Source organism: Augochlora pura, chromosome 10 (genome assembly GCF_028453695.1).
Source record: "Augochlora pura isolate Apur16 chromosome 10, APUR_v2.2.1, whole genome shotgun sequence".
Taxonomy (NCBI): Eukaryota; Metazoa; Arthropoda; class Insecta; order Hymenoptera; family Halictidae; genus Augochlora; species Augochlora pura.
The window spans coordinates 31,658,528-31,802,706 of NC_135781.1; the positions used below are offsets into that span (position 1 = coordinate 31,658,528).

A 144,179-nucleotide genomic window follows, 5' to 3' on the forward strand; every position below is an offset into this window, starting at 1 on the left:
ATTATATTTGCAGAGCTTGGCGATACATTAGAGTGTTGCATGAGTATCTTTTTTTATGCGAAATTGATACTTAAATGATTTACGATTATAATAAAATAAATTATGAAAAATCGACAAACTATATAAACTAATATTATCATATTTTTAGAAATTCTGTTTCTGAAGTTTCATCCCTGTTTTATGCAAAATCAGTGGACGATATTTATTGTTTAACCATCCTAATATAATAAAATAGATATACACTCCTAAGACATATTATTAAAACAATTAAAATCCGTTCGAGTCGATAGAATTTTTCAGACTCTATTTCTAGCGTTTTATAACAGTGTACGCGAACGGGTTAAGGAGCTCGTTCAGGAATCCCCGCCGGTCGAAATTAGCGCGGCCGTGCAGCCCAGTTATAATTAATAATGTATTTCCCGATAACATTCCGAAATTGCGCGAGCACATTCCATTATAACGTCGACTCGAACGAAAGTTCGCCGTTTCCCCGCATCGAACAGCAATTTCAGCTTCTGTATCCGCGTTTTGTTCGCGGCGGTCCCGGCGGACCGTTCCACCTTCCCCCACCACCATCGAGCAGTCACATAAATTGCAATTTAATTATCCCCGAATTAGAGAGTTCGGAAGCCAACGGGCGAAGAGTTCCGCGGAGGAGGACACCGTGAACGCTGTTGCGCGCGCGGGTATCGCGCCGCTTGCCGCCCAGCTCCCCGGAGTATACTTTTCTCTGATAATTTATGACGGTCGACGCTTTCATCCGGTTCATTGATTTCCGGCCGGTTTAATTGCTCGCCGATTAGTCGACGATCGAACTAATCGTTCCCGCGTATCGGTACCACCGATTTCCGCACGAAAAAATAGCGGCCGTCGACGGCTTCTTTGCGCCGGATAATTGAACCGTGAATTGACCTCGCGTTGCCGTATTTATTGTATAAATATCGATGGCGATACCCGGTGCGCGGCAAATGTATAATCGAGACTGAATTGTTGTTATTGCTGTTAATTGCTGCTATTATTCGAAGGCGCGTCTTTTTTAATAAAAATAATGTACCAGTGTTTTTAACGCTAGCAATAATTCTTCTTAATTTTTCTAATTTGATTTGTAAACTTTTTTCATAAATTCTACATAGACAAATATTATTTATTCTAATATTATAAATTAGTATTCTAAAGTCAGAGTTATAAATTAGTATTATTTTACTATTAGAATTCGATATTATAAATTTCAAAGAAGTTCAATAAATGCAACATGGACATAAATATTATTAATTCTAATATTATAAATTAGAATCATAAATTAGTATCATAAATTTGCTATTATAATCCAGTATTAAAAATTACAATGAAGTCGAAGTATTCGCCGTTCGAACTTCGTTGGAAAGAATATCATCGAACAGGTGTTACGACAGCTGCTTTTAAAATATTTATGAATTCATCCCGTTCGCGTTTCTTCTAAACATTCTGATTGAATCTGTCCCGGCAGTTTACGAGCGATTATCCGTATAACTCCGGGTAAAGTTTCTCCGTTCGGAAAGCTTTTATTTAATGCGTCCTATCCTTTCTTCGCCGACGATTATAATATCGATGTAAATGGAGGGGCTCGCAATTTCAAGTTCCCCCGGCCGTCGGCGAAAGTTTAATGGGTTTTATTAGTTTTCCACTTTCAGGATTAATTAAAGTCGAGTTTGGCGGCGACGGGGCGACTTCGAAGCGTTAAATATTGGCCGCGGCGAGAACGTTTTTCCTCGCGGAGCAGCTCTCTCTCTTTATTTACGGCAATGCCTCGCCGAACGTTGGCGAATTTACGGCGAAAGTCGCGACTTTGCTCCACGGCGATTGTCGCAGATACATTGGTTGGATGGGGGCTTTCTGAGAGATGGAAGAAGGTAATAGAGCAGAACTGTTTATATATAATATTGTACAATAAATTAACATTGCAAGTCTAAACCTTAAGGGTCAAGTTATAATATTTGATTATTAGCAATAATAATAATAGTGATTAATAATGTAGAGATTATTAACTCTCCCAGATGTCATTGTATGTCGAAGGGTTAATCAAGAGTGAAAAAGATCGAGGAACAAGCTACTGAGAACCATAACCTAACATAACCTGAAAACCCAACAATATATCTTCCATTCGAACAAAGTTTGCGACTCAACAAAAGTGCTGCCTATTTGCAATCATTCCTGCGTCGTCGTCAACAATAATAATAAATTCATAATAATAGTAATTAAATATAATATATAATAATAGTAAATAACATAATAAATCAAACTGAAGCAACAAATATCGTCTATAAATTTCGCATACTAAAAAAGGATGAAACTTATGGGTTCGCCCTAATTTAAAAGCTAGTCGCAAGGCTCGAATAACCATATCTTCTCCACGCTAAAAGATCATTTTCAATTCCAACTCTGAGACATTCGTCGAGACATCACCTGTTACGGAATATCGTTTCGACGGAATCAGCCGACCGAAGAAATTCGGGAAATCGATCGGATTCGATGCCAGTCGCGTCCACGGAATAACAATGCCCCGCAATCGACCGCGGCAACTCTCGTTCGGCGGCGGTTCCTCCAAACGATTTCCCCTTGTCTTTTTCCTTTTTTTTGGTAAACATGCCGGTGGAATTGGAAGTTTGGACACGAGTTTGAATGACAGATTCTGTGTGCGGATTCGACGGTGGCTGCCGTTATATTTCATTTCCAGCCAATTAGACACCTCAAACAATAAATGGAAACGGAACGGCGGATTCGCCGGACGAAATTATACAGGGTGTCGCGATTATAAGCGGTGACGGGAATGGATATAGATGGTTGGTTCTACGACAAGATTAATTGGAAATGTGGAACAAAGTTTAGTATAATATTTATTTTATATTTATTATATGTAATTTAAGACTTCATTTCCGGATATTAGTTATTCGATTTTAGATCAATTTTATTAATGGAAATGTTAATGAAAATTATGTTTATTATGTCTTTTAAGAAATTGTTGATTTTTCACGACTAGGTTAGGTTTCAAATCCGACTTTCAGTCATTATAAGTTATATTATCAGACATTAAACATTAAACATTAAATATTAGACATTGTCATTGTCATCGTCTAATAATTATAAAACTTAATAATCTCTTATATAAAAATATCTTAAATATTGTAAAAGGCATCCAATTTCGAGCACTTTAATCAAATCACTTTAAATAAAAGACTCGGTATTTAAATGATCCCTGGAATCGGCGTGCGTTCGAGCGCGCATGTTTCATTGGGTTCGCAGGTGATCGAGCAGAATCAGGCAGGAAATTGGTCCGCGCGAGGCGCGTTTCAAATCATTATCTCTGCGTGACGGCCGATCTCGCTCCGGGCTCTGAATGCCACGGAAAGACATTTCGCATTCTCCGCGACGTGCCCCGGCAATTTTCTTTCGCAATTTTACACGCGAATGATTCAGCCGTCGATCACGGTACGCTCGTGCGTCCGATTAATTCATTAACCGTACAACGAGCCGCTGCGGCGGCGCTGGTTTCCACGTCGGCTCGAACTGCCGCGGACGGAAACTAATTGAGCTTGGTCTGGAAGACGACCACTGTTTTCAACGCGACGACGACTCGAAGCGCACTGCTCGGATTGTTCGCGAGTGGATACTTTATCACGTTGTTCGTTTATAATAAAATGTTTATTGTAGAATCTTTCATGCGTCGTACAGGGTTCTAGTTTGAAAATTATCGTCGTAAAAGCAGAATTCTCAGTCTACTGATAAATTATTGTGCTACTGGAGAGATGGAGAGCACTCTCTCTCTCTATCAGTTCTATTCCATTGGTCGTTTATTAGGAAGCCGATTTCAAAGGGCTTATTCAGTGACTCGAATTAATCTCGAAGGGAAGCGAAATTTCCTCGAAGAAAAACGAGGAGCAAAAGCCCTAGCGAATGAGGGGATGAAGATCATACCCTGCTTAAAGGTAATCCGTAAGTGCGTGCCCTTTTTCCATCGCTGTCGGATAGAGAGAACGTCTAAACGGAGAAATAGGAAATTATTGCCTCTCCAATTTCGCTCGGCTCGCTGGCGGTTTAATGATCGATGAAGGATCGATCCTTGGAATTCCGAGTGAACACCGGTGATCATGGTATTTGTTAGTTATATTAATTTTAACATATATATATTATTGTAATTATAACTTGTATATATTTAATATTGTAATTATAACTTGTATATATTTAATATTATAATTGTAACTTACATATATTTAATATTATAATTGTAACTCATATATATTTAATATTATAATTATAATACCTGATGACGACCTGACGACGTGCACGTGCATTATTATAACAATTTTCAGAATAAGACGCGAATCATCGTCGAAGCACGACATAACCTCGCCGAAGCGGAAACGGCGAGCATAAAAAATTGAAAAATAATTTATTTAAATTTTTAATATCAGCCACGTATGTTTAAAGAATGTATTCGACGATTACCTACAAAACATTCTCAACAATCTCAGCAAGATTTTCAGAATAAAACGTGAATTATCGTTGAAGCATGACATAACCTCGCCAAAGCGGAAACGGCGAGGATAAAATTGAAACGACAGGCGGACGATGGCCCCGCCGTAATTATGCCGTAGGTAGCGGCAAAAAGAGGAAATGTTTGCCGTTCGTTACGCATCACAAAGGAGAAAAATTTGACCGGGACAAACACGTAACGGCGTTCTCCTTGCGACGGAGTTTCGCAGAGAGAGAGAGAGCGCGCGCGGGAAAAAGTTTCAGCAAAGGGGAGAGACGGCTGGGGAAAATTGATTTGCATGGCGCGCGCTCACCTGTCCGACCTAGTTCCGCGTCTTCGCGGAAATCGTTTCTGAAAAAAAAAGAAGAAAAAAAGGGAGCGACGTCGCTCCCCGGACTGTTTTATTCGGTTTTTATTCGTTGTGTCAGGTTATGTCAGGTTATGCAACCCCCGTCGACGGGCCATGGGAAGGCGACGCGTAAGAAACGTGGCGCGGCGAACGGTACGAAGCGTTAACCGTACCAAGTTTCTTTGCGCGGACACGGGGACGCGATTGTTGCAATTAGTGTAATTACAGCTCGAACTTCCGCCAACAGTTCTCGTCGCGAAACTGGCCCGATCGCGGTTAGCGCAATTACGGGACACCGTGAACGAAGTGCTTTTTGTTAAAATTCTAAAGTATAGAAATATTTTCAAGTATAAAATGTTTTACTGAAACACTGTCTGTCATACTTAAATATTGTGCGATATAATAACTATATAGTGGGGTAGGTAAGTATAAAAATTAATTTTCATTTGAACGACGTTGGACGTAAAAATTCATACCATTTTGAAAATGTTCCCTCAATTTTGGTTCTCGCTGTACAATTATTAAAAATAATTTAACATTTCTTCGTGACTAATTAAAGAAAACGAAAGACAATCGCGCGACATAAGATTTCAGTGCAGATTTGAAATAATTTACACCGTTGTAAAAGTGTTTTATGTTAATTATGCTCCCCCCGCTGTATAAACAAGAATAATTAAGAACCCAAGATTTCTTCGCGAGAAATTCAAAAAAAATGAAAAGAGAAAAAGGAAAGTGCGAATCTCGGCGACAGTGGATTTCGTGATTTTCGACGGAGATTTTGCATGGCTGCCAATTTAGGGGGACGAGCGCGAGACACCTCGTCGAGGTCAACGGGACCGCAAATTACAGCGGCGCGCGACGTTCCTGATTAACAGAGGTCCGACCCCTCCCCATCCGTTGACGGCGATGGTATATGACAGACCCGGCGGGACGCGAAGTAAGAACGAAAACAGTGAAGCAACTTCCCCGCCAGGAAATTGAGGGCCAAGCGAAATATACTCGGACAAATTAATTATTATCCTCCTCTTATTTATTCCATCTCCGCGAGAACGTTTCGCTTCTACCGTCGCAGCGGTAGTCTTCTCAATTGTGTAAAATGGATATTGTTCCTGGTGGCAAGTACAACATTTTCTAGTGCTAACGTATCAAGAATTGTCTGTCAAAATCTGTCAAAAATTAAATCTGATTTAACGATATTAAATTAAATCTGATTGAACGATACTAAATTAAATATGACTTAATATTAAATGAAATCTGATTCAACAATATTAAATCAAATATGACTCAACAATATAAAGTTAAAAATAATTTAACATTTCACCCTACCGAACAACAGACTCGCATAACCTCCACTTTAATCAGCTAAAACAACCTAATCTACCTCTACATACTACTCTTACAACATAAAATCATAAAACAAATCTAAAAACCAAATATTCCACCGCTTCCACATTTGAATCATTTAAACAAAAGCAAAAATCGAACGCGGTCGCTATCCCGATAACAATCGTATCCGCCAACGCAACAATTGTTTTTTTCATTTCAAACGGATCCGGCGTCCAATCTCGAAATTCCCAGTTTAATGACAAACACTCCCGAAAGAAGAACCCCGAACGGCAGATTTCGTTTTCCAAATTGAAAATTTTCTATTAGAGAGGCGGTTGGAGAGCGGCGCGTGCTCGCGCTGATTGCGATTGGACATTAAAAAAAGGGCTCCCCGCTTTATTTGCACGGGTTTCGCGGCGGCGAAAATATTCATTCACGGAGCGATTTCCCGTGTACGCTCCCAAAGAAAACGACAGGCCGGCGTGCTCCCCGAACTTAACCCTTTGCACTCGAGCGGCGACTCTGGGACACCACCGAAATTATTCTATTACGTTCGAAAATAATTTTTATAATAATAAAGTTCAGATTTAAAAAAACTATTGCTACCGGTCGCAAGAATCAATTTCGTCTCCATAAAAGTACACTTTATTGCATACTATAAGAAATACTATTAATATATAATTAAGAAATACTATTAATAAATAATTAATATAAATTTATATAATACGGAATATCTTTCAGATGTGCTATCATTTTGTCTGCATTCATTTGGGTGTTTTGATTTTTACGACGAGAATTCGTTGAAGAGAAGTCAATAAAAGTTACGTTTATAATTAAACGATGCAAATGTCCGGACTCAGTGTCCATTCGGAGCGAACAACAGGCACCGAAATCGAGACGGATTATACGTCGAGCAGAGAGAGAGAGAGAGCGAGAGAGTGGTGGGAGAACTATGAAGTGGGACGCGGAGATAAGGGTGGGTTGTACTACACGGAGCGGCGAAAGCCAAGAATCGTATTTGCATGGGTAGACGCCCGGCTGAGAATGTATGGACGAGGTTCGAGGCGAGCCCCGGTGTTAGTTGTGCCCCAAGGAGTTGGACGACGGGAGAAGGTTGATTCGATAAGGGCGCGCGGTGCTGCGCTCGCTTGCATCAACGCACACACGTACACACACACAGACAAACCCTTCTCAACCCATGCTACCATCCGCAAATGCACTTATGCTCGCGCGCGTTGCCCCTCACGGGTACAAATCGACAATGGCGCTCTGTGCGCAGCAATTTTCATACCGTTCCGTGAACCGTAATGAATGGACTGCGGATATTTATGCGAATTCCTATTTTCACGGCGGATTTCGGGGACGACGGAAGTCGCGGTGGCACACGGAATCGGTGTAAAGCATTCACGGACGATCGCGTGTATAGACTGCGATGACGGGGAATATCTGTGTACTCGAAGCAGAATGCTGTCTAACGACGGATGGGAGGACAGTTTCGGAATTGTATCAACAACGTGATGTTACTACCACCGATAACGTTGAGGTGGCAACGCGAAGGATTCCGTGGTGTAACTTTGGATTAATTTTGAGGAATCGGAAACTGAGTTTTGAGGTTGACGAGCGTAATTGCGGAATTGTTTGTTACAGATGCTGACGACTATTTTTCTTTTAATTAGTTGACGGTAATTAGACAATAATTGTAATTGGTAGAAGATTGTAATATGTAAGAAATAATAGTTAAGTTAAAGGTATTGGTCAGTAAGAAATAATAATTAACCCTTTGCACTCGAAGCCATTTTAACTGTAATTCTAAAATAATTTTTCTAACATATAACATTTCCATTTTACAAGGTAAAGAGGTTATGTTCGATTGAAATTGAATCCTGTAACTCGTACAACAACAGTTTTTATACTTTTAATAATTTTTCATAATATAAATAAATAACTTTATTCCGTAACTTGCACAACAATTTTGATTAAAAACAATATGATTCAGAATAAATAAATAAAATAGAAACTTCACTAAAATAAGTCGAAATATGGACTGAACCTAATTGCAGCGAAACCATGCACTTGACAGACAAATAGCAGCGAAGCATCGGGTGTCTTCGAATTTCCTGACCCTCGTCCTCCGTCAACCTCTCGCACCTGTTCTTCCTGCGCCCGTTCGCCTCCGCACGAGAACGAGCTGTACGGTGTACAAGCGAAGTTATGTACCCTTCGGGTCGATATACCAACCCCATACCATCGGTTCCTCGGCCATTCTGTCAACTTGCAACGCCATTCATCCTCGAACGGGGGGAGAGGGGGACCGGTGTCGGTTCCGTGCGAACACCTGCGCGCACGTGCGCAAGAGTACGCGCGTATGTGTGCAAGTATATTGTATATATATGGGTAAGTATAGTGTATATATATGGGTAAGTATAGTGTATATATATGGGTAAGTATAGTGTATAATGTGTGCAAGTGTGTTGTATATATATGGGTAAGTATGTATAATGTATAATGTGTGCAAGTGTAGTGTATATTTGTGCAAAAGCGACAGTATTACGCCACCTGGCGCATGTTTAAACATGTTGGCGACTTTTACCGCAAATATTGCAACAGAGAGGCTGTTTCGTGGCCGCTTCTTCGATTCGACGTTTGTATAAAAGTCACGAGGCGCTTCGCTATCGTGCCGTCTATGCTTCGTTACACACTCCCTCGGAGACCGCTATTATCCTCTCCTATTCTCGGAAGACGCGCGGCAGAAGCCAGCCCTTTCATGGCCGACGGCCAACTTCCAAACTAAAGATGGCTTCCTTTCTTCGGTCAATCTTGCATGCGACGCGTAAGTGACGGAATATCGGAAACAGATCGTACCTTAGACCTCTCGTATACGACTCCGCTACCGCGCTCGTTTCCCCCTCTCTCTCTCTCTCTCTCTCTTTCTTCCTTCGGTATACTCCGACAATCCTTTTCAATGTTCCACATTCAACATAATTGGAGCGAACCGTCTGCGACTGCAATTTAATTTGCCGCGGAACGAAAAAGCACAGTGCTCGACGAAATTCTCTCCTTTTTTTACCCCGCTCGTTGTCAACAATCGATCTGTTGTTGTTGAAAACTGACCGCGAAAAATTGTTGGTAATTTATGGTCGTTTGGTTAAGTAATTTTCTCTTGATTATATTTATTTATAAAATACATTTAGGTAACCCGCAAGAATAAAATATAAAATATTAATAGAAAAACAGAATTAGAAGAATTCGACGTTCGCGTATAATTTATTATCACCGATTATATCAAAATTATTTGCGATTTTCAAGATGTCCGCGAACCGCCATTTTGCCGAGTGTATTTTTCTCGACCGCGCGATTTGAAGCATCGTCGTCGGACGTTTCGCCCATCCCGCGGTTAAATATTGTTCATTTAATTAGCCTGGTAACGCGGTGTACACGTCTGCGCATATAATTCTACATAATTTACGCCTCTGTGATAATACCAACTCCCAGAAGTCCCGTATCAATTTCCCCCAACACCCTCGTCCGCGGTTTACACACACTGTGCATCCAGCGAACTATATTTCTATGCATCGTCGCGTTTTCGGTACAGCCGGTTGTGCTAGTGTCGGTGTCCGGTCGGCAGCATCAGCGATATCAATGCGCGCTGCGTGTGCCCCATTTATTTGTTACACTGTTTGCAGTCTATATAACACGACGACGCGTCAACAAACAATAAACATTTCGCTTTTTACGATTTTCAGGAGTATTAACTGGTATAGTATGTGTAGTATTAAATATTGTATTTTCTGTATAATATTAAATATTGTATTATGTATAGTATTAAATATTGTAATATGTATAATATCAATTATTATAGTAAGTATAATCATAATTATTACAACATAAATAGTATTAAATATTACATGACGAAATACTCTTAAATCCCAAATTTTAAAATCACCCAATGAACTATATTCTATATAAAAATTAATCTTTGAATTTCATTAATTCATTAATTTATTAACTATAAACCTAACGATTAACAGAAACAATACTCAATGGAAAAAACTCCCACGACAAGTACCCTAATTACTATCCAACCAACCAATCGCTCGTTCCATCTCCACAAACCCTCCACTAAAAACTGCGCTTAAACAATACATTTTTCAAATCTCTCACCAAAATCTACAACCATATTTTCCGCAACAATTTCACGTAATTTCAAAGAGTATAACAGGCGAGAACTCTTCTCAGCGCTCGCGGGTCCAGAGACGGGATCCAGCGCATTCCGTGAACGCGTCGATTAATCGTGTTATTTAATCCAGCATATAGAACGTCGCGCTGCCCGACGCCGTCGCCGCTTTGATTTTAATGTAGCACACACACCGGCGTAGAGTCGGTAATTTGATGCTCGATCAGACCGATGTTTGCGCGGCTGTACACCCGAGTAATCCGGAACAGGAAAACGCCAGCGCGAACCAAGAGGTGGTGGTGGTGGACGGCGCGTTAATCACGTTCGCATGCGAGTTTCACAAGCATTATGCGATATTCCATTGGAGAACACGGTCGTCGTCTCGTCCGATTCGACGACGACGATCTCTCCCCATCGCGCTCTCTCTCGCTCTTTCTCTTGTCTCTGCTAATATCTCAGAACTGGATCGGAAGTTGGCAGGAAGTTGTTCGGAACTGGGGGAGGACGGTCGCCGTACAGGACGCCGGACTTGCACGGATCCGTAGATCCGTGGCCGCGCGGCCCGGAGTTTGGCGGTTTGCGGGGACAATCGGGTAAACACGTGGAACAGAAGGTGGATGTAATCCACGGGTTTTCCGATTTTCTCCTCTGCCGGTCATCCCAGGGCCACCACCTGTCGCCTGGAAAGCCGATGAGCGATCGTCGCCGAGAAAAATGCTCGAATTATCAGGTCTACCGGAAAGCTATGGCCGCGGAGGATTGTAAAATGCGCGATGGTTCGAAAGCGGACAATCAGTCTCATAGGTGTTAAATGTACACGTTTGTCACTACTTGTTCGGAGGATCGCTAGCTTATAGGAGCGATGCGAGGTTTCCTATTTTCTGCGATGTGTATGGACTTTTTGAGGCGTGTACTTCAGTTCTGTATTTTAATATTAGGGTCGTGAAAATTAATTTGAGGTTAGAGTTGGTTGAATTGAATAGTAGATTTAAGAATTTTGGTATAGTTATTGTATATATGTGGTACCATGGGATACTATACAATATACTTTAATACAATACAAAATAATATAATGCAATATAGTACAATACAATTTACAGTAATATAATTTACTATAATAAAACCTAATACAATATAATAACACTTAACATAATATGATATAATATAATACAATGCAAATTACTATCATACAAAATAATATAATAGAATATAATACAGTACAATTTATTATCATACAAAATAATATAATGCAATATAATACAATTCACTACAATATAATATAATATCATTTAATATTGATCGACCGGAGATACCAGCTGAGTAGTAAAAACGTAATGAGGTCCATGAAAAATGCGTTCGTGGCCTAATGACGGGAATGTTGGATAAGTATGCAGATAAAAATGAAGGCAGAAATGAAGGGGACCAGCGCCGACGATGGCGTGATTCGATAAACGTGGGATCGCTTATATATTTTAGGGAAATCTGTGTCACTGAATAGAAGTCTCGATCGATAATAGGAAACTCGTGCTAACTGCATAATAGAAACAAAATGAATCTGAAAGAGTTAATTTATCATTCTCCATGCTCTCGTTTCTCACTACTATATTATTATATTTTATATTATATATATTTTATTTATTATTATAATAATAATTAAAAATATTATATTTATTATTAGCAGTAGCGTGTAGTAATATTATTATATATTATTATTATATTTCTTTAACAGTGTACAAGCAGTCTCCACCATTTTGAAGCACGATATAGTAACATTATTATATATTATTATAATTATTATTACATTTCTCCAACACTGTACAAGCAGTCTCCGACAATTTTGAAGCATCGTGTACCAACGTTATTACATTTTATTATTACATTTCCCCGACAGTGTACAAGCATCGAAATCGTATGAAAGGTAATCTCGCGTTAAGCTACCGTGTAGTACCCCCCGGTCATTAGTAACGATAGAATGTTCCTGGAGGCACTCGTGCTACTTTATTTGCCCCACGTACGGTCTATTCACCGGGAGCCCGGTTTTATTTAAAGCACACGGGGATATAATACACTCTCTCGATATTACTGTCCGAAATTGCAGCCGGTTTCCTATAGATTGGCCAATAATTCCGACGGTCGAATAAAAATTCACGTCACGTTTGTCCCCCGACTCGGCCGCGCTGGAATATTCCTACGTTTTCTTGGTTATGTCGCGAACCTAAGGAGACGCTGCGTTTCTACTATGATAACGCCGCGTCCGGGTGGTTTGTAAATTAAGACTGGATATTAAGAAATTGTTTTTTAACTCTTTTAGTGACGAGAGATGATATATCGTCGTTCGTAACATAACCTTAAAATTAACTTGACATGAGCACAGTTTGTATAATTATTACCAATCGATTCAACGTTCCATTTATACAACTAATTCAATTCAATAATTAAATAGTTTCGATTTAAAGAATATTTTCGTAATTCGACGCGACGAGATACTTCAATTATTTATTTATGGTTTCGATTGTCCCGAATCCTCTCCTATTCGCTAACACATTTATCCAGACGAGTCTCGCGACTGTTCCAGAAAGTTTCCGCGTCTCTCCCATCGGGCCCGACCGTGTCGCCATTTTGTCCCCCCCCCCCCCCCGGGGTCGAAGCGCAATATCGATAACGTCCCGAAAATAATGATAACGAACGGAAAACCGTACACGTGTCTCCGCGGTGGCGTCCAATTTAAAAACAGAATCGGCGAACATAAAAATTAATAACAGTTCGCGAGCTACCGTAAAAATCGCTCTTGTCGTCTACGTGCCGAACGACGCGTGTTTTTCATTCGCCATTCTTTATTAACGGCACGCGCTTGGTCACGTAGAGCCTGTCATTTTTAATGCCGCCCGCGCTCTCTCGCTGCACTATGCTTTTTAACATGCTTCTACTATTTTGCCAGCCTTCGCCGAACACTAAATCCGCCTTCTAAACTTTGTACAGCACGGTTCAGACAATATTTAGTCAATATTCGTTTCGGTATATTTAAGATAGGAGACATGAAAGAATTTCAAATGAATTTATAAGAAAATAGAAAATTAGAGTGTTGAAAAGCTCTGTTTAAGAATGATTAAAAAATATTGTTGGCTGTTTATAATATTATAGAAAGAAAGTCTAGGCTACTTTCAAAATTAACAACCAAATTCATTATAAAATTTGAAGGAGCAGAACTCCATTTAACATAATTTAAAACGCTTAAAAATTAGAGAAAGCAATACTCAATTGAATTAAATATATCTTTACAACACTTCAGAAATATAATTTATGAAACATTATTTAATTATTTTATATAAATTATAGAACAATTTACTGCTTATCTAGATTTTGTTCCTATGAAAGGGATTTGAAGAATCCAATTTAAAGAAGAGGAAAAAGATAAATAAAAATTACTAAAAATAGTTTAAGGAGGCAGGAACAATTGATGCATGCACAAATAATACCTACAGCAACATAGACCACTGCTGATTTTCAGACCACGCTGGTCCACTCGAAACAACAATCTTTCTAACAGTTTCGATCGGTAGACATAACCTCAACCCTCAAAGCCCGGTCCGCCGCTTTTTTCCTCTAAGAGAGCAGATGGCCGCGGCGACTTCCAATCGCGGCGCACAAGAGTCACGAAACTTTCCGGAACCGAAACTCCAGGGGCTTCGAAAGCCGACCGGTGCGGTTCCGAGCAGGATTGTGCCCGGCCCAGGAGAAGAGTGCCGGAGGAGGAGAGCACCGGAGGAGGAAGTCCTGAAAGACGAACTCTTTCTAGAGCGTCTCATTCCGCGAGACCCTCGGCGTTTCAGCTTTCTTCGCCCGGGGGACACGTTTCGAGGCCGGCGGGGGCTCGTCGAGCACAAGCTACGGGGCCTCAAAGACGGCATCCGGCGTACAATGGCGCCGATGCTGCCAGGAAATGACCGGAGGGACGAGGACCTTTCCGGAACTGCCGAACGACATCTTCGAAACGGGGGAAGACGGACTGCCATTTGGTTCTTAATCCTTTGCTCTCACGCGACGACACCGAGGCACCGCTGAAATTGTTGCCACGTTCTGAAATCATTTTTATTTCTAACGAATTTTCTATTTAATGAATTTAATTTTTATTTTTCTAATTTAATATATAATTTTTAATTTAATTTTATGTAATGAATTTTTGACAGAGGTTTGATAAAATGTTTCTCGAATATTCTCATTAGACATTCTATGGAAATTGTCCGATTTCCTCTATATAAAAATGTTTGTTTAGGGGAATGAATCGTTCTGATATATTTTTTATTTTGTAATAATTGTCGTGATTTTTAAATGTTGGATAGTAGAATGGAGTAAAAATGAAGTAAAAATGAAACGCGTGGAATAGATGAAACAAGTATTATATAATTTATTGATATGTATAATATATACGTATAGTGTACAGATATATTATATAATAATAAATAAATATTGTACAATGTTATAAAAATATAAAATGTTGATAGACATAATTACGCAATAATTATTTTTCCATTTCCTTTTAAGCAATTATTACAATAGAAAATTTCTGATCCTTGTAGTACCATGAAGAAAATAGTACGGCAAGGGTTTAAAACCGTCCGGATAGAAATTTTTTCCTTTTATGCAAATCGGTCGCTCTTCGTCCGCCGTTAATGCGCTCTCCGGTGACGAAACTTCCTGTAACATAATTCCCGCGGAATTCTTGCCGGGGCGATCATTGAATTAAAGAATCCAACGGCTACACACCGGAATCCCTTAATCCGATTTTTCCCTCTCTCCCTCTCTCTCTCTCTCTCTCTCTCTCTCTCTCGCGCGCGACTTTCAAGTTACACTCCTTGTCCGAAAAAACGTCTCGTAGAAAAAAACTTCGATCCAATTTCCCCCGCCAGGAGGGAGTCGATTTATAATAGGTTTCTTCGGTCTGTTTTCCTCGATACAAAAAAGAAAAAGAGGAAAAAGGAGAAGAGCGAAGGAGTCGCTCAAGCCGGCCGCGATAGTTGCTTTAGAGAAGTTAAATCGCTATTGCCGACGTGAACCGTCGGAGCGCCAACGTCTACGGAGCAACGTTTACTTGAAGCACCGCCGATCGGGTTTTAATCTCTTGCGCGCGCGAGGAGATCATTGTTTAAACATTGTTTTATTTGTAACATATGGTTTCAGGTTTAATTATTATATATTGTTTAGCTTCAATTGTGTTCGTTTGTAGGATTTTAAGTATAATATCTGTCGAGGTTCAATTATTTCTAGTTATATAGATTCGATTATATTTATTGACAGGAATTTAATTATTTTTATTTATACTAGTTCAATTGTTTAAGGTCAACTGCCTTCATTTATCTAAATTCAATTATATCCATTTGTATAAATTCAACTATTTTCATTTATTCGAGGTCAATAGCCTTCATTTATTTAAATTCAATTATCTTCATTTAAACAAATACAACGATCTCAATTTATCCAAATTCAACTATCATCATTTATGCAAATTCGACTGCTTTCATTTATCCAAATTCAACAATCTTCATTCATCCAAGCCCAATAATCTTAATTTATATCAATTTAATTATCCTCGTTTATCAAAATTTAATCGTTGCCATTTATCAAAATTTAATTGTTCCCATTTATCCGTGTTTAACTATTCCCATTTATCAAAACTCAATTATTCCCATTCATCCAAGTTTAATTATTCTAATTTATCGAATTCGACTAGTCTCCGATTCGTTCGTATTTCGATCGAGATAGGTTAGGAACTACACTTTTCCAGCTAACGCAGAAACCATAAACGCAGTTTAGCATAGTTTCGCGAAACCGTGTAGGATACGGTGTCTAGACGTGTCGCGAGGTGTGGGTTGAAAAAAAAACGGGTACCCGGAAAAAAACGCGATTAAACTTTCACGCAAGCGACCTTTCGCGACGATCGGACACATTTCATCTCGTGAAAAATTCATTACGGTATTAGCGCTTCAACTCTGCGCGATGACAGTTTAGAAGAACGCTTCTTCATCCAGCATTATAACGAAGTTCTTGAACCCTTTGCGGCGACCTATTCAATTTATACGTGAGTCATGCTGGATGGAGTCAATTTCCGTCGAGTGAACAGTAATAAAATAATAATAATAATTTTGGGGGGAGGGGCAAGGAAGTGGTGAAATCTTCAAGATACCCGGAGTGGACCTACTAATAATAATAATAATATTAATTTTTTGGGTAGGGAAGAAAATTAATAATAATAATAGAAGAAAGTGAAATAAAATTTATTAACTCTGCTTTAAAGTTTAGGTATATGTAACACTGTAATATATTTTTATTTTGTGTAGAAATAAAAATACAAATAAATAATTCTATATAAACAATGTAAAGGATATAAATAAATTAATTGAGAGTAGATATATGGTATATGGTTGCAAAGGGTTGCAAAGGGTTGGAAGGGTGTGGCGAAGTTTAAAACGCTAGAAAACTTACTTCGTTTCAATGAAACTATTTAGGAGAAAATGGAATCTCTATTTGGCTGCTGTCGTTGCATCTACTTGCAATGGTATGCATGCAATTATCATAAAATGCATTAGCCTATATGCAAATAGCTTTCTCTAAACATCAGGTAAACGCCAGGTAAACAAGGTACCATGTCCTATATCGAGGACGATCATCGTCGATATCAAAGGAAAGTATTGAAAAATCTGATTGAAAATCTTTAACATTAAAGGATCCGTATCGTACAATTATTATTTATCTATTACTAAAATTTTACGATTATTAGAAAAATCCATTTATAGATATTGCAGCCAGTCTATACTAATTCAGTTCATTTTTCAATATTCGCTTAGTATTACCCCCAATTGTTAAACCAATCGAATTAATGAATTTTACTCCAGTTGAAGCTAACAAATATTTATTATTCTATAATTAATACAAGTAAAATAAAATATACAAAAATAACAAACTATGAACTCACTCTTTCTGGGAGCTTAAATATTAAAAATCATAAATTATTAATTTACTATAAAACATTAATTATTCCCTCCCTCATATTATACTATACATATACTATACATATTCCACAATCTTCTTCTATTTTCTATAAAAACAACCCACACACTTCAAAGTTAAATAATTAACTACAATCACCCCCAATACCTAAACCAATCAAACAAACCATCAACACCAATCGAACACCAACAATTACAATTCTTATCATAAATATATATCTATATAAATTCGCCGGATAAATTCGCGTTTCGTGAAAAGTCGCGGTCGAAAAAATTCGCCTAATCACGAGTCGCGACTGAAGGGATGATAATGGTAGAAGGAGGACGCGGGGTGGCCGTGGAGTAAGCGAACCGAAAGGCAGTGTCAGGTCAGGCAGGCAGTCATAGCAGCAGTCAGGCAAGGCGGGCAGCGGCAGAGGCAGAGGCAGAGGCAGCGGCAGGCAGGCAGGAGCGTAAACAAGGAGAATGCAACGTGGGGGCGGTTGGACGAAGGGGTGAAGAGGCAACGCACGCTCATGCGCGCCTGGAACCCCGCCCTGTCGCTTCGGAACGAAAGCTTGTCCCGTGGAGGACTCTGGGCCGAGGTACGACGGATAGTCACGCTTTAACTCGCGATCCGCGAGGCGGATGCTACCGGAACGCGAGGCACGCAGGTGTTTAGGGTATAACCGATGTAACAAGAACCCGCACGAAGGCTCTCTCGCGGGCACCCTGTCGTAGCTCCTGCGCTCTGTGTGGCCGGGGGGGGAACCGCGGCGAAGTCACGGCGGTGGCACGGACTGGCAGTTCAACAGCGAACAGGGGGGGTTCGTCCCTCGATCAGCCGAGAGACAAGGTGGACAGGTGCGGGTGTCGGGTGTTCTTCGCGGGCAAGGAGAGGGATAGTTCTCGGCCGTGGTTACGTTGTGCGGAGAGACAGTTCGACGTGGGAGGAGATAAAGTGATCGACAACGAGAGAGAAATAAAGAGATAGCGAGAGACACAGCGCGCGACGGTCGGTTGGATCGGCGAATGGATCGACGATTCATCGATCCCCGAGGTAAACACGAACGTTACCGAACGGCCGCGATCGAGGAACAGTCGCGGCCAATCTGGCAACCAGTTGCGGCTTGTCTGTCTAATTGTTCTCGAGACCGGAGCCAACGAGGAAGCGTGTCGTCGCCGTTCTCTCGCGGACGTCGATCTTCCCCGTCGTAGATAAGGATCGTCGCGGTGCCCGGAGAGAGAGAGAGAGACAGAGAGAGAGAGAAAGAGAGAGAGAGAGAGAGGGGTGGTCCGGCATCGGCCCGGATGATCGCGGTGTCGGATTTCCAGGATTTTCTCCGGCAACGGTGAACCCGCGGCGGGCCATCCTTTCCGCGCGAAGGGAAGGAAGAGAGAAGGCTTGGGGATCGATTTTTGACGCGTGACACGAGAGAGCGGCGTTATCCTTCGTTCTCGTTCGCGTTCAGGACGCGCCTCCTGTTGATTATAAGCGCTAATGGCAACGGCGGTCGATCGATCATCGACCTCGTTTGCCAGCTGGATTCACGGTCGATGATTCTGCTCGGCGCTGGTCGATACGTCGATACGGTGTTGCGACGAGAGACAGCTGCTGCGTGGGTGATCGCCCGTGACTAGAACCCTTTCGTCGTGCTTTTCTAAAGAGATTCTCGATCGAGGTGTTCAATCGAGGTTTCCGATCGAGGTCTCCGATCGAGGTGGTCTTCTCGATCACCAGCCAAGTGTTCCGTAAAAGTAACTACCGAGCGGCCTAAACAGGCAACGATCATCGCGCGTCGTCCGCGAAACACGGTTCCTCGCCTCAGTGATAGTTATCGCGGGGCGTTCGATGGTGTGCTTAGCGCGAAGATAACGGCCTTGAAAGTTTTCCGCGCTTACAAGAGAGAGAGAGAGGGGCCGCGGATTCCGAAACACCGCCGGAGATGCTCTAGGCCCCCGCCGGCATCATGTCTATCTACAGCTAAAAGGTCGTGATCGATCGGGCTCCACTTCGATGGCCTAAAAGAACTTTAAACGTGCAAGGTCATTATGCAGACCGAGGAAACGGGGACAGTATAGAGGGCGAGAGAGAGAACGAGAGAGAGAAAAAGAGAGAGAGAGAGAGAGCGCGCCAGGGGGAGGGAAATTCGAGTAACCGCGCGCAGGAGTATCTCGGGCGAAGCAGGAGGACGACGCGCGATTCGGCGGGCCGCCCGTGTGGCACCGCGGGAATAAACTTTCGCGAGGCCTAGCCGACGACGACCTATATTTTACCCGACGAGCGGGGACGAGAAGAGAGAGAGAGAGAGAGAGAGAGAGAGAGAGAGAGAGAGAGAGAGAGTAACCGTCTCACCGGAAAAGAGAGCACACCTCTTCGAAGACGGTCCAGATGACGCGATAGCGGGATATTCGCTGATCCGGGCGCGCGATGCCGTGTCAAGGACACCCGATGAAACGGGAACGAACCGGTATTAACGCGATGTGCCACGCCGATCCGACCGCGAACCTGTCGCACCAACGTTGCCCCCGTCCGACACCGGAGAAGATCCACGTCGCCGCCGCCCTGTCGTCCCCGCGACGATAACGGAGAGGACCACGCGCTGGCATAGCACAGAGACACGCGGACCCAACAGAGAGAGAGAGAGAGAGAGAGACGCCGCGTCGCGTCATCGGCCGTCAGCGTCGTTCGCGCGAGAGCCGCCTGTGTTCCGCTAAATGAGACCGTACAAGAAACGAGCGTATCAAGCGGTTCCGAAAGCCAGCCCCCACCCGCGGAGCCCGGAGCAGGACGCTCGACCTCGGTATCAATCCAGCCTCTGACCCGAAATCAGCACACAAAGCAGCCCCGCCAGCACTCGATGAGTCCTAGTCAAGATAAGGATCCTCGAGCACCCTCGATCGTTCGCCACGAAAGCCTGAAGAAGATCCGGTTGGCACCTATCTGAGAGCGGTTGGGTGATGCGCGGGAGCAGCTCCGAGCTCTTGCTGGAGGCGAGCTGCGTCCAGTGCCAGAGCGATCATCACAGCAGCCAGCATAGGCATCAGCAGCATCAGCTGAACGAGAAGCACGACTTCCAGAAGCGAGAGCTACGTCGTCGCAAGCTGTTGGAGTTCGGGTTCGGCGCTTCGCGGCGCCGACCGCCACGGCGTACCTGCCGTCAGCGGTTCAATTTCTACGCCACATCGGCGCTGGCCTTCGTCGCGACGTCTGGCGGGGCGGCCCTCCTGTTTCTAGTGCCCCTGTACATCGATCCCGCCATCAGCACCTTGGCCGCCGATTTCTCACCGGAGCCGGTCATATGCACCACTTCCAGACGGGAGGAGCTCTACGGCCTGTTCAACTGCACATGGAGCTCGTGCCGCGAGGGTTGCACCAGCGACGTCTACAGGTGTACGCACATATACGTCACCTACACGCCATGGAGCAACAACACCGCGAAGAACGACACCGGCGGTAAAGGGAACTCGAGCACTGTCGGGATACTGAACACCTCGACCACCACCGGTAAGCGTTCGTACCATCTCTTCTCGCGATTCGCTCTTGTCACGATACTCTCCTCTCGCGATACTCTCTTCTCATGATATTCTCTTCTCGCGATATTGTCATCTCTCTATAATTGTCTTTTCGCGATTCCCTCTTCTCACGATATTCTCTTCTCGCGATTCTCTCCACTCTCGCGATACTTTCCTCTCTCGTTTCTCTCCTCTCGCGATTCTCTCCTCTCTCGGTTCTCTCCTCTCGCAATTCCTTTTTCTCGCGATTCTCTGCTCTTACGATTCTCTGCTCTCTTGTTTATCTTCTCTCGCAATTCTTTTTTTCTCGCGATTCTCTCTTCTCAGGATTCTCTGCTCTTTCGTTTCTCTCCTCTCGCGCTTCTCTTTTCTCCGACACCACCATGGAATTCGAAAAATCAGGTGTACCCTATGTACAGTCTAGTAGGCACTGTTTGTCGAATAAATATTTCTGTATTTTTAAAGTTTTATATAGGGAATATATTGCATAGATCGAATCATGACTTTTGTTTCAACCCCTTGCACTATAATAACGAGTCAGACTCGCGATAGAAATTTCATGAAAGATCCGCTAAATACGCGAATATTATTAATTTGTTTTAAATCGAAATTAAATTTATTGTTCTGCTGTCAAAGTCTGAAAACGAAAGTACATAATGACAATTGTACGTAAATACAAATTTCATGAAAGATCTGCAAAATACGCGAATATTATTAATATATTTTAAATCGAAATTAAATTTATTGTTCTGTTTTCAAAGTCTGAAAACGAAAGTACAGAATGAGAATAAAAGAAAGAAGAATTATCTGGTCTCATTAAGGAAAATATTCACGACAAATAAGTGCTAGTTAATGCAGCGTGAAAGGAATCGTAGTGCAAGGGCATAGTGCATAGTGTAATTATCTACAGTTTAGTGACGTGGATTATTTCTGTGTTCTTTTTATTCGATAAAGAATTATTATTTTCGATGTGTATATCCGTGGTATTATTTCGGAGTTATTATATTGTTAATATCGAAGAATCGCACGAACCCTCTCCCCGCGAAACACGAACTATCGCTGATCGTGGGATCGGAATTAATTTTGTTAAAAATTATGCCCGAACAGTGCCGACGCCGGGCGACGTCGAGGCGGCCCTTCTGGTGAACATCAAGGGCTGCGGCTACCCGCCGATCGTCGACTGCGACAACTTCACCCGCGAGCTGGGCTACGAGGGCGCGAGGTTCCCCTGCCATTACAGCCGTGTGAACGGCAGCATAGTGATGGCGAACTATGACCGCGAGGCGCAGGTTACCATCATCATACACTTCTTCGCGGCGCCGTTCGTAGTGACACTCGCGACCAGCGTCGCTCTGTGTGTGATGCACTGTGACTGTAGGTGCAGTCCGCCGCCACGACATTCGTCGCGCGGGATCCGAAGGGCCAGGGGCAACGATCTCAGGTAACCAACGATTCGAACGTTACACACACCTTCATTTTTCTTCCGCTGCGATACACTATGAACCGTCCCGATATATCAGCCTTTGTAGCCAGCTCGATCCGATTCCGCGTTTACGACCCCGCGTAGAATAATTCGACGAACTTTTCGTGACTCGCTCGGAGGATTCGTGCACGCTTTCCTTTATTCGTCGCCGCGGACTTCCCGCGCGCTCTTTAACCCTTTGGCCAAGGCAGTCTTCGTTCATGAGTCTGGATCTTGTATCAACAATTTTTCTATTTCTTTCTGTTTTTCTATTTGTGTAACAGGGGAGGTCTTTTGCTATGGTCTTGAAAACCTTTTGCGTAAAGATCCATAGTTCGTTCGTCGTATAAATGAGATTATGTTGCCTCTAAGATGCGATGAAGAGTATTAGGTTCATACGTAGGTATCATGCTGATCGGAATTAATTAATATGTGAGATCAAGGAGGAGAAACCAAATTTATTAATTATTTTTTAAACGTTAGGTGTATAGAATTTTTCGTGCAGATAAGAAACTAAATAAACAGCTAATAGATAGCAAATAACAAATAAGTAACAAATAGTTGCTAAGTAAATACCAAATAACTAATAAATAGCAAATAGCTAATAACCAAATAGCTAGTAGCTAATAATAACTAATAAGTAGCAAATATCTAATAAATAAATAGCTACTAGCTAATAACTGGCAAATATCTAATAAATAAACAGCTAATAGCTAACAACCAGCAAATAACTAATAAATAAATACCAGATAGCCAACAAACAAATATCAGAAATTCTCAATTATTCCAATGTTAACCTCTGGTCTGATATTACTCTATAATTTCTCATTTTCAAAGAATTTAATAAATCTCTAAATCGCACTGATATTTCACCATTGCGTTAATTCGTCGTAAAAGATGAAATCAATTAACAGAAACGAAGGTAGAACCAGAGGGTTGAAAGACAGTTTTTTCAGGAGACCAATTGAATTCTTTTTATCCCCGCTTTCCTACGGTAATGTATGAAAATGAGAATTTGCATACAGAGGCGCGCCGCGCGGTCCAGTTATAGTTAAGCGGTCCTAAAATCTTGGATAGCGAGGCGGTTAGGTTACCGCAGACTCGAGATTTCAGCTACGCATCCTCGTGCATTTTTTATGGCAGTTCAGAGACTCGTTCCGTTTTATGAACACTTGCGAACACTTCCTGCACAGTGTCTTACATAACAATTAGAAAATTATACTTCCATGAATATTGTTTTAATATTGTGCAATTTTAATTACGCTCGCAGAAAGCCGGATTATTTTTTTATAATAATTAGATGCAATTTTTTATTCAAGGGTTGTTTCATATTGTAATTATGATATAGTCAGTTAAGTATAATTATATATAGTTAATAAATATTCAGTATCGAATCGAATTTTCAGAGCGCAATTTATGGATTTCTACATTTTACATATCTTTGCCGCTGACATAATTTATCCTTTCGATCATGCTCCGGCCATAATGGGTCTCCCTTCGGCGAAGATCCAGTTCGAATTTCAAACAGACCCGATTCAATAATGTCTTATTAATCATGCCGCAGCCAGGTACAAAAGCGCGTTACCACGGGAAAGGCGGCTCTAAAGTTCCGAATTCCATCCGGCAACTTCGCAAATATCGCAAACCTGAGACTCGGAGATTTCCCAGAGACGTTTCCAACGCGATCTAATTTGCAAGTTCCCGCCGCGGAAAAGTCGATTATTTTCGTCTCGAAAGGAGACGAGATCGTCGCGAAGCGATACACCTTTCAGCGGGCAGAAGAGACTCGCTCGATGCCAAAATGGAATACGAAGCAATTTAAGTAGATTTTAATAGGAGCAAGATGATATTTTTAAGGGTTGAATTTTTAAAGGGTTGAATTTTTAAACGTAGTCGAATTTTTAATCACAGCTGAATTTTTTAAACACAGCTGAATTTTCAATCACAGTCGAGTTTTTAATGGAAACGGATTTTTAATCGCAGCTCATTTTTAAATACAGTCGAATTTTTAATTACAGTTGAATATTCAATCGCAGTCGAATTTTTGAACGCAGTCGAATTTTTAATTACAGTTGAATATTCAATCACTGTCGAATTTTTGAACGCAGTCGAATTTTTAATGGAACCGAATTTTCAATCGCAACTCAATTTTTAAACTCAATCGAATATTGAATCACAGTCGAATTTCTAAATGCAATCGAATTTTTAATCACAGCCGAACTTTGATTGGTACCGAATTTTTAATCACAGTCGAATTTTTAAACAAAGCTGTTTTTTAAATCTCGGTTGAATTTTTAAACGCAGCCGAATTTTTAATGAAAACGAATTTTCAATCGCAACTTCATTTTTCATCGAACCGAATTTTTAACTACAGTCGAATATTTAATCGCCGTCGAATTTTTAACTACAGCCGAATTTTTAAACAACCGAATATTTACTCACAGTCGAATTTTTAATGGATCGCTCGTCCTCCAATCGCGAGACGCGTCTCCTTTAGCCTTCAATCTCCTCGCCGTAGATTAAACGGAACGCGAAAACTGACGAAGTATCTTTCCGAAAGATATTGATCTGATGGCCGCCGGTGATAGAATAGTTCACAATAATCTGGAAGTTCGTCGGCGAGTACCAAGGCGAGAACTCTCGTGATCGATCATGGCGGGGTCCGCGCGATGGTATTGGGCAAAGGTGTTGCCGTGCTCGTTTTCTAAAGAAAAATATCTGCGAGCGGAAAGTAACTCTCTGCGACAGGAATTTAATGCGTCGCACACGTGCGAAGACCATTCAACCTATATTTAACCAGTTTGCGTGCGCTCGATGGGTGTAGTTATGGGGAATTGCAGAGAATTTCGTGTCACGTGGTATATGTCCATGTTAAGTGAAAGAGAGATTTATTGATAATTTACTCAGATGGATGATTACTAATTTATATATTTTTTGGGACAAATATTGAGTAATCTATATATTTAGAGATATTAGGAAATATTTACTAATATATATATATATATATTTGATAATATTAGTCAATATTTCTTAAATACATATATTCAGTAATATTAGTAAATTACCTACTCACCTAATCAATTAATATTATTATTCACTACTATAAATATTCATCTTACAAAATAAAACCATCTTTTTTATCCAATATTTTAACAACGACACTAACCCCGTTTTCAACAAATATACTCGTCGCCCAATTCTCGCGATAAAAATCCAAAAAGCAGAATTGTAATTTTCCGTGAATTTTCGTGTCGCGCCGTCGCGTCCTTCGAGCCGCTTTTCGTTAGGGGCGCGGCGATATGAAATTCGTCGAAATGGAAATGGGGGATCGGCGTTCGGTGAATAGATAATCGAGTAGCATCGCGGGGTTATTGTTAATTAGCGAAGTTAAATTGGCCGAGCGCGCGGCAGCGGTTTCGCCGGGATTATATCGGGCCCTGTCTCCGCGCTCTCTGCCGAAGGGTTGACATTTATAATCGAACAAGGAGATCATTGTATCGCTAATTCGACGCGGTGTTTAACATCGGTAATGTATAACTAATCAGAGATCGGAATGATTTAACAAAAATTGCAAAGATTTATTTTTATTATCTTCATGTTTTAAATAATTAATTATTATATTCCGTTGTTATTATTATTATATTATATTATATTGTCGTACTATATTACTATATTATTTATACTAATTTCTTTATATTCAATGAAAATAGCAGAGATTTATTTTTATTACCTCCATGATGTAAATCATTCATTATTATATTATATTATCGTATCACATTACTGTAATAATTTATATTAATTTCCTCGCGTTCGACGAGACTTCGCAAAAAGTTGGCAAGAATATTTGAGGCCAGTGTACCGCACGGTTTAGTCGCTGAAAGAGCACGCTGGTCGCATGACGGTGTAGCTGCACCGGTGCCAAGCGTGGTAGTAACGAAAGAGTTGCAATTTCAGCCGAAACACGAGATATGCCCATTTTAAACGTCGCGATCGTTTGTCGCGCGTACGCCCGTAGCTCATCGAGGCTCTTGGATTCCTATTTTTCCGCGATGTCTCGTTTGTTATCTTTATAGCGGCGCTGCTGGCACCGCGTGTCGTGTGTCTATAGCGCCGAGATCGGACCAGATATGTGCTCCGCCGGGGAAATGTACCAGGAGTGGCACCCCGAGCCATCGTGCAGGTTGTAAAATTAAGACTCGATGACTTATGCCGCGCGCTTCTCAGTCGACGATGTAGCGATGTCGTGCTTTAAGTGCAGTGACACCGAAAAGTATTTCGTAAAAATTAAGTAAAAATATTTCGTAAAAATTAAGTAAAAATATTTCGACGCTTTTCCCGGTCCTGACGATATTTAACCCTTTGCGGTTAATTAACAATTTTAAGTAATTTAGGAATTTTGAGAATTTTAAGAATTTTAAGAATTTTAAGATATTTTAAGAAATTTGACAATTTTAAGTAATTTAAGAATTATAAGAATTTTAAGAAATTTCACAATTTTAAGTAATTTAAGAATTATAAGAATTTTAAGAAATTTGACAATTTTAAGTAATTTAAGAATTGTAACATTTGCAAGAAATTGAACAACTTTACCAATTCCAAGAGCCTTATATATTCCTCTGAATCGAAACGACAGGGCCGGAAAACTAGGGAACAGAAGGCGTTCTCCCTGGAATAGTTGTTAAAGCTAAGGTCGCGCGCTGTTTATGGCAATTACCGTCTGTAAATCGTGTTCGCCTATAGCCGGCCGCCGTTTCTAAAGGTTAGACCGAACTTTAGTCTCTACGTCAAGATCTGTTGCTCGAACTCCTCCGAAAGTGCGTTCGATTCGTGCGGGATTTTAAACGACAGTTCTTTTACAAGAACTTCGCTGCCCTTCTTCCGCTGCGAGCGCAGCATTGACGCCTCTCGAAAGTTTCTCGAGCAAATTTCAGCGACGCGTGGCTTTGATTACGAGCCGCGCGCAAATTACAGCGTGATCCGAAAGCGAACGAATAACATATATCTGCGGAGCAGAGAGTTTCCGAAGATGTCACGCGACGGGATTCCGGGCGAGCTTGTTGAAAAATAAACGAACCGGTGAGCGATGTCAGAGTTTTGGTATTAAAACGCGACAACGCGTGGCGGAAAGTATTTAATCGATTAACCTAAGTGCTTATAGAGAACGCTGTGTTTCTGCTTTATGCTCGTATTAGTTTGAATAATGTATTAATGGCTTTGAGCGACTGGTAAACATTTACTGTTTAAAATGTCGTGTTCGAAGAATGTTTTAACAATTTCGTAAAATAATGTTTGTGCTGTTTAATAATAATTTTACAAGGTATAGTACTATTTTTTCTCGGTGCAATAATAATAATTTTGCACCGTTCAACAATAACTTTGCACCGTTTAACAATAACTTTACACCGTTAACTAGTGATTTTACACCGTTCAAAAAGGAAAACAATTAATTACCTTTAGAGAGTTATAACACCGCGGTGGGCCGTTGGTATACAATAATGTACTCATGAAAAATTACTCAACGCGGCTGCTCCGGCTTAGCGAAGAGTAAATTTGAAATTCTCCTTTCTGAACATCTCTCCCTCCTCCTCTCTATCCCTCCCTATCTCTCGTGTCATGGAAGTTTCATGATATTATGAAACTGTCTTGAGTCCTACATTCTTTGAAGGTCTTAAGTGGTAGCATAAAGTTATTAGCCGTGGGCTCTAGCAAATCTGCCAAAGTTGAAATACTTCGAATACAAGCTGCCGGAATATGCAAAGCGCAATCATTCTATAATCACTGTTACGAAAAGGGAATATGTATATTGTTATCCCGGGCGGAAATTAATCTCTCAACGTGTCCACGGAATTGCAAAATCCAAAATTTATTTAGAGAAAATGTTACATCGTTTTCTTTATTTAGGAAAGTGATTGGTATTGAACGCATGGAATATTACTTGCATTTTTATAGTTTGTTTTGTGAATGGCCTGAGTGCGGTTTCAATAATTATTTAACTAGGTATTATAATATTTATATTTCTATATTATATACATAGTTTGATTCCGGCAAAGTTTATTGAATGGAATAATTTTTGTATTATTAATAAAAGCAATATAGGGCGTTGCAAAATATGTCTAACAATTATGGAAATAGGAGTAAAAATTTCAAATAATTATGGAAGATGCCTGAGGTTATTTGCAACAACTTTTTCCTTTGCAAAAATTCTCTCCGAGCTATCGTTGACTAGTTATTAACGAAAAACAATGACCAATGAGAGGCGAATAGCACTGACACGCCGCAGTCGAGCCAATGAGTGGAACCGCTCTTCTCAGCGCGTTGATTGATCTGGCGTCTCATTGGTCAACGTTTTTACTTAATAACTCGTCAACAACGCCTCGGAGAAAATTTTCGCAAAGGAAAAAGTCGTTGCAAATAACCTCAGGTATCTCCTTATAATTGTCAAATATTTTTGCGATAAATTAAATATAAATGTAAATTACACACTATTGCTAACAGATTTTCAAATAAATAAGCCACTTCCAAAATAAACCACCAAGTTAACAATAAAATACTGCTATGCTCTATGCTCTCCATAATTTTTATAATCGCAAAATAAGTAATAATTTAGCGTTAAAACAATTAATCGGCCACGTTTACGTAATTCCAAAATAAAATCGTATTCGATACCTTGAAATATCGAACGCCACTTAAATCGCTGCGTTATCGGAATAAATTCATCGATTAAATGAAAACTAATAATTAGTTTCGAACTGCGTCCCCGTTCGCCTAAGCGGGCTAGGCGATGTTTAGGAAGTCAAGTTGATCAAGGTCTTGCGAGTGGTTTTTCGGCGAACGATCGCGAGCGTGTGTGCTCGGTGTCCCGCGAACGTTTACCGGGTACGCTCCGACATGCGAACTATGGGGGCGGCGGCGGCGGGTAGCGGAAAAGAGGCGTAAAACACTCTCGAACTTTTAATTGGAATGCCGTGTCAAAGGATCGCGGCAACGTTCCGCAGACACGCGGTGTAAAAAGGAGACGGGAACCGAGAGATTCATTTCGAACGGCGCGGGGAGGCCTCGGTGTTCGACCGGCGTCGGACGGCGAGATACGTATCGACGAGACCGTGGCCACCCTGTCAATGCCGTCGAAGTATATTATATAATAATCCTAATCTTCGAAGCGATTATTATATCAATTCGTTCATTATTAGGTGCGTTATTGTTTTATTCTGATTATTTAGGTATAGAACGTGGCGCAGTGTTCGATGCACGGTTTTAATAAGCGTCGAATGTTCTATTTTAATTGTTAATATTTTAATATTTATCGTCAATATTTTAATAACCATTGTTAATATTTTAACATATATTTTAGATTTTATTCTCAGCCGGAGCGTAATAAAATAAATTAAATAGAAACGAATCAATAAAATTAAATAAACACGAATCAAATAAATCAAGTAAACTTAAATCAAGTTAAATTGAGTCTGGTAAATTAAATTGAAATAAATTCGTTAGCCTAATTGACAGTCCAGTAGTTGAGGGTGAAATTGTTATCACAGCGATCTCTATGTTCCGCCATTTTTATGAGACGCCCTGGATCGTCAGCATTTGATCGTCACGGGATTTAAAGGAGACCGAAATGGAGGCAAACACGGCCATCAATTGTTTTAAAACGAACTCGTTCGCCTGTCCGCCGCGAGCTACAAAGTTCCGACGTTAATTCCAAAAACGCTCGCGATAAAGATGTAATAACTGCGAGGATACAAAAGGAGCGATAGAACTTACCGACGAGGGCGGCTAGATCGGGGCGCGAGTTTAACTTTATAACTGTTTTCTTCCTGGCTCGGCTCTCTCCGGTTCTCTTCGTCTCGCTAGCTCTCTCTCTCTCTCTCTCTCTCTCTCTCTCTCTCTCTCTCTCGCTCTACGTTTTTCATTAACATTATCCGGAGTACAAACAGCTTGTTTTCGACCCACTCGAACTGTTACGGAGGGGCGGCGCAACATTCCGCGCGATCATTTATAAGTTCCCTTCCGTAAGCACGGAACTGTTGCGAAGCTTTATCGCTCTGCTCGAACACTTTCCGTTCTTATTCCTCTTTTTTTTTCTCTCTCTCTCTTCTTCTTATTCTGCCGCCGCCGCCGCTGTCCTCGTTCCAGATTCGCACGCGTTGTTCTCCCGATGCTCGTAATTAGTTTCTCGGCTGATTAAAAATTACCCGCGTCCAGGTCGAAAATTTATATCGTCGCTGCCGAGGTATATTCTTCTTAGTTTTTTTTTTTATTGTTCACGTAATCTTTCGCAGTTGGTCGGCGATTTTTGGACGATAAAATTGCTAGAATAATTTTTCATAGTGTTAATGGCTTTTTGTGCATTAGATAGAAATGGTTGGATCCGATGGAATTTTAGAAGGCTGACATAAATACTGAAAACGTTTTCTATAATACTAACCTAAAATACTGAAAATATTTTCTAAAATAATAACTTAAAATACTGGAAATATTTCAAAACATTAAAACGGAGTATTTAAGATATTCGAAAATACTACAATAATTTCCAGTATTTTAGGACAAAATCGCCACTGCAACACCATTTTCTTAAGATAACATTGATCGATAAAATAATCACCGAGACTCGATACACTCCAACTTCGTGCAATCTCTTTCTCTTAAAAGAAAAAAAAAACAAATCGTCGCGATCGTCAAAGGCGCTCGTCAAAGAACAGATCGGTGAAACGGTTCGACCGCTTCGATGCTTCCGTCGTTAATTCTTCCAGCGCCAATTTTCGTAGCCCCCTCCCCCTCCTCCCCACTCCGTCCACGACGTAGCTCTCTGTAAGAAAACATCAAAAGCGAACCGGGCGGAAAAGAAACTTCGCAATACTGCCGGAACAATGGGTCTCCTTGAGAAGATCGTCGTCCGTGGCAGTTTCGCTCTGAGAAAGTCGACGTCTTCCTCGCGGAGAGAAGAGATGAGCTACGTCGAAGAACTCTGACTCTGATTATCAGCTGATCGAGCTCCGTTGCTGACAGACTGTCAACGCTAACAAAGCGATCGCGACAACGCTGATGCGAAATCGACGGAAAAAGCAAGCGCCGCGTTTCCCGACGCGATTTCGCGGTCGCCGATTTCTCAAAATTCACGCACAGAAATAGTTACAATATTCTTTTATTTATTAATGTGACAGCTATCGACAAACCGAACGTTAATTGCATTTTTATAGTTTACTTTGAGAATGGCCTAAGTCTAGTTTCCAAAGCTATTTTAATACTTATGTTTAGCAAAGCCTGTAGAACGCAATAATTCTTAAATTATTTACAAAAGCAATATAGAGTGATGAATAAAACATGTTTAACAATCTCTAGAAATAAAAGCAAAAATGTTCGACAATTATGCCTGAGGTCATTTGCGACAACTTTTTCCTTTGCAAGAATTCTCTCCGAGGTATGGTTAACTAGTTATTAACGAAAAACGGTGACCAATGAGAGACGAGTAGCACTGACGCACCGCAGTCTTATTGGTCAACGTTTTTAATTAATAACTCGTAAACGAAGCCTCGGAGAAAATTTTCGCAAAGGAAAATGTTATTGCAAATAACCTCAGGTATCTCCCTATGATTGTCAAACAGGTGATACTCAGGAATGAAGGAAATTCCCCGCTTGACAAGTTAAAATAAAGCAAATAAATTCGACACCATAGCGTGTTCATCGAATCGGCACAAAAATCGACCAAGCTCTAAACATTCATCCTTCGAGCCGGATCACGCTCTAAACAGTTCTCGAGTCGAGCTGTCGTTGCAACGCGTAATACGTACGGCCGGAATAGGGGAATAAAACCGTGGAGATACGTACTCCGCGTTTCTTAAAGCGCACACGGAACACCGTGCACTCCGCGCGTGTATTTTCATTCGACGATGTTCCCGCGGAGATTACGCCGAGATTCCGCGCTCTCGATGGCACTCGAGACGAGCTTCGTCCCAGAAGTTTCAGGTCTCGGGGATCCGCCCCGGTCCACCCGCGTAACCCCATCCGAAACGAACGCCGCTGGTTCTTTCGCCGTTCCTTTTCCCGGATGATCGATGCGATTTTTCTTTAGACGATTGTTTTATTTAAACCGGCTTGCCTTCGTACCTCTCGCCGAGAGTAATGGTTTCGAACGAACCGAGACAGTGGACGGGTTTTGATTCATTGTTGAAGTAATTGCGATATCGAGATTTATTTGTAGCTGTAATAGTTTGTTAAAATGCTCGGAATATCGCGATTTAACCCTTTACGATCGAGCGGTGTCTTTGAGGCAACGATGGAACTTGTTATAAAATTGTTGTTTTTTAACATTATTTTGGCATTATTAATGTCATGGGTGTTCTACGAATGTCTTAGAAACGTCCTAGAAATGTCTCAGAAACGTCTTAGATATGTCCTAGAAACGTCTTAGCACGTTCTGGAAACCGCCCAGAAAAGTTCTAAAAATATTCTTAGAATATTCTAATAACGTTTCTGAAACGTTCTAGCAACGTCCTAGAAACATCCTAAATACGTCCTAGAAACGTCCTGTGTTTCAAACGAAGTCATCTCTTAGAAATTTCGCATTTTACAAACTACTACAGTCGATACGACGCCACGTCACCACACACAACTATTAAATAAATAAAAAATAATGCTAATTAAATGCTTAAATGACTATAACGAAATTATTAGGCTGACAAAATGAAGGCGAGCGAATTGAAAGCGTTGCGAAGAGAAAAGGGTTTGAGGCTGGTTCGATTCGTTTGCTTCGAATAATAATCGAAGGTTGCCGCGTCGATTGCGGTAACAGTGCACGCTGAAACGAGAGAATTACCAATTAATTAAGGTTATTAGTCGGCGCGGGACGAACGCGCTTCAAATAAAGAATGAAGTGGTCGTTTGCGAGCGACGTCGAAGATGAAAAACACGGCCGCGCTCGCGTGTACCGATGCGCGCAAGGTCGCAGAGGGAGAGAGGGAGAGAGGGAGAGAGAGAGCCGCCTTAGGGTGCTCCTTTTTCCCCCTCGATAAATGAAACTTTAATCTTTGTGGAAACACGGTCAAACACGTCAAGAGTGCCGCGGCGAAGTGGATTCGTTTCCGGCTTGGTTAAGCAGCCGAGGCGATTTAATAATTACACGCGAGCCGCCGTCATATTGGCGCGCCCGCTTTTAATTATTTCTCGTGTACGCTAACCGCGTCTACGACGACGACGACGCACACGCGCTAATTATACGAAAACAAACGGAGGGGCACCCGACGTCGTTTCACACGATCTTCCGTTACGAATGTAATTCACCGCCTTTGTCGGATAATGAGCGTGCGCGTACCTTCAAACTTGATTTATTATCCGCTGTGCACAGCCCTGTGCTGTTGTATAGCAGCTGCATTATTTATAAAGTCGAACTTAGCGAACCTTGCGCGAGCTCGATGTCGGCGGGCGAGGAAACGTTCTTCGCGACCAAGGAATATCGCGATCATTATTCCGGCCGGGATGTTAATCTTTTCGCGGTGTTCGCTGCGCTGATTCCAATTAACAGGTGTTCAGCGGAGATTTCTTTGTTTAATCGCTTCGACAGCCTCGGGATAATTTAATTATTTGTGAGGGAGCTTTTTAACAAGTTAATAATAATTAATCATTAAATAAATCAATAAATAATTAATCATTTGTATGAACAATTTATCTTCGTCTTTTGTAATATACTCTATTATATATTAATAAATTTATTAATATATTCTATATCTGTTCTATTCTCAGTCCCACTTCGATCGTTATACAACCAAAAGAACTATTATTCATACTAGCTATTATTAATAATACTAGCTGTTATTATTGTTAACACTAGCTACTGTTATTAATACTAACTATTATTATTAACGCTAGCCATTAAACCGTCACTGGACACGTCAGCGAAAAATCGAACGCGAAATCTTCCATCCCCAATTTCGCATTCCCAAAAATAAAATTCCTCGCATTGGCGTAATCCATTAAAAAGTAGCCCACCTTGGCCAGCGTCGTTTTCGAGGATGCCAATTTCCTAGCAGATCCACCGGTGACTTAGTAACACCGCGATACCAGGATCTGCCAAAAGAAGCGCCGCGGGGAGGAGGGGAGGGGGTGGCACCGCCATCGTTCTTCATTATCGAGTCGAACAGCTGCGACAGAGCGGATCTCGAGCGCCGTTAAAGCGCGCTGGATGTCGTCCAACAGATTAGCGGAGGGACTTCCTCATTAGTATAATACGCGAAGATATCGGACAAACATGGTTCTGCAACAGCGTATCAGCCCCCCCCCTTCCCCCCCTCGGGCGATTAATCTTCTCCTAATATATCGATTCTCTCCGCGACGACGCACAGACTAATTATCATCGGCCCATTAGCCGTTCGTCGTTCGTGTGCCGTCGCGGTACTTCCGTCTCTTGTTTGCCGGCCGCCCGACAATTTTTTTCAATTAATCAAAATAACGCGCTCCTGCGAGCCGTCGAACGGGAACTTCGCCGACGAGGTGATTTTTCATCGGGGAGAAAGTGCATCGGTCGGTTTTCACGACGAGCTAATACCGGACGTCGAACGAGTTCTAAACGATCCTTTCGACGGTCGAAAGGTCTTTAAAGGGTCACGCACGCTTTCGACGATTTTACGGAAAGCAGAGTTAACTATTTTGTTTCGCCTTCTTCGCTTCGATGATTGAAACGTTTTAACCTCGTTTAAGAGTTTACTGTTTTCGATGGTTTTACGATTTTTGCTGTAACAGCTTGTGACTTAAGGCGATGATTTCGCGAGGGATTTTATTAGATTGAATATTATTTGTTTTTATTAAATTGAATGTTATTTGTTTGTTAAGTGTATTTTTATTGTTATTAAGTCTTTGGGGTTGAAGTTAGTGTAACCGTGGATTTATGATAAATTTTCTGAGTTGTACTATTTTTGAGTTTTTAATATTCTATTTTCTTTTTTAATAATTTTTTTAAACTAAGCTTTGTTAGTATAGAAATTGTTTTTAGAACGTGGTAAAATAATTTCAGCGGTGCCTTGTTATTATTAAAGTATATTATTACAAATATATTATTATTAAAAAGTATATTAATATATTATCAAAATCTAGAAACGAGAGCAAGACTTAAATTATTATTCAATTTTCTCATCCCTAAAATTACCATTCTTTGTCAAAAAAGATTTAATAAATTTCTACATTGAAACTTCCGTTCGAATAAAAATTTCCGAGTACGAAAGATGCGTTCTTGAAATAAAAGCTAACAACAACACGACGCTTTGCAGTCGGAAAATGTCAATTTTCCGTTCGAGCGATAGACGTTTCGACTGAAAAAAAATTGGAATTGGATAGCCTGAAAATCGTTCGCTCTTTTGCGAGGAAAAAAAAAGAATTAACTTTGACGTTTATATAAAAAACAAAAAAAAAAACAAAAAATACAAAAATACCGTCCAGGAGACGGTGGATAATTTGATTGAAAACCTCTACGTCCAATTTCAGCCGAATCAATCCTGTAGTTGTTCGATTCGCGTTTCACTCGCGTAGATGCACGCGCGGCCCTCTAAACGGCGCGTCGTTATTTATAGTTGCAAATGCCATGGTTATAGTCCGTTCATTGATCAACAGGAATTAATGTTCCGGCTAGAATTGTCGCTCTAGTTACAGTTATCGTGGACAATCGGATTGTATTTATGATAACGAACTCGATTTGGATGTCATTTGTTTATAATAATAATTTTTATGTTCATAGTGCTGTTGTTATTTTAGCAAAGAATCGTCGGTCTAGCAAAAATCCTACTTAGAAAATATGCATTAGATTATTTAAAATAGAAATGCTATAGTAAGAAAAAAATTTTAAATTTCAAATTAAAATAGCTTAATTTCTCAATCTTAAATCTATTGAAGAAAATATTAAAATTCAATACAATTTTATAAACGCGGCGGTCACATTCTTATACTAAATAAAATCACGAGAACTTGTTAAATTATTAAAGTCGAGCTCTCTTTTCACTAGTTTTTATTTTCAAAAAATCACAGTCGAATTTGAATTTTATTAATTCTTTTAGCTATGATATCGCGTAACTAACAACAAAAATTACGTTTTTGGTATCAGCGGTCGAAAATGATCTCGTTGTTTTCAACGAGTATTTTTGCGTCCCCGTCGAACAAAGCGCCACGAAACGAACGCGATACCTCGGCTTTCTCGAAACGAAGAGATAGAGCCGTGGAAGCTCGTTTTCTTACGATCTCTCTCGCGGAAGGCATTGTTTTCCGCGGCGAATATAGGCCAGAGACGGTCGGCGTCGCCGAGCGTGGCCGGGCTTAATAAAATCCTGAAAAATATGTTTTTTTTTCTTCGCCATCGACGCGATCCAAGAAAATCGGATAACAAACCACGGAGAAGAAATTCCAATTTGGCCGCGGTGTCGCGCCGATGATCGACGATGCGAAACGCCGTTCGGCCAGCTAAACGACATGAATAAATCAATCGCGGGCTAATTAGCCCGGCCACGCGGATTGATATCATTGATATGCTAAGCCGAAAGAGAATTCTTTCCTGGTGCCGCGAACGGTATTTAAATCAATCTTGCGGCCGGATTATTAACCCGTTGGCTCATAAATATGAAAACCGCGGCCGACGATCGAATTCACTCGGATCGCTGTTTAATGAACTAGTTATTGCAATAGTTAATAAAGCCATTGAATATCAGAGTCAGTGATGCATTTATAATTCTTTAAAATTATTTAAATCTTCCAAGAATATATGTTAATATAATTTCTATTTTATGTACTTTTATATAATTTATATTTATAATTTTATTTAATATTTAGTCTGTTGCTTTAGTTATTTTATTAATTACTTCACTCATTATTTTGCTGATATATGTTACAAATATTCAGTCTGTTGCTTTCGTTATTTTGTTAATTATTTTACCAGTTATTTCACTAATGATTCTGCTACCTACTTTAATAATTATTTCAGTAATTATTTTCCCAATTATCCCACCAACTATTTATTTCACTAAATTTTCACAATCACTTTAACAATTCCATTATTAACTATAAATCGTGATTCTATTATTATATTTCACTCATTACTATGCCAATATAAGAAAGAATATCGTTCACAATTCCTTTCGCTTAAAACAACGAACTTTGTCACCTGTATTTCCTTCATCGCTATTATAATAATTAAATAATATATATAAATATATAAATAATATAATAATATAATAATTAAATAATATAATATAATAATAATTAAATAATATGATATTATAATAATATAAATTGATAATTCCATACAGTCGCAAAATGCAATCGATAAATCGAAAACAGACAAAAAACAACGTAAAATTCCGCTTCGAAATTTCTCAGACCTGTACGCGGTCCCCGCGTTTCCGGGCGGCGCAGTGATTGCCTCTCCGAAAAGCAATACAATAGCGTGTTGGGCGGCCGGGCTAAATTCGTGATTTCCCATGTCGCACCGCGGCTTCTTGTAACACGGTGTCGCAACGATGTTTGCCGAGCCGGTCGAAATTGGTCGTAGCATCGACACGGAACACGCTCTCGCTCTCTCTCTCTCTCTCTCTCTGCTCGTCTTCTTCGCCTTGTTGGCCGCGTTCGTGGTAAGATCGCGAAAATTCCGCCTCGCCAGCTCGTACAAGAAAGGGGATTACATCGGCGGCAGGACAATGCCTGACCGTTGTATACTCCCTTCCCCGTTCGTCGAACGTCTTTGCAAAATCGCGAAATTGCCTATCAGTGTCGCTTGTTCCCCGACCGGCCTCGTCCGCCCGTTCGCGGACGTCCTTTGTAAAAAATCTGGCACACGATTCGGGATGAGTTTTCGAAACCGTTCCAGCGATTTTTAACGTGTTCGACGTGGCGCTCGATTTTCTGTCTTTCACGCGGTGGAAGTCGAATGAATTTAGGGGATGTAATTATTGAAATCCTAAAACTCATCTTTAACGGCACGAAGGTTATTTTCGAATTTAATATAATAATTTTCGCTACGCTTCAGATGAATAATGGAATAATAGTTTAATAGTATAATAATTTTCGCCGCACGATTGCAAAGGGTTAGAGTCGAGAGATCACTGCGTATTCTGAGAACGGACTCCGCGGTATGCTTATGGCTGGACTGTTGACGTTCCCGCCGATACTTTTTCTCTTCCGCGGGATCTGTTCGCGAGAGCCCAGGGCTCCGGGGCGGTAAGACGACAAGCGCCGGCGATCGATGAGTCTCATTTCGCCATCTGTTCCCGTTGAACTACTTCGAAACTCGATTTTCACCGTTCCATGCTCGCCGTATAACTTACTCGCGGCTGGGCTCCGCGGATTGCATTACCGTCCCGCTTTTTTACGTGCGACCGCCTACGCGAGACCCGCGGAGCGCCAGGGCCTCGGAAGGGTTGATTTTTTAATCGTAACAACATATTTCGATTATTTGGTGAGAAGGGGAAGGTTTATTATTAGTAAGTGAGTAATGATTTATTATTCAATATATAACAATATTGTTTAATATAAAATCCTATTATTTAATATATAACCCGATTATTTAATTAATAACCCTATCGTTTAATATATAAGCCTATTATTTAATTAATAAACCTATTGTTTAATATATAACCCTATTGTTTAATATATAACCCTATTATTTAATTAATAACCCTTTGCACTCGACTGGTGACTCCGAGGTACCAATAAAAATTATTTCATTGCAACTCAAAATAATTTTTATAACAAGAAGATCTAGATTGAAAAATTGTTAAACATGGTTAATTGAGATTGCACCTGTCTAACGCAAGAACGATAGAAATTAAGAAGATCCCTCGGCGGCGACGCGCTAATTAAAAGACGAGCCAAAATAAAACGAACAGGATACGAACGAATAAAATCTGTACGACGGTTCGTTAATGGATGTATAATCGGTGTCCACGTTTCTTACGTCCACCGTTCTTATATAATATAACGAAAGACCGGGGAGTCTCGTCGAAGCTAATTAAAATTTTATGTCTTCCTCCCGCGAGTGCTTCTTCTGTCCAATTTAATTGGATCGATTATCGGAAATATTTCCGGGCCCAACCCTCCACCCCGCCCCCCCCCCCCCCCCCAACCGTACCCTATAAACGACGCGTGACTCGCGAAATGGCCGCCGTCGTTCGCTGTGAAATGCTTTCGGGACGATACCTTTAACCCTTCGCGCTATAATAAACGAGTCAGACTCGCGACAAAGATTCCACGCACGACCTACTAAATATGAATGTTATTAATTTATTTCAAATCGAAATCAAATTTAATTGTTCTGTTATCGAAGCTCAGAGACGAAGATAAATAAAGAGAATATAAGAAATAGGAATTGTTTGGTCCTATTAAAGGAAATATTGAGTACGAATAAATGCTAATTAACGCAACGTTAATGGAATCATAGTGCAAGGGGTTAATTATAATGATATCGGTAGAAATCAAATTTAATTCTATCATTATTAAAATTTTGAAACGGAAGTAAATACAGACAAAGAAAGAAAACAAAAATGATTAATTAATTAGATATTTATTATATTCAGTAATGTCACTTTGCTTTCTAAGATACAAAAGTTTATAATCGTAATTTATTTTTTTAAATGTTATAGTCAATTTAATATTGATTAAATAATAAGTATCTTGTGTGAAGCATGAAATAAAAGTGCATATATGGTACGAACGTGAATATATGTGTGAACGTATATATACGCTTTTTGTACATAAATGATCGTTCTTGGAGGACGTATATATACGTCCGTCGAAAGGGTTAAACCGTTGCGTCATTTGTCCGGCGAACATCCGCGCGCCGCTGTCGACGAGTCGCGCGCCCGCTACATTGTTGCGCGGCTCCGATCGAATCGCGTGGATACCGCAAACCGTAACGCACCCAAATCAATTGCAATCATCGTGCCGAACAGAACCGGGTTGATATTCGTCCGCAATTGGAGATGTGCATCGCTTGCTGCACCAACTTTGTACAGAGGCCTCGAAATGTATAGTCGACCAGAATTTGCGAGCCTGTCGAGGAACCGCTCTGTAACCTATCGATCGCTTGTCATTAGTAGACTGCGGACGTCCGTGAGGTTCCCGGTTCTACAGGGCGTTCCAAAATCATGGTATTTTCAAGAGGTTCCAAGTGGGTTCCCGATGTTATTTGAAGCAAGGTTTTCCTTTGCAATAATTTTCTCCGTGGCGGCGTTAACGAGTTATTAATGAAAACAGCGGACCAATGAGAGAAGAGCTTGTCGAGATTGCATTTCATTGGTCCGTCTTTTTCGTTGATATCTCGTTAACGAGGCCTCTGAGAAAATTATTGCAAAGGAAAAAGGTAGTTTAAATGATCCGAGGAACCTTAGAATTTTGTGAACCCTAAGCCGTGATAAAGTAGAAATTATATAAAATTATATAAATTATATAAAATTGCATAAAACAGAAATTATATTAATATAGATTAGTGAAAGATCTAAATAATTTTAAAGAATTATAAATTTATAAAACAACTAAAGCAATAGACTAAATATTAGTAATATATACATATTAGTAAAATAACTAGTGAACTAAATATTATTAATACATACATGAGTAAAATAATTACTAAACTAACTATTAAAATAGCCAAAAAAATAATTAAAACAACCATTAAAATTATCAGCAAAATAATTCTACGAATAAAACAATAGATCATTAAAAAAACAGCATAACCAAAACACGAATCTACGAAGCGCCCTTAAAAATCGCATTTCGCATAAAGATCCGCCGTTTAGGCGTGCAGTTTCTCGTTTCGGCCGAAAGACGCGACTAGCAACCGTGCATCCTCCGCCCGACGACTTTCTGATAGCCGAGTTAGTAAGGCGGATGCTACTCGACCTCAGCGTCTTTTTTTTTTCTCTCCGCTCCGTGCCGAAGTACCCGAAGAATGGAAACGAAGTGTACGCGGCCGTAGGTATTTAAGAGTAGTGAAGTAGCCACCTAGCTGCGATACCGAGGGGGGGGGGGGGGGGCGGACGGAGCGAGCGTTTCTAACAGCAGGGATGGGCACAGAGACCGCTCGAACGGAATCGTTCCACCCTCGGCGGAGAAAAGTTTTTTTTTTTTTAACCGGAGATCGCTCCCGTAGGCGATGCGCGCACCGTTTGCCGATTGATTTTTCCAAACTTCACGCTTTCGCCATCCTTTTCGCCGCCGTTCGGACCTGTCTATATAATTTGTTCGTTAACATCAGACAGACCTACGATTGCTGAAAGTTCGCAGAATTCGGATTGAACGAAGTTAATTAATTTAAATAGTTGATGCGCTTGGAAAGAGCCTTTTCGTTATTTTACTGCAATGAGAACACTTTGTGTCTGGTATAATGTATACACTATACATTATTATACTATAGCGTCGAGCTCTGTTTTAAATTGTATAGCGTGAACCGAGCTCGGAATTAAAAGGCGCGCGATGCTAGGGTCGCGAAGGCCACGCCTTCTGAGTCGACTTGCGCGTCTCGTCTTTGGTATTAGCCTAAATGCTAGATAAATACATGTATATGTAGGAAGAGGAACTGGTGGTTAAGGTGCTCCGTGTCTAAAGATCCGATCGCGGTCGCTCATTCTCGCGATTCGCGTGTCTCGCCGAAAGTTTCGCGGCTTTAGTTACTCCGGTTATTCCATTCGCACGAGCGAGAACGTTTCGCGGTGGTTAACGACGCGAACGGCAGGAAATATTAGCGAAGAAAATGTAATCTCGCGCGGGGAGGAAGAAAAAAAAAGAACCCCCGCTCGAATATATAACTCGCCCCGCCGTTATGGTCGTTACGGAATCTACGCAACCCTTAACCTTTAAAAGGCGTTTCCATCTCGGAGAAGGCAAAAGGTAGAAAAAAGATTGCCCTATATTTCGACCGCGAATCTCCACCTCCTCCTCCTCCTCCCCCTCTCGGTTCGACGCTCTCTCTTTTTTCATTCGGCAAGTTTCGCAATTTTTTGGAAGAACGCGTTCGCTTCGGAACTCGCTCGCTACCCTTGCTAATTAATATCTCGAGCATATGCTGAACTTTCTTTTTATCAGCTATAGTATAATCGGTTCCTTCGATGATACAATGGCGAGTTTTGGAATTATTTTGGAAATAGTCTATGAGACTGAGAGGCAAGAATGAGTTAGGTATAATTATAGTAAAATCCATTTTCGAAAAAGTTGACTTGTATATGGAAATAGAAGGGTTGGAAAGACAGGTGAAATAAATTGTAAATTTACTGTTAACTTGTTCTAGGATTATTTTCATAATTTTAGGAATTTTTGTTACATATTATTTTGTTGTAGAATATTTTATTAATTATATTTCCTTGTATAATATTTTATTAACAGTATTACCTTATATAATATCTCATTAACAATATTTCCTTGTACAACATTTTATTAACAGTATTTCCTTATATAATATTTTATTAATAGCACTTCCTTAAATAATATTTCATTAACAATGTCTCCTTATGCAATATTTTATTAACAGTACTTCTTTATACAATATTTTAACAAAATTTGCCCAAGAAACAGCGCTACCTTTTCTTATAATCAAAATTATAAATAAATAAAATGTATAAAAAAAAATCGAGAACTAATCATCGATTTAAAAGAACATTTTAATCGACCATTTCGAACATTATTCGGCGACTTTGTGCATTCATCAGCAATCCGTGCTACGATCATTTTTTCCGGCAGTTTCGCAGCGAGGTTTCTACGCGAGAGAAAGGGACGTTAGGGAGAACAGTCCTCCCATGGAGAGCAGAGAGGGGTTTCCCTCGTTAATGTCGACTATCAAAAGGTCGTTGAGGAAATTGTCTCTCTCTCTCTCTCTCTCTCTCTCTGCTTTTCTTTCGTTAAACAGAAAAGCGGCGGTGAATTATAATGGCGGGCCCACCATCTGGCCAGCGTCAGATATCACCGGCGCAAAGGGACAATGAAATTTCCATTTTTTTTTAAGCTCCCCGAGATTCCCTGATATTCTATCGCGATATTTAATCTCGCGACAACGCGGCAACGCGTTACCGATTAACCTGTTGCATTTACGCGTCTCCCATTTTCGTTTCGTCGAAAACGCTTTCGCCGTTTTCGTTTTCTCCGCGCGCGCTTTGACATAACCTCGAATAAATAGTCGCGAACGATTGGCTCGCGAGTTTGGCATCGCGCACGAGAAAATGGTGGCTGGGGAACGGAAGCAACAAAATGGCGTCCGAGAGACGTTGAACGAGTTATTAATGCTTAATGTACGAAGTATAATTTGTGATTTAATTGTAATTTATGTATTATTGTTTTAGATTGTAATTTGGAATTTAATTGTAATTTATATATTATTGTTTTAGGTTATAATTTAGAATTTAAAGTAGTAATTTTTATATTAGTAATTATATTTTATAGTAGTATATTATATTATATTATATAGTAGTATATTATATTATATTATATAGTAGTATATTATATTATATTATATAGTATAGTATATTATATTTTATAGTAGTAATTATTATATTGTCGTTTGGATAAAATCACTTTTAAAATCACAATCGCAGCTCCGCGCACAGGCGGCGAGATCTCCGAGCTTATTATTTCGACAAGCCGATGCTGAAAGGGTTGATACGTTTCACCTTCTGTTCTTTTTGCAAGGAAATGTCGCGGGCCGCGCACGCGAACGGAAATATAGACGGAAAAGTAGCCGCGAAAATGAGAAAACCAAGGGACGTTACCACCGCGTGCACGCGAGCGCAACGGTTATTAAAATTAATAGCGAAAGAAGTGTTTCTGGAAACGCGTTTAGCTCGCGCAAATGAATTAGGAAGCTGGCTTCCCCCTGTGTTTCGTCGGCCGGAATCCCGTTTCCATTCCGTAGAAAAGAGAGATACGTGCTCCGGAGGCCGCGTGCGAGTGCTAGATTTTGACCCATTTTCCTTTGTTACGGCGAGTGTTCTGCGTCGGGGGATAAATATATTAAAGAGTAAAGACGCGATACGGAACTACGGCCGACCGTCAAAGATCGGATTTTGCCGAGTTTATTAAAAACTTTCTGCTCGACGATTGTACAATTCTTTAAGTTCTGGAATTCTGCGCTGTTTGCAGTTTGGTGAAACTTTGATCTAACGCGATCACTAACTTTTATTCTCGCTTTTTGATTGCTCCGCGAAAATTTCTAGGAAAAATACAATTTTTACAGAAAATATTAATTATGAAAATATAATTTATTATGCATTTATTTATATTAGGTCCAATGATGTCATTTTATTCGCGACATATATTTCTGAAAAATAATATTCGTAAAAAGAAGAAATTAGGTCTGCCGACGGCACAGTTACAACCTCGCACCCCTAAAATTAAGTGAAACGTCATTTCATCCAGCCAATTAGTATCAATTATCCGCGCGCTTTCCAAATTATTTCCACGGCTTCCGCGACCGTGAACGAATCGCATATTCCGCGAGCGGATTCGCGACGCTCCATTTCGCGCTCTCGCAACTTCCAACGCTGGATAAAGTTTCGTCGAACAACCCGCGGCGAAAAAACCGCTTCCGCGGCATGTAACCTAATTCTGTAAAGCAGCGATCAGCGGCGTTAATCGCTGAATTGGTCCGCGCCACCCTCGATATCGTTCGCCTTATTTTACATTCCGTTTACGCGGCACCATCCAGCGTTCCGCGAAGCATTCTACGAAGCATTCTGCGGAGCCGTTCCCCGGCGTAAAGATCCCGCAGCTTTAATTCGATCACGGCCAGGTCGGGTCACGAGGTTCCTTCAAGGAAGTCGAAGCGCACTCGGGGAAACCACTTGGCCGCGGCCGCACTCCGCGCGATTTCTTTTTCCACGTCGCGGGCGAAACTGTTGCGTCCTCGACGACGACGAGCGACGACGAGCGAACGCGTCGACAACACGTCGCGGTGCCCGCCCACGGTCGCGCGCGAGCAAAAATATTCCCGGAGTCCTCCGTAGGCGGTGTGGGGGGGTTAGGGTGGGGGTGTAGAGGGTTGGGGGTGGCGGAAAAAGGGCCAGGAAAAATCGGACAGCCACGTTGCGGAGTTTCGCCAACATCTGTCGCGATCCAGTAAATTCGAAGTTACGCCCGAAGGAAGCCGTGGCGCGTCCCAGCCGTGAGAGACCGAACACACCTTTAATACCCTTGTCCAGGTTGCAAAATAAAATGTCGTCGGGGGAAATTTTATTTCGCGCAACCGGCAAAGGGACAATACGAATTTTCGTCTCGGCGTTGCTCTTCGTGCGCTTTGTAGGTCGCTGATATTTTGTAATGTTCTCTTACTATACTGTGTACTATATTGTTGCGAACTTCGTTGCTTACACGCGTTATACAGTACTATACTATGCAATACTGTGCTATACGATACTATGATATATGATACTGTACTACACGATACTATGCTATACGCTACTATGCTATAGATGCTATACTATACGATACTACACTATACTATACAATACTATACTATACAATTCCATACTATACAATACTATGCTATACGATACTATACTAGACTATTCAATACCATACTATACAATACTATAAAATGCAATACTATACTAATACTGTACTATACTATACAATACGAAGAATTTATTTTATCAAATAATGTTCCCCCGGGCTTACATGGAATACCCGGGGGTAATACTGATACTATATACTGATACTAAACTATACTATGCTTTAAAAAAATTGATCTATAATTTATCGAACTTATACTGTAAAAAAGTTTCCCATACCATACGTATACTATATACTAATACTGTACTATATTATACCATGCGTGGCATTCTATTCTCAAGCTACGCTATTGACAATTTGCTTTAGGACAGTATCATATTACGGTGACTTAACCAGGACAATCCGCCGTAATATACACAGTATACATATATTATATACAGTATATGTATATACAGGGTGTATCAAAATTATTGTAACTCCGTGAAATGAGGGATTCCCGAGGCCGTTTCGAGTGACCTTCTCCTCTGCGAAAATGCAATCCGCGGCTTCGTTAACGGGTTATTAACGAAAAACAATAGCCAATGATGAGAGGCGTGTATCTCTCTATCTTCTTGAAGCTCGCGCTTGGAACTCGTTCTTTCGCGGCTCGCCTTCTCGCGGAACGAAACGAACTCTCGCCTAAGGCCATTTATTCTCGGTCAAAGGAGCCACTTCGTTGCATGAAATGTCGGATGTACATTTTATCGATTCACCGCGTGGATACGAATTTGATATTTTGTCAAGTTCTTGCGGCGTCTGCGCTCCGCGCGTTCATCGTCGAAATTTTTTCGACTACGGCGAGTTTAGCTGTCATTAATGATTTATTAATCATTTGTCGATCGAGTGTAGTTTAGTATTAGAATTTTGTTACATGGTTAATTGATGGTTGATTTTGCTAACTTATTATAATTATTTTTTCTTATTTTTACGTCGAGCTGGGTTTTTGATAACATGGTTGGTACAGTGTTAGATTATTCATTAGATTTTATATATTTATAATATTATGTTAAAGTTTTGTTTTTAAATAAATACTATGTTCTTTCAATTTTATTTCAATTATATGATATTTATAAAATATTATTTCATTTATGTAAAATTTATGAAATATTATTCTATTTATATGAAATTTATAAAATGTTATTCTATTTATATGAAATTTATAAAATGTTATTTTATTCATATAATATCACTTCTACAATATGTTATTTTATTCATATAATATCACTATTCTACAATATATAATTTATTCATACAATTCGTACCTATTTTCTAACGCTTGGACATATATATACGATCTACAACCTGACTTACAACTCGCTTCATGATTCGCTTCACGATTCGCCTTATAGTTCGATCTTCAATTCGCCTCACAATTCGCCTCACGATTCGCTTTACAATAATTCGCTTTAAAATTCGCCTGATAATTTGCATCATTCCATCGTAGCCAATTCTTACAGATCTACATTTACACGGTACAGCAGTCTTATGCCTAACAATAGTCTCGGACTCCATCGATGAATGACGGCACGGTTTCTTCGTATGCACAATCTCCGACATCGTTGATTATTTCGAATATTATTGCAAGTTTGAGGAAAAGCCGCTCTTACAGTGAAGATAATTAATAGTAGGCGTACTATATAGTAACAGGTGCAGTATCTTACCTGTGAGAAAGGGTCGATCATTATAGCCACCTAACGGCTCGATCGACAAGCAAAGCCAACACCCCCGCGCCAATAATAATCATTCTATTCCCTTACTTTATTATAATTTCTAATTTGATATAAAAATGTAAGAGATAAATATAATAAATAATATTTTTATTAACAATTCACTCGCCACTCCGTGATGTCACATACGCCGAAAAATACAAGTAGTTCCTTCTAAAATAAAATCAACCGTTCGCTCACCCAATTGCATTCTTAATTCATAAAAATAAATCAAAGTCCCATTCGCACGGCTTGTACACAAACATCTCGCAAGCGATACATACCCACGTGAATCGAATCGACATCACGCCGTATCGGAACAAATGTTTCGAGTACTGCGAGGCGTCTCGAGAACGGAAACGGTATTCGCGAACCCCGCGGGGGTGAATAAAAGAACGCCGTCCCCGGCGCATATTTACGATAAACAAATTACAGGCAGAATTTCAGTTGCAAATTCCGGGCGGGGACCGCTTTGTACGCCATGAAATTTGCAACCTCGCGCCGGCGATTCGGGCGGCGTCAAAGGTAACCCGGAGCCAATATTTCTGGGAAGACCCGAGTGCAAAGAGCAACACGGCTATGAGACAGAGAGAGAGAGAGAGAGAGAGAGAGAGGGCCTCTCCTACGCCGTGTGTCAAAGGGATAATATAATGTTAAAGGGACAGACTTGAATATCGCCGAGGGATGTTCTACGCGCTTTATCTTCGCCGGCCAAAGAAAATGAATCTCTCCCCGTTACCGCGCGCGGCGCGACCCCGGCCGAATCGATACACCCTCGAAAACTTTCCCCGTACGAGACCCGTACCGCCCATGGTGGTCCGGGACCCGGCGAATTTTCTGCCAAAAACGAGTTATAAAAGCTGTAGATAAAGACCATCGTAGATAACTAGATAAGACTCTCTCTATTCTTCTCTTTCTCTCTCTATGGTGTCTCTTTATGGTGTCACGTGACCTTGCATTTTTATCGCAATAATTTTTCTCTGTTGCGTTTATTTTTATTGCAATAATTTTTCTTCGTTGTATTTATTTTTATTTTTCATTTTTCTCTCTTGCATTTATTTTTATTTTTTATTTTTCTCTATTTCTCTCTTTTTCTTTATCTTTCTTTCTTTCTATTTCTCTTTTTCTTAATCTCTGTTTTTTGCCTCTTTCTTCATTTCTGTTTTTTCTGCCTCTCTTTCTTTCTTTCTATTTTCTCTGTCTCTTTATTCATTTCTGCCTCTCTATTTTTCTTTTCTTTTTTCTATCTTTCTATTTATCCTTTTCTTTCCCTCTATTTCTATTTCTCTTTCTCTCAGTGTTTCCGTCTCTTTTTCCAACCTCCTGCTTCTCTCTTCTTTTTCTCTGCTTTGCTTTGCTTTCGTTCTTCCTTTCTGCTTTTTTTATTTCCCTTTCTCTCTCTCTCTCTTTGTCTTTCTTTGTCTCTGTAGCAGGTACTTTTATTCAATCAATTTTATTGCGGCGTCTCGTCCCCGGGTTTGAACGTCGTTGGTAACGCTACGTATCCACATGGGAGCGCGCCGTCAGAACAGCTTTCACGTCTCTGTCCATTTCGGAGTCCATTGAGCGGCCTGTAACTCCGCGCAGACGTTTCGCGCACCGCCGACAATGATTTTGTCGAACCACTAAAAACGACGGGTTTCACGTAAAACATAAACTTTCGTACGTGTCTCATGCCAAAAATTAATTAATTCCATCTGCTAAAACAGGGACAAAAAATTATCCCGTTAATTATGTCTTTGTACTCGAAGTCGAAGAATCATTCCGTTAATTAACCCTTTGCAGTCGAAGCCACGTCAACTAAAAATCTGCAATAATTTCACCGACATATAAAATTTCTATTTTATTTGTATGTATATTCTATGCATATGAAATTGTATCTTGTAACTCGTGGTGCAACAACAGTTATATCTTTAATAATTTTTGAAATCTAATTTTCCATAATATAAAAATTATTTTGCAACTAATTTATTTGCAAAAATTATTATTAAACGTTTGCAGCGCACGATTGCATAAATTATAGTAAAACCTTCGCAACACGCATTCGCAAAAATGATTGTTACGTTAACGGTACATCGTACATCATCCCTGACACAGTAATCGCGTCAGGTTCGACGGGAGAAATCGCAACAAGATCATTGAAACTTCTGCACGTGTCTCGTTAGCCTTTACAAAAAGAGGCGACTGTTATTACGTTTGCCGGGAGTGTGCACTCGAGGGTAAAAGTCAGGGTCGTTTTATCTAATAGGCACCTTGGACATACCGCCCAGGGCCTGTGGACACATGATTCATCAAACAGAAAGCAGAGCAAGACCAGCCGAGACGGTGTAGAACGTGTCCGCGCGCTCCAAGATTTATGAAATTCGATTCGATCGGTGACCAGAATTCTTCTTAACAAAAAAGGAACATTAAACGACGTTAAATTACATAGGCGTTAATAAAATATAAATAGTAACAGAATAAACTGTTTACTAAATTAATATACTATTTAGTAAATTAATATACTATTTACTAAATTAATATACTATTTGATAAATTAATATACCATTTACTAAACGAATATACCAATTGTACAGTCAGTGTAAATCCCGTACAGTTTGCTAATACATTTTCTTCGAAGCGAATCTCAAGAGAAGAGTCTCGTCGCTCTCGAGAGTTTAACCAACAAATGAACAGCAATAAACTGCTCCGCAGTCCTCGCTTTATTGTTTCGAATGCTCGTAACAGCCGAGACGCTGTTCTCTCTCTATTTTGCAACGAACCGCGGACAGAAACTTGTTTGTTAAACAGCGGATTCCGCAGTTTCGGGGGGCGAACCCCGGGACGGGCTCGTAATGGAGGGCGAAATGATAAAGCAGCGATCGCGAGGGAGTGGCCGGCCACGGTGTTGTCTATTATTTTCTCGTTTTCCGTAAACCGTGCGCGCCGTGTGATTGTATTATCGCAGGACCTGGCATAAGAATCGTATTTTCGCGGGCCAACTTTTCTGCGACCGGTAACGCCTCCTAAAACCGCGACTTTGTCATTACAGCGAATTATAGTCGCGACGCTCGATCGAGTAGATTCTAACCTAATTCTGTTCCGAGTCGGTATATTCAAAAAAAATATTAAAAAAGAAATTTTTTATTTAGTAGTAGAAGAGAAAATATTGTAATTTCCAAAGTCCATGAATATTATCTCGATTTTGACAAGATTTAAAATTTGAGAAATTCTCAATAATTTAAACTTTCACTTATCAGATAGCACAGTTTCGATTAATTTCTCTCGATCGCAAACAAAACGCGGTACAAAGGGAATCGATTTAATTCGTAGGAGCAGAGTTCGATAATAATAAATTACGAAAATGTATTTCCATATTTCCGTAGCCGGCGCTGGATTATAAAACAGTCGCATTATTACAAATCCGATAATGCAGTCGGTCATTTTACTTGCTAATTAACCAACCAATTAAAGCTACGACCGTGCACAATTTAATATTAAAGTGTATGCTTACGATCCATTAAATCGTCGAATCCCTCGCGAGCCAATAATGTAATCCTATTTTAAAATCGTTCCGCGTTTCCTTATCCCCGATTTGCAATAGTAGAAAAGACTCAAAGTTATACGTTATCGATGTAATTAATAATTAAGTCTAATTATTATTTAGTATTCGAACCATTACATTTACTATTATACTATACCACGAATCTTTAGACAAAATAAAAATGATCCAGCCAAGAGAAAATCTTTTAAACTCTCAAATAATTATAAAAATTTATAATTAACGCGTCAACATTTTTACTTTCTTTTAATCAATACTCTATAATATATACCACGTGTTCATTTCTACCATAAACGCATCAAATTCACGGTCTGCTCATTAATTTACAAACAAGCGTTTTCGAGATTGTTGCTATCTCAGCAAATTTTCCAAGCAGGAGGCATCGAAGAGGAACGTTTTGAAAATAATTTCGCGATCTCCTGTTCAATTAAAAAATTTCCAATTATCCGGAAGAACTGACAGACCGTTTAAAAGATCGAAGACGTCGGCGAATTAATGAACTTCTCGAATAAAAATATTAGTTTACAAGTTTCCGTTCCGCCTGGCCGCCGGTTTCGCAGAAGTTTTCCGTGCCGTTGTTTTGATTGTTATCCCTCCTCCACCCCCTCCACCCTCCTCCCTCGGTAATTACCGGAACGTCTCGGATATCCGGTCGATGTTCAGCCTGTGCAAGCAACGTTTCGTCAACAGACCACCGGGCACCGGGCGCTGCCGCGGCCGTCGCCTATATCGAGCGATCGGCGAACGTGTTCGGTTTGTTTATTACATTGCCGTCGGAGCGTGCGGGGGGAGGGGCGCTTCGCGGGACGTCGCTTCGACCGAGGCAATCACGCGAAGCCGAAGACGTTCCACGGGAACCGACGCGGCGGGCCGCGCGGCATCGGAAACGCTCTTTAGAAAACGACAACGGATCGCAGCCCCCCCTCCCTCCCCCCCCTCCTTTTATCCGGGCGAGACTCGAGCGGATATGCCGGAACGAAAGTCTATTTCCGGCATTTTTCGGATCGCAAATATTCAGAGCTGTTCGCGCGCTGTTAGCCGTACACTTACGTTTCTCCGACGACCGAGATGTTCCTGCGAGATATTCGACTATATTCGAGTAATCGAGACGTCTATTTAATCGAGACGTCTATTTAATCGAGACGTCTATTTAATCGAGACGTCCATTTAATCGATACATAAGGCGTAATTGTGAGATATTCTAGTATAAATATAGTAGTGGCAATTTTATTTATATTATTTTCGATTAATATCTTCCAGTTGAAATTTTATAAAGGATTTTTTATCGGCAATTTGAATTTCAATAAATTTGTAATAGAAACGTCGATGATATTTGTATTAATATACTGTGACATTTGTTTGCAATTTTATTTCTTTTATTACTTGCAATTTTATTTCTTTCATTACTTGAAATTGAAATTGAAATTTCATTCAATTTAAATTAAATTAAGTTTAAATTAAATTCAATTCAATTCAAATTGAATTAAGTTTAAATTGAATTACGTTTAAATTAAATTACCAAACTAAGATAACAAAATCTCCGTCATATTAACAAACTAAGATTGATTCAACGTCTCCGCGCGGATGAAACAATACTGCAGGCTGCCGCAATTTCCGTCTAAGGAACGTTGAAACGAATCGCGCGCCCGGTTACCTTGTAAATCTTCGCGCACAATAGAACCGGCGTAGAACAGGTGACCGTAATTAATTAGCACAGGGGTGTATCCATTCACTGTGCCGAGGGATCTCGTGCGTCTAGCGCGGCGGGAATCAAGATTTCATTTTCAATTACATATTTCCGGGACAATGGATGATTAAATCCGGTTCCGCGCGCGGTTCCATTTCGCGTCATTCCGCCTCCGCCTCGTTTCAACTCGAAGGGAAAATTAGTCGGGCCGATTACCCGGCGAATTATTTAGTCCGGCCAACGATAGGCTCTCGATCGCGGCGCACCGTCCATCGCGCATTATACGGCCGCTCGTAAAAACCAAAACCCGCAGAGAGAAATTGCGTCGCCTTCGCGCGACGAAAAGGGGGTTCTTTCTCGTGGAGAAAGCCGGGGGGACAGTTACGACTCCTTGGAAATCCAGGACGGGGTCGGAATGCCGGCTCGCGTCGCGGGATTGAATCCGTTGGAAGTTACACCGCCTTACCCCCCTCTCCGAGTCTCGAAACTGGAGGAAACGTCGCCGATAATTAGCGGAGACAATTCACCGGCTAGCGTCCGTTCGCTCTAATCGCGAAACTTTCCTTTTTAACGTGGGACGCGGCTGGCGGTTTTTATGCAAAGATTCCGCGTCGATCGGGCAAGAAACGCGCGAACGTTCGTTTTCTTAATCATTTTAAGAGGACGCTGCAACGGCGATCATGAAAAAAGCTTTATACGTACCCGTTTCGTTGCGAAGCTTGAATTCAACCCATTGCCGTACTTTAACGAGGCAGATGCAGATTTTTTAGTAATAAATTGTTAGGTATTAATATTCACCCGCTCCTTTAAGTAACAATTACATATCACTCTCTCGTTAGCAATATTTAAATATTAGAGCAGACGTGAGCGAATAATAAATATAAAATTCCTTTCTCTTCGAAGAAATTAGTGCGATCGAAAATATAACCAAATAGTAATTATCTAAAAATAAGTGGTGCTCCGTGAAGAGCATGCAGTAGTGCAACCATAAACGGCGACAATATGATAATAAATCAACCTTGAGCAACAAACATCGTCCATTGATTTCGTACAAAAGAATGGAAGGAACTCTCGTGGGACGCTTTAACAATTTTCCACGCGATTATAAATATTAGCTAAACCAATCCGTAGTCCCGGCTGGTATTCGAAAAGCGGTTCGACAGACCGCCTCGTCGAGTTAATAAAATCGTAACCGGCCGTGTGCTCGAGGAAATTCAGGCCAGCCATTGAACAGCGAGGACCCCCGCCCCCGCACGCCGGAATCTCGTTCCTCCCGGTAGCCGCCGCCGCGAGGTTCTTGTGTAACAGAACTGAAAAGACTGTCAATAATTGCTCAAGAAATTGCTTAAAGTACGGGTTAAAATTCCGTATCGGGGTTATGCACACGTTACCGCATCCCGTCGGCCGGCATTCTTCATTCTCCGAAGGCTCTCGCCGCGTTCACCCCCCACCCTCCCGCCCCCTCCGCCCCTTTAGACACACGTAATCTATTAACCGGAGGGCTCGGTCGCGCGCAGTCCACCCCCTGCATTATGCAATCAATCGAAAGACGGCGCATAAACCGAATTGGAAACGCGGCGGCGACGGTGCCTCGTGAAACGGGGGCGCGGGGGTCACAGGGGTCTTTTTAGACGCGGAAAGGTCCCGATGGCAATCTGTGAAATTTCTCTTCCGTGGAAAAATTCGTCGGCGATACCGCCCGCATTTCTTCCGTGGAACCGGTGACCGGCCGAGTCACGAAGAAAAAATTACGCGATTGCGATCCGCCGAAGTAAATTGTTTCCGCCGCCCCGACGGCGAGAGGCGACTGTCAGGCGCGCGCTTTGCAATTTCGTGTACGGTCCGAGATAAGCGGAGCGAAATAATCCGTTAGGACTCGTATTTTCCGCGAATGGAAGTCGCGGGGGCTGGTTTCCTCGAAGCTCATCGATGAAATGATTTTAGATCCGTAATTTTATCGACTGCATCGACTTTCTTTGTTACAGCAAAATTGGGATTTGTTTATCTTGATTTTAACGTTTCATTTAATACGATTGATTATTAATGATTTGAATATTATTTTATGAAGTCATTGGTAGTTATACTTAATTCGGAAATAGTGATCGACTATTTATATACAATATAATTTATAAAATATTGATATTATATATAATTTATTAAATATAATTTATTATGTGTTGAATATAGTGGTATCATTGGCATTATATTAATAACTAATTTAGCTGTGCGACAATGTACTCCGCAGCCTTTTTTATTCCTTAAATTCTGCGATCATTATACTTTTTTAGACGCTGTTAAGATATCGCGGACCTTTATTTAGGACGCCTCGATACGATCTCCCGCGATCCTATTTTTAACGGATCTGTAGGATAACGTTGTGTTGCATGTCATTAGGATGTTTAGCACGCCTAAACCCCCGGGTGCCGAAGTTTTTAAGAATTATAAAAGTATTTATAATTACAGCTGAGGCATTTCGACCTCGCGCGAGGGTTGAAGAATTTTCCTGGCACGGTAGATTCTGATAAAAGATTTCTGAAAATATAAAAGAAACTAAAAAAACAATTAAAATTCCATTCTCTGTATTTAGCACTCATTTATTTTTTTTTAAATTGTTGAAAGTGTAACAGTTATATAAATTCGATTTCGTATGCATAAAGCAATAAATGCAGCAACAAATCATATAAAATATATTAAATACTTTATCACTATATTAAATATATTAAATATAATAAATAAGAACCACCCAAAATATTTCTAAAGTTTAAGTTAAAATTGCCCCAACTGCAAAGGGTTAATGCACACTATTTACTATTTTTAATACTATCTACATTTCCTATTTTCAGTAGCGCACAATATTTTATTTAATTATTCCTCCATTTCTCTTTTCGTTATTTCGACACGGAAGAATCGCTCCGGAAGAAAATCGCGCGGAATTATTGATCACGATTTATCGGCAGCATAGTCGCCGGCCGGTTCGGCTCCGAGAATATTGCGCCCCCGCGCCCCTTAGGCTTCATTAAATGTTCACGATAGAACGAGCGCGCGCGCGAGAGATTGTTCTTCGCTCGGGACGCAATCGCGGCTCGTGTAGTTTGCATGCGGCGATGTAACGACATCCGAAACCGTTCCCGTTCAGAGATCCGTCCGATGCGGATTGAAAATCGTTTCCGGGGGAGAGCGGAGGCGAGGGGGGAGGGGTTGCGCCATGACTTTGTAAACGGGAATTCGATTCCCGTGTCGCCGCCTCTGTAATGTCCATTAAATCGTTGTTCAAGGCATTCGCCGGCCTCCTTGACCCTTGGACCGCGTGGGCCGGTCTGATTATGTATCGGTTTTCAATGATAATAATTATCTGATGTAATTTAGATATATAGTTTGGTGATAATGTACATTTAGATATATTTTGGTAATGATTTATATTTAAATATATTTTTGTAGTAATGTATATTTAAATATATATTTGGGTACATATTTAGATGTATATTTAAGCAGTCATATATATTTAAGTACTAATATACATTTAAATATATATTTAAATACATACTTAAGTAATAATGTATATTTAAATATATATTTTAAATATATATAATAAGTCTGAAAAATAATTAATAACAAACCGATCCACATTTCGCCATTTTGGAGAACATTTTGTGTCCCATTTTGGACCCGTATCTCTTGTTTATTAAATCTCACTCTTATTAAATAAATACTGTAAAGTTTGCCACGTTCTCTAGAAATATCAATGTAATAAATATTTAATAACAACGCTCTTCAATTATGATCGAATCGATGGCGATCTTAACACCGTCCAGAAAAGCGTGACAAATATTTTACGTAAAGCAATGCCGGAGTGAAACAATTGTTATAAATATGACCGGGAACCTCTTTTGCAGAGAGCTCGACGATATAAAATAAACATTAGAAAGTTAGAGCTCTGTGTGTGTGTGTGTGTGTGTAGCCGACGATCAGACTTGCATTCCTTCGCTTGTCATCTCTGCACGGTAGGTAGGACAAGGTCAGCCCAGTCGGACGGAATCAATAGCCAAAGCTACTGCATCTATCGGGCACGCAAATTTTATATCGCGCTCAACGATTTGTTGTTAACACTTCATCGATCCGGATCGTAAACATTTTCGTTTCCATTTCGATTTTATTTGTCTCATTAATCGCGCAAGATATTTAATGTTTAAAAATTTATATAATAGTATCGAAGCTTGCAGCGCAATCTAACAAAATTAAGTAAAATTAATAAAATAATAATATTTTTCTATATATTATTGTATATATTACACATAATATATTATATATATTCCAAATGTTGTTATAAATATTATTCCACCGTGTTATATATATATACCTGAATATATATATATTCTCTGAGAAGGTGGAACAATATTTTCACGCCCAATCATCGGCGAAGGGCGCTCGCCTAATTTCCTCCCCGAATCCGATCGAGGACGCCTCCCCGGGAGACGATGAAAAGGTCTAATTAGCTTAGCGTTAAAGCGTTGATTAGCGGGGCCGGTTAATGAAGTTCTTATGTAGCGCAGAGTGAATGGGGGGTTCCGCGCGACACACAATCGGCCGCCCGGTTGGTGTGCGCCCCCCCACCGGGGCTAGGTCACTATCCTTATTGATTGCGTTGCACGTGTTTAATACCCACGAGTTATCCCGCCGATGAGTAGAGAGTAAACTGTGCGGCCGGCGCGCGCGGAATCGATTCCGGCCCGAAGGCCGCCGCCCGGCGTAAGCGCGGGGCGAAAACTTCATTTCACCCCTTTTGTTCTGGTGTTTCTCCCGAAGTGAAACGCGAGCGTATACGTAAGCAGGTACTGTACGCGAAGTAAGTCGTCGACCGGTGTTACAGCATAATAGAAATACTAACCTCCTTCCCGAGAATCCATAAAAAGCGAACTAACTAACACACACACACACACACAGATATAGCTTTCTATTATGCATGCTCGGTTTTTTTAGTCATTTGTTGCAATAAAGCGGGGAAACCAGTTACGCGAAACTAAAGCGGCCGGCTATGGCTGTTGAGCTTTTAATTGTAAACTAAACACGTAATCGAATCAATTATGTTCTCCTAGTTTCTCCAACGGGCCGATTCAATCAATTACGTTCCGCTAATTTCCACGGCATTGTAATCGAGGCGATTACGTTCCGACTATTAGGAGGGTCACGTGGCTTTAATAGAGTTATCGAATTAGTCGAAATGACTGGTTACGGAGCTCCTTTTTAATATTTATGATGGCTGTGAAAGCGTTTCTGTTAGGAATTTTTATTCAAATCTCTTTGTTTAAGTATATGTTACGATAGAAAATTGTGACAAGTTGAAATAAACTATATATTATTATAAATGTAATATAATTGTTATAAAACAGAGAACAATGCTTTTCGTGCACGAAAAAGGAAAACGTCGCGTCATTTATAGTTTAATATTACACTAAAATATTACATTTAATATTAGTGAATTAATATTGTTTATTACTATTTTGTTCGGCTAATTTCATTGCAACCAGCGAGTTTCTAGTATCGACAGGTCCTTATTGGATCAGAAAGTTCTTGTATCAAAGCAGGATCGAACGGCATAATGCCGCGGCGGGCTTCGATAATACAGTATTAAATAAAACCCCAAGGAAATTCGAAACTCCGTCCCATAGGACACATCCATGATTTCCACGATACCGAGAGTTCGGTCGGTACGTGAATTTTTCATGGTGTTCCCGTCAGTTGCGCGTCCCCAGCGGTTTCAGCTTCTTCACCGTCGTTCCCTTGATCCTGATCTATTTCGAAGACGTAAAAGAAACCAATGCGCACGCCGCCGACGTTTCCCGATCACGCTTCGTTACATTTCTAATACAAAATTTACAATGTCCACTGAAAAATCGTGGCCGTAGAAACGCTGAGGGTGTTGTGACCAAAATGTACCTTACGATTTTATTAATAATTTTACTTGAAATTTTATTAGAAATTTTGCAATTTTACTAACAATTTTATTAGAAATTCTACAATTTCACTAACATAATTATCTAATATATTTCAACGAAGTTTTACAGTTTTATTAGGACAAAAAGAAGTTAACATTATTCTGCAAAACTACATTATTATTTATTTTAAAAAATTCACCTTGGATCCTCTGGATATAATTAAGAAAAACGACGGGTCTTTTCGCGTCAGCGAACTGCTGGACAGCTAAAAGATCCCAACGTTTATCAAGGCTGATTGATTCGGAATGGAGGCAACCCTTCCAAGAAGGCTGCCCCGATCCGCGGCGATAGGTGAGACGACACCCTTGACAGGTAATTAAAGAAGGTTGGAAAGCGTCGGCATAAAGGGAGACAGACGCGTCATGAATACGGAAGCCCAATTTCTCGTAATAAATTATCGGCCGCGAGGCAACTACGCTATACATATATATGATCATAGTCCAGCGATGGGTCGTATATCATTGCAACAGCTGTATCATTAAAACTTTAATTCCTCGGGGCTGATTTTCACGGGGGTCGTCGCGCGGACATAAAAAGTTTCAAAAGAGAAGTTCTCACGCTGCTTGGACGATGATGGATTATTTTTGCACGGAAAGCCGCTACGAGGTATGTGTGTGTGCGGGAGCACTTTACGTAGGAAGAGATACTTGTTGACGTAACGTCGTTTCAACGGGGTTGCTTCGACCTGTTGTTACCTGTCAAAACAGTCGCCTAAGAATCGTCGGACGATGGCGGCGGCAGGTCGACGCGCGAGTTGCGCACGCGAGCTGCGTGAAAAATTAATTGGCCGACTAGGGTTAGCCGCGAGAAGGCGATCAAACGCTGCTGTTGCTCTAGATCTTATTACTCCTTAGATCTTAATCCTAAATCTTATCAACACGTGTTTATTTAACGCGCTAAGAAATTGTTTATAACAGGTCAAGAATTAAAGAATTAATTTCTATTACATGAAATTTATATGAATTATTTAGCATTATATTTAGTCATGAATTTATTTTACTATTATATACGATTCTAGACTAGGCTATATTATACTATACTATGTTGGACTAGACTGGATTAGACTAAACTATATTATATTATACTATACTATACTAGACTAGACTAGAGTAGACTATATTATACTAGACTATACTAGACTAGACTATATTATACTATACTATACTATATTATAGTATACTATACTAAACTATATTATACTATACAATATATTACATATAACAAGTAGCATAGTAAATCGTGAATCTATTACGTTCGACAATAAATATCGTTTGTCGGCGAGGATTCTTTGTAAGATAAATCGACGGGACCGTGTATCCTCCCTAATGATCGAATCACAGGGGCACGGGCATAACATTAGCAAACACCGTAGCCGATCACAGGGATAATGGGGGAATCATGTGCAAACCGAGTCGATCGGTCTATAATCTCGACGTGACCGCTAAATTTCGCGCGTTAAAGTGATAGAACCGACAAAGCGGCGCGGCGGCGGCGGCGGCGGACTAACTGGTTTATCGTGTGTCGTCGTTGTCGGGACGCCCCGGTTTGATGAACTGCTCTCGGCCGACGTAGCCTCTATACAGCCTGATAGATCGGTTGTTTATTAACGTCCGGCTTGTTGCGTGGCTCGGTTATACCAATCTGCCGGACACGGCAACTCCGCTCTTAATTGTCTTGTACACGGCACGCGAAATCATCTCGTTACGCGACAGACGTAAATGATCAGCCCTTCGCGCTATGGAAGCCATTTTTACTGCGAATATAAAATTATTTTTAGCTTTTAATTGTTTTTAGTTTTTGGCTTTTAGTATTTTTATTTTGTATAATAAAATTCGTTCTGTGGATATTTGAGTTAAATTTAATAGCTGGATCTAAGATAACAAGATAATTATTGGAACTATTTAAAATTTATTATAGTGTAGCAAAATGACTGAATCAATTATTTAACAGTGATAGACATAATAACGATTTAGAAAAATTTAAATATATATAAATATAGCAGTGTTGCTATCCTCCCTTTAATTATAAAATTTACTGTACTCTCGTTCATAATATAATATTATTATTTACTATAAAATTTGCAAATTTACAATACCAACAATTATTGAAAAACCAACCTGAATCACCGCGATAATTAGCACAATACTGTTAACGCCGCTTAAAAGACGAAATTACCGCGCTCTTTTCAATTAAGTGGTCGCCTTGGGTAGTCCGGGTCGATCAGAAGCAACGACCATCGCGAACCCATTCACCTGTGACAGCTATTACACGTCTCCCGCTTTCGGCGCGACGTCCGAACAGTGCCACCTTCGAGAATAACCCGCCCGGGTCGATTCCTGTACGCGGTTCAGAAAAAAACCCCTGACAAGATTACGGCACAGTTCGTACGTGAGCGAAAGTGTTCCCAGGGATCGAACCGCGTCGCGGTCATCGATCAGTCGTCTGCGGCAGGTGATTCATCGTGGAGGTCGCCTTCCGGAAATAACGTCAGCCGTATCGGCCTGCACGGTTCATATACGCATATCCCGCTTCTCACCCCCTGCTAATTTATTTAAGACGACGCGGTCTGCGCTCGGACGAGCCGTGCCATACGTGCACACGGTGTCCAAGCTATGCAATTCTAACTAACCCGTCCACCGTCTACCGCGCCCGGCATTACGAAACTTTTCAACAATGTTTGCGTCCGAGCGCTACACAGCGGCGGAGACGAAAGGTCCGCGCGTCGATTACGCGCGATACCTAATGCCGTTTCACAGGTCTCTCCCTGTTCCGTCGTCCGGCTGGAATCTATTTTTCATAAACGGAGGCCGAGCGTGACGTACGCGCGCATCATTTCGAGACTAGGCGATAGTCGTATCTCCGTGTGAAAATAGCAATTGCTTTGAATCATTGTAGTTGCGTCACAAGTCATTTTTAGCGATTTCGGGGGTGGAAGGATGTAAGTTGATATTGTTGAGATATTGGTGAACTTTGAATGAAATTGTAATTTTGTTTTAAATTTAATAAAATATTGTAAGATCGAGTGTCCATTGTCGTAGCTTTAAAGGGCTTTTAAAATGATTAATAATTTCTTGGATAGAATTTAGGGTTAATTTTATTTAATTTTATTTTTGATAAGATATTGTGTACAATATACAGTACACACTATACTATATATAGTTTACTGTATACAATATACTATGTTCAACATACAACATACTATATAGAAAATACTACATACTATATACAATATCCTATATATAATTACAATATACTATATACAAAATACAACATACTATATACAATACTATCTTACATCTTTCATTTTAAAATTGATAAATCGATTGATATGTCAATTGATAAACCATAACATTAAATAAAAATCGCACCCAAATAAATGCACTTTCATCATTTTCTACCGAGTTAAATTTCGCGTTAATATTTTCCACGAATTTGCGCGCAGACAAATGTGTGACAAATTCGTTGCCGTTCGTCGACGTCACCGTGAAACGTGCCTCAAGAGTGCCTCTTCGGAACTAATCGGCCGTAGTGTATCAATCACGCGAAGGTGGAGGAGGGGAGGGGCGGAGAACAGCGTGCAATCGCGAGGGCATTTCGCGAACGACAGAAATACATATCTATTTGCCAGGGATGCCTTGGAAGCGTAGAACGGCGAGATAGGTGTTTCCGCGTACACTCAGCCGGCGATGCCCAAATGAAATTCTGCGGTTTGTCTGCTAGATTAATCACGCTATCCGCCTTACGGTTGGCGTTCCCGCGTCAGCCGAAATGAAACGGGATAACAGGGTCTGTGCCAGCCAACCCCCTCCTCCCCCACTCGTATTTTCGTCATTTAATTATGTTACTGCTCGGCGGTCTGGCGAATCTGTTGAGCCCACCGCGCGCGCGCGCGCGCCCGTTTTGTTCTTGACGATATTAACACGTACGCGTCCGTCGGGCTTGCTCGCCTTGTTTTCCAGGGGCTCCGGCCGGGAAACGTGAATTTTCGTTTCCAGAGGCGAGAGGTGCCCCGTTAACCCTTTTCACTCGAACGACGACGCGGAACGATGTTGTTCCAGGTTAAATCGTTTCGCGGTAACAACCCTTATTCGTTCATTGTTCCTATGAATATTCTATTATATTATTATATTATGTAATATTTTTGTATATATTATATTTTATAATATAATAATAATTATTTTAATAATTATTTTGTTATAATATATCAACCTTTATTCGTTCATTATTTCTATAAATATTATATTATACTATATTATATTATTATATTTGTTGTATTTGTCGTTTTGAGTATGATGAAAATGTGGTCGGAGAGGAGCAGAAAATGTTTTAAATGTCGAGCTATACATCACAATAACGTATATATAACATAAAATAATGTAAAATATTTATACAATATTTATATCATATATAAATAATTAAGTAATAAAATTCAAGCAATCAATATGACGTTCCTGACGCGAAATAAAAAGTCTCCTGCTGGCAGACGTGTTAAATAATTAATTTCGTAGACGAATAACTAAACCAATAAATAATTTAAGCTATATATAAATCATTGATAAAGCAATAAATATAAAAGAAAACCGCAGACCATTCATTTCAGACATTTTTACCAAATTGGCACGAGGGTTAATGTTTTCATTTAACGAGCGGCTATAAATAGAAAGCGAGCCGCTACTAAATATTTAATTGTTTCAAGATAAAGATAAATCTTCGAGGTCGGAAGGAACGTCCGACCGTATCGCCGTTGATTTATTTAACAATCGTCCGTTTTAATCGTCTCGTCGCGTGTCGCTAAAAATACGCAGATATTCTCGATTGAATTCTTAACAGAGATGGAGCGGAGTGGGGGGGGATGATAATAATTTTTTCAGCGACACGCGACGGTCAAGCATCTTTACGAGACAAGTGATACGCGGCATCGAGAGATTGCGTTTACGCGACCACGATCTGCAATTACGCGTGCCCGCGTTTGTTTATGATTAATCGACGCTAATGGATTGCTCGGCGAAAAGAAACGCATCCCTTTTTTTCTTTTTTTTCGCTCGGACACGCGACGTCGAATTATTTTTTCGAAACACGCGATACAGTGATCGCCGTGTTCATGGCAGCAATTAGGAAAGCGTCCGCAAATTAGGAGGAGAAAAAAAAGACAAAGCGAACACGTGTCATCGTCTTGTAACAATGATTTACTCGGGCAGTGTGTTAATGGACGCGCGAATAATTGAGAGATCGCTTGGCTCGCGTGATTATGTATTCCGTGCGGCGTGTGTGTGTGTGTGTGTGTCGCGTTTCGAAATCTGACGATTTTGCTCGCGGGTTTGAGGTGTTGCAAATTTAACGGCGCTCCCGTGCCAAGTTTTCGAACAGTGGACGTCGCTCTGCTTGTCTCTGCGCGTCGTCCTATTATATTCGCGTCGAGCTGTTAATAGGTTTCCAATGGTTGCTCCTCGTTTTCGTGAATTATACATCGTTTTCTTGAATTATACATCGTTTTCGTGAATTATACATCGTTCGATTATCTGTTCGCGCTATTGCTCTAATTTGCTCTACGTTCCCGTTTGATACGCTGCGTAGCATTTTAAGGCACAATAAAATCAGTGATTTACAGGGTGTCTTGTTTAAGTTGCTATTGTAAGTAGGCTTCCAGATAAATGATTTTAAAACATGTTAAAATGATATATGTGCTTTGTTGGATGGTGAGGGACGTTTTTAAGACGTCTTTGAGACGTATCGAATGGAAATGTTTTAGAAACGTCCTGTGTCTTTATTAAGACGTTTCAGAGACGTCTTTAAGACGTTTAACAGACGACAGTTACACGCCTTTATGACGCCCTTTGCATGTCTTTAAGGTGTTCTTTAAACGTCTTTAAGACGTTCTTTAAATGGCTTTAAGACGACATTTTCAATCCTAAACAATTTCTTTTCCGTTCGTAAAACATTCGAGACGTCTTAAAGACGTTTAAAGGACGTTTTAAAGACAATTAAAGGGCTTCTTACAGACATCTAAAACACAATTAAAGTCGTCTTAAAGACGTCTAAAAGTCATCTAAAAGACGCCTCGATTTGCAACACAGAAAATTCCAAACAATCTCTATTCCGTTCGTAAAACATCCGAGACGTCTTAACGACGTCTTAAAAACGTCCTCGCCGTCTAAAAGAAGCACTCGCGCGTCATTTCGCGTTGTATATTTAACGCGGTTAAGCTGCGTTAGCCGACTCGAAAATTTCGATTCTCTTGAAACTGTTCTCGGAAGAGCCTCAACAGAAGCATCAGAACCATTTCTTTGGTGCTTATCGGGTTCTCATGGCGAGAGCGCCCCTTAAATATTCAAGCGCGGCTTCCCCTCTCGTACACTTTTTCTTTTACCCCGACGCGCGCTCGTCTCTCGAACGCCATGTAATACGTGTATAAAAATTGACGACGCCGTACCGAACGGCATTATTATTTATCGCGACAAGAATTGCGCGCTCGAAACAGAAAATTTCCCGTCGGACGAAACATCGCCGTCGCCGACAACTTTTAATATCTTGTTTAAATTCAAGACACGCGAGACAACGCAGCTACGCTCTGCTCCGCTCTGCTCCGCTCGCAGAAAGCGAGACGAATTATTCGCTTCCACGGCGCTTTTCCAATGCAATTATTAACGTCCCATGGTATTGTTCCCGTAAACGAGTCTTCGTCGGAAACAATTAATACCACTCCGCGTTCCAGGATCCCCTTAATTGGACGCACTCTCTCCGATCTCTCTGCCTCCGTCGCGCCCCCGTTAATATTTCAGTCCAATTAGACAATGACAGGAAAAATTATGCTTCGCGCAGCGCAGCACGGCGCACGGTGTTGTAACAATATTTTTCAAACGTGTAGCGTTGCTGGAATATCTCGCGAAATTATTAAAAAAAAGCGATTCGTTTGTCTGTTGATAAAAATCGTGAGATTTAAGTTCACGTTTGGTTTCGTTTTCACGAAACGAAAATTTGTACGACCTGACGACCGGTCTATAAAGTATTAACAGAATATTATTAAAAATATTAATATTAATATTTAATATTAAATAATCTCCGTCACGAGTCCGACTGGTTAAAGTACGACAAGGGGTTAAACGGCGTCCACGCGCACGTCGACGCCATGCAGAAACAACTGTTCGCCCGGCGATCGCGTCGTTAATCACCGAATTAATTGTCGGCTAATCGCCGATCGGAGATTTCAATGCCGGCGATATCCACGCACCATACTCGCCCCGCATATCTGGCGCACGTATCGAAGTACGATCGTGTAATTCAATAATTCATCCCAGGGTGGTGGTGGGTGGGTGGTGGAGGGTAGAAGAGGGTCAGCGATAATCGAGGCCGGGGCGCGCGTTCTTCCCGGCGATCGAGCCCGCGGGACCGCGGGTGGCTTGCCTCTCCCCTTCCCCCAACGGGGGGAGCGGGAATTTACAACCGTCGAAATACGTTTTCAATAGCGCGAACAACGGCGGCCGCGCGACGACATTTCCCCGGGATCTTCGTCGTTCCGGCTCGCGTTACGGCGCCGTTAATTCCCACCGAAACGGCGCGCGTAGCCGCCGCCGCGCGTCGTAAGTCCTCCTTTCCAGGCCCCGGGTTTTATTTATGTAAGGTCTCCGCCGAAGTGCCGCGATGTTCCCCCCCGGGGTTTTCTTCTCATCGCGCCAGTGTTTTTCCGCGGCGCTATGGTGATTTCGTGGGGAGACGATGCTGCCATAAAGACGCTGCCGCGTATTTCATATCGACCGGACCCGTTCTGTCTGTCATTTTTTTCGACGCGATCGGCGACAAGGACGATCGTCCGCTGTGCTCGGACCCCCCCGCGGATTTATCGGCCGACTTAATCGAGTGCTCTCTGTGTTAAACGCGACGCGAGTTTCAGCCGAAGCGAGTTTTAAAGAGATCTAGCTTGGCGCCGAGCCTCGACCGGGAATTATCGAGGAATCGTTGTAACCCGTTTCTTTGCGATGGAACGGAGACTCCATTTATTTTGTAAACGTTGATTTAATTCAGTTACTTGAGATTTGGTGATTGTGCTTATATGTAGCATTAATATTTCTATATTTTTATATCACTTTCTATATCTATTTCTACTGTATAATAATATTTCTTTATTTTTACATCTAGTTCAATTACTTCTAATATAATGTTACTATATTTCTACATCTTTTTCTATTACTTTTAATACAATATTTCTTTATTTCTTCATCTTTCCTTCATCAAATATCTAAAAACGGATGTAAGAATATATCCTAGAAAATATTAAAATGAATATCTAAAAAAATATCGAAGCGAATATCGAAGCGAATATCGAAGCGAATATCTAAAAAAATATCTAAGAAAATATGGAAGCGAATATCTAAAAAAATATCGAAGAAAATAATCTACGAAAATATCGAAGCGAAAATCTAAAAAAATATCTACGAAAATATCGAAGCGAAAATCTAAAAAGAATACCTAATAAAACATCGCGGCGGATATTTTCCTAACGGCGGAACAGGCAGAGTCGATCGACGCCGTTCGAGCAACCTGAAGAAAATTCGCCGGCCGCCAGGATAAACTTCCCGAACGGCAGTCAAAGATCCCGATAGTTGTTATTAGCCGCGAGTTTCTGGACAAGCTCCAATTTAAGACCGGTCGTCGATCGGAACTTCTTGTTCCCAGTTCGCGGCTTGATATCGGACGCGAGCCGTTCCCGAAGAACGTAATTATCTCGAGTTTTCCCCCCCTCTTCTCCGCTCCCCCCTTTTCCGCTCCCTCCCTTTTCCATTCGCTTTCGTTTCGTTGGGGGGGGAGGCTCGTATTATCGCGGAAAATCCCGGGGAAATAATATGGCCGCGGAATCATATTGCACGGAAGAATTTAACAAGACCGATTTCCGTATCAACAGGAACGCGTTTCACCCCCCTTCCGGCCCCCCCTTCTCGCCGTCCCCTTGCTGCGAGAAGGGGAGGGAAAAAATGTGGCTCATTACGCGGGAAGAAACCGAGCGGTCCGACGGAATTATTTAATATTTTCTTCTTATTTTTCATTCGCCCCCGGGGGAATTTCCATTCGACCCGAGAGCTCCGGATTCGTCTTGCTTAGGTGTTTCCCCGTGATCGAGCTCGGTTATTATTCACCTAACGCGTGCATAGCGAAATTGGGTTCGTAATAATGGAACGGGGTAACGGCTACGCGTCGCGGTTTCGCAATTTATTAATTAGCAGAGGAAAGGATACTATAACCGACGCTTCTTGCTCGATGCCGAATTAACGCGGAAATTGAAAATAGTTTTTCGTTTATGCCTTATCAATTAGACATTCGTAGGGGAAACGGTTTCGTTGGCCCGAATTAACGGCCGCGTGAATGGCGTCCACTCGGCTCAACGTCTTCATAGAAAATCGTCAAACACGTCAAAGACCCCGGCAGCACGATTATACTATACCCAAATGTCCCGTTTCCATAAACGAGATCCTTCGAATGCGGCCACCCTCGTTTCAGAAATCATTTAAACGAAACAACAACGCGCCGAAGCGACGCGCGAAAGCCCGCTCTTGAAAACTTGAACACGGTCTTTCGCCTAATTCAAAGCGCCGACGAATGAGAGAATCTTTGAGCAAAGTTCGCCGGATGTTTAATTGAAGTTGCTTTATAAAGTTAATGAAGATATTCGTCGAGGCTTTCGAGAACGGAGAATTGCGTCTCGTTTATATTGAAATGTAATAGAGGGTATTGCAAAAGTGACTTAAAATTGGGGTGTGGTGGGTTCGTGTGATCATTTGCTATAATTTTTTCCTTTACAAAAATTGTCTCCGACGCGTCGTTGATGAGTTATTAAGGAAAAAGGCGGACCAATGAGACGCGAGATTAACAGGCGCGAGGCGACCGAGTCCCGTCTCGGCCTCCGCTGATTGGCTCCGCCGCCTCGCGCCAGCTAGTACTGGCAACAGATCCCGCGTTTCATTGGTCGAGGTTTTTTTGTTAATAACTCGGTAACGACGCCTCGGAGATTGTTCTTGTAAAGGAAAAAGTTGCTTGAAATAACCTCGGCAATCTCCTGCTTACTATATTATTAATTATATTAAATTTTATATGTTACCATATATATTAGCGTTTATACTACCATATATATTATTGCCATATATATTTCTACCATATTTATTAATACTAGATATATTACTACCATATATATTAATAGCAGATATTTATTACCATATATATTACAATATATATAAAAATCAAAGATCGGTAAATTTAAATTGCAGAAAGCGCCGAAGTAACTGTAAAATAAATATTAATTTTATTTCTCCTCCAAGAAATTATTCGACTCGAAAATTATTTAATGATCGCAACTGCGAAGATAACATTGCTGCAAGGGGTCAATTAAGATCGGTGCACGTCCACGGTATATTCGAAGCGTATTATCTCTCCGTCGGACGCGCGGAAATTAAGCGAACGAGTTTCACCACGGCGAAGTTCCTAGTCCAGGTGTACGTGTTACGCGGCGATTAATCCCACCATAGAGCAAGATTGAACGGTCGACACCGTAAAACAGTCGTTTACAAAGCGTATAAACACCGTGCTAGGGGCACCAGATGGTTCATTAACGATGACAATGTTTATTACAAGGGGTATAAGTTTCAATTTAGGGCGACGCGAATGCAAGTTCGCGGAAGCGTAATAACAGGGGGAGCTTGAGAATGCTTGAATTGTGCTCCGGCGCGGTGTTCGGCAACAGGTGGACAAAATTTAGATACCTTACGCGGAACAGGCCGAGGATACGAATCCCGGCGATAAGTAATTCCCCCGTGGAGTTCGACTATAAATAGCTGTCGTGCGCGATCTGGACGCCGCTTGTTTCGACAGAAATTTCGGCGAACGGTGTATCGCCGTGTATTTCTCGGAAAAATTGTTCCACGGCCGTAGCGACGGGTACGCGCGGATAGGTTGGGCCAGCAACAGGTGCAGTTGACGTCTCGTTTCGCGTTCCAATAATTACTGTTCTATTTGCAATATTCTGGCGGCGAGTTAGCGGGGCTATCAATGATATCAATTAATAGAATTCTATATTGTTATTGTTAAGCGAATATTGCTTATTGATCTCTTGTTTATTTCGATGCGTAATTAGATCTGCGCAGTCAGATGTTAACTATAGTTTGTCAATTTATAAACTGTCTTCGAAAATGAAAAATTGATGCGAACATCTTGCGCTCTTTAAATATTATTTATAATTGTTTATAGGCTCGGAAAGGCGGATTAAAATATTTCGTTGCATTTGGGAGGATTTGTAGAATTATTCTGTGTAAAAGTTATTAATTTTGCGGTTACGGTTGACGCGGAAAAAATTCTCAAAGTTCGAAGTTCTTGGGAAGCTAGGAAATGGGAAAGTTTCGCGTTGAATGCGGCGAAATGTGGAAGTGGATTTTAGATTTTTTAGACTCCGTAACCAGCGCATCAATTCGACACAGGTGAAACGATTCGAAGCAGATCGAATTCGCAAGAATATGGCAGATCTGTCTAAGAAGCAGAATACTCGCGGTGCGGACGCATCGCCGCGTCCCGGTCGAATAAACGAGTTAAAAAGCGTCGGTCGCTCAAAGGAGTCTCGCGGACGCCTGAACTCGTTAAGGGCCGGCGGGGGACCGAAGCGTCGCGGACAAAATTGTTCGGTCTGAAAATCGGATTTGCGGACGGGGGCTGGGGAGAGGGAGAGGGGGGAGGGACACCGGGGAGATCAAAGCGCCGGAGATCCTGCTTTTGTCCGCGTGTGCCGGCCGCAAAATTTCCCCGGCCGGACTTTTATCGAATCTCGCGCGGTGGACGGTCGCCGGCCTTCCGTCGCGGAAGCTCGTCCTTATCCGCCGCGCGGAAAAAGGAAACCCCAGACCTCTTCTTCGCCGCGGCGCGGCGCCCTGATTCCGAAGATCTGTCGCCGCGCACACGCCCACCGCGTGCCACGGACACGCCCACTTGCCCCCGAGTGTGCATTGACACAGGCGCGCGTCACCGACCGTGCGCCGCGAACTACATACGTGTAATGGCGATATGATGTTTTAAGTGATATAGGGCAACGATTTGTCCTACGCGACGCTGATATACAGGGTGTCCCGAGAAATAAAATGGTATTCTTTGCAAGCCCGGGGGAACATTAATTGATAAAATAAATATTCCTTTCATTTATTAGTATTATAATGTATTGTTACTTTTATTTGTTACTACTATAAAATGTATTGCAATTTTTAATTACTGTCATTATTATATATTATTATTTCCATCTATCATTATTTGAACATATTGTTACTTTTATATATGATTATTATAATGTATTAATTCTGTTATTTATTGCTATTGCCTAATCTATCCTTGTTTCTATTTACTATTATAATCTATTATTATGTTCTATCGTTATTATAATATATTATTGTAATTTATAATAAATACGCGAAGGTTCCAAAATACCTAATAAAAATACATCCAAAACGTGGAAATAAACCTTCGAAAAATCGAACGAATCTGTAGAACGATTAACACCGTTAAGAACACGACTTAAAGGGTTGTATCGTCCACGAGATTCCCGTTGGACGTTCGAGAACGGTATGCAAGACCCACCGCCGATGATACATTTCGAGCGGGACTCGATAAAACGCCGCGAAACATGCTAATATTAATGCAACACGAAAGCGGTTTCGTTTCTCTTTTTGGCGCAATCGATTCGTCCGCGTTCCTTTTTCCACTCGGCGTCGAAGAATGACGAAGGTTATACCGGTCCCCCCTCCCCTCCCCCTCCCCGATAAGGGAACGGGATTTACATAACGCCCGACCTTCACGTTTCCAAGACACAAGTTCGTTTCTGCGTGAAGGAATCCCCCAGATGTAATCGTCGCGTGCGCCGGTAATTTCCCTCCGCCTCGTTCCACGAATGCCATTGTGTTTCTTATTCGTGCACACACACACGCGCGCGCGCCCCTGAAAAAAAAAGGATTTCGAGCCTGCAATTCGCAACCCCGCTTCGTCGTCGGTGTAACCCATTTTTCACTTCTACTCGACAAAATTACCGGAGCGTTTAGGTTAATTCTTCCCGCGAGGGGGGAGCACGCGCATGATCGATCGCGCACGTTAATGTAATTACCAGATCGTGGTTATCGCGCGATAAAAATTATTGGATCGAGTGGGAAATCAGAGAAACGTTTTAACAATTGAAAAATATATATATTTGTATTATTTAAATATATCTTGTTATCTTTCGCTCTGGACGTAACCTCTACTAAGCAGACTGGAGGGGGAACTACGCGAACTTAAAGACGCCTTCTTGTCGCGCGAGGACTATAACTTCACCTTCCTGTTTATCTTTCGCTCTTGACATAACCTCTACGTTAAAAAAGCAACGTGGTCGACGTCTTCGACATCGCTTGTACAGTGCACAAGCCCGACATACCATTCTAAACGGGGACGAAGCGGAATAATAATTATTCCGGCCTCGGAACGGCCGATGGAACGCGGTCGCACACCGTGGCAACACCGTCCGAAAAAAAAGGGTGTTGCGCCCGAGCCGTTCGACCGGATCATCCAATCAATCATATTCTATCAGCAGCCGGCATCGACACAACCACGGCCTATCGGTTTAGCGGCACGGTTAAAAATCGTTAGCGATTACGTGCGGCTCCGCTGGTTTGCATAACGCGATGCTCCGTTCCGCGGAATAAATTTACAAACCGATACGATATTATGCAAACCCGTAGGAAAATAACAATCGTTTATCGGTCGCGACGAACGATCGACTACAAAATATTGGGTCGGCGGAAGCTACTCTCGCTCGTTCAACGATTAACCCTTTCGGCACTAGCGCCAATTCGGTACAGACTTTAAAGATTGATTAAAAATTAACAATTTTCGTTTAGTCGTCGTTAATACGTTGTTGTTTAGGCGACGACGTGCGCGACGCATAAATCCTGTTATTAGCATAATAAAATCTCGTCGCGGATAATGCACGTTACGAGCTTCGTTAATTCGATATCGAAACGAATATATTTGTATTGGAAGTTGAATAAATGAATAGGTGAAATTCATTCTGCCGTTTCGCGAACAACGTTCCTACGATGCTGAATAAATGAATACCTGACTAGTTTCGCTTGTTTACCGCGACGCGAAAACGATCACGAGAATGCATTCTTCGCCGAGCGCAACAATGCCGCACGCCGCTAATCTCGTCATTTATTTTACGAACGAGATAGCGATAGAGTGTGTTGTATTGTGTGAGTAGTATATTCGTTTGTATTTGATATACTGTAGACTAATGATATACTGTAGACTACTAGTCCATAGCAGATACTGTAGACTACTATACTAGTACATAGCATATACTATAGACAATTATACTAGTGAATAGCATATACTGTAGACTATTATAGTAATCCATAGGATATACTGTAGACAATTATACTAGCGAATAGCATATACTATACACTATTATATTACTCCATAGCATATACTATAGATTATTATACTAATCCATAGCTTGTAAAATAGACTATTATACTAGGCCATAGCATATACTATGTATAGTACTAGTCCATATTATGCATAGTATTCTAATCTATAGTATATGCAACGTACAGTGCACTAGTCCATAGTATATGCTATGTAGAGTATACTAGTCCACAATATATGAGATGAAATAGTTAAAAAATCAAAACTTTAAATTTTCTTCTTGTCATTCTAAGTGATAAAAAATTAAAAAAAAAGCAGTCAAACGATAATCTATACTAAAACAAATTAAAGCCATTTAGTCCAATTACAAAAAAGGTTAGAATTTGAAAAGTCGTCGAAAAATAAACCGAAGTCATTATAAAACTCTATTAACAATTAAACAAAAACTGAAAAACATCATCTTCAGGTAGCACAATAAAATTAACAAACAAATCCTTAGCCCAATGAAAATAATCTCAATCAGAAATTATCGAACTTATATATTTTCTGTTAATTTGTCATGATTCCGCGTAAATCATGCATAACACATCGCGATAATTCCGTTCCCGTAGAGAACTTCATAAGGATTTTCAGCGTGTTTCGCGAAAGCGACGAAAAATTCCCGTTCGCCGCGCTGAAAATGTTTTGCGGGCCGTGGCTCGTCATTTCCGCTCGAAGAGCTAATTGATTTTTCAGCTGTTTCTCGGGGGCTCGCGGAATTAATCGCGCGAATTACCGCGTATCCTAATTGCGAGCACTAAAACGGATCGGCTCTCTCTCGCCGCGCTCGAAAAAATCGTGAATTCCCATCGGAATTCTCTCTGTCGCTGCGTTCCCCCTCCCCTCTCTATATTTCTCTCTCCCTCTCTCTCTCTCTTTATTTCTCTCTGTGTCTCGCTGCGTTTCTCTGTCACGCTGCCACCTCTGCATCTCTCGCTTTCTGCAAATATCTCGCCGACCGCGGCCAATAATCCGAAAGACCGTTCAACTACATATTGCTCATCTTTCTTTTCAGAATCGAGTTATGTAAATTCTGCAACATACATATCGGCGATTAGAACGTCACTGTTAAACTCGGTGCGAGCGTAGAGAGAACCCGGGGGCACCGGCGTGAGTACCACGTCGCTTTTTCTCGAGAGCTCTTGTTCTGTCCAGATGGGTATGTGCGTGTGATGAGCTTCTTGCGTGCGCCGGCTGAACAGGCTAACGAAATCGAAAACGAGATCGAGATCGAAACGGAATAAGAAAATAGAAAGAAAAGAAAAACGAACGGAAAAATAGACGACGCGAGAAAAAATAGTGTCGCGCGCCGAATTTTCGCGGGACGGTGTCAAGCGGCGCGGATTTCACGTTCCTGCGCGCCGATCGTTCGCTTTTTTTCGTTTCATCCGTGGCCTTTTTTTTATTCGACATTTTTCTCTCCTCTCTCTCTCTCTCTCTCTATCTTTCTATATCTTTCTCTCTATCTCTCTTTGTTTTTTTTTCCGGCGAACCGGTTACTGTTTTGTAATCTGTTTTGATCCGCGAAAACGAACGGAACGGTCCCGATAGCACGCGGCAACACATGTTCGTTCTGAAATTGTTAGCAGCATTTTATCGCGATATAAATCGATTCAGATGCTCGCCGCGAATTCGAAACGCTTTCGTTTGTACGCGACGCGATTGTTCGCCGTTTATTTCGAATTAACAAGCAGACTGCAGTTCCTGTACTCGTTTTTTTCCCGTCCGCGTGGATCTATTCGCGGACCAGGAATCTTTCGACGCCGATTCGCGGAACTATTGTTTCGATCGAATCGATTAATTTTTAAATTACCGATTAAAAATCTGGTTTTGCAATTATTGATCGAAATTTATTTTTGCAATTACTGATTAAATATTTGGTTTTGCAATTATTGATTAAAAATCTGGTTTTGCAATTACCAATTAAAAATTTGATTTTGCAATTATTGATTAATAATTTGGTTTTGCAATTACTAATTAAAAATTTGCTTTTGCAACGCGCGCGATTATTTTTCATGGAAACCATACCCTCGGAAGAACTGCAGTCTGCTTTTAATTTTATATTCTCCTTTGACTTTCGCTGGCGAATGTTTAAAAATTTGTACTACATAACTTTTAAGCAAAAGTTTTTTTCAACTTGATGTGTCCATAGAACTTTTTATACTTAATATTGTATGGTAGACCGCATCCTTGGAGATTGTTTGTGTGATTTTGATACGTTCAGCGTCGAGCTATTGTTAAATTGAAATTGATTCTATATCGTCTCTTCAATTTTTATTAGAATTTTATTAGAATTGTATTAGAATTTTATTAGATTTTTATTAGAATTTTACTAGATTTTTATTAGATTTTTATTAGAATTTTATTAGAATTTTACTAGATTTTTATTAAATTTTATTAGAATTTTACTAAATTTTTATTCCAATTATTGGTCGAATAAAATCGCGATTAAACGTCGCCGATCATTCGAACGTAAAAGGCGTTCATTTAGCGTAAATAATAATGGACAATCCGCGAGCGCTGAACGTATTAAACGGCATTTGTATAATATATATAAATTACTGGACCGACGGAATCGATAACGAAAGCCGAAAGCCGTATTTCCTACCGCATTTACCTGCAACGACTGCCTTCGTTCTGCTTCGCTGATACTCGCAGGCAACCCTTTGCTCTCTGTGCTAATTAACGAGTAATTCATCAAATGTAATTTATTTGAAACCTCCGATTGATTCTGGCGCTTGTCGCTCTGCCGTTGAAGCTCTCTGATCATTTTTGCGATGCTACGAGGTTTTTGTATAAATGTTTGTATAAATGATGTTGTATTATGATATTGTTATTGTAACTAATATTATATTGCATTACAATATTATCAGTATAACTAATATTATATAATATTATATTATAATATTATTATAACTAATGTTATATTGTACTACAATATTTTTAGTGCAACTAATATTATTATTGTATTACAACATCATTAGTACAACTAATATTACATAATATTATAATATATTTTATAATATCGTTATTACAATAATATTATTATTACATTATTATTATATATTAGATAGAAATCGTACGTTTCATCAAGCATCGAGCTTCCACTGTGTACCGCTTGCCTGATTCTACGTATTGATCTCAGAATGCTACCCTTAAATCGCCTTCTCGAGGGTAGAATTCGAATATACGAAAGTTTTTCGATGGAACAGAATTTTTAATAAATATTAATCGCTCCATGCAAACAGATATTTTACAATAAAAAATATTGTCTCTAGTTCATATACGAAACCGAAAAAACAGCGTACCATTAACCCTTTGCATGACCGCTGCTAATTAACCTAATTGTTATCGCTGAACTTTTATACCAAATCCTGTAATAAATAAACAAAGTAAACATTTCTATTGCTGTATCATATATAGTTTATATAATATAATTTTATATTAATATTATACAAAATTCGATTGATACTGACGAATATATATTGATATATATATTATAGTTATTGAGGGATGATTTTAGAAAATGCTTCGACAAGCAAAGGGTTAATTATTATCGTCGAAATTGCGCATAAATATTCATTGTAGAATTATTAATTTTTGTCTCAATTTTTCTACAACGAAACTTCTGGGTTTGGAAAATAAATTTTCCGTCGCTTCGCTTCTCGAAAACGATGCATAATCATAGTAATTATAGTAACTTGACAGGATACTTTATGCGCCGGTAGCATAACTCGTTTTTGGTCTACTTCGACGCGCGAACGCGGTGGCAGAAGCCACGCTTCGAGGGTTAACCCTGCCGCGTGAATACGTAATATTAATGCTGAACAGCTGTCGCCTCTTCTCCCGAGAATGTGTAATAATTTATTCCGGACCAGAACCAACCCCAGGCATGCCGGTAAAGTAAATGACCCTTTTCACCGACCATTTAAAAATTTCATCGCGTCGCGACCGCCGCTGATAACGAAACAAGATTGATACCCCTATATAAAAATTAAACTTGACGCAACCTCATTTTTCACTTCCCGCGATTATAAATAAATATTGCAAAATCTGGATAGAACAGTTCTGTGAAATTATTAAAACAGAAAATCGTGATTTAATATTTCTGTCGAGCAATAAGTGCTGAAAATAAGGTTCTCGTCGCGTTCGATTTCTCTATAAACTTTACTAGATATATTGTTTATTATAGTCTCGAGGTTCATTTACTTTGCTCGATCATCTCAAAAATAATTTAACAAAAAGGTCGACTACTAATTTTCACGAATTTAGTTTTCAACCCTTGGTGGTTTAAGGTAATTAAAAGGTTCAAACTGTGCTTAAGGAAGGGTTACTTTGCATCCTTGCAACAAATTAACATTCCAAGTATTGTTCTTTCTATGCATAATAAAATATTATTAAATAATAGCTACTGAAATAAAAATAAAACAGTGAAAGATCGATAAGAGAGAAATTGCAAATTGCACATTTTTTGGACGTTTTTCGATCCTTTTACAAGCATTCTGGGGTTGACGCAATTTACCATTTTATAAATACATAATAAGCTTCGAATGACTTCGTCGCAAATCATCGAGAAAGTCTGCCCAAAACCGGGGCACAAAGCGTCCCGGATATAACGGTGGCGCCGAGCTGTCCAGAAATCGTTGCTTACCGTCGAAATAGGTAGAAAAGTCGGGCGACACGTGAATTGCCGTGGATCCGTCCGCCCCAAAGCACGACGTGTCCATATTATTCTCATCCCCCGCGTGGATATGAATATCCCGGCGGGGAGAAGGAACGCTTTAAATTCCGCCGATGGAACGTTTCCAACGACGGATAGAGCGCGAAACGTTTCCTCGACGGCCGACAGCTGTCACGTTCGCGACACTGTGTCACACACGTGATCGGGGGTGGTAGAAGGAGGGGGAGGAGCAAAAAAAAGTTCGTGCAGTTTATCGAGTCGAAATCATGGTCTCGCAAAAAGATGAAACGCCGGACGGCGGAGCCTGTTCCGTTTTTTTTTTTTTACCGGAACGATGTTGCATCGACACGCGACGACAATTAATTACACGGTTGCTGCACGTGGATCCGACGATCGAACGTCGCGAGCCTTGGGATTCGAGGGCTCTGTCGCGAATCGGGTGCTTTGGTTTTGTTATTGAAAAAGGTGTCGTGGTTTTGTTGTAGAGAAAAATTTCGTGGTTTTATTATAGAGTTAATCTTGCCCAATTTTAGCGATTGCAACTAATTAACTACTAACTAAATCAGAATTTTATTATATTTAATTTTATTAAATCATAATTTTTAAATAAAAAAGGCCAAAATCACGCTAATTTCTGAAACAGTTTAATTCGACTTCAACACATTTCTCCCAACATTCTAATTTAACAGAACCAGAATAAATAATTCTTAACGCGCAGATATTAATTACCTATACATAGATATTAATTAACGTTGAGAATCTGCCTTTATGCCATGACCATCCGGTAGATCCGCGAGCACGTCAAAGGGTGGATTCTCGCGGAACGTTTCCGACTAAGAAAACGCAAGCGTGGACAAAGCGTCGCGCGATCCGCTGCGAAGTGCGGGATTAGCCGTTCCCGGCTCTTTTCAATTCCGCGAGGCGATTAAAACGAGGCTAGACTCCCCGAATAGTTTTGGAAGCCGTCTCTACGGAAGCACAGAGGGAACTCCGTTAAAACTCGGTAAAACTCGGTGAAACTCGGCGAAACGCGCGGAACTGCACCTTGAACCGAATTAACGTGTTCGAGCTGTGGGACCGATAATTCTAATCGGAACGCGTGAATCTTGGTTTTCCTAAAATGTTTATTAAAACCTCTCCCTTCCTAAATCAACCCCAAAAAATAATTAATAAAATAGAAACGAATATATTTGCTTAATTGGAAAATATTCGAGGGACTCGACACAGCTGCACGAACTTTTTCAATTTGGGGTTGTTCACAGTTCGCAATGGGCCCAATGACAGTGATTCTAGAGAGATACAGTTGGTGTCCGGAAAGTAGCTCGTAATTGTTAAATGATGGATTGCTTGCATCATTTGAAGGAAGTTTGTTCTTAGCGAAAATGTTCTACGAGGCTTCGTTCACGAGATATTAAGAAAAAACGGTGACCAATGAGAAGCGAGATCGGCTGACGCGAGGCGGGCGAGTCGAAGAGTGATGGGGGTAGCGTCAGCTGACGCGAGGCGAGCGAGTCGAAGAGTAGTGGGAGTAGCGTTAGCTGACACGAGGCGGGCGAGTCGAAGAGTGGGGGCGTAACGTCAACCGAGCTTAGCGGCGCTTAGTGACTCAGCCGTCACGCGCTAACTGATCTCGCGTCTCATTGGCCACCGTTTCTCTTCAATATCTCCTAAACGAAGCCTCGCAGAACATTTTCGCTAAGAACAAACTTCCTCCAAATGATCCGAGGAATCTATCATTATTATCATCATTGCGATACCTTGTATAATAAATCCACGTGAACGAAGTTTAACAATTACATCGAGTTTAATAATTAAGATATTTCTGTAATCGATTTAACGAAAACGATGGGATTAATTAACCGATTCGCGCGCGTATAACCCCATCGTCTACAGGTTCAAAGTCTTTCGAAGTACTGATGGGGTTTCTTTTTCAGCTACTTCCATCGACATTGCCAAAATCATGAGACTAGCGACCGTGCATTATTGGTAAGCCATCGGTATGACGTTTGTGACAGTTGTGATCCGTTCAAGCAATACGTATGGAGTGATATTATCATGCACCGAGATTGTTGTCTATTGTTCGCTTTTCTGTATGTGCGCTGCACCGATGTACGATAACCATAAATTAATTACGGGTAATTTGTATTTAATAGTGTAAGACAAGCTGTACAGAAACTGCTGCATACAATAATTATGGAATTTTATTAAATATACAATGTAAAAGTTTATGTCGGTTTTATAATTATATATTTAACACTGGATTTATGAAATCCGTCGAAACGAAGAAATTCAGTGGTGTCATTAATTTATGATTGTTGAGCTTGCAAGATGCATTTGTGAATTATTTAGTTAATATCCTCGCTATATGCAAACGAGTATTACATTAACACTGCTTAAAAATTAAAGTTAATATCTCTTATTGTTACTGTTATAATTTAATAGAAAAAAGTTGTCTTTAACTCTAAAATAATAGCATTTGTTAACAATCTATAGTATTTAAATATGAGACTATTTTAAATTTTATTCTTATCGAATGCATAAACAAGAAACAATTGTTATGAATATTCTATGCGGCAGTTTCTGCGAAGTGACTCGCACCCAATTGAACAATCAAGTTCGATGTCTCTGTGTTAAATATAATCATCGACGCACGCGTGCTAAATGTTTGAATATTAACGAAACACTAGATGTTTTTTCGAACGCAAACGCGCCGTATACTGTGTCGTTTGTTCGTACACACTCTTTTTCCAGAGTGAGGCTAATACTTCTCCTAAGGCTTTTCGCATCGAGAAAGCGAACGAGAATTCGTTCATTCACACGGGGCCAAAAAAAAAAAAAAACAAAAGAGAAAATCTAGAGAATCGTACCTATCTTTTATACTGCCTGTCCGTCTATTTCTACGCTGACTTGTTTAATTTTCGAGCATTTACTCTGTACAAACGAAAGTATACACGGAACGTTAGCGTTTCCACTTTTGTACGATACGAACGCGGCGCTGTTGTTTATTGACCCTCGGATGCCGGTGCCCGGGTACGTTTTGACCCGGACAAAATAGAGACAAATACTGGTTCTTACGATTTTGATCAGGCGAATTTTTACTGGGCTGTGTTATATGGGATCACTTATGTTATTAGTGCAGAAAATTCGTGGCATAAATTATTATTGTTATTATATATATATTTCGAGTAACATTTCGAGTGATATTTTGATTAACATTTCGAGTGACATTCCGCGTAAAAAATATAATAAACCATTTCGCCATAAATTGCAAAAAGGAACCCGAGATCGCACTGTTTACAAGAAAACAAGTCGCTCTAGCTCTAACCCAAACCATAAGCCACTCCAGCCACGTCTTCCGCGCGACGCGAAGCACGCGACGAGGCGACAAATGAATATCGACATCCTTAGAAGCGACATTACTTGATTTTGATCGACTAATAAAATCGCCGACGATTCGAGCGAGCCTGAAACGCGAAAGCATCCGGCATCCGAAGGCCAATTATGTATTATAGCCGACGCGCAATCGAGGACTCTCCACGAGAACCCCGTAAGCCCGCCGATCGATGTCAAGTTGCACGCCCACGCCACGGCGCACGCCAAAAAAGAAAAGCAATGAACCGCATACAGGTGTGCACGTGCCGCGCTGTGTTCTCGCTGTGCTTTTGCATTCGTCCACGCGCCGAAAGCAAAGAGAAAAAAGAAAAAGAAAAGGCCGCCGCGCCGAACGCCACGAATGATCGATCGGTGATCGAATCAGCCACGGCGGAGATCTTTCCGTTCTTTTTCTTCTCGACAGATCGACGTTCCGCCACGCCGTAACCGGAAGCAGTCGGCGTCGTCGTCGTCGGCGACGCAGCACCGTAATCCAACCGATTATCGCTATCGTGCCGGCACCGAAGCCCGGACGACGACGCACAGATGAACCAGAGGAGGGACTGTACACCGGTCCCGCAAGATTTCACGACAGCCTGCCAAGCCGAGACCACGTGGGGGGAGGACACACGATCGGTTTTCCCTCCCCGCGAAAATTCGTGGAAATGCACGAAAATTCGTGAAAATGCGCGAAAATTCGAGCTTCGCGAAAATGCACGAAAATTCGTGAAAATGCGCGATAATGAAAATGCTTCGTTGAAACGTCTCCGGCCGTTGTTCGGCGACGCGATTTCACGGCGGTCCACGTTCCCGCGGCGTCTCGGTCTCTCCATGCAAGGCGGCCGGGGGACGGAGAATTGTCGATGAATACCATGCATGTATGCTCCAACCGACTATGTGTAAATTATAGTATATATACTATTGAATACGAATAAACGAATTGTACAAATACTTGCGATTTATTTACTTTCCGATTGTCTTCAATTGCTTTAATTCATAATTTTAGCGACAGGCGATTCCAATTTTCCTTCGATTTAATAGAAACGATTGATAATCATATTTGTTAGGTTATGTACGAAATGATCGTCAGGAGTCGACCTCGTTGTTATAGTACAAGTCGTTAATATTATTATAAATATTAATATTATAATATCATAAATACTAATATTATGCTATCATAAATACTAATACTATGCGATTATAAATACTAATCTTAAACTATTATAATATTATAAATACTAATCTTATACAATTATAATATTATAAATACTAATATTACAAGATTTTAATATAAAAAATACCAATATTACAACATTATACAATATTGCCAAATTTCTAAAAATTCATCGACTTTTTTTTATCATTTCCCAATAACATCATCATTTATAAAAAATTAACATTTTACTGTACTTTACCTTATGCTGCATCCACAAAGCGACGACACGCTAAAATATTCGAAACCAAGAATACATTGTTTTCGGGGGAGAAGACAACGCGGCGCGCGCGAGGTCGAAGCGCGTATTCCCGCAGCATTTCTCTGCTGGATTTTCGTGGCGGCGCATTTTCAATTTTTAAAGCTGACCTTGCGGGACGTCTGTAATCCAGCAGACAGCAGCCATTCCATTCGATTCCACAAGCAGAATATCGGATAAGCACTGGCAGATATATCGATCCTCTGAAGAGAGCTTTCCCACCCTTCCCCCCCTCTCTCTCTTTCTCTCTTTCTCTCTTTGGTGCCGAGCCGCCCGTTATCGCTGATTCTTTTATCGGAAATAAAAGTCTGCTGTTTCTCTGCTCGCATGGCCGAGCTGATAGTCGGCCGCGCGTAACGCGCGCGAGCGTGCCTGAGCCGGAGCTGATACGGACGGAGAAGGGAGAGGGGTGTCCATTGTCCCCGTGGCTTCTCTATGGGATCCCGCGACCTTTTTATCCTATGCATTATCCTGCTCTCATTGTCCGCGGTAAATGAGACCTTCGTCAATGTTAATTTAACGGCCGCGCGGGCTCGGTGATTGATTATTCAAAGTAATGTCGCGATTATCGTATCTCGCGTCTCTGTCATTATTAAGCGGTAGCAGGTGTTTCAACCCTTTTCGCTGAAGCAGCGAGGCGCCAGTGGAAATTGTGTCGTAGTCTAAAGCAATTTTTAGAAGCGTAATTCTCAGGTCGTAAAATTTAATTTCATAAATTTAATTAAAATGTAATTAAAATGTAATTAATTATGTGAAATGGGGATTATGTATTTTAGGATGAAATACTGTAGGTTTAAGTATATTATGTTGGATTTAGAGAATTGATTTTAATTTCTTGGATTTAGAGGATTTATTTTAATTTATTGGATTTACAGGATTTATTGATTGATAAAACGTGAAATATATGAAACATTAGGGAGACCAAAAAGTAACGTAATAATAATTAATTAATAATTGCGTATCCTATAGTTTATTCGCGCGGATCGATCACTTTCGCAAGAATCACCGTAAAAATCATCGTCGACGACGTCATTCCGTTTCGACCGGCCGACAGAAAATTCGACCGGCCGACAGAAAATTCGACCGGCCGTAATTTCGGTTTGACGGGGACGTTATCCGACGGAATCAGAAATTTGCATGGACTTCCGCGGATCTAATTAGACCGCATAATGAATCGAAGCGTACGGGGGCCGGTGATTCCATTTGCATGTATTTATAAAACTATAGCGCGTGGACGCGTGAAGTATCGCACGGATTTAATTACCATAATCAATCACGCGGGGACGGCTTTAATCGCTCGGAATACGATGGGCTTGATAAATGAACACGGGTTATGCGACGACGTAACTTCTCGTCGGACGACTCTCACCGTGCCTTTTTTTATTATTTCAACGCGAAACCAAAGTCTAATTGTTGAAATCGTAATTAACATAATGCGTGACGAGTTATTTCGATCGGAAGAAATCGATACGATTTTTTGGTTAGGTTCTTCGATTTATGGTCCTGTGGTGAAGTGGAGTCTGAGGCGATAACGATTTATTATTATTATTATTCGATTATGATAAACGTTCTGTTAATTTATCGAATGCAAAATTATTTATACAAATACAAACATCCTACTAATTTATTGAATACAATTCAATATTTAACGTGCCTAAATCTCTAACAATTTACTGTTATCATTTATCTATATTATTATAAACGTTCTGCTAATTTATTAAATACAATCCAATACGTGACACTCCCAACAATTTATTATCTCCATTTAACAATTTATCTCCAACATTGTATTAACATTCTATTAACTCATCATCAACTGCTCACCTGCTGAGGTTAAAAACAATCGAAATAAAATCGCCACGATAATTATTAATCACCACAAGCATAATTATTAATAACATCGTCGAGCTCACGTCACCAAGCGTCCGTCAACCGGAACACGTCTTCCGAAAACTTTCTCGACGCCTGTTCCTCGAGCGACGCCGAACTCCGTGCATGTAGACCCCGTTCCCGGCTCGCAACTTGTCAGACATACGTAAGTACACGGCGCACAACTTTCGCCTAATCCCTGCACCGAACTGTGCCACGCCTAATCCCGTAACTCCCGTGATCCTTCCTAGAAACACCGACGTATTAATCACCGGCTCCAATTGCCGTCATCCGCGACGTCTGCCGAGATTTACCGAAAAAGGCCGACGCGAACAAATAAATTCCATTTCGTCGACTCGACGGTGGGATCGCGGATCGTCGATAACGTCGACGTAATTTCTCGCGGATAATTGGTTATTAGGAGGACAATTTTGGAAATAATTATTTTAACTATATTACGTTCCAAAATAATTTTTATAACAATAAAGTTTCGATTTAGGATTAATTATATAATAGGATGCAAAGGGTTAAAGGCATCGTAGTGAACCGCAAGGTGCTCGTTACGGATGATGGTGGAATTAACCCTTTACCCTCGAATGGTGACTCTGAGGCACCACTAAAATTATTCTATTACAAAATAATTTTTATAACAATAAAGTACAGATTTGAAAAATTATTCAGTAGTGAATCTGTTGCTACGAGTCGCAAGAATCAATTTGCACTTACTATTAAAAGCTCACTTATGCACATACTATAGAAATACTATAGGTCAGAAAAATTATTTCACATTTGCAGAGAAAACGGCTTCGAGTGCAAAGGATTAATTCCGCGATTCCGATAGGCGACGGCGGCGGCGAGTCTGTTTCTCGCGCCGAACGAGAAATTATGAGGCGAGGCTCGATATCGCGTCGCGATACGGCCGCTTGTTTTATTCAGGCTCGCGCGCGGCTCTCTACGTCGAGAATCTCCGAGGCACACTTCGCCTGCGTTTTATTTATATTTTTTCTTTTTGCCGCCGATAACGCCGCCGCAGAGCGCCGGCTCATAAATATTCAGCGAGACGAAAGCGGTCCGTCGCCGGGAAATTTTTCAGCCGTAATTCGTTCATCGCGCTTTAACGGCCGGCGTCCTCTCTTTGGGAAAGGGAGGGGGAGAGGAAAGACGAGAAAGGCAGAAACAGAGGCAAAGACATAGGACAGAGGAAAACAGAAACAGAGACAAAGACAGAGGAAAACAGAGACAGAGACAAGGTCATAACGCATAATTAAATATATAATAATATATAATATAAAAATATATAATATAACGATACACCAATGCTATAATAACAAATAATATAATAGTAATAATAATAATATATCATTTCCATTATGTCTTTATAAAGAAAAAAAAACCAAAGAAAAACAGAAATGCCGTGCCATAAAAATCCCACGAAAGCAACATTCTTCGTATCTTTCCAGCATAAAATATCCATGGAGGTAGAACGTCCATAACCTGCTGCAACAAAGTTACAATACCATGGTTACGAACCGTTGCAGAGTTTAGCTAAGCGACTGCAACAACTCTTTTCCCACGGACCATCGAAATCGGCCACTTCGTCAGCGTCGAGACCCCATAGACGGTATCGAGCCTCGTTCCATCCGTGTACCAGCGTGAAAGGGTCAACATCCCCCCACCCCCTTCCCGGCAGAGTGGTTTTATCGTGCGGTTCATGTATCAGCGGTGCATTCCGCGGCTTTCAGACACCGGATAATCCGAATGCCGGATAATAACAGTTCCCGGCGAGATAAGTTGGCTAATATTCCGAAATCATGTTAAATACCGACGGGAATTAATAACACAAAGCGAAGCATCGCTACGGTGGTCAGGGCGGTTTCAAATGCTTTGCGCTGTAATTATAACGCCCTTTGCCCTGCAATTTCTTCTGCAGCTACGAAATAGTTGTTTGCGGCTAATAAATTCCTTGGAGAGAATGATCATTAATATTTAGCGTTCAACGAACTTTACCGCAGTGTTGATTATTGACAAAAGAAGAGAAGAATTCGAGTAACATTTCGATTAATATTTCGAGTAACATTTTCATTAATATTTCGAATGATATTTCGATTAACATTTCGAATGACATTTCGCGTGAAACATTTAATAAACCACACCTCAAATCTCCATTTCAAATTTCGCGAATCAGTCACGATATCATAGGGTAAAGGGTTAACGGACCTTTCAACGACCAACCTTTCTCATTGTCCTTATTAGAAAAAAATACGTCTCAATCATTATCGATCGATAAAAAGAGCAGTCTATGAAATATTAGGGAGACTAAAAAGTCATGTCGTTTCTTACGTTAAATTCAAACAGATAAAATAACAAATTTTTATATTTAATCAGTGACGCATGCCTGCCGATCGACTTCAAGTTGCACGCCGCGCGGCACGTCGAAAAAGAGAAAGAAAGAAAAATCAGTCGATCGACGGGCAGAGATCAGAAACTGGATAATCCGACTGCTGGATGATAACGGTTCCCAGCGAGATAAATTGGCTCGAAATCGTGTTAAATACTAGGCGGGGATTAATAACACAAAGCATCGCGAGCCGGCCGGGGTGCGCCCGGTCAGTATAAAGCTTTTACCGTGGTAAATTTATTAGGATCCCGCTAACCGAGGTATGCGTGCACACACACGCGCGCGGCGGCTCCGCCTTTTCATCATAGGCGGCGCCGACGTGCTTGGAATTTCTCCGCAGAGTAGCCGAATTCATCGCGGGCCCTAGGTATTTGTTCGGCGGTGGGGTGGTGGGAAGGGGAGAGCGCGCGTGCATGCACCGTGCGTCGAGTTTCTTAGATCCTCGCTGTCACGCGAGTTTCCATGTCTCTCGCGGTGACGCGGGCGCGAGTGACCAAGGGCAATCACCTGCCATCATTCAGTGGGAATTCCCTCGCGTTACGTTACGCTAACTGTTCGAGGGAAAAAAAGGGCTCGGCAAATGGCCAAAGGCAAACGGCAAATGCCCTTTGAAACTTGGATTTATGTTACTTTTTTGATTTATAGTGGCAGATCGGCTTTGTAATTGATAATTGATAAATTGATAAATTGATAAATTGATAAATTGATAAATTGATAAATTGATTTATTTAGGTGTTTTGTAATGGTGTGTAGAATTGTTATCGTGCCATGGTAGCGTGGAAAAAACTTATGGGGACATCCTAAAATACCATTGGTCGAGGGTATCGGCCAAGCAGCGGTGTGGATCCTCGCGCTCCGCCGGAATCGGATTTCGGGTTATTTTCGCGTCTCCGGCTCTTTCCACGGCATTTTTACCGTATCGAACTGATTCTAATACATTAAGCTGCCATCGTTCTCTTGGCACTCTCGCCGAAAATCCGATAGATTAAGATAAGCTGGATAGATGGAAGGCAGGCGGGGAGGTCTCTCTCTCTCTCTCTCTCTCGGCCGATGTACACGGCCGCCACCCTGTACCGCGGTTTCCGTGTGAAATTCAACCCGGAATTTATAGTCTCACCTTCGCGCATCACCGTTTTCTACCGTCTCGAGCAGAGCCCACAGTTTCAAACAAACGAGATTTTTATTAACGGAGATTCGCGTCGGAGAACGACCCGCAACGAGAATTAATGGCGCGATGTTATTTTGTAATCGGCGCGATTTTCTTCGGAAATTGCACTTTTCAAGGCAAATCGCGCTTGAATTTATTGGGATTTATTTTGATTTATTCGAGTTTATTAGGATTTATTAGACTTTATTGGGATTTAGAAGAATTGACTAGCATTTATTAGAGTTTACTAGCATTTATTCTTATTTATTAGAATTTATTCCTATTTATTAGAATTTATTCGAATTTCGAATCGAATTTGACAGATTAACATGCGGTTATTCCTTTTACGTTAACTTGATCTTCGATCACGAGATAATTTTATAATAAAACAGTAAACCCGAAAATTTTTTTAATTCGCTTCTGAGAATGTTATTTCGTTTATACAGCTGTCCGAATAAAAACCCGAATCGCTGCGCGCCGTTTTCTACGGCGTTAATTTTTTTTAAAATCGCGTGCCAACTGCTATTGATTTGCCGCGCGGATTGCCAAGCCGAAATAAGCGCATTTGCGAGTCGAACTAATAAATTGTGTACGCTCGCTCGCTCGCTCGCTCGAGAGAGAGAGAGAGAGGAGAGGAGCGCGTTCCGTGTCAATTTAATATACTTCAATCTCCGATTTCCCTGTGTCACGGTTACATATTTGTCGAGCTGCCGGCACACCGGAGCGATTCCGTGAGCCGGTTCGCTGATTCCGCCACACGGGCGGAGGGGGCGGGGAAGGGGGCGGTGGGTGGGGAGGCTTTAATCCTGCAGATGGATCCTTGTGTACAAGGATGATCGTAAAATTCGACTACAACCTTTTCGGAATATGTCAGCGAACGGTCTCGGGAATTTAACCCCTTGCCGTACTATTTTCTTCATAGTTACAAAGATCGGTACTGTGTCCGTTGTAAAAATTTCTTGGATGGGGAAGGAACAATGAAAGAAAGAAAAAAAGTGAGAGAGAGATTTATTAGAATTTATTCTGATTTATTAGAGTTTATTAGAAGTTATTCTTATTTATTAGAATATATTAGAGTGTGTGTTAGAGAGAGAGAGAGAGAGAGAGAGAGAGAGAGAGATCGACAAAGAGAGAAAAAGAAAGACAGAGAGCTAAATAAAGAGCAAAAATTGCAAAAGCGAGTGATAAACAGATATAGAAAGAGAGAGATAAATATTAATCAGAATAAATTTTGTGATAAATAAAAAACGAAAAAGAGCGAAAAACAAAGTTCTCTCCTCTCTTTCTCTCTCTCTCTCTCTGTCTCTGTCTCTCTAACAGTCTGCGAGGGGGTTAGGATGACCAAAAAGGTCGCATAAATCCGACGTAGTTGAAAAACCGTCGTTCCAGAAATATGTTTATGCAAATATGCGCGGACCCTTTACGCCCCCGGGTCATCGCGAAAAATTTCGCTAAAAAATTGAGGGAACATTGTAAAAACGAGACGGGGATCCTACACGCAAAAAGAAAAACACCATTATACCTATCCGAGTGTGGGGGGGGGGGGGGGGATGCGCACTCTCAACCAGTGCGCGTCGATTTTCATGAAATCTGCATGGGAGATAGACCAGCGGAACATATTTTTCGCATGAATTTTTTACCGGCAATCATTCTTGTTCAACCGTGGCCGGTCAGTTATCGAACTTCGGTATGGAAACCGTTTTTTTTTTTTTCGTCCCCCCCTACCCCTTTTTTTAACACTTTCGAACCGACATCGTTTCGCGGTTGTCGATCAAAAAATCTCGGTCGCGGTTTAAAAACGATAATTCTTTGCTTAAATAATATATATTCGTTGAAGTTACTTTTCTTAGATTTGTAGTCGTTTTGGATACGTTAGTCATTTTATATTGTTTATAATAATTGTCGATCGAAAAATCTCAATCGTAGTTCAATATTCTTGGTTGCAAAGAGAAATTTATTTCACGATAATTCTTCTACAATAATTCTTTCACGATAATAATTTTAAAATTTACAACTTTAATGATTAATATTTATCGGTTCAATTTTAAGGAAGTTATGGTCGCGATCCCCGCGAGGCAATAAACAACTTCGTCGACCAACGCGCCGCGAGTCCCATAAAAATTTCTAAAAAATCGGCAGCCGCCGACGTTCAACGATTCCACCCTGAACAATTCCACGTCGAACAATTCCACGAATCTCGCGTGTCATTCTCGAAGCGAGAATTACGTTTGCGCAGAGCGCCGCGTTTCTTCGAACGTGTAATAAACGAGCGTCGGCGACCAGTCCCGGGCCGATATAATAACGTCAACACGTAACCCGCAGGCCGAAGGGAAACGAGCGTAACTATTCCGTTGATCGATCTCTTCGGTCCCGCGACAGTCACGAACAATTTGTTTCGCCGCAGTTGTATCGCGACATGCCGCAATAATTACTCTTATCGGTTATATTGTTACTGCCTCGCGCGCGCGCGCGCGGCCAATATTTTCGCGGCGCGCCGCCTCGTAAAAAAAAAAACCCTCCGAGTGGCCGACAAAAGGGCGTTTCCATATTTTCCGGCAAATGGAAATTCAATTCCGCGGAATCGATATTTTAATTGGAGCTTCGCTGCGGAGCGAAAGACTCGATAGCATCGCGGGGGGGTTCGCGTTTAACGTTCCACTATTCGGACGAAATGTTTGCGAAAGGATGAGGGACAATGGCGATAAGAGAACGGCGACGCTGCAACGAGTGCTGATCACGAGATGCGTCGAATTGTTATTCTGCGACCTTTTGTCAATCTTTATTCCCACTTTTTATTCCAAGTTTTATTTGTTTTATTTGATTTTAATATTCACTTTTTTATGTTCGTTCTGTTTCATCGCGTCAATTATAGTACTACAAGTAATATAGTATCATCAAGTAGTATAGTACCATCAAGTGCATAGTACAGTACCATCAAGTAGTACAGTACCATCAAGTAGTACAGTACCATCAAGTAGTACAGCACCATCGAGTAACTTAATAAAATTACAGGTTATACGTTCTCAATAAGCGAGCGCGTTATTCGAAGCAGCGCCAGCAAATAACAGCTCGAAACGGGCGACGCCGTAAAAATTGAAATGAACGGAACGCTCCGGCCCGGCGCGTCGCGAGCCGCTAAAATTGCTTCCGCGCGCGTCCCCGACGCTAATGGAATTTCTGTTCAAGCAGATCGATTATTAACCATTAATAGGTCATGCTGGATTTCCACGGGGCTCCCGCCAAGTGCCGCAATTTCCATCTCGCTTTCCACCACGATATCGCCGTCCGTGTGCCCGTCGATATATCAATTTTAATATAATCAAGCCGGACAACCGTCCGATATATATTCGATCGACAACCGGTCCCCCCTCTCTCTACCGTTGCCTCGTCGAATTTATTAGTCGTCTTTATTTATGCGAGAAGGAAGGCGTGTCGCGCTCGGTTCACGAAAATCCCGGCCGAGAGAAGTTCACAGGATTTAATAACAGACATATATATATATATATATATGTATATAGGGGGGAATTGACACGGCCGTGACCCTCGTTATCGATTTAATGGTATCGAGGTGTATGCGCGGTCTGATCATAAACAGCCGTGACTACTGGCCGTATACGGTCGACCTCATACCCGCCTCGAAACGATTCCCTTCTAAAACGCTGTGTTGCGGTCGGATCGAACCGCGCGGCGAAACTTTTGCACGTACACGGCGCTCACCTAGGAGGCGTCGCGATTCTCCGACGAATATCGCGAAAAGAATCCGAGAAATATTCTCCCAACGAAGAATCCGAGAAACGTTCGTTCGCCGGCAATTATTCGAACCTGGGGAACGGCTTAATCAGCGGTCGAAACAACACTCGTGTCTGCGCGCATCCCGGTTTGCTCTTTTTTTTTCTTTCTGTTCTACTTCTGTAATTACACGTTCCGCGCGCAACTCTTCGTCTCTGGCCCTTTTTACATTAAATATGGTCCGGTAAACAGAAATGCGAAACCGGAAGTCTTTGTATACGGAAGCGTGTGCGTGGGTCTTGTTTTTTTTTGGTCGTCGGTGTTATGGGACTGGAAATTGCATTTTTACTCGAGTTTTATATTATTTTAGAAAAAATGCATTTGTATTCGTTTGAGTTTTATGTTATTTTAGTTATTGGAAATTTTGTTATTTGTTCGATCGACGTGGTGCTTATTTATTTAGTAAGAAATAGGAGTAAGGATTCGTTTAATTTTTATTATTATTATTCTAGTTATTGAGGATGGTTGAATTGTTGAATTTATACAGTGTTTATTAATGAAAGGAATGAAAGTAAGGTTTTGTTGAAAGGAGTTCGCTATTAAATTTTTAATTAATATTCCTTAACAGAAGATGTGTATATTGTAAAAGTTAACGAGATGGAAATCGTTAAATGGGTAAATGAAAATTGTGTTTAACAAGAAGGAGTCCAATGGAAAAATATTGTTACCTCTTTTTATCTTTACACCGTTCTACATTTTATTAGTTTATCTCCATCGTAAAGTTCGCGATATGATAAATCTATTAGCAACACGGAATACAATTAAAATATGAAGAATATAAAAGGGTCGAGATTAATATTCTCTGACGTCACTGCACTGCTTTTTGAAGCTCCGTATAAACGTGTGCAGCACGCTGATTTATCATGTTTATCGTATTACCATGATTTGTAATTTAATCAGGTCACGTGTTCCGCAGCTTATCCTCCGCCGGAGTAAACCGTATATATCTGGAAAAATTGTTAACTCGCGAATTAATTTCTACTTAGAGTTACATATGCTGGCAGGTTACGTTTATTTATTTATTTATTATTGTCTCGGCAGAGATTTTGTATTATATTCGATGCCTGTTAGAAATTGATAATTAAATTATCGCGTTATATTTTATCTAACATTAAGTCTATCACGATTGAATCCACGCATTTAAATAATTATTAATTTCTTTTTAAATGACAAAAGTTGTGGACACATCTCCTCAGTACCAATAAATAAATTGCATAACTAAATTACATGATTCTATAAATACATAACTAGCGCCGCTACTGTAACAAAAATCATACAAAACTGGAATAAACCCTACTTCATCGCCATCATCAAGCATCGCCCACGATGACACCGTCCAATACGTTCATCGTACCACAAACGTTAACACCCTTTGCACTCGAAGCCCTTTCAACTGGAAAACCGAAGTAATTTCTCTGGCATATAGCATTGCCATATTATAATAAAACAGTACATTTCATGTATTTGTAATTGATTCTTGTTATTCGTAATAACGTAACATAACCTTAACAATTCCTCAAATGTAACCTTTGTTAGTACAGAGATTATTTTGCAACGCGATAGAACAATTTTATGGTGCCCCACGGTCACCGCTCGAGTGCAAAGGGGTTAACGTAACCCCTAAAAAATTCGAGCCGTAAATTCCGTCGGACAGCTGCGAGCCGTTAGGTAGCGCGGCGCGCGGCGGTCGCGGCCCAGCTGAAATTAGAAAGCCCGGAGAATGAAAACATCGCGGCAGCCCGGCCGCGAACGAGTCCTCGCGTCAACGTGGGACGGCGAAAAGCGGGTGGCGGCGCACGGGGCGGACAGTAAATAAGTTAAAAATTTCCGAGAACGGCCGGCACGCGACTCACGCCGATACCGTTGTCCGACCATTATCAGGTCGTAACTACTACTGTGCAGGCATCGTCGCTACCACCCCTGCCTCCTCCCCCCCACTCCTGCCGTACTGATACAATCGGTCTGTGGAAACCGGTAACAATGGGCCCGGCCTGTATTTGCTGTTCTTTTCAGCGGCCGCGGCCGTGGCGCATCGATGTAGGTCACGGTAACATCATATTCAGAATTTTTAACAGTGCGCCGCCGATGAATCCTCGCCGACCCCCCCTCACCCTCCGCCTCATCTCTCATCTCTTTCTCTATCTTGTGTTCCCAGCCTCGCGTCTCCCGCCCAACCCCCCCGCGCGCAACCTCGCGATCGTTTTCTTTTTTTCTCGTTCCCTCTCCCTCCCCTCCGCCGCCGGCTCGCGGTATTATGAAATCCAACCGCGGCGCGCACAAAAGCGGCGCCCGTTCCAACGTCTTATCCGCGACGAAACGGTCGGATATGAATATGCAATGTTCTTGAGAATTGTTGAAAGAATGGCGCGGGCGGAGGACGCGGATCTATGATTCGACTCGCGAAAGTTTTTCGCGATAGAAATTTGTTGGTGCCCGGTGTTGACCCTTTGCACTCGAAGCCATTTTAACTGTAATTCTAAAGCAACATTTCTGACATGTAGCATTTCCATTTTGCAAGGTAAAGAGGTTATGTTCAATTGAAATTGAATCTCGTAACTCGTACAGAAACAGTTAAACTTTTAATAATGTTTCAAATGTAAGTTTTTGTAATGGAAATATTATTTTCGTCAAAATACGGCAAATGGTTAACAATCGTTCGCCGTATAACAAACCTAACCCTATATACCTATCACCGACATGGTGGTACCAAACCCACTCCCGTGTACACGCTCGAACTTCGTCATCTCTAATTCGCGAGAAACCGAGTCACGTGGCCATCCACCAACGTTCCATCTGCGACAATGGAGCGTTTCGCGGTGCCCCCCGAAGGGGTTGTTCGGCTTCTATTCTTCGTCCCGCAGGAGGGGGGGGGGGCGTAATCAGTGTAGGACCGATCCGCGAGATTTGGGTTAAAGCGCTATATTTTCCTGAGCCGGTTTCAATGGATTGACAGGAATTCCGTGGGACCGGGACGCCGGAAAAGTTAATTTCGGCCACGGTCCCCGGCTCCCCCCTCCCCTCTACTCCCCTCCTCCACCGCCGAGTCACTAGAGCATTGTGCGAGGCACCCGGCACTATCCATAGGACCGCGCTGCATAGAAAATTATTCCCGTTTCGCGGACGGCATTGTTCGCAGAAATTGATTCCTTTGAAGTATGAGCCGGAGGAGTGGCTGACGTATTGTTCAGCCGTTGCCTCTTTTATAAGACACGGCTGTCGACTGCCCGAGAGCGGTATTATTTGCATTTCGTACGAGTGGATCGCATTGTTCCTGGCGAATTTCATCTTTCTAGGATCCCCGGGCGGCGGGGTGAGAGGGGGGGGGGGACACACGTTTTCGGCTCGATCCGCCTGACGAGGGCGACGACGCCGTCGTCGACGGGCTTTCAGCCTTCGAATTTTATATGCTCGCCGATACGTTTGGGATCGCCGGCATTGTTTCGGGGTAGGAGCGGCGATGTTACGGCTAATCGCTCGGCTTGATCGACGCCCGCCGAGCTCACCACCGAAATTCACCGACGAAAACCGATGAACCGCTGCGATTTATGGACGAATTTTTTTATTTGAGATTTTCGGCGTTCTTGACGTTTGGTTGATCGATTTTACGAATTTTAGGGTTTCTTAATTTATTGGGTAAATTAAGTTAAATTAATTTGATCTTGTTAAGGGAATTTTAGAATGATTTGTCGCGAAGGATGGGGGTTGTTTATTTTAAAATAATATTTTTAATTTTAAGGTAGGATCACGGTCTTAATTTTTGAATGATATTGCGTTTTGTGATGTTGTAATTATTCTGTTTTTATTTTGTATATAATACAAATTATTTTAATTTGTATATAATACAAATATAATTTATATACAATATAATACAAATATAATTTACATACGATCACATCTAACTATATACAATTATATAATTTACAAACAAATTATCTGAACATAAACACCAACTGTTGCCTCTCACTCACCACTCGTCCTCGCAAATTATCAAAACAGCCTCTCCATCCAACTCTAGAAACAAAATCCACACAAAAGACAAATTCCCGGCTCTGAAACATTCCATCCACATTTGAAATTCCGTCGAGCCACAGCATCGGCTCGACTTCGGTATACGAGTCGACGACGGGCCAGACTTTTAACCGAGCGAACCTCTCTTTTTCTGTTTCAGCGACCACTCGATAAGCAATCGCGTGGATCGCCGTGGTCATCCGATGCACTGCGAGTGCGGCGAATTGACGAGGCCGTTATGACGACGCGAGGAAACGGCTGAGAGTGCCCTGGCCACGTCGCAGTCCGACTTCTAGGCCTTATCCACTTTGTTCCAGTTCTCTCCCGCCCTCGGCCGTTTCTATCGCCCCCACCAACCAACCAACCAACCAACCAACCCCCCTCAACCAACGACCCCCCTTCAACCAACCGACCGACGCCATCAACCCATCTCGAAGCCATCGCACCTTGTACGCGACACGAACCGAAATACCCAGCCGCACCCCGGAGACACACCCACACACCGTCGTCGACGGACAAGACGGAACCAGAGATAGATAGACGGAGAAGAAGACGCAGAACGAGACAGAGAAGAGACAGAAAAAGGGAGAAAAGAGGCAGAGAGAGGAGAAGAGAAAAAGAGAGAGAGAAGAGATAAAAAGGCAGAGAAAGATAGAGAAAAGAATAGAAAAGAAGAGAGAGAGAGAGAGAGAGAGAAAGATAGAGAGAAGGATAGAAAGAAGGATAGACAGGAAGATAGAGAGGAAGATCGAGGAAGATAAAGACTAAGTTAGAGAGGAAGATAGAAAGATAGAGAGAAATAGAGAAGAAGACAGGCAGAGAGAGAGAGAGAGAGAGAGAGAAATAGAGAAGAAGACAGAGAGGAAGATAAACAGAAAGATAGAGAGAAAGAGAGAGGAAGAAAGAAAAAGGGCGAAAAAGAAAGGAAGACAGAGAAAGGGAGAAAAAGGAAGGTAGTAAGAGAAAAGAAGTGAAGAGAGAGGGAACGAGAAAGAGTAAGATAAAGAGATAAAGATAGACAGAAAGCGGGAACAATAAAGAGAGTAACAGAACGAGATAAAGCTAGAAAGAAAGCGTAAAATAAAGAAAGAAGAAGTGACACACAACCAAAAGACAGATACACGAACACCAGAACACCAGAACCCCAGAAACACAGTGAAACCGACAGCGTCCCCGGAGCAGGACACTGATCGGCGCGCAGAAGAGGTACGCTCGCCCAGAAGAGACGAAAGGGAACGATCCGTCGAGCCCGAGAAAAAGTTCCTCTCCGCTCATCGAAGATCATCGGAAGGGAACGTAAGTTTGCGAAACGTGGCCTCGTCGCGCCACCATATTGGTCAACCATATCCCCTCCCCATTGATTAATCGCGCGGCGACGAAGCATCGCGCGCCGAACTTGATTTTGATTCGGCATCTTAGCCGACTTTGATTCGGCATCTGCCGACTCTGGTTTAGCATCAGTCGACTCTGATTCGGCATCGGTTTGTACCTTCTCCCTTGTAACATACAATCAGCTCGCCACCGGTGTCGTAATTACCGTACTCGTAAACCGGTTCGCGCGAGCATCAAAAATCGTGACACAACAGCGGACTTCGCGAGCGTGGAAACAAACATCCACGAACTGAATGGCAACACGTGAAACGTTTCTTGATTCGAGCGCATCGCCGCTGGCAACACCATAGATTTTCCCGCTCAATTTCTATATATATATCCCACCGCTCGCGGTTTCTCGTTCGACCCCCGAAAAGACTCAAGCGTTCGAGAACCACCGACAAATAAAACGTTTCGTTTCCTTTCCAGGAGTTGCGAATGGACACACTATTTTTCTATTCAACGGGCCTACGATATACTGGTGTACAGTAGCGTTTTAGTCTTTCATAAGAGCCGGATTAGGACTATTTCATACGAACACGTCGATAATAATCCGAACGGAGGTACCGTAAGTTTACGGCGCGACCCGGCAACGTTCAAATATCGTCACTCGTCGCGCATCTTCGTATGCAACTAAAAAACAAAGAAAAAAAAACAACGTTAACTTCCCGACGGAGCGTACAAAACGAAAAGAATAAAGAAGTGTATCGAGGGATCGTTCCCTTGCGAACAGAATAATACAGGAAAACAGGACCCAAGTGTCCTGATAACTATTACGTAGAACTAAGATTATTGACTAAGAGAGAGAAAGAGAGAGAGAGAGAGATAATGTAAAAGGCGATAGTTTAAATGCATAACTGCCCAATTAGTTGGACGAAAAAGAGACCGAATCGAAGAGTAGATTGAAAATTATTCTTAAGGGTTATCTTTTCTTTTTCTCGAGTTGTAAGAGGTTGTTAATAGGGTTACGGTCGCTTCGCGATTCTCCTCGAGAACATTTATATCCTGGGAATTTGTGGTTTCCGATATGAAAAGCGGACATTGGTAGAGAACAATGATATGGTGGCGTAAACATGAAAAATACCAGCGATTCGATTTTTCAAATTGTTATCGCTTCGTATTTTTGAATATTTTAAATTATGTTTTAAATATTATCGCTTTATTCTTTTTAATGTATTGTCGCTTTATTTTTTAAGATATCGTCGCTTTATTTTTTAAAGAATTATCGCTTTGCTTTTACATACTGTTATGGCAGTATTTTATCGAAATAACAGGGTACTATTTTTGCAAAATGTCACGATTTTATTCTGTCGAAATACGGCAGCTTCATTTTTGCGAAATAGCCCTTCAGTTTTCTATATATCGCAGCTTTATTGTATATTTAAACTACTATCGTTTCATTTTTTAGAATATTGTAACTTCATATTTCAGAGTTTAACAGCGTCGTTTTTTAAACTATCACTGCTTCATTTTTTAGAAGATCGCAGCTTCATTTCTCGAAACTTCGCCGGTTCATTTTTCAAAACTTTGGAGCTCCATTTTTCAAAACTTCGCAGCTTCATCTTTTAAACTATCAACGCATTATTTTTTCATACTGTCGCAGCGTTATTTCATCAAAGTGTCAGGGTGCTATTTTTGCAAAATATCACGACTTTATTCTAACGAAATACGCCAGCTTCAGTTTTTGAAATATCGCTTAAATTTTCGAAATATCGTAGCTTTATTTTTCAAAATATCGCAGCTCCAATTTTTCAGAATATCGCAGCTCCAATTTTTAGATTGTCGCAGTTGAATTTTTCATACAATTGCACCTTTATTTTCCGAAATATTGCAACATCATTCTGAAAAACATCGCCTCTCCGTTCTTTAAAAAAATCTCATCCTCCAGAAATTACACAAATTAATCTCCCAATCCGTTAAATCGCCCCCCAAAACTTCCGCCGATCTCGGATTCTCATTTTCCACCTGGATCTCCTCCTCCTCCCCCCCCCCCCCCCTTCCTTTTCGAACACGGCCGCGCGCGTCCCCATTCCGCGGGCAGATTCCACGGAATCGGAGCGAAGGAAGTTTGCTCAAACAATTCCCGATTCGCTTAACAATTTCGCGTAATGCGTTCGCGGTTCGTCGACCCTTCCCCACCGGCGCTAGACCGGACCTCCAACCCCCCCACCCCCACCACCTCCTGCCCCGCCTCTACCCTCGACTTACGTAATAACTTCGTGATTCGCTTTGAAAAATTGCCATCAGCTGGCTAAGGACGGCGGTCGGCCGCTTTCGCGTCGCCCAGGTGCATCCGGGACACGCCGCGGGGAGGGAGGGAAACGAAAGGGGTTGGGGGAGAAAAAACGAGAAAAGAAAGGAAAAAGAAAAAGTGGGAGAGGAAAAATATAGCGAAACGTTTCGCCGTCTCGACGCTCGGCCATTTTAGAGATTATGTTCAATTTGCATATTAACGGGGGGAGAGGAACCGAGAGATAGAGATAGAGAGACAGAGAGAGAGAGAGAGAGAGAGGTAACTAAAGGGGTAGAGAGGGAAAGATAGAGAACGAAAGGGGTAGAAAGGGAGAAATAGAGAACGAAAGAGGTAGAGAGGGAAAAATAGAAAACGATAGGGGTAGAAAGGGAAAGATAGAGAATGGAAGGGGTAGGGAGTGAAAGGTACAGAACGAAAGGGTTAGAGAGGAAAAAATAGAAAACGAGAGGGAAAGAGAGGAAACGAAAGGGTTATGCAGAGAAATATAGAGAACGAAAGGGGTAGAGAGGGAAAGAGAGGGGAGGATAGACACCGAAACGGATAAACCGAGAAAGATAGGGAACGAAAGGGTTAGAGAGGGGTAGAGAGAGAGAGAGAGAGAGGGCTTCCACGTGGGAGTGTGGAAGGTTGCCAAGAGCGAAGAGAATTGGGAAAGCCGCGGTTCCGCACGAGATTGTTGATACCGCAACTTTCGATAGCGGGTAAGCGAAAAAAAAAAAAAAGGATTCGTCCCTTTATTATGCGCCGCTGCGGACGGCCGGAACCTGATGCCCCAATTGCGCCAAATATTCCTCCGTTATAACATGCCGATTGTCAGATTCATAACAGAAGACGACCTTCGCGGGATAATTCCTTACCCTTCGGCTTTCGATCGAGCGACCCCTTGCCGCCGCCAACCTCGTTGTTAGCTTTCTTTGGAAATGATTCTTTCGCTCGCTTTGTTCGATCTTGTGCGTCAGAACGTTTGCATCGCGATCCTGTGCTAATTTGTAAATTATAATGAGACAATGTATGTTCGCGTAATGTCAGCATTTTGTTCCTTGATTTTAATAATTTAATGTCTTAATTTTCTGATATTTTAATGTTTTAATTTTTTGATATTTTAATGTTTTAATTTTTTGATATTTTAATCTTTTAGTATTTTAATACATCAGTACTTTAATGTTTCAGTATTTCGATGTTATAATGTTCTGATATTTTAATATTTTAATGTTTTGATATCTTAATGTTTTAATGTTAAATCCAGATAATAAACTAAAACATCCTACAGAAAATTACCGAATAAATTGCTTAATTCGAGGTTATGTTCAATTCAAGCACAGATTAAATAAAAACAGCAAACATGCCTATAAACGACTCCACTCTCGTAATTCTTGAACATTGATAAACGATGAAAACAATAAAATCACATTTCAACAATTCAGCAGCCGCTAAAAAAGAACAAGAATAAAATAAAACTAACTCCGTCGAAATACGAAACAATTTAAACCAAGAATCTCATGCTCGATACCAAATTAAAATCGCCTCTCATTTAAAAAACAAAAAGAAAGTAATACAATGCTATCACAGTCTATTTAAAATAAATCAAAAATCGCGCGAAAATAAATAAAAAAAAAACACCCACAATTTCATGTTCCACGAACGAACGACACCGCGAAATTCTTCCCGAATAACGAAAACCGCGACTTAACGAATACCCCGTGGCCGCGATGTTTACGGATGCTTTTACGCGCGCCGGTTAGATAACGCGGCCAGTATTAATTAGCAACTAAATTCCTGGTAGCGGACCAAGTCGGGCCGCGCGGAAACAAATTAAACGAAAACAGATTCGTCGGATCGTTTGCATATCCGCCGTACGGCGCTCGCGAAAATTTCATTAACGTATGAAAATTGCTCGAGATAATGGCTGCCCGTGCCGAGCTATTAACAGCCTATATAATCGGAATCCGAGAGAAAAAAATGAACGAACGAACGATCCAAAAATCTGCCGCGGATCAAACAAAAGTTTCCCCGGAAACGCGGTATTAAAATGCGGATTTACGAGGCGCGGCTAATTAGTTCAGAATTTTAGGTTAGCTTAGCTGGATTTGGTTACTGTAGTTGCTCGAATTATGTGATTACTGTTAGTATGATATTGTATTATATAATATTAATATATGATTATTGTCAGTATTATATTATATTATATTATCAATATTATATTATAAACTTTGTGTTACATACAATAGAAATACTATGACTAAAATAATTTATTTCAAATTTACGGTTAATACGACTTCGTGAGCAAAGGGTTAATTTCAAGAAATTGATTCGTGGAAAAGCGATTGTAGACCGTCCAGTGAAACGTTACTTTCGCCCGCTACGCGAAGGGCAGCAATTTTCAGGGCAGTGCCAGTCCGCTGATTGGAACGCTAAGAGGACAGACAGAAGAAAGGAGGCCGGGGTAGAGGAGAGAAAAGAAAAAAAGAAATGGGATAGAAAGTTAATCGATCGTTAGGGCCGCCAGGTAGACACCGCCGCTTCGACGGTCAATTTATTTTCCTGCCAGCCGCTGGAGGTCATTATTCCGGACAGAACGCGAAAATCGGAGAAGGAAAAAGGGGGACACGTCCGGACCATCCCCTCCCCGGTGTACTTTCGGGAACGAGGAAGAGGGCGAGACGCTTCCCCCGGTTTTTCGATAGTTTTGAGTATCGGGGCGGAACAATGGCCGCCGAAAAGAAAAAAAGAAGGAGGAGTCGCGGAGGAGAAATTGCTTCTCTCGTGCTCGTTTCCTCCCTCCGGGGAATATTTAAATTCGTTTTGTCAGGGATTAGAAACGACGAGCGTGTCTCTCGTTTCGAATCATCCACCCCCTTCACCCTCCCCCTCCCCTCGACGTCATTTCTACGATAAATACGTTTGTTTTAATTGGCGCGGGAATTGTTCAAAGCGCTTTTATTCGTTGAGAATATTCGATCTTCTTGGTGAATGTAACGGCGAAGTTTTAACGAAAGTTATAGTTATTTTAATTGCTTGAAAAATTAAATTCCACCCTGCGAGCACCAAAGATTAATAATAAATTAAATTCCGTGCTTGTGCCTTTATTATATAAATCTTAGTTAATTGTAGTTAATTTTCGTTAATTTCTTTTAAGTTAATTTCAGTTAATTTCTTTTTAGTTAATTTTAGTTAATTTCTTCCTAGTTAATTTTAGTTAATTTCTGTTTAGTTAATTTTAGTTAATTTCTCTTTAGTTAATTTTAGTTAATTTCTTTTTATTTAATTTTAGTTAATTCTTGAAGCACAGTATCTGGTTAAAGGTTTCCATCACCAAACGGATTCAAAGTGGCCTCCGCAGGGTAGCAGAGGAAAAATGGAAAAGGTTGAAACAAAACGCAGGAACACGCTGTAAACAGAAATATTTTTGCACGCGACGGTCCGCGTTGCTACGCTCGGCACCGCTCCGCGATTCCATCCCCCTGTTCCCCGTTTTCCGTTCTCCCCCCCTTGCCGGCCTCCTGCGCTTTCTGCACTGACATTTATGCTCGGGAGGTTCGCGAGCTCGCGTGCTTCTTTTTGTTCGAAGCGGAGCCGGGATTTCGGAGCCGGTGAAATTCGCCCGGGCATGCAAATAATTCGTATAGCCGCCGCCGCCGCCGCGGGTTCGCCCCCGCACGGAGACCGGGGCACGTGCGAACGTATAATTCGAGACGAAGGCCTCGGGAACCGGCGCCACCGTTCTCCACCGTAATCGGCAAAGATTCGACGATCACGTGTCGCCTTGTTACCCTACCGCGCGCCGCGGGTCTGGATCATTTTCGCAGGTTTCGCCGATAATTTTCGCAGGTTTCGCCGATAATTTTCGCAGGTTTCGCCGATAATATTCGCAGGTTTCGCCGATAATATTCGCAGGTTTCGCCGATAATTTTCGCGCGTTTCGCCGATCATTTTCATCTCCGACATTCAGAATTCTCTCTTGGTACCGAGACGCGGAATTCCCAGAGGATCGTTTATACAGGGTGTCGCAGTAAATACGTTTTCTTCGTATTATATAACTGTATTAATTAATACAGTTAAAGAAATTAATATTTCTTAAAATTAATTATAATAAAACTGACGTGAGATAGTTGCTAAAATATTAGTATTGGCAAATTTTGTTTACAAGAATTTTCATTTTCCTGGAGCCTTGAAACAATAGAATCCATAAAATAAATTCCACAAATAAATTCCTTAAAATAAATTTGACAAATAAATATCAGAAAAAGAAATGACTATAGTAAATGTTCGGAAAATAAATTCCATAAAGTAAATTCGACAAATAAATTCCAATGAACTTCTGATAGAATAAATTACGATAGAAATACGATACAGCACTTGCATTCGATATACTCGGGACACCCGGTAGACTGCCGATTGAAAATCGCGCGATACCTAGGTTGATTCATGGGCGCAGCATCATTTATCAGATTCACGAGCATATTAATTCCTACATAATTGGAGTAATTATCGTCGTTAATGATGCAGACCGGTTGCAGTTGAGTAGAGAGCGAGAGAGAGAGAGAGAGAGATAAATAGAGAGTTATGCAACCTCATCGTTCACCCCTCTCGTGCCCTCGAACATTGATAGCTAGCCGACGTTGTTGCTTTTCCTGGTATTTTTCAAAGCGAAAACCGCGGCCCCCGCGAGAAATTATATTTCAATTTAATGATTAACATAAATAAAATAAAATATATTCATCGTCCCATGGATTTATTTTACCGTTTCTTCGTGGAATCTCTCGCGATTATTCGTTACGTTGTTAGCGTCGCGCTGTGTTAATCACCGGTCCAAGACAATCATTCGAGTCATTAACCTATTTCCCAATGCAATATCCGGTGATTCGATTGTACGTTGCAATTTAGGCGAATTCGCGTGCAACCGAAGAAAATGATATCGTCGTGTATCGCTAAATGATATTCGAATTGGAACGATATTCGGATTACTTGATAATTGGGCGATGATCGCATGGACAGCAAGCTTTTAGGTATCGTCATTCTATAGATAATGGTATAATTATTCTACATAGAAGGGTATAATTATTTTATATATATAATGGTATAATGATTCTATATTATAATGGTATAATCATTCTATATTATCATGCTGTGATCATTCTATTGGGTTGGCCACTAAGTAATTGCAGATTTAAAATAACAAGGAAAATTCAATTCTTTTGCCTAAAAATATAAGTTTATTCAATTGGACAAATCAATTTTGACACTGCCTTTCTTTCAGTGTCTTTCAAGGTCTACTAAATATTAATACTATTAATTTCTTTCAAGTCGGCATCAAATTTCATTCTTCTGTTAGCAAAATTAAAAAATGAAAGTAAATAAAAATAAAATAAACAACAATTGTTTGGTCCTATCAGGGATAATGTTAAGAACAAATAGGTGCTAAACAACGCAGAGTGAAAGGAGTCGTAGTGCAAGGGGTTAATACAAAATTAATTCCTGTGTTTACCATGACAACAATTCGACTGCTCAACAATTTATTAAATCCAACGCTTTGTTATTAAAAAAAATTATCTTAGACAGTAATAGTGCAATTTCAACAGTGGCTCGAAGTCACTCGAGAGCAAAGTGTTAAGCTTCCATAACCTAAAATTTTCCATTCACTCGGACCAGCTTTTCATCGCTGCTTTTCCAAATTTTCCATATATAAACGCGACATTACAGTTCGTTATTAATAACCGCATAGCTCGACGAGACCCGGAAAATATAAAACGCCGGCGGTTCGCGTCAAAGGGCCGACCGTTTCCGCGGTCCTTCCCGTCCCGTCATTACGTGCGCCGCCTTTAATTAAACTCGCGAGCAGATCGAAAATTATATAAAGCAAACACACGGGGTAACCCGATCGATCGCCACAGCCGGTCGAAAAATATATTACCGTGATAGGCTGCCGCACCGACGCGGCGCGCGCGCGCGGAGATTGATTCTCGGCATTACTTTCGACGGCAAAGAATGCCGGGGACACGCGAATTAATTCCGCTTCGGGCTCGTTTCTCTGTTGCGCGCGCGACGTTCCAAGTTATCGGTCCACGGTTTTTTCGTTCGTCTATTCGAACCACTCGCGCCCGGGATATTAGAAAATTCCGCGCTGAGAAATTTCCTCAGCTGCGCGAGCGGACCAACGGCGAATCCATTCGGTGGAACGAATAAATAATTGACTGTCGTGAATTAACCCTTTGTCGACCTATAAATCGGATTTTTCCCACCGATCGGTTCCCTGTGAATCGGTTAACATAGTAAATCTTAATTTGTTATCTTATTACTGAGATAAATGTGTTAAATTGCAAGCTTCGATATTGTTACATCAATTTTTTAATATTAAATATAATATTTGATTTGCTATTATTAAATATTAAATTTAGCGATTAACCTATTAGGCTGGATTTTGTGCAAATCGAGTTTTTCGTAACTAAATTACCATTTTTCTTAATATATATATATATATGTTTTACTTTAATAATTAATAAAACAGTCCAGTAAAGCACGAAACATTCACGAAAGCCACTATAGTGGCGCGTCCTGCGAAATCATTTTCAGTACGTTAAAAACAAGCGATAACAATGTAGCTCACAGTAACGAATTTTTCAGTCACCACAGTGGTAATAACAATAGAGCGAATAATAACGATAAAATACATCAAGAAAACGAAAGAAAAGAGTCTCCAACGATTTTTATAAAAAATGAAGTCTATTGAGAAATTGTTTTATAAAAAATAAAGTGTTATCGAAAAATTGCAAAAGCACGAAAATTTGAAGGAAATCAGATCGCAATGTTCTCGAGGAGAAGCCGCGCGTAAACGCCGGTCGTACAAAATTGTTCCGTACGCGGCGTAACCATCCGGGTCACGATCAATTCTCTTAACCCTTTGCACACCGAAACATTCTGCACGTTGGCCACCAGCTCGTCGGCTCGATTTACAGATCCTCGTATTATTTAATATCATTTTGGAACCAAGTAACAACGTATTACAATGATATTGAACTCATACGAATTGGGTGACATCGAAGAATTTGCAAAAAAAATCAGTATTTATATTATATTACAAATATATAAATATATATATATAATAACTTTAACGTTCCAACAGAGGGGATATCCGAGCGATACGCTAGAATCACAATGTCCCTCAAGAGGCGACTGCGGAGTGCAAAGGGTTAATTATCATGCGCGAAAGTTTGTTCCTCGCGCGTTAACGATTTTACCGCTTGACCGCCATTTTCTTCCGGTCCCCGAAAAACAAAGAAAGCCACACCGAACCGAACCACTTCGTCCCAAGGCTATGAGTTTATAGTTATACTTATACTTATATAAGTTTTATAGGCGGCGTGTTTGTTACTTCGGTTCCGCGAGCAGCTTCCTCCCACCAGGTTTTCATTCACGTATCTGTTGCACTCGTCGAACGTTCCTGAGATTAATGTACTACCGGTAGCTTGCCGCCCGACGGTCGCAAATATTTGAAAAAATAAAGCTATAGCAACGATTAGGCGGATTTGATTTCGAGCGTGGAACCACGCGGTTCGTCGATCGGCGGACGATCGAATCGCTTTTTGAAACGCACGAGCCGCTTGTTTAGTTGCCGGGAGAGAGAGAGAGAGATCAGTTGAGGGAGATATATAGAGAAAGGGAGATAAATAGAGTGAGAGAGAGAGAGAGAGAGAGAGAGAGAGAAATATAGAGAGAAGGAGATATATAAAAAGAGAGAGAGAGAAAGAAAGAGAGAGAAAGAAAGAGAGAGAGAGAGAGAGAGGGAGGGATAAAGAGGGAGACACATAGAGTGTGAGAGAGATATATATAAAGAGGGAGAGAAATATAGAGAGGGAGAGAGAAATAGAGAGAGAAGGAGATATATAAAAAGAGAGAGAGAGAGTGAGAGAGAGAGAGAGAGAGAAATAATTGCTTCGAAGTATTAGCGTTTCCGTTTCGCGGCGACAGAGCGAGAAAGAGAGAGAAATATAGAGAGGGAGATAAATAAAGGGAGAGAGAGAGAGAGTGAGAGAGAGAGAGAGAAATAATTGCTTCGAAGTATTAGCGTTTCCGTTTCGCGGCGAACGAGCGAGAGAGATAAATAGAGTGAGATAAATAAAGAGAGAGAGAGAGAGGGAGAAATAATTGCTTCGAAGTATTAGCGTTTCCGTTTCGCGGCGACGAGTCCCCGGGGATCCCCGGTCCTCGCCTAACTACACTCAGTTCTCCTTCCGAGAGTAAACGCCGTAGAGAATCAAAACAGAGAAAAGAAAGAAAAATAGCTTAAAAAGGTAACTAGCTAGAGTGGATAAGATCTCGAGGGCGGGCGTCGTCGAACTATGTACCCAGCGGACTGCTATGCATCGTCGTTTGTCCGCGGGTTCGAATACGTCGAACACGTCAGATTCACAACGCTGTCTATGTACCCGGAAGAGCGGCGAAGCGCTTAGGCGTTCGAACAGGCTCGAAACTTTTTCCGTGGTACACACCTTTTCCAGTTTGCCGCAATCCCCCACCTTTTCGCGTTCGCCACAGGGCTCGCCACTATTTTTCCGTTCATAAGGTTTCGCACGGCGACGACGTCGGAAATTGTACTTTGGCGCTCGAACAGCCTCGAAACTTGCCACACCGGTGTATCCATTTTCGAGTTTCATGCTACCCCTACTCCGCCCCCACGGAAATGTACTCTCTCTCCGTCGTTGTTCGAACAGAATCGAAACTTTTATGACCACCTGCAGTTTTATGCTTACTAAAGATATAAGGGACGGAGGATGGAGGAGGGAAGTGCTTATTGTTCGAATGGGTTCGACAGTTTTACGAGTATTGCGTATTTGATGGGCATCCGGGGGACGGGGAAACGCTTATTTCGGGTTGAAAGGGGGTGGGGGGTCGGAAGCTTTACGAGGACACCGCGAGTCGACTGGATCGTTGACGTCGCGGAAGAGGTGAAGAGGTTATGTGAGACGCATGGGTACGCACCTTTTTCGAAAGTTTTCGGACACCCGATGACTTCGTGTGAATTATTTTGTTATTCGGTTTTGTTGAGGTTATGTCAAGGTTTTTGCTCGGTGTTCCGTTTTAGGTGATTGTTTATGCTTAATAATAAATTTTAGGTGATGGTTTATGCTTAGTATTTGGTCATTGAGTGATAGTTTATGCTTAGTATTCGGTTTTAAACCTTTCACTACTAGCGTCAGAAATACGTACAAAAAATTGGCTACTATAATGCAAATAAATATATAAATGCACTTATTACAGTTTAATGCAATTAGCTTTGGCAAATAAATCGCAGAAATTATAACAACGTCTCCCATCAGTTTCTGAAACTCATTTAATCTCTTCTACAAGTGTCCCAATACTTTTGTAAAGGAGCGTACAAATATAAGAATCGAATAGATTTAAAGGATTCGCGTCTAGCAGACAATTTAGACTCGTTGAAAACGATCCTTGCTTCTCGACTCGATCGAAAGACAATAATTGGTACAAAAGGCCTTAAATGCGTGCACAATCTTGTAATTTTTCTAATCACCATGAAGCGTACGATCGATAAACTGCGGACACCATGCATCCATAACAATATTATACAGATCAAATATATTAAAAAAATATATTAAAAAATACTTGATAAATCTGAAACAACATGAAAATGTTAGGTTATTTTTCGACAAATTAAAACGATTAAGAGAACACGCGATGTCCGCGCATTTATTGTATCGTATAATTGACGCGGACATTCTTTGTTATTTGAAAATGGAATGAAAATCCGCGGTCTGTAAAATAATCGGTAGAAACGTCCGCGTATATGCTGTTACGGATGTCGGATGTTTTATTTTTTGAGGGAGGAGCGAGATAAAGGTTCTGCACGTTTTATGGGGATTGATTAATTCGCTGGATCAAGATTGGATGACTGGACCCGCATCCATTCCGACACAGCGTTTCAGTGGTATTATCTAGCTATCCAGCCAGCCGTGATTAATTTCAATCCGTGGACTGTTACAAAGTACCATTATCAATTGTACCATTTATGTAAAATTAAAGTCGTTTCCGTTTAATAACGTCGATGTTTAATATCTTTTAGACGGATCCTGGATTGGGGAAATAATTCCTTGGATCTGTTTGCCTCGATCCGTGAGTTTCATGTTGCACTAATCGTTAATTTGAAATTGTTAGAGTCATTGACGAGATTCGAGATATGTTTGTTAATATGACGGAAGTTTTATTGTCGGTGAATTTATTGATTTCGAATTTATTGGTCAATGTATTGGTTTCAAATTTTAGGTCAATTTATTGGTTTCAGATTTTAGGTCAATTCATTGGTTTCAAGTTTTAGGTCTATTTATTGATTAATTTATTAGTGAATTTATAGATAAATTTGTCGATTTATTGGTCAATTCATTGGTAAATTTATTGGTAAATTTGTCGGTTAATTTATTGGTAAATGTATAGATCAATTTATAGGTAAATTTATTGGTAAATTTATAGGTAAATTTATTCGTAAATTTATTGGTAAATTTATTGGTATTAAAGGTAAATTTATTGGTAAATTTATAGGTAAATAACATACAACCCAACTCCCAACGAATTATAAAACATTAACTTCCAACATACTACAACTAATTCCAAAAGTTTCAACCGTTTTCAACGTCGAAGCGTTCGCCTTTTCGCTCTCGCCTCTTCCAAGGTACAATTCGTGAGAAAATTCGAACCCGTGAGATCGCAATCAGTTATTATTAACAAACTCGACAAAAGAAAGAGCAGGTACGCGGGGGAAACGACGTCCGCCGCCGACGTCCCGATAATTAATTAATATACATTATTATATAGGCACTGCCAAGCTTGCAAGTCTAATCAAAAGGATAAATCGGCCTGACCAATGAACAGACTTCCAAAAGAAACGAAATAATGCAGGAAAGGGAGAACGAGAAATACAGAAATAAAGAAAGAGAGAGAGAGAGAGGGAGAGAGTGAATGAGTGAGAGAGAGAGAGTGAGTGAGTGAGAGAGAAAGGAAGGAAGGAACGAGAACCGATTACCGTCGTCGAAGGGAAGACGAGCGCCGACGCGAAGACTCGACGACACTATAGCATAAGCGCCGGAAAGCTCTGACCAAGCTTCGTTGACGACCACTCGCATTATGGTCACGAGCTTAACGTACCAAAACAGAAGAAAATGAACAGATAGAGAAAGGAAGGAAAAGTAAAGCAGAAAAGGAAAAAGAAGAAAAGGAAAAGAAAATAAGAAGCCAAGAGGAAGAATAAAAGTAAAATAAGAAGAGGCAAAGAAGAAGAATAAAAATAAAATACGATGAAGCAAAAAGGAAGAAGAAAAATAAAAGAAATTAAGAAGATGCAAAGAAGATGAAAAATAAAAGATAATAGGAAGATGCAAAGAAGAAGAAAAATAAAAGAAAATAAGAAGAAGCAAAGAAGAAGAAAAATAATAGAAGAAGTAAATAAGAACGAAAAATAAAAGAAGGAGCAAAGAAGAACAAAAAAAGAGAAGAAGAAGAAGAAAAAGTGAACAAGAACAGAAGCAAAGAAGCGCGAGTACACTTAGGACAAAAAGGCGACGAAGCCGGTTAAATCGAGAATCGTTTAAATCGAGAGGCGTTTAATCGAGTAACAAGCCCGAAAACATTTCGTTAAGGATTTTGTACGCTGATTCGCGAACGCCGCTCCGAGAGAGAGAGAAAGAGAGAGAGAGAGAGAGAGAGAGAGAGAGAGAAAGAGAGAGCTCTCCGTAGGGCGAGACACTTTAGATGGAAACTTGTTATTTTTAATCGGGAGAGGTGGGGGGCTCCCGCGATCGAAACCGCGCGCGTTAAAAAGCGATCGCGAGAGAACCCGATCGATCCTCGGAACTGGCGGATGCACCGGGTTTTGCCGGAGGGTTCGCTTTGTAGATTATTTCGTCGTTTTCGAGGACGCTTCTCTTCGTCGATTCGCGCGATTCACCGATAAAGGATGTACGAGGCAGAGCGATAAAGAATGCACGATACAGAGCGATAGATAAAAAGAGAGAAAGAGAGAGAGTGAGAAAGGGTTGAGTTTAAACGCGTTCTACCCGTAACTACGTAGCGTTCTAAAGTTATCGACAGACAGAGCCACACACACACACACACATGCGTACACACGTATAATACACAGATTGTCAGCCCGCTGACAAACTGGCGCCCGTTGCCGGCCCCGTGCGCCCGGACAATGGTAAACATTTGTTTTCGTTGCTGTTAAACTGCCGGTGCAGGCGGAGCGCGCGCACGGACCCGTCGCGAGCGTCGCGCGAAAGTACAATAAACAAATAGGACCACGGGCAAAAATCTCTCGCGCGATGCTCTGCTCTATCGTTGCGAAATTGTTGTTCGCTTGTTCCCTTTTTGTCTTTGTTGTCATCTTCCTTTGTTTGTTTCTTCTGTTGATTGACTTTTGGGCTTGTTTGTTTGTTTATTCTATTTTTTTTATTCTGTTGTTTATTGTTATGTTGTTCATTTCTTCTGTTGTTTAGACTTTTTGTAGTTTCCTCCTACTGTTCATCATTTATTTTGTTACTCAATGATTCTGTTGTTCACTTCTTGTTATTCATTTATTTTGTTATTCAACGTTTCTATTATTTATTCTTCCGTTATACTATTTTTATGTTCTTCAGTTTTTCTATTCTTTCATTTTCATTTTATTCATTTTTTTATTGTTCACTACTTGCATTGGTTTTATTATCTATGAATTCGGAAATTATTCGTTCCGTTCGCGCCGTTTCGATTTATGAAACAAACGTGATTTATTGTTCATCATTCGACGATCGCGTTAATCGTAAATCACCTTTTTAATTATTCGACCACGGAGACATTGGATCTTTCGTTAGCGTGGGAGTACAATGATTGATCGCGGTTCCGTACGTTGCGAATTTATTCGCGAAAGGAACGAGATATAAAAAGAATTGTTAGACTGTTGAATGCGTAATCATTTGAATATGATCACTAGAATGTAATCATCTGAATATGATCACTCGACTATGATCACTCGAATTCAGTCACTCGAGTGTGATCATTCGAATATGATCACTCGAATAAAATCATCCAAATATGATCACTCGAATAAGATCATCCAAATTCGACCACTCCAACATGATCATCTCAACTGATACAAGCATTCCCTCGCCTCGAAGAAGGCGATCATCGCAGCGCAGAGATTACACAATTGCCCGGAATAATGGCAACGCTCGATTTTCACGCGCGTAATGCCAGCGCAAGGGTGTCCTAAAGCGGGAGTCGAAAACGGGAAATCGGCGTTAACGAGAACGCGTTTCTAATTGAAAATACCCATCGAAGATCGTTCCGTTCCGCGTGTTCTGGGTCCGGCAACGGGCGCCGCACCACATCCACTACCACCACTACCACTACCACTACTACTACAGACACGCCATGTAAATTAGGCAGAGCTGTAGGCTAACAGAGAGAATATAAAACCGGCGAGTTTTGAAATCCTCTGGTACGAAATTTATGATAAGCGTGACCGATAATGTTATATCAGTAACGAGAGTTCTAAGAGTAATATCTATAGCCGCCCGATGTTGACATTTAGCTGGTCTAAATCGCAGAGGGTTCGTTTCTACTTATTATACGTGCAACGTGTCCGGGTTGTCGCTCGATACCGCGTCGCGCATCAAGGACGAACAGAATATAGTCTCGCGATGATATTATAGCAAAAATTTAAGAAAATCTTTTTTAAATTTAAACGTCGCGCGACTCTGTATGATCCAGCATGTCAATTGAATTCTCCTGATCGCAAGTCCGGACTGTTACCTTCGCAACATAATTATATACGAGCATAAATTCGAGCAAGCCCTCGCGTTGACTTTGTTGATATTAACCCTTTAGCTGCGTCGATCTATTTTTCAAATCAATTTTTATGTATGTTAGGTTATGTTAGGTCTACCAGAAAATTCCGTCTGTTCTAAATCGAGCTCAATTTGAATTTCTTTTTTAGGTTAGAATGGAAAATTTTAAATTTTCTAAGTTTTAAACGTTTTAAATTTAGAAACTAAATATAGAAAATAAATATGAATAATATTCGTTTCTTCTAAATCGAGATCGAATTGAATTTTTTTTTAGGTTAGAACGGAGCATTTTTAAACTTTTTAAGTTTAGAAACGGAAGTGAATAAAGTTAATACGAGAATTGATAATTTCCTAGCAAGGAAAATATTAAGGACAAATAAGGGCTAATCGACACAGTATAAAAAGGGATCGCAAGCGCAAAGGGTTAACAGAAGGATCGTCTCCCCGCGATGGGAATCCTCGTTACAGCGACTCGTCGCGAAAGAAGAGGCGCCGCCGTATTACGAATTAAACCGTAAAGCATACCGTTCGAAAAATCCAATTACCCTTTGAACGCGCCGCCGCGGAAAAAGCGTACAGCGGCTGACAAAAGTCTCGCGAAAACCGGCGAATTTTTTACGTTCGTCTGAACGCGAGCGCGCGACAGCCTTTTGTCAAATCCATGCATTTGCAGGGTAACAGAGTCTACCATGGACGAAGCGATGCATAAATACACATATAATATAGATAGATAAATAGATAGAAATTTATTTATTTATATATTGTTCTCGAAGAGTCGCGCGACGTTCCCACACGCAAAATCAAAATGCGAGAGAATTTGCCTCGGTGCCGCGCGTTTCGAGACAACTCGGACACTGTGTACACTGTACAGGGTGAGCCGGTGAACATCCCCATTGAAATTGAAACTATAGAAAGAGAAGAAAATAGAGAGAGAAAAATAAAGAAAGAAATGAGAGAAAAGAAAGAGAGAGAGAGGCAGGTAAAGGGGTGAAAAAGACGAACGCAACGCCGCGGACGAGCCTTTCGCGCGGCCGTTGTTACACGCGCGGTGCCGCGAGGGTCGCCGATATTTTTTTAAACGGCAGCATATATTTTTAACTTTATAGCGTTGCAACAGATGTCGAGACGAGAGTTCAATCTAGTTCCACTATACGACCTGGAAAACAACGGCCCGGCGGAACACGCGTCGTTACGTTCGCCCGAACGAGGCGCATACGTACGCGAGGAGGGAGGTTAGGGGCGGGGGGGGGGGGGGGAGGGGAGGAGGATGGCGCGGCGAACGGCGGTGTCGGCTCTCTCGCTCCGAACATTTTCGTTTAGTTTCAATACCGGGGCGAAAGGTATTTAGGTCGCGGGACTCACCCTGTACGCGCGCTGTTGAGTTTTATCGATTGCGCGGGAGACACTCGGGCCGATGGTGTTGCGCTCTCTGCAAAAGATCGACCGCGTATCGATGCTGTCCTCCGTCGAAACCGTTTCTGAAAGCGCCGCTTGCAAACCGCGCGGGAGGGGGGAAGCGACAGAGAGAGAAATAGAGGGTGAGAGAGAAAATTAGAGAGATAGAGAAAGAGAGAGATATAGAGAATGAGAGAGAAATTAGAAAGAGAGAGAGAGAGACATAGAAAGTGAGAGAGAAAATTAGAGAGAGAGAGAGAGAGAGAGAGAGAGTGGAAGAGAGAGAGAAATGGAGAGAGAGTACAGCGTGAAAGAGAGAAATAGAGAGAAACAACAGCGTCAAAGAGAGAGAGAGAGAGAAATAAAGGGAGAGAGAGAACAGCGTGAAAGAGAGAAATAAAGAGAAATAGGCAGAGAAAGAACAACATGAAAAAGAGAAAAAGAGGCAGAGAGAGAAATATATATATCGAGAGAGGGAGAGGGAGAGAGAGAGAAAGAGAGAGAGAGAGAGAGCAGCGTGCAAGAGAAAAATAGAGAGAAAGAGAGAACAGCGTGAAAGAGAGAAAAGTAGATAGAAAGAGAAATAGGGAGAGAGAAGGAGAGAGAGAGAGAACATCGTGAAAGAGGAAAATAGAGAGAGAAATGCAAAGAGAGAGGGGGCGAGATGGAGAGAGAATTTCGGAATCGATCGAGCCCCTGAGCAGCTCCGGAACGGTCTGAATAACCATGAAAGTCGTCGGATGATCGCACCGCGCCGGCTGAAATTGATATTAAATGACGGACACCCGCTGTGTCGCGGAACTATAGAAAAATCCCGTTCCGCGTCTTCGGGCCGCGAGAACGCGCGCGCCGAGCCGCGTCGTTCAAACTTTTTAATTAACCGCGCGAAATGGGGGGAGGGGGACACGGTTTTTTTTTCTTGCTCTCACGCTAATGGCGGGACTGATTGCGACACGTTTAATACACTTTCAACAGAAGTTAAGCAACATTCTCGCTTGGCAACGGCTTCTATGCCGTGCTCCACCTTGTTGGCACGTTCTCATCGCGATACCACAAAGAACCCGAGGTAATTGATTTAATACGCTGTTTAACCCTTTGCACTCGAAGCTGTTTTAACTGTTAATCTGTAACAATGTTCCTGGCTCATGGTAATTTCATTTTATTTAGTTAAATAGTGCACTTTTATGCGTACGAAATTGTTTTTTGCGACTCGTATCGATGGTTCCACTTTCAACAATTTTTTGAACTTATACGTTGTTGGTATAAAAATTATTTTGAAAGGTGATCGAACAATTTTAGAGCATTATTCGAGTGCAAAGGGTTAATTGAGAAATTCGTATTGATTACAATAGTTCGGTTCGAATAAATATTTTTATTGCGAGCAACAAACCAAAAAAAAATTCCAAAGTGACCGCGAATCGGTGAATTAATTAATTTTATTATGTTATTAATTTTTAGCTTGCTAGCGCGTTATGCAACGCGTTTAATCGTTCCCGTTTGGTTGCAGTCCCTATTCCGGACATCGTAGGCACGGGATACACATTAATGAAACTCGCAGTCATTAAATCGTGCGGCAATTTACAACGGAATTGAATTTGTTACAATTATTTCCTCCAAAGCTGTATTTTAATTGAGCGGACTTTCAGGAAACGGAAAGAGAGTACCGGTTAATGAAACCGAGGGAAAACGTGATTCTCGTTAAACGCTCGTTGCGAGTTCCTAATGCGCCACGGATACACGGAGCACCATTTAATTCCAGCACTTTTATTACTCAATCGAGAGTTTATTTTTATACAAAATGCTCGAATTTACTCCTCCTTGAACGCCGCTTCTCGTACACACTCTTAACGATAATTACACGAGACAGTAATTACACATTGCATAGAACATGAAGAACATTATTTATAATTAACAGAGAACGGAACGATTAAGCTGAATTGTTCTTGTCAATAAAATAGCTGAATTATGAGAATAGTCGTTGCAAATGCAACTCGAATGACCTGTTAATATAATTAATATTAACACGATAACTATAACAATATCGGATTCGTTTATATTTAGAAAAAAAATTATTGAAACTGCAAATATTCTATTTGCAAGTCAGTCAATATCGCAAGCATAAATCGCGCAATAAGCAATGTAAAAAGCCGAATCAACGTCCAAGAGAACAGTAAACATTCCGTGTTCCGCGCGCAGCTAAGTCAATAATTCTCGCAGACGCTTCTTCCAAGGGATGCTCTTCTCTTCCAAAGAGAACGTCTGTCTTTTAGAAGGCTCCTGCGGCGAATAGCTGGAACACCGGCTGATGGACTAACCATGAAACCCCTGGCCCTGGTTCAGCGGATCTGTCATAAGGTCCAATCAGGCCCTGGTTCTCCGGGTCAGTCACAAGGTTCATCAGGCCCCAGTTCTCCGGATCTGTCATAAGATTCATCAGGCCCCGGTTCCACCGATGTCAAAAGGTCTATAAGGCCCCGGTTCCCCGGGTCTGTCATAAGGTTCATCAGGCCCCGGTACCACCGATGTCAAAAGGTCCATAAGGCCCCGGTCCCCCGGGGCTATCACGAGATTCAGCAGGCCCCGGTTCCACCGACGTCAAAAGGTCCATAAGGCCCCGGTCCCCCGGGACTGTCACAAGGTCCATAAGGCCCAGGTCCCCCGGGTCTGTCACGTGGTTCATCAGGTCCCGGTTCCCCGGGTCTGTCATAAGATTCATCAGGCCCCGGTACCACCGATGTCAAAAGGTCCATAAGGCCCCGGTCCCCCAGGGCTATCACAAGATTCATCAGGCCCCGGTTTCCCGAGATTGTCACAAGGTCCATCAAGCCTCGGTTCCCCGGGTCTGTGACCACCCGGTTCACCAGGCCCCAGTACCCCGGGTCAGTCACTGGGTCCATCAGGCCCCGGATCTTCGAGCTCTCCCTGAGCCAAACCCTGGCAGCAACCGTACATGCACGTCGTTGCATCGTTTCATCGTCGAGTGCAATCTCTGTTCCAGCGCTGTCTTATTTCGAGCGCAGTTCCACCGTCCTGACCTTAATTGTAGAGTAACCCAGATTACGGGAGCCGAGGAGGGAAACGGAGATAGGGTTGGTGAAGACGGAGAGATAGATGCGAAGTAAGAGCGAGAGGAACAGAGACAGAGAGCGAAAGGAAGAGCGAGAGGGCAGAGAGAAAGCGACAAGGCAGACAGAAGGCGACAGGGCAAAGCGAAAGATAGACTTAGAGACGGAGAGAGAAACGGCACGGGAGTAGATAGACAGAAAGAGTGAGACAAGTGGGAGACCGAAGGAGAAGGAGCAAGAGATAGAGAGAGAAAGAGAGAGAGAACGAGAGAAAGGAAAGGAAGAGCAAGAGGGCAAGGCAAGCGATAGAGACGAAGACAGACAGGGCGCGAGAGGAGATACAAAGAAATAGTAAGACAAGAGCGATAGATGCAGAGAAAGTGCGAGAGTTAGAGAGGTATATATAAAGGGAAAGGAAGAGCGAAGAGAGAAAGAGCTCGCGCGAGAGAGAGGAAGAGAGCAGACGGGACCGAACAATCTCAGAAAAGCCCCATCCGAGCAGCTTTGTCATTAAGGACTCGGATCACCGCCTCCTGTCGCGGCTTTTCTAATTTTCCCTCCGCGACGGCTGTCTTCGGCAAGGTGACGCCGCGGCCTTGCCCGTCCTTTGAACTTCCCAGACTACAGAACTCTGGCCGAAGAAGAAAAAGAAGGGGGATGATGACATGTGCCAGCGTGTCAAGAAGACGGCGAAAGTCGCAGCGGGATTGTTTCTTTTTGCTCTTTGTTCCCGGTGTCTCTCTTGGGTATACGAGCCATTACCATCTCCCTCCCCTCTCTCCATTACCATCATCTCACCCGTCCTCTCTCCAGCCGTCGAAACGACGGTGCTTAGATTGTTTATTTCACAGGATCGAGATGATACCTTTTCACTTTCACCTTTTTTTTCACGTTTTATTTATTTAACCCTTTGCACTCGGAACCATTTTAAGCTTAGATCCAAAATTCCGATTTTGACCAGCGATAGTATAGTACTTAGTATAATTTGTGCATGTGAAAAATTGAGTATTGTGACTCGTGAAATTGTTACGTTTTTAACAGAAGGGTGTTTAATAATGTCAACATTAGTTTGTTAATTATATAACAATTTTCATTGGTTTCATTGATTGTTTCATTGGCGATTCAGAGGCGCCACTCGAGTGCAAAGGGTTAAATCGCGCGGCAGTGGGACAGCGCGGAGTCGTTTTAACAGCTGCAATATTTGTTGATTATTCATGTAAACTTTCACCTTTCACCGGACCTTTGAGTATCGACGAATATAGCGGAGTTGTCTAATGATTATTAGATGACCAGTCTGCTTGTTATTGACCGGCTTTGCAAAACATTCCGTGTTTTAGAGAAAAATGATTGGGATAATGAATTTGAGATTTTATGCGAGCGATATATAAACTGACATTGTTGATCTGTTAACTTATGGTATCATGTCAGAATTGTTATTAATTAATAGATATCATCCTTTGTGTCTCTTCAATTGAAATTAAATTATACTGTTGATACATTATTAATCTATTATTAATATTGAAATAACGAAACGAATTAATGAATAATAGATCTTCTGTTTGGAATTTGTTCGTAACAAATATAAACTTATTTAAAATCTATTAGCAATACTAATCCACGTGGCTACGAAATAAGGTGTAAAGGGTTGAAAACGTGCTTCAACCGAACGCAAGAGAATCGCTACGGAGGAACTAGGTATAACAGGATCCTCTTTTAATTGTTAATAAGTTCTAGCTGGTAGAACGTTGCGCGAGAAATATATATTTTCTACAGCATCGGACACGCGTACTACTATTTTTATATCGATTTTATAAATATTTTCTTACCTATAATTTTTCCGCCTCGCATTCTGTACACATCTTCTCTTCTATAGTATCTCCATCGTTTCTCGCAATCGTACGATTTATCAGTAAATCTGACAATATAAAGTTTTATTTAAAATTTCCAAATTAACTTTGCGTTCAATTATTATTTAATCGCGATCGTCGCCAAGAGAGAATCTCTATATCGTAATCCTTTGATTTCGGAGTCTCGATACAGTCTCGAATTCTGTTCCCCCCCGTGTCACGTCGATATTTATCTCTCCCGAAGCCTGTTTGCACGACAAAAATATCTTTCGATCAGAAACAAGCGACAATACAAATATTCCTATTGCGAGATTGCTTTGACGGAGAGATTAACGCGGATACGGGAAGGAAATCGACGAAACGAATGCTTATCGATCCGATATTCTATTCTACTCTACCCTTCTAACGCTATTCGAAACTGGACGCCCCGCAAAAATAACAAAACAGAGAAACCACCGCGCCGCGTGTAGATCGCGGATCGTACGGGGCCCTCCCAAGTTTAATCAACTTTTCACCCGGCTTTATGACAGCAATTACGGTCTCCCGCGAAATGTGATACACGGGTTAACGCGTTGATTGCTCGAACCGGGGAATCGCAAAGTCCCGCGAAATCGGACGTGGTTCGTTTAATGGAACGGACATCGGGATGCCGACCGATCACGGATATAACAGCGCACGCGCGTTCGAGCGGATGACACCGTGTATCGATGCATAAGTGCTGATTCGATGTTTTATTTTTGTGTTTGTTAGAAATATTTGTGTAAATGTCTATATGTTATAAATATATAAAAATGCAATTATAAATATTTGTATAGATATTTGTGTAGATATTTATATGGATATTTATATAGATATTTACGTCAATATTTGTATAAATATTCATATCAATATTTATACGAGTAAATAATTATTAAAGCCACCCATATATGTATTTCGAAAAATTTGGTCCTATCAATCGACTAACTCCGCGCTAAACTTTCCTTTGCAAACCGAAATAAAGGCAACAAATACAGAAAAAAATTACTATAAATTATTCTAAAAATAAACAAAGCGAAAGGGTGCAAATCATTTTTATGATTTTTATTTTCAATTTTATTTTTGCGATTTTTATTTTCAATTTAACGCGGGAGACCGAGTCGGGCAAATTTTGTTTGCGAATACACGCCGCTCGACGCCAATGAAATATTTGCGCTCGCGAGAGGAGGGGAGAAGCGTAGAGGGGGGGTACGGAACATTTGTTATTAGCCTTTCGGTGGAGAGATATTGTCTTCCGGCCGCGTGGGCGTGTGCGTGCGGAACCTCGTTAGATTTCTCGAGTAACGACCGTGTGTGTGCCGCGGGTAACGGCGACGCTGGTGTTAGTGCTCGGCACACCGTCCATGATATTCAGTAGTGTAAGTAAATCGTAAGAAACTGTGATAAATGTATTATATACCGGGGCGGTTCTCTTTCGTTTCGGGTTAACGATTCTGCTCGTTAAACAAACCGATACCCTGGCAGAAGAAAGCACGTGACATTCTCTGTTGGAAATTATATTTTTTGTTAAACAGGACTTTGAACAATATTGCACTATATAGATAATGTAATAATAAAATAATAGACAATGTAATAATTAATTTTTCAAGCTTCGCTATTTTTATCTAAATATTATTATTCATTCTTCTTGCAATCGTGTGCTGAATATTTTTTCCTAAATCGCGACAGAGATTTTTTATTTTTAATTCTCAATTAAACTATATACGATTTAGTAATAATTATATAAATTTTACGTTTCATATTTTTTCCTAATATGCGATAGAGTATTAAAATTTTTATTAGGAATATTTGCTCGTAAAATTGAAATTGTTAAAAGATGATAAAATTTAAATTGTTAAGGGATGGTGAAATTGAAATCGTTAGGGGATAAAAGAAGGGTTGCAACTTTCTCTATCGACGCAGCACGGCGTATTTCGCAGCGAATGCGAAGTGAACGTTTTTCGAAAAAGTTTTCGGCCAAAGTTTTCGGTAGAATTGTTTAGAGTAGGGGAGGGGGGGATATCCCTTCCGGGGATGCACCCTTCTTCGAAAATCGATTTCGCGAGCAATTTAAATGTATGCAACCCCTAAGAGATTTTTCGTTCTCTCGTCCCTCCACCTCCAACCCCGGGGTAGGGGGGTGGAGGGAGGAGAGAACGAAATCCTTTGGTGGACATTTTCACCAGATAAACTTTCGTAGTTTCAGGCTCGGCGTATTTGCATTTTGAGAAGACGGTATCAATGGGAATTTGCGAAGTTTTCGCCGCAGTAGGGGACAGCCATTTAAAAATGCATTTTGTCGTTTGGGGTCTCGTGCCGCGAGGCTGGAAATAGTATTTTCGTGGAAAATGAATTTTGGGGAAGGAAAAGCCCGGAATTGTTTTGTAGCGTTGCGGTCCAGCATTTAAATTGTAAATTATAACAAACAGTTGCATTACCTGAAAATTTCATGTTCGACAATATTATTTACATAAATATTTTATCTAAATATATATGTACATATATATAAATATATACAAATAATATATTTATATGCATTACACAATTATACTTAATCCCTTAGAAAATTGATTTTAAAAGAAGAACCTCGAAGCCCTATTTTCACTATTCTATTTTCCAAGCACCTAAAACACAACAAACGCACCACAAGTCATAAACAATGCTTGCTTAAAAATCAAACTGTCCAAAAACCAATTAAAACACGTACGACACACAACCACCATAAGCCAACACCGCGCAGGACACATGGCAAAAGCGTGTACGAAATGCGGAAGGGAAAGGGCGAGAATTAAAAATTCAAATGTCGAATCTGCATGAATCGTGGATTCGTGGTTTGAACAATGGAACGGATGGAACTTGAACGAGGGAACTTCAATGTTTTTCATTAGAGAATTTGCAAATGAACGGGGCCCGACGACGACGATGGTATTCGAAACGAAAGCTTCGAATTTCAGCTCGTCACTCGGCTCACTCACAATATTAACCGCCGCCGTGCCGCGCCGGAACGTATTAATCCGACCGCGTAAAGAAATTATTCCGTTTCAGGAGCCATTGTTTCGTCGGTCGACGCACGGTTCTTGTAAACGCTCCGACGGGACACGGTTTTACGCTCTGGTAAACGTGTCGCGCGATGGTCCTGCTGCATAGCGAACAAATTTTTGGGGAAAGCGAGAGAAAGAGAGCAAGAGAGTAAAATGGAGTGAGAGAGAGAGAGAGAGAGCATGAGTGAAATAGAGCAAGAGAGCAAAACAGCAAGAGTGAAAGAGCAGGAGTAAAAAGCAAAAGTGAAAGAGTAAGAGTGATAGAGAGCTAGTGAACAAGAGAGTAAGAGAGATATAGAGCAAGAGAAAATGAGAGCAAGAGAGCAAGTGAGTATTTGAGCGAAAGAGCAAGAGAGGCAGAGTCAAATAGAAAAATAGAGCAAGCGTGAAAGAGAGCAAGTGAACAAGGGAGTAAGAGAGAAATAGAGCGAGAGAGAATGAGAGCAAGAGAAAGAATGGAATAGAGAAATAGAGCAAGAGAGAAAGAGTGAAAGAGTGAAATAGAGAAATAGAGCAAGAGAGAAAGAGTGAAGGAGTGAAATAGAGAAATAGAGCAAGAGAGAAAGAGTGAAATAGAGAAATAGAGCAAGAGAGAAGGGGTGAAATAGAGAAATAGAGCAAGAGAGAATTAGAGCAAAAGAGCAAGAAAAACAAAAAAAACACAGAGGGGGATAAAAAAATCAGTATAAAATACTGCGGCAGCGAACGTCCACATCGCGCTCGCGCGTGCAAACGTTTGTAATGTCGCGGGTATTGTAGCGTCGCGCGGTTCTCGTTTCGTAATTTCGAGTTTCGCGGAACGGGATTTTACGGTTATTCGGTGAACATTTTTTCTTTTCCCGCCGACGCCCGCGGGAAACGTTTTTCCGGGAACGCCGGCCTCTACCGCGCGAATCGATTCCTTTCGAGGATAATACCGTTTTTATGGCCCGCGCGCGCGAATTTTCTGTCCCTCGGCCCTACCCCCGCAGGACGACGGCGACCGCCGCCGTGAATCGTAATTCAGGCGGGGGCCGTTGCATATCGGGCCAACATAGGCGGCCGGTGGTCGGCTTTCGACGGGCGAAGTATTCAGAGCGTTCCGTCGAGCGAGAGAGCCGACTGATTGTTACCTGAGGTAACGAGATTGTTATACGTATAGAAAAATCCTGTATACATGTTGACACAAGCGTAAAGAAAAAAAAAAAAAGAAGAAAAAGAAAAAAATTGAAAAAATTGTATGTAAAGTTATATACATATGTACGTGTACACCGGGCATACGGAATTCCTGATTTTGTAAAACCAGCGACACACGTGTTACATAGAACAACAATAAAGGTGATCTATGATGTTTTATAAAAGGGAACCGCTTCTCGCACATCTTTATTCCCCCCTCCCTCTCCCACTCTATATATTCTTATTTCTATTTATCTATTTAATATTTTAATAGCGCCGCACGATTGCAAAGGTAAGTACTCAGTTTTTTATAATATTTCAGGTGAAACATTTTCACGCTTTTATTATCATATAAAATTGCAGAGAATTTTATCATAATAATAATCGTCTAAAAAATTAAAAGATTCCTTATTATGTTACACAAATTTTTTATTAACATCAAATGCAAAGACGAACAGCTGTAATTTCAACTTTTCGATCATACTTGTTCAATAAAATAAAAGCCAACAAATAATCCTGAAATTAATATAAAGACTATGCATCATATTATATGTACCATATTTTTTTGTACCATATTATATATGCAATATTAAAAATAAACAGCGACAGTCGGGCATCGAAGTCGCTTATAGTAAAGGAGAAACAGGTCGAGCGACGCGAAAGAAAAAGTTGCCGGTAAAGTTTTAAATAAAAATACCCCGGACTATTTGCTCGCCGGGGGAATTGCCCCAGTCGGACCGGCACGATGATTTCGCCCGTACTAAATGGCGAACGAAAGGTTTGTTTACGTGTTTTATGGTAGACTGGAAGCAGCGGAGTCGTTGAATTGCTACGCGAAAGCGGGCGCGATTTTTCTGGCAAGTTCTCCTCTCCCAGCACTCTCTGTGGAAGTTGCCCGCGCGCAGAAGATAGGAAAGATTTTCGTGGGAGTCTACGGTCTAATGCGGGCACTAAAGGGAATCGGGAATGAGGCAGGGCAAACGATCGTTACGTTTGAAGAATGCTAATATTATTTCTGACGTTCGCTTCTTATCGGATAAGTAAGTTACGCGAGCAAACAACGCGCAGATATAGAACGGTTTCGACGGTTTCGCGATTCGAATTCTACAAAATGCTGTTTTTTTCCAGGAAGAGAATAATTTTAAATTTTTATGGTTCCAGTAAATAATCGGGACGATGTTGGAATTATTTAAAATGAAATGTGGTAATTTGTTACTTGATCACAGTCTTTCTATTAATTTTAGGATTGTTTTATGTTGTTTCTATCGTACTTGTTTAGTAGGATACCTTGTTACCTTTTATTTTGTTGTAAAAGTATTAAAATTACGGATATTAAAATTTCATATTAAAATATTCTATATTTTAATATTCTATATTTAAAATATTCTATATTTTAATAACGCATCGATATAATTCGTAATTCGAAATCGCGTCTACGAAGCGTCTGCAATATTCGTCGCCGCTATATATCGTACACGCCGACGGTAATAAAGCAACTAAAGCAGTTAACAAAGTAGTAAACATTGCAGCTTTTTGCTGGAAGCTTTCCGGTGTAACTTCTCCGCGTCGTAATCAACGTTAATGACATTTCCGTAACCATTCGACTTTCTGAGATTTCACCGGGCTACGTTCGGCTACGTTCGTTAAACTTTCCGACCGCGTCGATTTTTGTTGCCGAACTAAAATAACTTTATTATAACAATCGTCGCGCGCACTTAAATCTCCGCTTTTCATTTCCTCGCGAGAAAATTGAGCCTTTTCAACTTCCTCGAGTAATTTTCACAGGGGATAAATGTCTACCTCGCGCGTAATATTTTTTATTCATAACACCGACACCGTTGCTGCTTTCGTTTGTAATTTCTTCTTAGTTTGTAATTTCAGTATTGTTTGCGATCTTCGCGACAGGTGGACGCGCCTTGATCGAGCTCGAAGACCCGTCGATCTTTCGTTTAATAAATTGTTTCTAAATATAGAGACTGATCGATGACAGAGCGAACGTATTTAACTCTTTGCGCTCGACTCTTTTCACTAGAATTGTTCTATAACATCCAAAGATAATTTTTATACCGACAAAGATTTAAAAAATTGTCAATTAGTAAAATTGTTGGTACAAGTCACAAGAATCGATTTAATATGCATAAAAGTGCATATTAAGAGCCAGGGAAATTATTTTAGATTTACAGTTAAAATAACTTCGTGCGCAAAGGGTTAAGGGTTGAAACAATGGTTTTTTTGTTTATAAGGTAAAGGATGGAAGGTAAGTGATCGAATAATCGTCGAAGACACAGGATATCATTTGAAGACTCTGGACGATAAATAATAAGGTAAGTGTAATATTATTGTTAATATTTTTCCAGGAAATTTTTGGACTTGTTCTACAATTTTTGAACCTATTCGAGAATTTTTGAACCTATTCGAGAATATTCGGACTTGTTCAAGAATTTTCGGACTTGTTCTATAATTTTCAAACCCATTCGACAATTTTCGGATCAGTTTGAGAATTTTCGCGTTCGGCGTATTTTTATATGCAATCGAAGTAATGCGCCCCATTTCTGTCATCAGCATCTCTCATTCAGTTATTTCATATCGTGTTTCGTGCGGGGGATCGCATTTCGAAATCAAAACAAATATTTGCCACGGATAGGGAGTTGTTTCCGTCGCGCAACGCCCGTTTCTCTTCGTTTCCGCCTCCTCGTCGTCCCCGATTTCGAAACGTATTTTTTCCTGCGCTTTTAACTCGAAAATTCTATCAACGATCACCGAATTAAAATATTTGCATTCTAGAAACGTCGGTGAATATATAAATACCGATAATCTTTTATCGAATCTCTATTATTTGTTGTTCGCGTTCGGACTGTCATCTGTTCCCTTTTTATTATTCATTACTTTAATTTTTCTGTACTTTTGTTATTGTATATTTATTATTTTTATTATTTGTTCTGTATAGAATCAGACAATGTTTTACCGCATTTTTGTTATTTATTTTACTTGTAAATAATTTTTAGGGTATTGTAGATTCTCGTTAGATTTAGTTAACATTTTATTGCATTTATACTATTTATTACGTTTTCAGTCATATATCTTCTACTCTATATTTATTATTCATTTATGTATGTTGACATAATATTTTATCGTACTTTATTGTCTTATTTTTATTGCGCTATTTATTCTTCTTAAGATCAGATAATTTTTACTACATTATTCCTGCTATTTACATCGAGATAACATTTTATTTGTTCCTCTATTATTCATTCCGTTCGCGCACGGATAATATTTCATTTCGTTATTTATCCTGTTCCGGCGTTCGCGCTCGGCATCGTTTTCGGACAGAAAAATTATTCCTCGCGGCTTGCTACTTATCGGTGCTCTCGTTCGAACCGTGGGAAAAAAAGCAGCGGAGAACGCTCGACGGAACTTCTTCGTCTTTTTTTTTTTTTTTTCAAAGCGTAATTTTAGTACCCATTCAACTGCCGCCGATCGACACTTTACCGGCACTCCGATTTTTTTTTTGTTCCTTCGCACGATGAAGCACAAATGTTCAAGCTTTATAACTGCTCTTGAAGTTGAAGAGGTTACCGGCTCGCTCGCGCGCCCGAAATTTTTATAACTGATAACAGAAATCATCGTCCTGATTTAAAATAAGAATTGTATAAATTCCTTAACCTTAACAATGTTTTGTCAATCAAGTTTCTCTTATTATTATTTTCTTAGTCTTGTTATTATTGTCATTATTATTTTCTTATTATTATTATTATTTTCTTAGTCTTGTTATTATTGTTATCTTAGTCTTATTATTATTATTATTATTATTTTCTTAGTCTTATTATTATTATTGTCTTAGTCTCACTATGATCACTAAATTCTTTCTATTATAATTAATCACAGTTCTTCTTATTATTATATACAAAACCTTAAAAAACATTTTCCACCCTTTATATACCTATTCTATTTAAAAATCGTGTAAAATATTCCTATTCGAGCACCTCTTCCTCTAAACGTCCCTCGAGACGGTTCTCAAAAAGCAACGCCAATAAAAATGGCGAACGAAGGAACGCCGAAAACAGGCTTAGATCACAAGTCGGACAATTATAATGAACGGTTGTCGGAACGACGAAATTTTCCAACTGATCCAAAAAGGAAATTTCGCTGGCGCTGGTAAACGCTCTGTTTGAGCAACGATCATCGTACAACCCGGTGGAATTGCGTCGCGAATGAAACTCCCACGGTTCGCATACATTTCATAGTACCTCTGGGATACGTTCTGCCGAGACCGGGTTATACCGTGTATAGAGCCCGGACATACTGTACCCAGCCATTCTATGGAAAAATATGCAATCGTTCTGCGGGAAATTCACGATGCACGGATCAAATTCATTTATTGGATATTTCCGACGTCGAAGAAGAAAGAAATCGGCGAGTGAAGCAATCCGGCACCATTTTCGAATATACACGCCGCCGTATGCGTGGCGCGCGAGCAACATTAACCAACGAATTATAAATTTCGATAAATTAGAATTTTCCAAAATTATTTATCAACGCGGCGAATTTTCCAAAATCATTTCTCAGCGCGCGGTTTATTTCTTCGCTTTCTTTAAATTATATTCTAATATTTATATTTATATTTTTTATTTATATGTATAGATAGTTTAATTTTATAGTTTTTAATTATATATGTAAATAGTTCAATTTTATAGTTTTTTATAGTTTTATATAAAAATGTAGTCATTAATGTATTATTAATATATTCTATCTATTTTATTTATTTTATCTACCACGAACGTTATCTGATATTTAAAAAATTATATAATAATAGCTCAATAATAGATAGCAAATTATTCGTTGCAATAGCAATCGAATTAATAGGCTAGTTAGCGTAAAAAACCAATTCACAGGCTACTTAACCTAAAAAACCAATTTATATCGATCGCTAAAGCGTTGAAATTAAATGTTTCGAAACGGTCCAATAAGTCTCGCTTTACACTTTAAAGACCATATTTCGTCCGATTCGTTTCAGGAGACTCGAATTGAACACGTCTAAAGAGCACCTCGTCGTCGATCGAATGGCTGAAAAGTCGTCGCGTCGACGGAAAATCGCCAACGGGCCTCAATAATCGTTTTCCTTTCATTCCGCGGTCCGTCATCGATCCGTTCCACCTTTTCCCGTAGAACCGTCGCCGTTCCCCTTTTTTCTTTCGCCCTCGGGCAACAAGCCGGCGACCCTTATCCAGTAGCACTGATCCTACCTAATTGTGGGTTTGCGTCACTTATTTGCAAGGGCGTGGTAGGCTCGCCCTGTGTATAGTATATGTATAATATATATATGTATATATCCTGGGCCATTCAGATCTTCAGGGCGCGGCGCCGCGCCGGCTTCAATGAACACCCCCATATCGTCGTCGTCGTCGTCGGTTCGTGCCAGAAATGTAAATCCATAAATTATGAGGACGGCCGTGAACTAGACGGACACGTCTGCTAAGTTTGGATAATTCGACGATTCCGATATGTCGATTATATCGATCTTATCTACCTTCATTCATTCAGCCGCGACGACGCCACTGCATTATTAAGATCGCTGAACGCGAAAAGAACCGCTCGATTTTTAGGTTATGGTTCGAATCTGTCGACAAAATTTATCGTTCGAATTTATTAGGGATATTTATTATTCAAGGATATCGGTAATATTTATTAGGCAAATTTATCAGCAATATTTATTAATCAAGTTTATTAGCGATATTTGTTAGTCAAATTTATCAGCGATCTTTATTATTCAAATTTAGAAGCAATATTTATTATTCAAATTTATCAGCAATATTTGTCGCCAATACCGTAACTGGTTACCCAGAATACTATAATTTATTATACAGAATACCACGAGCCAGAAAACTGATTTCATACTCACAGATAAAATACCTTCGAGCGGAAAGGGTTAAAAGTCCCCGGCGGCTGTGTCCCGCGGCCACTTTCCGCTACGGAGAAGCTCCCCCGTTGCTCCGCTGTGTTCCGCGAACCCGTTCCATTGAGACCCGCGTATATTTCTCTCTCTCTTTCTCTCTCTGGTTTTTCAGACGACGCGACGAACCGAACGGGAAGAGAAGAACCGTATACACCGGGGGCCGGCGGTACGCGAGGGAAAAATGAACGGTGAGAGCCGCGCGCGTCATTTTTTGACTCGGCGCGACGACCGAGTGGTCGGTCAATGTTTGGCCGGAACGTAGACCACTCCGCGCCGCTATTTGTTTATCCGGGAAGGAAGTCCGCGGCGCGACGGACAATCGAACACACATTTTTTTAATATCGTAAGAATATATTTAACCCTTTCCACTATGACTCCTTTCACTGCGTTAACTAACATTTATTCGCTCTTGATACTTTCTTTAATAAGACCAAACGGTTCCTATTTCTTATATTTATTTGTCTTACTTATTTATCACCGTCCCCTGTACTTCGATCGCAGAATAGTTAACCCTTTGCAGTCGGAGTCAAAATATACGAAAATCCGAAATATTTTATCAGATTTATTCAATAAACATTAACTTAAACATTATTCATGTTTAGTAAAAGTACGGCAAGGGGGTTAATCATAAAGTATAAGTATGGTTCACATAATAAATATTGCTATGGTTCCTCGGTGGCCTGAGAGCTGGTATTCGCTCCGAACGCTGAAAAAGCATCGCTGGCTGAGAGTAGACGCGCGACCGCAAAGGGTTGAAAGTGGCGAGCCTCGGTGCCAGTTATGTAGGCTCGGATTGATGCAGCGCCTCTTCTCACGGCCATAGCTAAGCGAAAAACGAACCGCGCGACGCCTCGTCTTTGTACGCGTCGCGCGAAATAGCCGCGTTCTTTTCACTCCCCGCCGTCTAAGCGAGAAGCGGAAAGCGAGAAGCGCAAAGCGGCGAGGGAAAATTGAGTCTGCGTGAAAGACGTATCCGCTTTATAACAGGGTGAACCGTTAACCCTTTGCGCTCCGTTGTCACCTCTCAGGGGACATCGTGGTTCTAGTGTATGACTAAACATTAAAGTTTAATTGCAAATATTCAAACATTTGCAAACGTTCCAATGGTCAAAGTTAACCCTTTGACTCTGCGGCACCGCGAAAATTATTACGTCGATTTAAGAATGTGCAAATGGTCGTACTAAAAGGGAATGCTATAGTACAGTTATATAGTATAGTTTATGTAATATAGTTTATATAGTATAGTTTTTATAGTTACTACAGTATAGCTATATACATAGTATAGTTATAACTCTGAAAATTATAAAAAGATTTACAGTTAAAAAATCGCTTCGAGCTCGAAAGGGTTGATCTCTCTTCAATCGCAAAGGGTTGATCGTCTTCTCGTAAAAGAAACGTAAGAGAAACGATACCGGCTAACGGGTGATCCTACATGTTTCTTCGCCCACGGTTCACTGTTATCGCTCTCTGTTACGCGTTATCGCGCTTGGCCCTCCCACGTGTTCTACATATTTCGCGGCATCGACGCCGCCGCGGCCGCAATTACTCTCGCTCTCGCCTGCGCCGATAACGAGGTCGATTCTTTCCGTTCAATATGTATTTCCCGATGTCGACCGGGCCCCTCCTCCTCTCTGTTCAATACCCGAGGGAGAGAGAGAGAGAGAGAGAGAGAGAGAGAGAAAGAGAGCTTTGTACGAGGGAGAGAAAGCGAGTTTTGTACGAGAATGAGAGAGAGAGAGAGAGAGAGAGAGCTTTGTACGAGAGAGCCCGGCGAGGATACAAGGCTGTCGAGCACGCGACAAGGTCTCAAAGAGGCTGCTGAACAGAATGCCTCGCCCGCGAATCACGTAACTGGGACAAGTTATACCGTCTGCCTATCGACGCCGATCAAAAATTCAACCGCGGAAATTATCGCGGCGACTTGCGGCGACTCGCGACGCGATTGTCAGGACACGTGTTAAGCTGCGACGAGTTCGTTGTTATAAGAAGAAAACAATGTTGTCGAGATATATAAAATAAATAAATCGAGATATCGCGCGTAAAAACTCGATTGCAGAAGTAAATTAGCAGCTCGCCCTCGGAGAATCGGATCGCTCGCGGCGCGCGAGGCCCTTACATTTCGGCGGCGTACGATTCTAAGCCCGCCGGCGCACAATCAGCCGAATATTGTTAGTTTAATCAAATTGGTTTATGCGAGCGCGCTCCGGTTGAAATTTCGCGGGGATAATCGAATGGAACGCGTCAACGGATTGTAACTCGGTTTTTCAGGCACCGGGGTTGTTCCGCGCCCTTCCTCCCCCACCCTCTCTTCCTCCACCCCTTGATCGTCACGTGCGAGGGCTGCTTATTCGCGGCGCATTGCACCAACGCGATTAACGGCCGAACGGACGCCGCCGTGGAACGTTAACCCTTTCGCGTCGAACAGCACATATTATACAATACGCATAAAATATACTTTGTCGCGTGAAATGGAAACGCTACAGGCCGGAAATATTGTTTCAGATTTAGCAGCGAAAATGGCTTCGATTGCAAAGGGTTAAACCCGAAAAGGACATTAGAAAAGGCGAAAAGATAAACCGGTAACATAACCTCGACGTAACAGACGGAGCATTCGACGACGGACGAGCCCGTTAGAAATTTAAACTCGGTCCAGGAAGATCGCAACAAATTACGCTAAGAAGTTCCCGACGCCGGCGGTAGTCGCCCGAGAAGCCCGTGAACACGCCGGCGAACATCCAGCACCCTCCATTAGATCCGATAGCGGTTCCGCGAGGGAACTTTATGACTCCGGCGCGAAGATTGAAGCCCCCTCGGTTAAATTGCCTGTTAAGAACAGCTCGACTCGTGGCTCGGGTGTCGGCGGTTCTACAAATTTTCCCGTCACCGGTCGGCCGCGGCGCCCAACTCTCTCTCCCTCTCTCTCTCTCTCTCTCTCTCTCTCTCTGGCGAGTTACGCGCGTATTCGGAGCGTACTGTCGCGAAACGTAAACCACCCTCGCCGGTGTATATCGCCCGGTTTAACACGTTGAACGCCGCGTCACCCAAATGGGGTGGGTCCAATATGGGTGACACCAATTTCTGACCAATCTTGAAAATTTCATTTTTATTATAATGTATTTGAACCAATTGAATTTGACTAGAATGTTTAAAAAGCGAACGAGTTCCAATATCGTCCCTTATGATAAATATTGACTATCTAGTTTCGTTTTGATTAATCAAATTGCTTTAACTGTGTGGCGATTTTAGTGGCCAATTGTCGGCAGTCAACGTGTTAACCGGTCAACCCCTTACGTTCGAAGCCATTTTAACTCTGAAACTAAAATCATTTTTCTGGCTGCTAGTATTTTCATTTTATGTCAGCTTATATATTTTACAATAAAATGTATTTTATAAGTATGGATCATTTTAACTCTGTAACTAAAATCATTTTTCTGGCTGCTAGTATTTCCATTTTATGTCAGGTTATGTATTTTATAATAAAATGTATTTTATAAGTATGAAATTGTTTCCTGCGACTAAAGTACCAAAGCCGAAACCAGGGATGAAATAATGAAACGAGCACCGTCCAGGAAATGATCTCGCGAGCTGGCTGAAAGCACACAAATTTCTGGGACTCCTCGTTAGAACCTCCGCCCTCCCCGATTAAATCAAAGTGATCTCCCAATTTGCGGTCGACAATAATTCCAGAATCTTGCCGGCGCCGCCCGGAATATTCGCACAATGCGACGCGTCCAAGGCGTTGTATCGCGGCGGTGTGTAAACGTCGCGGATAATCGCTGGCCCGGACAAAATATTTCCGGCGGGCGGAGATCAGAAAATTAATTACACGGAACATTTGCGGCGGAACGACTGCGCGCCGTTGCCCGCCGAGGCGGAAAGTTAATTAACGAGGACAAAAAAGCTCGCCGCTATCCGAAAACACAATCCACGGTAACGACGCGCGTCCGGAGAAACGGCGTAAAGGACGTCGCGGATAAAGCCGGGGGGAGGGGGCGAACGACGAGGTCCACGATCCGGATAAGGAGCCGATGTTTTCCGGCCACGAGCGTAGATACGACCCCATAAATGAAAATCTAAAAGCGGCCGATCCAACGGGAATAATTGTTATTTAAAAAAATTCGTACTTTTTAAATTCAACTTTTTGAATTCGACTTTTTACTATGACAATCGATAATTCAGCTATGCTCTGTACTATATCTCGTCTCTATAATCTCTCATTTTATTATATAATTTTTCAAATATTAGATACATAATCAAGATGAATAAAGTACGAACGAAATAAATATTGTTTAATCCTAATCTTACGGAAATATAAAAATGTTAGGAGATTCAATTGCTCTACGATCGAATGACCGGACGGTAAAGGGTTAAATATAAATTTTGTCAGCGTAGAAATGATTATTGCGGCGTCTCGGAGCGCAAAGGGTTAACGATAAAGTACTGTAATTTATTCCGCAATCCCGCAGCTGTACGATTCATTTATTCGTCGCTCGCCATTGGAGAATGGGAAAAGCAATGCCGCGGTCCCTTCCGTAATTACGCGACGAAAGAGAGATCGTGCGACGTAAAAATTGCGAGCCGCTTTCGCGATACGGCGAGAACAATTTCCACGATTTCCACGATTTCTCCGCTGCGATTCGAATTCCAGAATGCGGCGGGGACAGAGCGGGAGAGGGGGGCAGAGGGTTGTTCCGTGGCCGGGCTATCGCGAAAATAAAGAGGAGATTTTTGCGCTGGACGCGGGAGCGGCGCGCGCCGCGCAACTTGTTGAAAGTAAACTCGTCCGAGCGAGAAACTCTTGAGCGATGAAAAAAGTTGCCGGTCCGGTAAGAATTTCGTTTCAGGTTTTTCTTTTTGTCTTCGGTTTTCATGCGCGGCTTTTAGCTTTAATCTTTTATTTCTAGTGACACTGTTAGCAAGTCGTATAATTAATTTATTTGCTGGTTAGCTCAATGAACCTTGCTGTAGATGTAATTTAGTATAAATAAAAAAAAAAAATTGCGAGTGCGGCGAGGGGTGCGTTGCCACGCGGAGAAAATAATAACACGCAGCCGCCGCACTCGTCGCCCTAAAGACTCCCCGGGATCTGTGTCAATCGATTCTCTTCTCTTCGCTACGGCCGTCATCATAACCTCCGCGTGAACTCCGTTCGACGCGATATAGGCTCGCCGCTATTCGAATATTTGATTGGCTTTTTACGGCCGGGGCGCTCGCCCTCTCCGCCCTTTCTGCATAGAGAGCCGGCCGGCATTATCTCCTTTTGTTCTCGCCGGCCAAGGAAATTCGCGTTAGGAAAACGTTCGTTAGCATCCCCGGGAAAATCCATGGGAAAAGGGAAAATTTCGTCGGGACATTTTTGAGGGGTTTTGTTGGTTTTAGAACGCTTTTGTTGCTCCCGGCAGTGTACTAATTTAAATTAAAAATTTTTCGTATCTATTATTATTATGAGCTATTCTTTCGATGTTGGTTTTCGCGAGCGATGTAATTATTATTTTCTAATTTTATAATAAATATTTCTGTTCACCGTTTAAAACATTCGACGCCATTCGAGTGCAAAAAGGGTTAATTTCCACAGTGCTTTTTGACATCTTGAAAGCTGGAGATGATGGATGAACTAACAGGTATATTATATTAACAATAATGTAGAATAATATTACACGGTGCTTTCTAACATCTGTGAAGACGGGCGTGATAAATGAACTAACAAGAACATTACATTAACAATAACATATAATAGTATTATATTATTCTACATCTAACAATGAAGGAATAGCCCGAACATGCGCGTAATGTCTACATTTCGAGGTTCACTTCGTGAAACATTAAAAACAATAGGAACGTGTTCTTCGTACAATGGAATTTCGGCGGCGTCGTCGTGTACGAAGATTTTTTTTCACGGCTTTTTTTCTATGTGAAAAGGAGCGGCGATATTTGGGTCAAAAATCGGAGCCTTTCATCCTTGGCATATAAATGCATAGCTAGCCTTCGTTCGCCTACTTTTCAGGACGTATTTGCCTCTTTATTTAGCCGCAGATTATCAAAGCCATTATTCTGATTCGATAATAATTTGATGGCAATTTGAATCGTAATAACTCAATAGTAATTCGAATCATAAATACTCGAGAATAATTCGGATCATAATAATTTGATAATAATTTGAATCATGGTAATTCGAATGATATTCGAGAATAATTCGAATCATGGTAATTCGAATAATATTCGAGAATAATTCGATAATAATTTGAATCAAGAATTGATGACGTTAAAACAGAAATTACTGCAAATTACTAAAAATTAATTAATACCAAGCAGTTCATTAATTTTTATTTTACCTCCTTCAATTTCACCATTTTCCTCATAACATTTCCATTCCATTCAATCATCTACAGCTCAAAATCAGGACGAAGTCGACCTCGTCGATTCATAGTTATTATAACGAATCAATCTCGAGAATGCCGGAGCAACGTCAGCCGCCCAAATTAATGCAATAAATTACAAGCGTGCACGATTAATGTAATAAATCGAAATTTGCACCAGCCGAGCGTGGAACCATGGAAAGCCGAGCAACGAACAGAGTGTGTGTGTGTGAGAGAGAGAGAAAACAGACATACAGAGAGAGAGAGAGAGAGAGAGAGAGAGAGAGAGAGGGAGAAAGAGAGAGAGAGTCATTACCAGAGAGAGGGACCTCTGGCCCGAATAATGTTCCACTCCCTCTCTCTCTCTCTCTCCCTCTCTCTCCATTCCTGATTTCGCTGACAAAGTGAAATATTATGGACGATTGAGCGGCGGTCGAGAATTTCGTAAGCCGATCCGCCCGCAGTTGAATCGTGATGGAATCGCTCGACAAAGGTAGGTTGGTGGAAGGGCCGGGTTATCAACCTGCCGCGGCACGATGAAAGGAAAAACCGGGAATGTTTGAACATTTCCAGTTGGTTCGTTAACGCAGCGGCACGCAATTTCGGGGTCATCGCGTCACGCGCGCGCGCGCGCGCTCTCTCGTTCTCTGTGACTTTTAATCGCCGATTGATTCCCCGGCGGATGCAATCGGTTCTACGAGCCTCTGTTGCCTTTCCTCTTTATCCGCGCGAGGCTACAGCTGGATGCACCCTGTAACTACGACATAATTTGTCAACCGAACCGCGACTGCCATATGCACAAAGCGGCGGCCACCCTTTCGAACCCGTTCGCGTTTGGTTTGCAACGCGGCGGGTTTCGCTTGTGAAAAGCACGACGCTATTGGCGGCCTAATGGCGGCGCCAATGATTCGCGGATCATAGAATGAGGATCGTAGAAATGTACTCTCGGTGATCGCTGGTTATCTGGATCGATCGCTCGTCCCGCGAATTGATCGAACCATTGATCGTTTGAATTACGCTGAGCCTCGGCTGAAACTCTCCTCCCAAAGGCGAGTAAAATTGTTGCTCCGCGGACAGTAATAGAACAGTAATGCAGAAAGTGGAGATTAGAAACAGCCGATTACAAACAAATATAATAAATAAAATAAACCTTTAATATAATATATTACGTAGAATTATTAATGTGATCTCTACGTCTGACATATCGCAGACTTGTACTACTTGGTCCATATACACGCGTACTACGAAAAATCGTAACTCGGTTAATATTACAGATATCGACATGAAACGAACGTCATTTTACACAGAAAACATTGAAGTTTCCAGGAAAAAATACTACAATTATTCTGTAACTTTAATTTTTTTACAAAAAAATGTCAAATGTGATGAAGCGGGAAGAAATTCTACAGGCCATTATACGTCGATTCTAAGTTTTTTCCTGCAGATTGTAAGCTCGATCGTTACGGCTGATAATTTTTTAATTAAACTATAAAGTATCGCGCATGAAATGTCGTTGGTTTTATGTCGATATCTGTATAATTACCCGAGTTACAATTTTTTAAAGTGGACGGTTCGAGAGCGTTAATTCAACGCGATCGTGCGTCTTGTTTCTCGGCTCCTCGATTATTCTGCCTTTAAAGGGCGCAGGGTCCGCGGTCGATACGGCGTCGTAGATCAATTTCGAACGGTCGCAGATGGCGTTAAATGTATCGTAGCGGCATAAACTCCGATTAGCAGCGAGCCAATGGATACTCGTATTAATTATCAAGGAAGTTCGGCCTAACGCGCGGACACACACACACACACACGAGAGAGAGTCGTAACTGGCACAGGCCGCTCCTTTGGGCGAGACGATTTGTCACGAATGAGAACGCGGGACAAAGACGCGTATCGAACGACACTTCACCTCTATTCGCTCGAGGATACTTGGCAATTCCTTTTATTTTCGTCGACGGCTCGGAAACCAGACGTGGAAACCCACGCGTTGCAAACGAAACTCTGCCTCGAATTTTATATCGTTTTTCATAGCGTGAAGAGGTCCAATCGTGTCGAAACTATTATTCAATGTAAAATATATTATAGTAAATACGTATAAAAATATTATTGTAGATATAAAAATATTATTGATCCTCTTTCGGTCAATAAACGCGGAAAATAATTATTTGTATTAGACAGATGCCCGTACGATTTTATATTTATTTCAGCTGACATACAAATATATTAAAATTATATAATTAAGAATATTATTACGATATTAAGACATTATTGAAATAATGTGTAAATAAGTTAGACTGTATATTATTAACAGTAACGAAGTATTGCCATTCGTCTGGATTATTAATAATATTTCAGCTACCGAAACGTTGCATAGCGTAAAATTTATGCGAAATGCAACGCGTTTAGTAATCAGCATAAAGGGAACAGCATAATCGAGGAACATTTAATTCCGTGGGTGCAAAGGGACGCGTTCCACGGCGGCGACGTTATCTGTGATCGCTTCTCCCGTGGAACCGTGGGATCCGGGAAGACGAATACGTCAGTCGTCACGGATAATTCCGACAGGGAAAGATCTCGTTTCGTGCATTAAACGCGTCGCGCCGCTGCGCCGGGACCCACGGAATACCAGCGATTCTGTAACACGATGCTAATGCGCGTTGTTACACGCGTGTATGTCGTGCTGCTCGAGAGACAGAGACGATCGTAATTCGATTACTCCGCGAGAGCTCGATGAAACGCGAAATAATTCGTAGCGTGGAGACCCGAAAAATCTGCGACAGCGAAATTAATGGAATCGACCTGACGGAAAAAACCTGACGCGTCCCAGGGATGAAATAAAAATGGTCTCGGCTACGTTTCTAGCATCGGCCCGTAACTCGCGCGGCGGCACGGGCGCGTCGTCGCCCCCATTTGAATTCTCTTAACTTACGCACACAAGTGTCCGCTCTGCTTCGCTTCCGACGATGGAACACCGGTCCCCGAAGAAGACAAGGAGAGGGGGAGGGGAGGGGGGAGAGACACGACGGTGCTCGAGTCCGTTCGACGCTGTCAGCCGTTGAATTGAAATGAAAAAGTTCGAGCGCGTTCGACGGCGACAAAGAAACGGGACGGAAAAGGGGTGGAGGGTGGGGGGTGGGAGGGGGACGAAAACGGTGATTGTTAATGAGTTTACGGAGCGGTCGCGCCCCATAAATCCCGCGATAACCGGACGCTTAAACGGGCGAGCGCTGCCGCGGAGTTTCACACAGCTGATAAATCTGCGGGCCGATCGCGTGGGCGGGGGAGGGGGGAGACCGAGAGGTGAGCGACAACCCCGCGGACCAGGCCGAGCATCAAACTCGATTTCCATCGGGAATTCGAACGGACCGCCCGCATTGTTGCCCGGACGGATAAAACCGCGCCCCGTGGCGACCGTGCCAGAAGAAGGGCGCGATAGAAAAGTTAAGGTTTTCAAAAAACACCATAGAAGAGTTAAGGCTCTCAAGAAACTCCATAAAAGGGTTAAGGATACCGAGAAACACCATAGAAGGATTAAGGATCCCGAGAAACACCATAGAAGGATTAAGGATCCCAAGAAACACCGTAGAAGGATTGAGGATCCCAAGAAACACCGCAGAATGGTTAAGGCTCCCAAGAAATAGTTCCGCGCGGAGCAGCATCGTATCAGAGATGTATTTCGCGAACGCCGGATGCGGTACGCTTTCGATCTGTATTCTTCGAGATCCGTGTAGCGTCCGTAAAGGGGAGGGGAACGAAAATATCGCGAATAAAGGAACGAGGCCGCTCGCGTCGCCTCTCGCGACTCCGAAGAAGACAGAGATTCAAAGGAGGTCTGGCCTTTCGCGGCATTGCTCCGCGCGCGCGGCCCGACCCGACCCGACCCGACCCGGACCGATACCAGGGATCTTCCCTTCCGCTTTGATCTCTCGCGGATAACGTTCGACGGCGTGCGCTCGGCGTGGCGCGGCGGGGGCACAAATAAACGAGTTTCGCGGGGCCACGTCGTCGAATATCGATTTCAGATTTTCTGCTGTCGCGCAGCTTCGACTGACGCTCCACTTTTTAAGGGGCGAAACGGAGAAGTCTCGCGGCGGGCCGTCAACCGAGTGTGCATGCATTATCGATCCCGACGCGGAACCGTGAAAAACGAAGAAGTCCTGTAGTCCCAGTTTTATATCCGCGAAAAATTGCCAAGTTCAAAAAAATGTAGAGACTATATAAAATTTTGTTCAGTGACGCCGTTTGCGTGTAAATAAAATTCGATCTTTTATGTTTAATTAAAAAAAAAAGAAATCCGGGTGGCGATTTTTTGTCGCTAAATTACAGCACTTTAAAGTTTGCTTGCGACTGTGGAGATTTAGCGTGTATTAGAATTCCTGTGAAAAATTCCACGTTATTATTATGAAATTGAAGGTAGAAGAACATAATTTACTACAGGAAATGCTAGTTTAACTCTCTCCTCAACTCAGAGTGACGTGACTCCATAATGTTCTTCGCTGTCGAAAAGTTGCAGCTCGTGTCGCGAGCGACGATTTTAATTAAAAGAAGGTACGCCGGGGATTGAAATTTGCCTAAATTCGAAATTTTCTTTACGGCGCGGCCGTGTCGGCAATTAAGTCGGGTCGCGAGACAAGAGCCCGGCGCGAAGCGGAACATCAACAGGCAAGCCGTGACAGCAATAAAAGCGTGGGAGCGGCGAGCTACTCTTTTATCGCACAAAGGCGGCTCCTCGACGAGCCGCGTGGATACACGAGACCGGGGAACTCGAACCTACGCGGGGTTCAATTTCTGCCCGGACCCGGTCTCCGCTGTCGGAAATCACGTGAGAATCTGGAAAATGAAACGATTCCGTGAACTATCAAATGTGAATAAATAATTGCTGTCGATAATTCGAGCGTGAGTGCGAGAAATTAAATCGAAATAAATCTGCCAATAATTTTGATTGGTCGAAAGTCTTCTAACGATAGCAAGGAATTGTTGAGGTTATGAATTAAATCACGTTACGTTACGCTATACTATGTTACATTACATTACACTATACTGTGTTACATTACATTACACTATACTGTGTTACATTTCATTATATTACATTACATTAACATTATCATAAATTAAATTACATTTATAATACATACTACATTTACATTACATTTACATTACCTTTACATCGTACTAAATCAAATTAAATAACATTGAATAAAATAAAATTAAATGTTTCGATGAAATTTTCATCTCTAAATAAAATCGTCCGAACAGATGATATAAATTCGTCGAACGATGGGCACGGCGCAACGCGAAACACTTTCGATTGCCATTAAAGTAGAACGGAGACCGTCGCCTTCCCGTGATTTACGCAACAGATACGAGAGCGGGGGGGGGGGGGGGACCGGTTTATGCAAATATTATCGCAGTAGAATTGGTTTGGCATCACGCCCGGCCGACCAGGCCGCCGCGCGCCACTGAATCTTCCAACGCGACTGGGATTTCTGGTGCATTAGTCTCTTCGCGCTGCATACACCGCCTCCCCCCATATGCGCAGGCAGGACGAGGGAGGGGGAACTCGAGCCTTGCCCAGGAAAGATTTAAAGGCTGCCGGGGAGTCCCAGGAAATAATTAGGACGGACGTGTTTGGCACGTGTCCGCAGACGTCGGACGTCGCGTACCACACGCCGCGGAGAATTACAATTGATCACCTTTCGGACGAGGGGTCGGGCCGTGTCGGGCCCGTCTCGTTACTGGCCGTTACATCGATCGGATCGATTTTCACCGGGATTAACCCTTTAGGGACGACGACTTTTCCGACAGTTAGTAGGACGAGACGATTTGTTAATTGTAAAGTGTAAACGAGTCTGATATTATAGTAATTACTTTGAGAAATGATATTAATAATATGTATATAGTATAGCTCGAGGGCAAAGGGTTAATTGTTAAATATAAACGAGTACGACGCTGTTGTAATTACTTTGAGGAATAGCATAGCAATTTTTAGTGGCGTTAATTACTACAATATTGTTATATTATTAATATTATCTATCGATTATATCTTATCGATTAGATCAATTTTCCAAAGATTCTGTTGCTTTCGACAGAAACTAGGTTCTACAATAGTCAGAGTCAGCCAGCGAATTGGCAGAGCGGCGACCGCTACGTTTTATCCGCGGAATAATTCGAAGCGCGCGCTAATGAAACGTAAATGGACGATAATTAGTCTTAGTCTAGCAGACACAAGTAATGAATTGTTAACTACGTTTGTGCCCGATGTACGTAGGACTCGTCGCTGCACGTTAAGTGGTCCGAGGGAAGAGGATAATAGCTCAAATAAACAAAGGTGCCTGTCATTCCATGTAGCTTCACCCCTTCTCTCTCCCTCTCTCTCTCTCTCTCTCTCTGTCTCTCTTGATCTCGATCTCTCTCGTCGACAGTATGTGCGAAGTCCTTTCATTTGAATGTACAATGGTTAATCCCGCTATTCTACATTACTTAACCCCGGCACCGCTAAACCAAATTCCTGGCACGCGAAACGTATTCTCCGTGTACTATACAGGGTGTCCCGGAAATCGTAGCAGAACCGGGCCGGAGCGGATTCTGCATCAGAAAAGAAGAAAATATTTTGGTGCAACATTTTTTCATCCCCAGCTCCGTTTTCGGGATAATCGACTTTCAAAGTTCGTTCAACTTTGCAAAAGTGGCAAAAGTTCGAAATCGTGGAATCGAATTATTTTCGAACATAGTTTTTCGTTCCCAGTGGAAGCCGGCGCGAATTTGTTTGCCGCGGCATGTATCATGTTTGACCCGGCGCCGCTCCACCCTGCCAATAATTGTATATTCGTGTTAGACATAACTCGCGTTCGTGTTACGTGCAGGGCGCATTGACTATCGACACGTGACACGACTCGGAACACCGGCGCAAATATAATGCGTATTGAATTTACCCTTCAGAAACATTGTGTGCGCGGAATTTGTAGCGTTCCCCGTGCACCGTAATTAGTTACTTCTGTAACCGTAATTAGTTATTTATGTAATCGCCATTTGGTTATTTCTATATTCGCAATTGATTATTTCTATATCCATAATTAGTTATTTCTAGATTTATACTTAGTTATTTCTCTATTCAAAATCATTTATTTCCAGATTTGCATTTAGTTATTTCTATATTCTTAATTAGTTATTTCTGCATTCGAAAATCGTTATTTCTATATTCGAAATTAATTATTTCTATTATAATTAGACATTTTTATGTACATTATTATTTGTTTAGGTATTCATAATAAGTCTTTATTTTATTTATATTTAGTTACTTTAACATAATTTGTTACGTATAAATCCATTATTACTTATACTTATTTACTTATGTATTACTTATTTATTTATCTATTTTACCATAATTAGTCATTTCTATGTTCATAATTGCTTACCCAGTTCATTATATTTACTTATTCCAATATTCGTAATTACTTATTGCCATATCCGTAATTATTAATTAACTTAATACTGTTTCGAGAGAACCACCCAACCAAAGAATTAGGCTAGATACATGCGCGCGTATTAATACCTGAATAAGTCCGCAGTTTCCCCCTCGGTAAGAAGCCAATCTCTGCGCTGAATGCGTCCCGGGCGCTTCGAAACGATTCCATTTCTAAGCCGCGAGAGCCGCCGCCGCCGCGGTATTACCTCCCCGGCAAAAGGGGGATTCGTGACAAATAGCAGGCTATCTTTGTGCCAGCATTTCCATATGACCGGAAATCAGAAGAATAGCGCGGAACGATTCCATATACATATAGGCGGTGTACGAAAGCGATGCCCGATATCAGAGAAAGATTTTCTATACTTTGATCTCGACGCGAGTCGTCGGAGCGTACACAAGAATGCCGAATAAGAAAAGGAAACATCGCGGTGCTCTTCGTATTAGAGTCCATCGCGATTCGGGAAGAATATCTGAATGCACGTGTGCAACGTGCATTAACGATG

The 144,179-nt window shown here is 41.3% G+C and overlaps 1 protein-coding gene across 3 annotated transcripts; it reads left to right on the forward strand.

Annotated features, from left to right (window-relative positions):
* The first annotated feature begins 17,955 nt into the window (after window positions 1–17,955).
* Teh1 (tipE homolog 1 phospholipid transfer protein) lies at window positions 17,956–98,385 on the forward strand. Of its 3 annotated transcripts, XR_013494959.1 has the most exons (5): window positions 17,956–20,850; window positions 21,966–22,299; window positions 74,216–74,310; window positions 79,816–79,867; window positions 81,678–81,760. XR_013494959.1 is itself a non-coding variant. In XM_078192619.1 (4 exons), exons 1-4 carry the CDS (start codon window positions 20,304–20,306, stop codon window positions 81,801–81,803), a joined length of 1,059 nt encoding a protein of 352 aa, XP_078048745.1. In that variant the 5' UTR covers window positions 17,956–20,303; the 3' UTR covers window positions 81,804–82,195. The 3 variants fall into 3 exon arrangements, 1 of the variants encoding a protein (XP_078048745.1); XR_013494958.1 differs by lacking the exons at window positions 74,216–74,310; window positions 79,816–79,867; window positions 81,678–81,760 and adding exons at window positions 96,097–97,232; window positions 97,737–98,385; XM_078192619.1 differs by lacking the exon at window positions 74,216–74,310 and having other exon boundaries at window positions 81,678–82,195.
* The last annotated feature ends 45,794 nt before the right edge of the window (window positions 98,386–144,179 follow it).

Excerpts from the sequence above, each read along its gene's own strand:
- Teh1 (XM_078192619.1), top strand. The coding sequence starts at position 20,304 with ATGCGCGGGAGCAGCTCCGAGCTCTTGCTGGAGGCGAGCTGCGTCCAG. Across the intron at positions 22,300-79,815 it reads GCCAGGGGCAACGATCTCAG|CTACTTCCATCGACATTGCC; the intron begins GTAACCAACGAT and ends TTTCTTTTTCAG. Across the intron at positions 79,868-81,677 it reads CTAGCGACCGTGCATTATTG|ATCGACGTTCCGCCACGCCG; the intron begins GTAAGCCATCGG and ends TCTTCTCGACAG.